General features: G+C 41.3%; 4 protein-coding genes across 9 annotated transcripts; 1 reads left to right on the forward strand and 3 right to left on the reverse strand.

The window, feature by feature from the left end:
- Positions 1–1,127: 1,127 nt before the first annotated feature.
- Positions 1,128–26,659, reverse strand: PSEN1 (presenilin 1). 2 transcript variants are annotated; one of them, XM_075712063.1, is made up of 12 exons: positions 26,629–26,659; positions 23,726–23,869; positions 21,845–21,883; positions 18,700–18,956; positions 17,266–17,407; positions 13,460–13,527; positions 11,483–11,703; positions 9,083–9,181; positions 7,688–7,774; positions 6,662–6,835; positions 4,349–4,467; positions 1,128–4,040 (listed from the first exon to the last, which is right to left on the reverse strand). In XM_075712063.1, exons 2-12 carry the CDS (start codon positions 23,807–23,809, stop codon positions 3,885–3,887), a joined length of 1,446 nt encoding a protein of 481 aa, XP_075568178.1. In that variant the 5' UTR covers positions 23,810–23,869; positions 26,629–26,659; the 3' UTR covers positions 1,128–3,884. The 2 variants fall into 2 exon arrangements, with proteins under 2 accessions (XP_075568178.1, XP_075568179.1); XM_075712064.1 differs by lacking the exon at positions 21,845–21,883.
- A 2,804-nt stretch (positions 26,660–29,463) lies between these two features.
- On the reverse strand, positions 29,464–64,549 carry RBM25 (RNA binding motif protein 25). Of its 4 annotated transcripts, none has more exons than XR_012831118.1 (19): positions 57,233–57,340; positions 53,393–53,442; positions 51,807–51,977; positions 51,435–51,492; positions 50,105–50,265; positions 47,361–47,543; positions 45,087–45,140; positions 44,752–44,835; positions 40,893–41,173; positions 39,751–39,967; positions 39,333–39,422; positions 37,601–37,674; positions 36,728–36,878; positions 36,060–36,384; positions 34,751–35,025; positions 34,205–34,303; positions 32,852–32,899; positions 30,940–31,754; positions 29,464–29,490 (listed from the first exon to the last, which is right to left on the reverse strand). XR_012831118.1 is itself a non-coding variant. In XM_075712098.1 (19 exons), exons 2-19 carry the CDS (start codon positions 57,336–57,338, stop codon positions 31,662–31,664), a joined length of 2,520 nt encoding a protein of 839 aa, XP_075568213.1. In that variant the 5' UTR covers positions 57,339–57,353; positions 64,518–64,549; the 3' UTR covers positions 30,098–31,661. The 4 variants fall into 4 exon arrangements, 3 of the variants coding, with proteins under 3 accessions (XP_075568213.1, XP_075568212.1, XP_075568211.1); XM_075712098.1 differs by lacking the exon at positions 29,464–29,490 and adding an exon at positions 64,518–64,549 and having other exon boundaries at positions 30,098–31,754; positions 57,233–57,353; XM_075712097.1 differs by lacking the exons at positions 29,464–29,490; positions 45,087–45,140 and having other exon boundaries at positions 30,098–31,754; positions 39,751–39,949.
- A 5,688-nt stretch (positions 64,550–70,237) lies between these two features.
- ZFYVE1 (zinc finger FYVE-type containing 1) lies at positions 70,238–96,829 on the forward strand. Of its 2 annotated transcripts, XM_075712654.1 has the most exons (13): positions 70,238–70,307; positions 70,988–71,188; positions 71,325–71,861; positions 84,591–85,095; positions 87,015–87,229; positions 89,411–89,517; positions 90,506–90,614; positions 91,207–91,304; positions 91,408–91,525; positions 91,903–92,073; positions 92,852–93,032; positions 93,544–93,657; positions 94,723–96,829. In XM_075712654.1, exons 3-13 carry the CDS (start codon positions 71,364–71,366, stop codon positions 94,953–94,955), a joined length of 2,349 nt encoding a protein of 782 aa, XP_075568769.1. In that variant the 5' UTR covers positions 70,238–70,307; positions 70,988–71,188; positions 71,325–71,363; the 3' UTR covers positions 94,956–96,829. The 2 variants fall into 2 exon arrangements, with proteins under 2 accessions (XP_075568769.1, XP_075568771.1); XM_075712656.1 differs by lacking the exon at positions 70,988–71,188.
- A 5,169-nt stretch (positions 96,830–101,998) lies between these two features.
- On the reverse strand, positions 101,999–116,683 carry DCAF4 (DDB1 and CUL4 associated factor 4). The gene is made up of 13 exons (XM_009485197.2): positions 116,542–116,683; positions 114,792–114,889; positions 112,883–113,040; positions 111,256–111,338; positions 110,498–110,600; positions 109,323–109,466; positions 108,607–108,656; positions 107,230–107,309; positions 105,535–105,630; positions 105,326–105,423; positions 104,436–104,612; positions 104,097–104,211; positions 101,999–103,146 (listed from the first exon to the last, which is right to left on the reverse strand). Exons 1-13 carry the CDS (start codon positions 116,670–116,672, stop codon positions 102,953–102,955), a joined length of 1,527 nt encoding a protein of 508 aa, XP_009483472.2. The 5' UTR covers positions 116,673–116,683; the 3' UTR covers positions 101,999–102,952.
- Between the last annotated feature and the right edge of the window lie 27,496 nt (positions 116,684–144,179).

The following is a 144,179-nucleotide window of genomic DNA, read 5'->3' on the forward strand; positions in this document are numbered from 1 at the left end:
AGTACATCCAGTTTGTTTACATGCTCCCTAACCTGGGCTCTTCCACCAAGGTTAGGTCTACCTTGTTCCAGACTTTCCCTCTGGTCTCAGGGGTATGGGATTCCTTAAGGCCAGTCTTACCAATAAAGACTGAGGCAAGAAAGGCAACAAGTACCTCAGCCTTCTCCATGTCATTTGTCACAAGTTCCCCTACATCAGCGGGGGGCAGGGGCAGCTTTTCCCCCTAGTCTTCCTTTTGCTGTTACATAGTTGTAGAATCCTTTCTTCTTGCCCTTCATATCCCTTGCCAGATTCAACTCCAGAGGGGCCTTGGCTTTCCTAACCCTAACCCTGGCAAGATCAGAAAGGAAGTCAATGCTCCTTTTGGGTCATCTGTCCCCTGCTTCCACCTCTTCTACACTTCCTGCTTGGGTTCAGTTAGGAGCTCCTTGCTCATCCATGCAGGCCTCCTGCCACCTACCTACCTACCTTGACTTCATACTTGTCAGGATGGACCTTTCTTCAGGTCTTCCATGCAGGCCTTCCATGCAGAGACAAGGCAATCCCCCAAAGAAACACCTTCAATAGCAGTCAGTCAACTCAGACAAGTTTGAACTTTGCAGTGACTACTTCTCCAAAACAACAAGAAAAAAATGCTGCTAGGGAAAAGCTCTTTTTCAATTGTATTGATATGCAATCAATACCCAAATAACAGTACATGCTACTGTTCACAAAGTGTTTTCTTTCTGAGCATCCTATGTATTTTTCCTGGGTAACACTGATCTTCACTGTGCCAGCTGGTGTTTCAGTATAACCTCATATCATTTTTTTCATGCCTTAATTATACCTTATGGATGCTTCTGCAACAGGCTTTGAGCGACTCTTTAAATAAACAGAAAAAGTAGCTTTTAGAAGAAAGTACCTCTACAGAAATCAGTTTGAAGCTCTTCCGCTGAGAATAAAGCAGGTACTTAAGTGTCTTAAGACAGGAATATTACTCATTAAATATTGAACAAAAATAGCTACAACGTTTAGGCCTCCAACAGCTTTAAATGATGGCTTTAAAATAATATAGTAAAGGCAAGATAAGCCAGGATCCATGCAACTTTTATTTAATAATTAGACAAATACAGGAAAATTTGCAATAATCTATCAAAAATGTATCTTACCAAGAACCGGAAAGGTGTTTAAAAAACATTCACATTCAATTCAGATTATGTACAAACCAGTGTTTGTAAAAAAGAAAACAGCAAATGCTTTGAGTGTAAAAGAATTCCATTCTAGTTCATGTTTCAGTGTTCCCAATGACCAAGTTACCACTGAGATGCAATCACAGTGCAGACATGTTCCACAGTCTATTAAACTCGTTTCAACAGCATCATTGCCAAAAGTAATTTTTTTTTCAATAAAGCATTTTGAGAAGTTTTGTCATACAGTACCATCCACCCAAATTTATTTCTGCATATTTAATTCTTGACTGCACTAATGGCAGAACAGTTGTCATCTACAGGCCCAGAGTACATATATCTACATCTCTATAGGTACAGATATATATCTATATATCCAAGAAGCACCAGTCTCCTATGCCTGAAATAGTCAGGGTCTGCTTTGTACATTGAGGAGATTAGCCATTTCAAGTGGAGCACAGCCCTTGATTATTTGGCTCAAAGAAGTCATTATCTGCCCAGTCAGAACTATTCTGAATGTGTTGCAGTATCACGTGTGTACCTTCAAGAATCACCTCACACAGGTGACATTTGAATTTGAGTGCCACCATAACAGCCATACACAGATATGACAGCATCATACACCTTTGCTTAAGACCAGTTTCCATGGATCTCTCTTTTTTGCTCTGGATTAAATCCCCCAACAGAAAAAAAAAAAAAAAACCCAGAAAAAAGAAGAAATGGAAGTGGCTTTTTTTTCAGGCAAATCTGTAACTCGGTATTATGTTTTCTCATTTATTTGAAGCTTAGCCAAAGAAGGAGGCTAATCACTGATGTAAGCTGAAAGGGGAGAGAAAGTTTCAAAGTATGAATACTGAAACAGTCACACAACAGTTACCAGTCAGTCTGCTTGGGCACAAAAGAGATGAATCTAGCTACTAGGGTTACACAATAGTTCTTTCAGAGCTAGTCTAATGTACTGTCATTAACATACTAATTTAATAATAATGAAAACTCTCTCAAAAATGCAGACTACATATCAGAAGTCTTTCAGTTATACCAAGCTAACCAAGCTGAAATGGTTCACGATCTCAAATTAGATTGGTGTTTTAAGATAAAGGAGAGAAAAGTGACACAACCTTCACGGTCATGTAGTTACAACCCAAATGCAAACACTGTTCTCAACTGAACCTTATAGACCCAAGTACTGAGATGATCTTTAGCTGCAAGATCTCATCTGGAACATAAGCTACCACGACTTGGCATAAGAGGGCAAATCTAGAAAATTTCATCTGCTTTTGAAGGTGTACAATGGTACTTTGACTTGGTAATAAGCAGCATACTTTAACATACATTGGCCTGGGCTTGAAAAGCAATTTCCCTTCTGAATTTATTTTGAGATTCAAATACATAAACTTCAACAGTTTCTGTGAATATAAATTTTATTTAGTCTCCACTACCGTTAACTCCACACTAGCTCAGAAATTAAAACTTCAGGACAGCAGAAGCAGCTCTGGGAGTGGAAGACCAGCAATTTAGTGTTTGAAGATTCTGAGCTCTTCCTTGGGTTGTACATTTAACACCCATTCAAGTATCTGGAAAGGCTTTTGTGCATTTCTATAGATTCTAAAGCAACTCTTAATGGAGCTAGTACTCCCGTGGTGCATATTTAAGCCAAAAACTAAACAATACAGATGACTGTTGCATTTAAGTAACAACTCTTAACTGAGAGTCAGCTCAGATATGCAAACAGATGCTAGCGATGCCAACTCTCAGCAAACCTGTTCTATACAATGAAACAATAGTTAGGATCCCCAATAAAACACACAAGGGAATTTCCTTAGATATAATGCTCAGGAAAGGGACAAGTTACAACAGTATAAAAACAACTGAAATTGCTTTTTAATGTAGTTTATTAACCTTTTAGAGTCTAAAATCCAAATTAGGACCTTATGATCCACTAATGCAGAATAATTAAATCCAAGTCTAAGTAGCTACATAAACTGGAGCAGGTGTACAGAAGGTGCACTCCATGCTTGAGGATACAAAGTATTAAAACTGAGAAGAGGCTCTAGTTCCAGTGTGTGTGTGGGGGGAAAAAAAAAAGTCTTTTAAATTTACTAACCAAGCATATTCAGGCACAGAGGCTATGAAGTGGTGTAGCACTCTTAGAGTGACAGTACTTTCTCGCTTTGTCGAATTGCTACAAAGTCCTTTCTCGTTACACAAAGCAGAGTCAGCACTCCGCTGTCAAAAAATCACTGCTGAAGAAGTCTGAATTGGGTTCTCTCTCTTCAAGCGGTTACAGGGACAAGTTCCATGTGATTTGTCAGCTTCCTCTGTTAACATCAAAGAAGTCCTGAGCACCCTCTTAATGCTGTGAAAATAATCAACCTGTGGCAAGAGATCACATTGCTGGTGGAAGCATTAGCAATTTTCACACAGGTGGTCCTTACCAGAGATATGTATATCAGATTACCTCTGATATAATAGCACCCGGTTTAGACCGGCCATCAGGAAGAAGCCACTTTCACACAGGAAAATTCATATGGTGCCCAGTGCAGCAGTTGTCTCAGGAAAAAAAAAAACCAAAACAAAACACCATTGAAGGAAGTTGTAATGATTCAGGCTTGGAATCTTGAGTATTAAACTTCGGTCTCACTTGAGAACTGAGAGAAAAACGTTTTTCCTCCTCCTAGATTTGCTACAAATATCCATAGAATACCAGCATCAGGTGTGCTAGATATAAAACTGATGGAACGCTAGTTGGTCCATAAAGGGTTGCACCAAGTTATCTGTAGCAAAGTAAAAAACTAGCCCAAAAGTTATGGAGATTGGAAGAGCTGGTAAGGCCTTCTTAAAGATGGCAAGAAGCAGAAGTGTAAGGCACAGACCCTGAGGGGAAGAAAATAAACAAACAAACAAAAACATAGGGAGAAGTTAGACAACTCAGACAAGCAAAAGATTATATATATATCTATAAAAACATTAATCCCACAGAAATACAAGATACAGTTCATGCCTTCCTAAACTAAAGGCTTAAGCGACAGATGTAAAGTCAATGAAGATCACAGCTAAAGCCCTCATCAGTTTTCAGTCTAGCCACCAAATAAACAAATTCCAAAGAAAAAAATGTAGCAGTTATGACTTTGTCCCTGATAACTACAGAAACTATCCCTATTATAGTATGACATTATACTCACAATTAATATGGCTACAAAACATGCTAAAGTCGTATTCCAGTCCCCACTTGCTGTTGCAGAGGCTTTGCCAACAAGGACACTGTAGAAAATGAAGTCTCCTAAACCTAGCTTTACTCCTCCTGCAAAAGTGAATATATGGCAGCATTAAGTATCAGACAGTCTACTAGTATTACATATCAGTAATTGTCAGAGAATAATATAGATTTACATTAAGTATCAACAAGACTTGCTAATAAGAACATTTCCTTTTCTAAACTATTACCACTACTAAATCAAGTGATAAAGAAAAACTCTTGTGAAATAAGATGGCTTAGGAACATTACACCACTCAATTAATTCATCCTATAACTAGAATTTTTCTGTATTCCTAGTCTCCTGTACATACAAATGCAATATATACAGACACAGATATTTGTAATTATATTTGCTGGGGGGGGGGGGGGGGGGGTGTCCACTTCTCTTTGTCATGTCATACTCAACAGAATATTGATACACAATTCCTTTAAGCTGGCTGAGGGAGGGGGAAAACAAGTAAGTACCTTACAGATAATGTTTTCTTTGTCAGTCAGAAACCTATACCCAGCAAAATATTACACTGCCCTCCCAATTTTTCTACAGAATTCTTATTAAGGTAGTTCTAAAAAGCACGTCTGTAATTACAGAGCATATCACAGAGGCAAAAACCCAACATATTTAGTCCAAGATGTAAGGTTTAGGAAAACTCATGAGTTAATGCCTTACTCTTTTAAATAGTAATTACCACCTTAGCAACAACTCTGGGAGCACAATACTCAATTATTTCTGCAAACAAAATAACGAAGATTTCCTGAACGCCAGTTCACTTTCTGAGGTTTTAGTCCAAGATACTAAGTCAGAGAGGCCAACATCAGGTCACCAGCTGTTTTCATTTGGCCTATTGTTTACTTGTCAACTGATTACAGTCCAGCCCAAAACTCACTTTAGAGTTCTAAGAGGAATGCAGGGCATCAAGACAGATGTGTATGCCTGGTTGATCACTGGGGGAAAAAAAGACAGGAAGAAAGAAAAAAAGAAAAAAAAAGGAAAAAGAAAAGGCAACCCTACTCTTTTTCAGCAGGCCTCCAATCTCAACTCTCAACCCTACTCTCAACTTCAGCAGGCCTCCTCAACTGTCTAGAACAGTGCATTCATAAAAAGCTCTTAAGCACTAAAACACCCTTTAACTGCTGAAACAAAACTTGGGATGCTTGCTTTCAGTGAGACAGAACAAGAAGCAAAGGCAACTGCTAGATAACTCTTTCCACACAAACAAACTCTCCCAATTTCTAATAAGCTGCTCCAAACTTCTAGTAAGCTACTGTTTACTGGCTGACAAGTCTGACTGGATCACTGCACATCTGTCATTACCAGTTGCTGTAGGAATACAGAAAGGAGAAAATTATTAGTCTGGACAGACAAGAGTTTTAGTTAACCAGTTAACTAACTAAAATAGCCCAATTCCTAAAACTTTTGCATCTTAATGTTACTTTTCTAAGCTCTAGAAGTGAAAATGGATTTGAAATACACTCTGAATTTGGAATTTTGGGGACAAAGTAAATTCTGAAATTGTTCTTAAAGTAGAAGTCTCTGTATTTTGAAACAGAAGAACACCCGAGAATCAGAGGAAGCAGCTGCACCCACTAAATATGGCAGCATCACATGGAGAGAGCAGTTTATTAGACAGACAGACCCTAATTTATTTAGAGCTTTGCAAATCTAATAGCAGCTTAAACTCCAACTGGAAATCACGAGTCTGTTAAAAGAGATCTCTGAGTATTGATGTCATATGCTCTCCAAAGCTACTACACCTCAGCAAGATGCTGGAGAACAATAAGCAAGCTCATGGCATTCTGCATTCATTCAGTCTCCAGTTAGGTTTTAAACATTGCTTTCTATAGAGTGGATTACAGTAGTTTAATCTTGAGGCAAAAAAACTTTAATGACTGCATTTACAGGGCCTAAAATCCAAAAGAGGTGACACACAGCAGAACGCTGTGTGAAGAAGACAGAAGCTAATGCAACTGACTGTATAATGGTCTGAAAGTAGCTTGTGCTATTAAAGTGTTGAGTCTGTGTATCAAACTGAAGATCAGTTTGGCCAATAATACTCCTGCAGCAAAACCAAAAGCTACCAAAAAGCAATTCCATCTATTTCTATGAGGCATGTCGCTATTGATCATGAGCAAGAGCAGCTCATGATCAGCTCACAGCATACTATATCTGCGCAGTCAGGATGACTAAGACTAACTAGCTTCAGATTTACTAAGTATTTCAGACACAGTACTCCATACTCACGTTCTTCAGGGTCTTCACTCATTTGAGAATTACTGGGTAGAGCCTGAACAGCAGCACGAGATTCAGGTGTTGATTCAATGGGTCCTATTCTATTGTCCCTTTGTTGCTGCCATTCCCGACTAAAGCCACCATCATCTGCTTCAGCATCTTCATTCTGAGTCTGGCTTGCCGGAGCTCAAAGGAAGAAAGGCATTTAAGATCTCCTTCAAAAATGTGCCTTCTAAAACATGATAATCTCTCCACATGTAAGATCATAGAATAATGAGGAAAAAAAGGAGGTATTCCATAATATTTAGCAATATCTAACATTGGCACACACCATTACAAGACATTCTCACTTAGGATTGTCATACTTATTTAAAGAATCAGGAGTCAATATGCACTCTGCAGTCACAGCATCTACATGTTGCACTCAAATCCTAGTATTCAGCAGTACTTCAACACAACAGAGTGGAAGTTCTGTGGTGACCCAATTTAAAGATCACAGTTTAAGGAATAAACTCTCATCTAATATTAGCTGCTTTAGTCAACACTGACACCTTAATTTTCCAGTAAAATAGAAAACTTTACTGACAGTTACATATACATACACCCCTCCAAGCATGTTAAATTCAGAAACTCGGCTCTGCTTTAATAACACATGTAAACAAAAGTACCCCATGTTTTTCAACACTAGCTGCATAGCCAAGAGGGCTAGACACATTTCTGTTTAATACAAATATAAATGAGTTAGCATGATACTATATCATCCCAATTTGATGAGCAATTGAGCTCAGTCAGCAGTTGTCTATTGAGAGTCATTTCACCACCACCATCCTGGATCCCAGAAAAATGAATGCAAGAACATTAATTCTACAATAAGTAAGAAATTTTTGAAGTCTTAACAGAGGCATCATTCCTAATAAGGCCTCCACACTTTCACTCTTCTACAGCAACTGGGACACTTAAAAAGCTAAAACCCAAGCACCCATAAACATGTGTTCCAATAAAATGACAACTATAAAGGCTTGTCAAAGAAAAACTCACCTTGTTTATCATAAGTGGAGTTTTTGGAAGCTTTCCGTTGGGCATCTGGATCTTCCTCAGCCATGTTCACTAGCCATATCATTGTCGCTATTAAAAAAACAAAAAACAACAACAACAAAAAACCTACAGTATAGCTAATCATACCTTCAGACGTATGCAATTCTGAGATAGTGTTGGCATCAATCTTTTTTTTTTTTTTTGATACAACTACCTTTTGCAACAGGCAATTTTACTCTCATTAAAGCACAGTAATATCTGGAACACAGCCAGTACCAGCTACAACATGTATTTACAGAATTTGGTGAATTAAAGTTTTATTCTTACTAGATGTTGAAAAAACCAGCAACAGCTGTTGCCAGAGAAATTGCTTCTGTATGTGAGGTCCACTCTGAAAATCTGAATCAACAATTTCTTTACTTTTTTCCATTAATCAGTTCTTTTAACTGCAAGTAACAAGGTCTATTAAGACTGGTACTGAGGTACCTCAATTCAGAGGCAGCATATGCAAAGTTAGTTGTTCTCTGCCCCCACCTTCACAAAGAATTCTCCAATCTGGAAGTAATAAAATGTTGTCACACTTAAATGGTATATTTTAATGCAAGTTTGTGGTTTCTCAACGTTAACCTCTCCTCCCATAAAACATAACAACAGGCAGCTATGAGTAGTATCAGTAAAACACAGCAAGAGTGACAGATAAAGAAACGCCTCCCCTTTCTCCACTGTAAACTTGTCCCTAAAGTAGCCAGTCAGTCTACAACACACTTCCTGCTTCCAAATACAGGCCTTTCATGAGCACCAGTAGCATAATGATTTATGATTAACTCATTTTCACGGTTTATCCATACGATTATGACTAGCAACATGGAATTTCAGAAAGAGTGGAATTATGTACTAACTGATACACAGGTCATAACAGCAATTTGCATTCAGTAGGTTATTTTTTGCAACTGCAGGGAGTAACAATGTTTCAAAAAAGACAAACCCTGGAGAAAATAGTTCTATAAACTAATCTCTTCCTGGCAATTTCTCCCTTTCCTTCCAGTAACACACAGGTTACTTAAGCACTGAAAGCTGATAAATATGTTCTGAAAACAAATATCCCTTTGAATAGGCTTAATTCACAACCTAATGACATACTACTTTGGCCAAAACAAGGTGAATTACCATTTTCCCTGTTCGTATTTTGTAAAAAAACATGCTGGTTTTTATCGTGAAAAATCTTAGCCAGAAGATGTTCCACATTTTTGAGTCAACAGTGAAAGGAAAACTGGGGCCCAAGTGAACAGACTAAGAATTCCAGCTGACAAGCATCATGTTAAAACACAGAAAAATGAGAAAATCACTTCAGCTGAGTGGATCATTGTGAGTTTAAAGTATTTAACAAAATGTACTTACAGGAGTAAATAAGTGCTGGGAAGAGAGTTTCATTTCTCTCTTGAGCTGTTTCAACTAGCATACGAAGAGGACCTTTAGGACATAGGACAGCAATCAAATCTGAAAGGAAAAGCAAACATCTTCCATCACTGCAGATGTACTTGTAGCAGTTTTTTCTAGAACACTTGCAGAGACTGGTGATAAGATAAAATGCTACCCTGAACACAGGCTTCTGAGAGAGCCATTGGCCACAAGTCAGTATCCTACAGGAACACTTTCTAATATTCTCAGTCATACAACCTATTTTACATATCACTGTAATATGTATACAAATTTTAAAAAAAAAAAGATGTTCCTCACTTAAGTTATTATGCAACTGCAAATGTATCTGTGTCTGTACGTTGACTTGCAAGTTGAAAGCAAGTAATTCACAAAGGCTACTATCCAACTAACATCTTGGAAATACCCAAGCTTGCTTTCTATTATCAAAGCTTTTCTTAAGCCAAGTTTAATGCTAAAACAAATTTTAAGACAACACGTAAGTGAGGCTTACATAACTTCTATGAAGTAGGCGTGACTGCCAATTTATTTCCCAGTTAGTAAAAAAACCCCCAGGTTTATTAAGCATTGCGGAAAAATGCTGTGTTTGCATAGATTTGAGAGGTGTTCAAAGCATATTTAGCATAAGAAAAGAACAGCAGCTTTTTGTTGCTTCCCTCGGTTCTTGTTCATGGGACAGTATATGAAACTAGGTGAACAAATAAAAATTAACTGAAAAGCAATCATTTACAAAATAGTATGACTGTGCAAGTTACTCATAGAGATCAAAGCGCAGGATTAAGAAAAACTGATCTATCAGATGCTCCATTTGCTTTCTCACCTGAATGTTGATGGTTTGTTAATGAAATTTGCAACTCCACAACCAACCTCAGCTACTTTTCCCTTGTCTTGCATATTTGGACAGAAAGCTGTAACATTTACATATTAACCTTGCTGCTACCTTTTGCAGTTGTCCACTCACTGTATGTCTAAATTCGTTTGAAACAAAATCTGACCCCAAAAGGAACAGCTTACTTGTCAGGAGCTGTATGTTGCACAGAGAAGGTCTTCTGCACCTGAGCTAACTGCCCTAGCACCATTGCTGGTCCCACTCAAGTAAAGAATTCTTAGCGTGGGGCCACGGGCTTTGAAACCTACCTCCCCTTTACTCAAAACAACCACATTATGGTCTTGGAATATGATCTGAAGAGTAATTTTGTTTTGCAATCACTGAATGAAGGCTGAATGCTTGGAATACTCAGATTTGTTCCAGTCATACAGAGGGTAGAAGTGGGGAGGGGGGATGGGAAGGTTTTCTTAATGCGCTTTATGATCCATGAGCACACACACAAGGGACATTTTTCCGCCCTCTGAAGGAAGAGAACACCCGAGGAGTACACTGATCTACCAGAGCTAATCAGATCTTATTAACCCCTGCAATTCTACAACTGGCCAGGTTCTCAGTCTTTATCATTATCAATGACTTTCAGAGTACACATTCATCACACTTACACACTTCCAAAAAAAAAAAAAAAAAAAATCAAGTTATGAGCATATTTTCATGGATACACTTAGCTGTAATGTTTTAATTATGTCTAAGTAACTGGATTTTAGCCTTGCCTAGGAACTAAATCAGTATTTGGGATATAGAGTGATCTTCTTACCAAAAGTGTCCAGTGCCCTCTAAAGCTTTATGAAAAACTACATCTAGATATCTCTCAGTCATCATTCTGAAAAAGTGTAATATGCAATAATTCAAATGAATTTTTATTTAAAAAAACCCCAAGGAAACAGATCTCACAACTACATCCTTCTAAATGTAAAATTACTTTGAGCAGTGAAAACTGCCTTTAATCCTTCCTTGCTTCCTTCTCATTATATCATTAGGCATGGATCAGGGTGTTTTTTCTACATATTTGAGCAATTCATAGGTTAGGCAGATCTATACCTGTATGGGACTGTACCCAAACAACAAGCTCCTAAATTCTGGACATAAAATAGTTTCCAAGGATTCTTGGGGAAAATGAAAAGCCAAAAGCTCTCCACCTTCATAGAAGAGATCAAAACGACAACATAAGTGTCTTATCTCCTTCTCTCTTGAATTACTTCAATTCTCCTCCCCAAAGAATCTAGAAAGTCCAGAAAACGTGAAGGAAGATGGCATCACACAGTCACACAAAGCCCTTAGCTGCAGGGGACCGATCTCGGTTTAGATCATGATCTTATTTCTGAAGTCTGTAATCACCTTATTCACTACTTTGGATGATACCCCCCAACACACAATTTTTCTTTTTAAGGTCTAAGTCAGACAAATGGAAAAGTCAGGGAACAGAAGAAATTCCCATCATAATACCTGTTACTATGCCTTGCCCCAGACCTTACCATACACTGAAATGACAGCCAGGATAAGCCACGCAGTCCATTCAGGAAGGTACTTAATGAACACCAAGGCCATGAGAGCACTTATCATAATGAGATATGCCTGCTGCAGCCGAAGTGGACCCTTCCAATGAATACAAATCATTCCCACAACACCGAAGTTCCAGATCATGAGTGCCACTGTAATGTAGTCCATGGCAACGTTATATGTCTTAAAAACCTCACTAAAAAAAAAAAGGAAAAAAATATGGAGTGTATTTGCGTAAAACAGTGGAAACAAGTTACAGATGCAAGCTTCAGAATATTCTTTTAAAAATTTTCATATTCAATGTAGTGGCACAAAAGTAAAATTCTATCTCCAAATAGTACTTAACTATTCTTCACAAAGGAGATAATTTTACCAGTGTTTGCTTCACACCAACTCTTTCACTTTTCTGAAAATCTGCATTAATATTCTATTTCCTTTTCAATCAAAGCAGAAATTGACAGGAAAGTACATTGCTGCAAACCCAGTCATTTTGATTATGCTCATGATTTTTAAAAATCAGAAGAATAAGAACTTGTGAGGTTATAATGGATCTTTACAGGCATGCAAACAGATCTCTCTCTACTTACCTGCTACCTGTGGAATGGAAACACTTTGATAACATGAAAGTAAGATATACATGGTTATTCTATTTTGTTCTTCACCACAAACACTAAAGTAAAAAGCTTTCTTTTTGGATGAACCATGTCACTCTGTCACATCAAATACTATAAAATAATTAAGATCCTCAATAAGTAAAGCCAAAATAGACAAATATGTTGTCACCAAGTCACAGGTGATTTCCACAGACCCAGGGAGGAAACGGTAGTGATGGCTTTTTGCAGATTCTGCTGATACCAACTCGTGAAGCCACTAAGAACCTTATAATTTGCGTGATACTTTTCTCCAGGGAATTTGTCTTCCCTAGTTGTTAGCTGGCCTTTGAGATGTACAGAGTTAACAGGATGCCCCTTACTGCCATCATGTATAATTGGTCTACAAACTCCCTGCTCGCTCACTGGACCTCTGCAAAAGGAAGCCAGCACTGCTGTGAGGCAGCAGGGACAGGTGAAGGAAAGCAGAGTGTCAGGAAAGCCTTCAGTCCCTCTACTCACACATGCTCATGGAAGAGTGCCAGCTCCAACCCAAACACAAAGGAAGAGAGCCTGGCAACTTGTCTCCACCAAGACTGCACTGCACTTGTGCAGCACACATTGCCCTGTATTTAACGACTTAAGCCGTTATTAAGGTTAGAGAAAATACTGACCAAAAAAGGCATCACAGATCACTTTTTGCAAAAATTAGTGACTGAAGGAACACCATTTTCTCTCCCTAGAGACCAAACTAAAGAAGCTTCTTCGAAGAGAATTGTATCTGTCATCAAGTGCTACAAAAATATACACAGTATAATAATTTCATGGCATAACTCTAGTTACAAACCCTAATCAGGTTGCTTGTTTTAGAGAATATGGAGTATTATGTACAACTTTTCTTGATGTCTGGAAGGCATGCTTCCAAATTTGAAAAGAAAAACACAATATATTTTGGTGAGAGAGTAGATTATTTTCAGCTGATTCTTTTCTGCCACTCCCATGCAAACAGCCTTTGCACATACAGCCCACCACCATAGCCATGATGTAAACAACTGCCCTAGAGTCATATGGCTATGAAAAATTAAGTTATCAGAAGATATGCTAGCAGAATAAGCTACCCTGTGGAAGGTAGCTTAATCTGGTGATGCATGTGATGGACAGCTTCTGTACAATGTCAGATGCACTGTAAACCCATAAATATCTCTTTTATGTGTACTCTATGAACCTATATAAAACTAAAAATTTTATTGCAATAGCTTACTCACTATCACGCTTATTAAGATTCAAGGGCTAGTTCTAAAATAAATACATACACAAAGTGATACATGAAAAATAGCATTATTAATCCTTTAGTTCACTTACCCCAGGTAGATGAATGAGAAAAAGAAAAGCAGCAAAAGAGAAGAAATGATAAGCCAGCCATGAATCACCTGGGAGAAAAGATATCAATACAGATTTTTTAAAAATTTGCTATTTATCTACTTAAAAATGCTTTTAAAGCTATTCTCCCTTTTGATTAAAGCAAGAAAATGATATTCAGATACCTCTCTCTTTGGTTGTTGCTAAGTTCATATTTAGTCTATGCACATTATTGTATTTCAATCTACACTTACTAATTTTAAGTGCTTTGTGGTCTTTCAATACACGTTCTATACAATGAAAACTACTGTTTGTATATTTTTAGGTCATTTTGATAACAGTGGCATTATAACATAGCAGAAGTATCCAGCATTAACACAGATGGAAAACATGATTCATTTTTCTGCAATTAAAAAGCCTGCTCTGATTCCAAATGATTTTCAGAATACAGCTACAGAATTAAATGCTGGAACACAGAAAAACCTTCAGTGCTTATCTGCTGGAATTCAGAATTAGCATGTCATCAGTGAATGACTATATAAGGATTTCTATATTCTCTACCAATCATCTATAGACATAATCCCTGATTTTGATATGAAAGCAGATACACATGCCCAACAATTTAACAAAAAACAGTTCAGGGTTGTACTCAGTGGGGACGCATAGATTTAAACTTGGAAATGACAGGTGCTCAGGCTTTGCACGGAAGTGCATACCACTCTTGTATATTACTGTGCAAAATTAAAAATTAAGATTGAAGAGCCCTGTAACTTTGGTAATCTCTGAACTGATAATGAAACATATGTTTGTCAAATTCCCAGCACAGAATCTTATATACAAAACTAGACCTAACATTGCAAGTAGATAACCAGTCAGAAGCAATAATCTAGAAATTCAAGCTGCATAAGAAATCCTGCTTTGAATAGACATGCTCAGTGGAAAATTAACTGGTTAAATTAGCTATGTATGTACACCAGATCAAAGCATTCAGAAACAGTTTAGAATTGTGTTATCTATCTCTCTTCTTCTGAAAGATGTGCAGTAGAATGCATCTTATGTAATGGTCTTTAACATATTTTGCAAAGGTTAATTTAAAATCAAAGCCCAAATGCACACAGACTAAAGGAATCATGTTTATGTGAGACAACCAGGACTTCCCAGCAAATTAAGATTCTAGCTATTACAGTTAGTAATTTAGTACATCTAGTCTAATACTAAATTTTTCATAAGCATTTTTAAAATGCTCAGCATTCTTTCTCCTCCTTCACACTGTCTGTCTTTCAAAACAGGTTCAAAATTAACCTTTGACCTAATAAAACCTGTCATTTAACTTGCTAATCTAACAGATTGGCTTTCCATATTTGCTAGCGTATTCTCAAAAAGACTTAAGAATTTCCCACATGTAATAAGCACTGTGCCTGTAAAGATGCTGCAGGAAAACTGCCAAAGTATCTGTCTCAGTCCATCAAACTGTCACTACTCATAGCAAGTGCCGGGGACGGGACATACTAAAATTGAAGACTGATAGGTACCTGAAACAGAGTCCAACTTTTGAACAACTTGTAAAGCTACCTAAGCAGTGACCTAACAAAAGTTATTTTACGTCTCTGTAAAACTAGCTGAAACCATTTTAAGAAAATGGCAAAGCTGTGTCATTTCTTTTAATAAGGACTCCTATCTGTAGTTCTTCTATTTGTAGTACAAGCTCTTAAACTTTCTTACTGTTTAAGAAAATAACATGAATACTAATGTTTCATTCCAGTAAAAGAGTAAAACGCTAACAATGTCAGACACCAAGGCCATAGTCCAGCAAACGCTTACACACATTCTGCATAAATACTGTCAACAGTACTAAAGAAGGTAGTTTCAAGAATTGGTGTAAGTCGGCATTTTACACACAGATGTTTGTTTTATTTTCAGTGTGTATGTCATTTGCTATAGCATTTTCCAGATCACCGGCCTCTTTTCATACAAATGACTTTTCCAAAGTATTTCTTGTAAGTTTTGGCCAGCTTTTTCCTAGCAGGATACCATGACAGGTTTGTTGCCTTCTAATTAAAGAATTTTCATTCCTCATTTGACAACAGCTTCAACGCTAATTGATTGCTGGTACAGAGTCAGCTTTGCCTCTCAAGTTGTTTGCTACAACTTGAATAAAAACTAAGGATTGCAGAATGCAGAGAATTAAAATGAGCTACAGCAGCCAGATTTTGGCTAGGCAGACTAAAACTTCAGGCATTCTCTGAAGAATGCAGAGAATAATAAAATATGTTAAAAAGAAAAGCTAGTCAAATAGAATCACCTTTGAAGATGCTGTTTCTGGTTAGATATAGGAGCTAGAATCAGGACCATGCTTAACTTAGAAACATAGGAAACTAGCAGTAGTAAAGCTGAAATAGTATTTCCTTTCTTCAAAGGAGTTTTCAGATAAAAAACTTGTGAAGATAAGCAAATTATCACTACCAGTTGGAGGCCTAACATTCTTTCATGGTAAGTTCCATTCCCCACAATCTAGACTACATTCTACATGTAGAACTACATGCAAAATAGCATTCAATGGACAGGTAACTACCTTTTACAGCATTCTGGTCTAGCAGCAGAGAAATACTCTGTTAGCAATTCTAAAAATAAGAAGTTAGTTATTTCTTGTAATTAGCATAAAATATAACTACAGGAAATTTCTGTTGTCTAATCATTCTAATTTTTTAGTACAACAATTATTTTTGTGAGGAGAACACACAGTGCTTTGTAAGGTCAAGAGGGAAGCCAGAAATGTGAGAAGCTTAGTAAAAACTAGTTGATGCCTTCAGCACCTGAGGAGAACTGACTGGCTGCCAAGGAACCTAGCTGAAGTACATCAGTTATCTGACTTCATTAGAATGAACAGAATTGACAGCTTAAAAAGAAAACTTTGTCAGTTCAGACTGAACACCACACTGTGATAAAAGAGAAGGTCCATACTTTAAAAAACACTATTCCAATCTGTATGCAGATTCAGGCAGAAATAATTTCCCCAGTTGCTCCACAGATAGTTTGTAAGGGGGTTTCACGCACAGCCACGAAGACCAAAAACACTTTCCCCTCTTGAAAACAAAAGAAAATGAAGCAAAGCTTTGTGCCACTGCATGGATCCCACAGCCTGTTTTACAACTGTGAAATGGATTCAAGGTTCTGGCTGCGCACTGGGAAGTTTTATTATGCCAAGTCAAATGGGTCCTCAAGACCAAAAGACAACAAGGAATTTTCACAAACAACCCCTCCTAGGCAGGTGACATTGCAATTATTTATGCCAAGCCTGGACATGCCTAGATTACATCATTATATGATTGAAGTCTTTCACAAAAGAGCCTTAGAGTCTCTGTGTTTGCTATAAGGATATTGCTTGGCGTGTACAGCCACACACACATCACACTGTTGGGAAACCTCTATACTGGGGGCAGGGTGAGGAGAAGGGAGCCCTTGAAATGCCCCTGAAGTCCTGAATAGCTTTCAAGTTGTAGGACCAGGTCTGTACTTCGTAGTTCTTGAACACAGGAAGATTTCAGTACATGGTACATTTCACAGGAATAGGAAGCAATGCCACCCTAATTCTAACTGACAAAACAGCCAGCAGTGTTAGCACTGGGCCTCTGCCCCACTGTTGTGTCAAAGGAACAGAAGCCGCAAAATTGAAACAGTGAATTAAATCACCAATTCTGCTACTTTTGCTCACTCATCCTTGACAACCCTTCATTTTGTTCCATCCTCGATAATCCGTACTAATAAATAAAACTAGCACAATTACTCAAGTCAACTGCGTTTATACTCACCTTGTAGCACCTGTATTTGTAAAGCACAACCAGGAGTATGGTCATGACAATGATAACGCTGATCATGATAGCGGCGTTGAGAATTGAATTCAGGGCTCTCTGTCCTACTGTCTCTGTCTCTTCTGTGAAAGGAGTGTAGATGCTACAACAACAAAGAGTCAACTGAAATGCCACTGAATGCACAGATATTTCTGATATGTGAGGCCAACATCAAATGAAATTGCAGTAATCGTTCAATTCAGAGCTGTAAAAGCAACAGCTATTTTCTACGTTTGCAAAATTTGAAAGGCAGCACAGTATCGTATTAGGCAAACTTTAATTAAAAAAAACCCATTTCCTTAGAAGACTTGCCTGCATTCTTAGATTACTACTATTTTCTACTTTGTAAAACAAACAAAAAACAGAACTCCACGTTGTTTGATACAATTACTCCCATGCTATGAATCATTAGACTATTACTGCAGCTAGACCTTTATAAGCACGCCATCTGGTGGATTTAGAATGAAAGGTTCCCCAGTGATTTCAGCAAAGCAATGTATGGGCTCAACTCCCTTTTTCTTAAAGAAATACAACCACCTGGGGAAAAAAACCACTTCATTGGCGGGGGGGAGAAAACACCATAAATAGAATTATTTTTCTTGAGATTTTTTGATCAACAGTTTTGACAGTGAAAAAGACTCTGTGTTTTATTGAAATATTTTGTGACATGCTTATATTATACAAACATTTCAAAGCCAAACACACTTTGAATCATTTTGTCTAAACATTTTCACAGTGGAACATTTAGACTGACTTGCTGCAGGTTCTGACAGGCTCAGTGTTCTTCCTTTGTCTCCTTTCTCTCAAATCAGCTTTCACTGAAATTGCTTTTTTTTTGGCAACATTAATATTTTGAAAAAAAAAAAAAAATTCTATACAGGAAACCTGTCAAGAAAGTTTCTGTAGCTGCAAGAGAAGCGAACCTCATAAAGCCTCATATCTTCCTTTTGCATCTGCATTTCTTTATCAAACAGCATAGGCAAACCAGAACTTGGCATATATGTTACTTCATTTAAATTAGTAGATTTTTTTCCTTTTCCAGAATCTTTGTATTCTAGCAGTGTACAACCGAAATGACTTTGGTTCAGGATTGAGTTTATTTTATAAGTAGCACAGGGCACAATGAAGTATTAAAATGAGGACCAGGATTTGAATCAAGCACTAACAACCAAGATATTATCCCAACTGGTCACCAGACAGACAACAAATGTTAATAGTACCACAAACATAGAGTCTGGTTTCTGGAAGGAATAAAACAAAACTATCTTCGGGCTGGTGGAGGGGAAAAGGGAGGCAAGAGGGAGTTCACTGTTTGAATGAGACTCCTAAAGAAACTGAGATTAAAGAAAATTATCTGAGTCCATTGAAAAAATAGGGGAAAAAATTCATACATACAGCTGTCCATCCTTGCGTGTATAAAAGCTGACAGACTTGATGGTTGCAACAACGACCACCATGCAAAGTGTGACAGGTACAAACAACATAATCACATGTTTTGCCCCATATTTTAGCGTCAGCTCCTCATCTTCTTCTTCATCTTGTTCCACCACTTGCTGAATGTTGTTTTGTGGCTGCCCATTGGTCTCAGACTCAGGATTGTCATTTCTTCTGCACTCACTATTATCATGGCGACGCCTTTCGCTGTTGTCATTCTGCAATACATTAAAAAAAGTTTCCTCAGCAACTATCCACAATCATATTCTTGTACACTAAGCTAAAGATGATATTGAGGGGGAAATGCGTAAGGTAATATTTACTGTCAAGAACACTTGCCACAGCAAGGACTTAAACAGTAGCAATTAATTGCATCACATAGTTATCAAAAGAATGGAAGCACAGGGTTATGTTAGAACCATTTATACTAAAAACAGCAGCAGTTCAAAGTAGGCCTGGTTGCATCTAACAGCCTATGTTACCTTTATTTCGAACAGAATTTAAAAAGCTGACCAAAGACAGTTTTTTTCCCCTCAGTCCAAACTACAGTTGATACAAGGGTGCATGACAGTAGATTTACTCACAGCCTGACAAGAATTAACTATATCTGTTCCTAGAAATAATGCCGAACAGACATTTATGAACCTAACTCCATGAAAGTCCCAAGAAAATTTCTACTTTCCTTACCATGTTACTCCCACTACAGTACACTAACTAGAACATATATTAAAATTGAGTTTCATAAGGTATTGCGTTCCCACATTTTTAGCAAGAAGAATGACACCAAAACAGTTATCAAACTCAGGTAATTCTCAGCCTTTATACTGAGATTTGATTCCAAAGTTTTAGTGTGATGAGCTAAGCGTGCAGATTCTTTCTCTCCTTTCCCAAGGATACTACTGCCACATCCTATCACTGACATTGAAGAAATTCCACCTTGTCAGCAAATATGAAAGAGCCTCCTAGCCTTCCTGATACTGCTACATGAACATCAAGGGTATAATTCAAACACAAGGACAGAGGTAAACTTTCAATGGAATTAAGATTAACCACAAGCAAAAACACAATCTGGGAACACCACCTGCAAGTAAATGATCAGGCCTGCACTCCTCCCATTGTCACAAACCTTTTGCCCCCTCTCCAAGAAGCCCGGTCAGCAAGCGGGCATTCAGTCTTTTATATGTTGTGTGCACATACAGAGAACACAACAGGAGACTGAGCTATGTTTCATTTGTTCTGGACTACAAAGAAACAAAACCATTTTATGTTTACCAGTCACTCTAAACAAGCCCTAAAATGCAACAGTTTACAGTCTACTCTTTTTTTTTTTTTTTTTTTACTGTATTACCATGTCCAAAGTCAATGCTGTACTGTTCCCGCTCCCTCCACTCAAGAGGCTTAACATAGATGTAACACAGATTTTTGATTCGTTACAAAATTAAATCTCATTTCTTCAGAATCACTTCATTTACAAACAGTTCAGTTGGAGTAAGTGCACTAAAGCAGCTATAGATTAAAATGTACAATAAACTGAAGGAAGATACTGTTTGCAATACCTTTAAAATATCACTCAGTTTTAGTAAAATTGCTCTAGACATAAGATAGGGCATTGAAAATAACCTAATGTATTTCTGCTTAAGTATTCTTATGCAGGTAATTTTTTCTTTAAACATGCAATGTTAAAGTCTCATTACCTGTTCTTAATAGTATTTCCAAACATAACTGCTGACTTGTATCTCATCAACTTACTGCAGTTTTTTTGATAAATCAATTCGTGAGATTCTTTATACAGAATTTTCCCAGCCCCACCCCTCAGAAAAGACAAGATGTTAAATACACACTCAGGGACTCATAGTGGGTTTTCAAAAGCACTTAAGTGATTAAGGAGTACAACTCCCTGGACTTTGAACTGCAAACACTGACACTGCTATAACCTTGGTTGAAGCTTTACAACTTCCCCAACTCATGAAAAATTTGCTTTTATAAAACATTACAAAGTAACAATACACATCAAATGCTTTTCCTATTTAATCCTTTTTTTTTGTGATATCCTCAGGATCAATTTCAATAGGGTTTCAAGAACTGTCCTGTAAGAAAATTTGCTTTATTTTTCAAAAAGGAAATGAATATAAAGGGAAGAAAAAAAAGAAAATCTAAAATTGTCTTAATTAAGCAATTAAAACTAGCAGGCAACCAGATTTTTAGAATTAAGGTTTTAACCTTAATTTGCATTTAGTACCATTAACCTAAAGTATGTCCTGAAAAAGATTTTGGGTTCAATATTATATCTTACTAAATGAAAGATTCATTATAAATCACATGGCATTTTGCATAAAGTCCTCACATACAATTATTGAAAGTCAGACAGAAACAGGAATATGGGCGAATGCAAATAAAGAGATTATGTTTAACTGTTCTCAAATGCAGGCTGCAACTCAATCTCTTTCTGTACAGATTATCAGTCAAATGTAACATTTTTCACTTTGATAGTGAAAATACTCCTTTTCTCTTAGTCTACAAGCAGACAATAATAAGCTTACCTGTCTAAATAAGCTGCCTAAGAGGATCATAAATAACACTACATTGGAGATGGTCAGAACCTTGGAACACCTAGAACGCTGCAGAAACCTGGGACTCAGGTTTCTGCACCCTTGCAGAATATGTTGGTCTTTCTCTGCTGTAATAGCAGTCCTGCATAAGGGAGCACTTACCCTTATCTTAAGCATAGATATATAAAAAGTAGAATAAAAATCTACAGCTTTGCAAAGCAAACACAAAAACAGCCAAAGGAAAAGCCTGTTTAACTAGCACACAACTACAAAACACTGCAAAATCAAACATAAAGAGAAAAATTGAAGAAATCAGACCAATATGTGCCATTTTATTCCCTCCACTAGTAAGGAACAAAGACACAATCACAAAACACCTTTACATATTAAAACACAGTGCACAAAAACTAGATCAGCATCAAAAGAGTTCTAAGAGTCATTCTCTCATTCGCTGTAAAAACTAGAAAAAAGCTGTCCTTTCAGGCTACTAAAGTGTAGCTAAATGTGACATGCGTGGGCCCCACTGCTTAAAAGAACAAAGTACACTCATATCCTACCTGATCAGTATTAAACAGAGCAGAGGCCATGGACTCTTGCTGAAGTGGAAGCAAAGGAACAGACTCTTCACTTTCCTCAGACATAGTTAAAAGTGAAAATTCTGAAGCTAAAAAGTCAGTAACACCTGTTGTAACACCGTAAGCAAATGTAAGTTATGAACTACGCTTTCAGGTGAATAAACAATATCAAAAGTAAACGATAGGGGTTTTTTTCCCTATCAGGAAAATAGTTAATAGCAAACCCAGAGCAATGCCCCTGAACCAAGAGATAAAAAGCTAGCATATTTGATAAAAAGTTTTTATTTAATAAATCCAGATTTGTACATGAGGAGCAGACCCCCTTGCCTGACAGTGGGCACAGACTTCATGAGTTCTCACCTACACCATTTATGTGTAAAGGTCATTATACAGTGACAGATACTGAAGACTGGGCTACACTCTTGGTGTGTGACTGGAAGAAGAGATGGTAAACTATAGTACTTAGTGATTTCACATGCTGACTGTTAGCCACAGAAGCCAGATATACTTAAGCAGGAAAGGATTTTTATACGTATGTACAAAACCAAAGCGGATGTGTGCAGGGGAGAAAAATCATTACGACTAAGTCTTGAAACTACCCCTCAAGCTACACTTAAACGTGGAAAGAAAAAGCACAAGTAGTAGTTATTTATCAGTACAGTCTGTCAGTGAAAAGTAAATAGAACCATCCGTCCCCCACTGCTAGGGAGGAGCATCACCAAGTTACCTGTAAGGATGGTGAGCCCACAGCTTATCGCTGAGCTCTGCCTTTTTAATCTGGCAGAAGTGTTCAATGCAAGTTAATCTCTCACCTGTCCAAGATGAAAAGAAACCTTTTTTATTCCCTCTGAAGTAAAGGCACAAAGGATGTAGTAGAAAGGTTTCCATTTTTCTATTTTTATTAAGTTTCTATAATCAGTAAGATCTTAAGTCAGACTGACTTCTTAATCTAAAAATAAATTTTCAAATGTTTTATATTTTTACTGATATAGCAGGATGCTGATCTGAGATAAAGACAAGGATTTTTCAAAATTCTACTTAAACTGCTGGATTGTACAGAAGAGTTAGATCAGGGATCAAAATATTCTCTTGAATCACTACCATAAACGTGGCTACAAGTGGCCCAGCCTCACAAGAGCATTTCTGTGTCACAAGGAAACCTGATATTCGAGAGCTATAGCAGGAACAAAGAACTGAGCATGACAAATCCAAGAGCCTGAGCACCACACCCAAGTAGATCATCTAAACTTGGTTTTACCAAAACACAGGCAGTACAATGAGTACAGTATTAGCAACAATTACACACTTAGATCTTTCAAAGCAGTCACATAAAACTTCATGGTTTGAGTTCCCCCTCCCACCCAAAACCTCAAGAACTCTGAGAGCACCTTGATAATTATTCACAAGTAAGACAGTGCTGCTCTTCCTGCATAGGAGTAGTCCTCCAGCAACAGCAACAAAAAAACTCAGGCTTCAAGCTCTACCTAGACTAAAATTAACTCTGTGACTGACAAACCTGTGAATCAAGTAGACCACAGCCAGGCCAGATCAAGAGAGCTCACTAAATGCTCTACAGGTCAATGTTTGACACAGGAGCGTACCACCCCATTTTCTTATTTTTCTTGAGGTTTTGGTCACTCCAACACCACTTTAAACTGGGAGAAGTCTTACCTGTACATAAAAATTGGTTTAGAACATCAGATATTTTACAGGATATTTCCTTTAGCACTGCTTATCACCACAACAGTCCAGATAGAGAAAACTACTCCCAACAAACAGATTTCTAGAGTTCTGAACTGTATTATCATTATGCATTCATCCCGATTTAACTGCTACCATATAATAAAATTGTTTTTTACATACGGTGTTGCTGAGGTGGTTATCAGGGAAGTTTTCTGTCAGCTGCCCATGCTGAAACTGGGGTAAATGCGCAGACAGTTCTGTCATTGGGGCTGTCCTCTGGAAATCACTTATTTCTACCCAAAACAGATCTTTCCTCTTGAGATGCTGAAAAAAAAAAAAAAAAAAAAAAGATGTGTAAAAAGTCTTTGTTCTTATAAGACCAAGTTCTCCATCCCTTCCCTACCTCAATTTTTAGAGTTCACACAGACCAAAGATAACCCTTTTCTATCTACACCGTGATACCAAACTGTACCACATCTTTACTAAGAGGTCATAATAGGGATTTTCCAGCATAAAAATAAGAGCATCTAGGCGTTATCAAATTAGTTCATCAGCCACGGAAGTAAGCCAGCAACAAACTAATCATTCAAAACAGTTTTCCATTCCTTCTTGTGCAATAAATGAGCACTGTACACTTGCTCAGAGCACAACTTGAACTTTTTTATCTCAGCAGAGTACAATTGCTCCAAGTTCTTTGGTTTTGGATTGCTGATAAGCTCAAGGGGAATCTTCATGTAAGGATGACTGAATTACACTTCATCATTTAAAATGTGGATGTATCTTTACTACTGTAATACCCTAAGAGCAACCCAGAGTTACACAAAACAGTATTTCAGCTGAGCCTTGAGAACTAATGTGCATTCATTTCCCCTAATAGCAGGTTTTATGTATCAGCTAAATGTACATAAACGTGCCATATGCTCGTAACAGCTTTATACATTCTTTCATAAAAAAGTCACATGCTAACATTTTCCTACGTAAACATGAACAAACCATGTGCTCCATAACAAAGGAGGATAAAGCCTTATAGGGGAAAGAAGAAGGGTGATGTAACTACCTAAGTTTCTGAAAGAACATAATTTTAAGAAACAGTGAGTAGGCCTACATAGATCACTGGCTTGGTTACGCAAAATGTAGGGAAGTGAATGAACCACTGTCTGAAGTGGAGTGGCGGGGAGTGCTAGTTCCCGCTTCCATACCAAGAGGCTCTCCTACCTTGTGCCAACAACAGCACTCACTGGTCCTCTTTACAGTACATTCTACTCACTAAAATGGAGGAAAACAAATCCAGGAAAAGAAAAGAAGAACAGTTTTCTGCTGTTTTAGTATACTCAACTAATGTATGGAGGGATCTTGAAAAACTCATACAAGGGAGGACATCACAAAGCAAGGCCTCTCACTTTTGGCAGCAGCAACCCAAAATTGCTGCAAGGCAGCATCTTACTTAAAGAGGGAGTTAAGCCTATTTTCATACGTACCAAGATGCAGAAGCTGTTTCTCTACTTACAAATAAATACGTATCTTACAAGACTAGTGCATAGGGCTTACTAACTTCAGCGGGGATGTAACTTACACTAAAGAGCCATTAGGAAGCAACAGCAATTTAACAAGTCTAGCGGGAGCATGCAAACTGGAAAAAGAAAGACAATGTAGTATTCACTAGAATGGCTCTCTTCCACATTTGTAATTAAAAATAAAGCACATCTAATTTAAAATATAATGAAATGTAAGATTAGATTAAAATAAATAGGCGTTACGTTGCTTTTACTTTTAAAGCTTTTCCTCTAATTATTTGGTTGGGCTACAGAATATAAACAATGTTGTTTTAAGGCTGCTATTGGTAAAAATTCTCAGTGCCAGGGCCACCACAGAGGAAAAAGTTGAGCATTTTTATCGAAATGTTGAGTATCAGAATGAAAGTTTTCACATAGCAGCATGCCAAGGGGAGGGGTGGGGGGGGTGGGGGAAGGAAAAGGAAACAAAACAAAACAAACCACCCCGCAAAATCCTGTTTAAAGACTGGTAAAGAAAACCACCACAAACTCACCAAACAAAATAACAGCTACTGAGGAGCAGAGAGAAACTGAAGACAGGGAGGAGTGACCGACAGAAGAGTTGCACCAAAGCTGGAATGACAGCGTCTAACAGGCCTCAAAACTTATGGTTTGTTAAAACAATCCCTTTTTAAAGCTCAGGAGCTCACAAAACGGATTCAGGACATCTTCCCAAACAACTTTATTTTCTATTTTTAAATAAATGAACTCTCCCATTTTGAAATTTAAGTATGAATGAATGAATCCAGACACGAACTGTGCATAAAAAAAAAAAAAAATTGTCTGTTCTGTTACCTGAAAAGGGACTCACCAAAATATTTTTTCTAATGAAGATGTTAATATTAAAATAGCCTGTCTAAAAAAGTTCTTCCTTGCTTCCTTTGGTCTTCCTTAGTAAGAACAACAGGCGTTACAACCGTAGTTTTCAGACATTTGCATTTAGCCCAGTAAGTAGAGGTAACAGGCAAGTAAGCTCTATGATGTTTTCTCCACTTAGAAAGAACAGCCAGCACGGACCATGCACCGCAAGGGCGGTGCGGCCCGGTTAACCCGTGCTTTCTGTGGAAGAAGCAACAAGCAGCAGCCACTGCCGTCCCGCGGGAACGCCGCACGCCCCGCGGGGCTCGCCCTCAGCCCTGCCCCGGGCCGGGGCAGCCTCGCCGCAGCCAGGGCCCCGCTCTCCCTCGGCCGCGGCCGAGCCGGCGGGGGATCCCAGCGAGGCGAGCGGCTCCCAGAAAGGCCGCGAGTGCGGGGAGGCCCCCGCGGCGGTGGGGGCGAGGGCCGGGCCCCCGCTCGGCCTCACCAGCTCCCCGGGCCCGCTGCAGCCTCACCGGCCGCGGCGCCACTCGCGTCTACCCCGCCCAGCCCAGCCCCGCCCGGCCCGGGGGAGCGGCCAGGGACCCCGCCCCGGCCCCGGCCGTGTGGCGCAGGGCTCGCCCAAACACCGGCCCCGGCCGCCCCCAAAGCCGGCGCCCCCCCCCCCCCCCCCCACGCGGCCCGGCCCGGCGGGGACCCGCACCCGGCGCTCACCCCGAGATCGGCGGCGGCGTGCCCGGGGCTGCCCCGGCCCCCCAGGCGCGGCCGCTGACAGACCGACCTGCACGGCGCCCCTCCCGCGGGCTCCGCCACCGGCTCCTCACCGCCCCGCAGCCCGGCCCCGCTCGCTTCCGGCCCGGGCCCCGCCCTCCGCCGCGACCTCACTTCCGACGCTGGCGGCCGGGAGCGGCACCGCCAGGCCGGGGGAGCCGCTGGGCGCCAGCCGGCCGCGGGCCCCGGGCCACAGCTCCGCAGCGGCGGCTCAGGGGCCCTCGGTTCAGGGAGAGCCGGCCCGCACAGGCGCCCAGCGACGCGCAGAGGCACGAAGCAGCGTTTGGGGAGGAACAAGCTGAAGGCTCGCCGTTAAGCAGGAGGGCGAAGTCGAGACGAGTGGATGGCAACTGGAAAAATAAAGAAAGAAGTTAGTTAGAAATTTTTTTACGATGAGGGTGGTGAAGCACTGGAACAGGTTGCCCAGAGAGGTAGTGGAGGCCCCATCCCTGGCAACATTCAAGGTCAGGTTGGACGGGGCTCTGAGCAACCTGATCTGGTTAAAGCTGTCCCTGCTCACTGCAGGGGGGTTGGGCTAGGTGACCTCTAAAGGTCCCTTCCAACCCAAATTATTCTTTGATTCTATGGAAAAAAAAAAAAAAAAAAAAAAAGAGTCCCAGATGGTGAGCAGGCTGGCCGGCTATCAGAGAGCGAGCGCCCTCTGAAAATTCCGCCAAGACTGGTCTCGCAAGGGAATTCGAGCTTGTCCCGTTTAACCTGCTAGGAGATGTTACCTCGGAAAGAGAGGGGTATTATGAGAAAACACGCTTCGTGGTGGTTTTGAATTCAAGTCATATAATAAGCTAGTAACCCGGTCTTAAGCATTATGAAAATAACTTGGAAGAATCTTTGCATTTCAAAATAAAAACGGTATTACAACTTAATCTAAAAGTCAATGCGGCATCTTTTTAAGAAGCCTCTAGTAGAGCTGCGACTCGCTTGTGGAAGAAAGGCAGGCAGGCAATTTCAAACTTGAAACTTACCTCGCTATCCATGATATTTGAAGAGTAATCCACAATTCCTCTTTAAAAATGCAGAACCTAATTGGGTTACTAACATATAGGAAATGCTATGATACATGTAATCGTTCTAAATACAAAAAAAGTAGAATCTCTGAGGGACCATGTTTAAAACAGATGTTGTATTTCAGTATTTGACTATACTACAGGAAGGTCTATGGGAAAATGAAGTGGCATGAAAGTATCACACATAAAAGTTAGGCTTCACATAAGTATTTTGACACAAATACCGAGTTTCAGTAGGTCGTATGCATACGAAGGGCATTTAAAAAGAAGCCATTTTTAGACTGAAAGTGATGCCTAGCCATTAACCAAATAAAACCATGTTATTTTAAGAGGAACAACAACAACAACAAAAAAAAAAACCCCACACCAAACAAAAAAAAACCCCCACCAAAACCAAAACACCCAAATGTGGACATACAGCTGTAGCAGACTATTCTCTATTTGTATTATTGATATCAGTTTGATGTATGAGGACGTCTATTAACAATACCTTACACTGCTCACACTGCATGACTGTGTACTAATTTGTAAGTCTGCATGTATGACATCCTATGTTCCTACTCAGGAAAATGTACAGAATATGAAGAAGTGTGACCCTGTTGTAATATAGAAGCCAACAGCTCCCAGTTTTAATTGTATCCACTTTCTAAAATACTGCTCCTGCAAGCAGCTATCTAGCAAGTCTGTTTAGTAAAAGCATGAAAGGTCTAATGCTTCCCACTCAGTAATAGGAAAGTATTAGTAGTAAGAAACAGGAATTCAGTAAGAAACTAAACTGTGTGGGGCCTTCCCCCTGCCCACATTTAGAGCCACAATCATCTAAGCTAGATGGTTATTTTTAGTGCAGGCTCTGGTTTAAAGATGAGGAAGGAAACGCCTAAAATCATAAAGACCAAATCAGTATGTGAACATGTTAAATATTCTAAGAAGAAAAAAAGTCTCTTACCAAATTAATAATAATATAAAAATATATAATTCTTAGTAATAGATCTTACTTGTTCATGGTTTCCCATTTCTTTTCAGTGCATGCTAATGAAAACAATGATACTTTGTATTTTGTACTCACATATTCCGAGTAACACTGAATGGCGGTTACGCAGTTGTAAAAATATCCCCCCCCCCCATGCACTATGTGTAACTTTTGAAGTACCTTTCCATCACAGCATGGATCGTATTATGGCATGCTGCACTGAACACCCAGTGGCAACACACACTTTGCTAATTGATCTCATTTTCAGTGTACTCTTATCTGTGCATTCACTAACATAACACACATAGTGTATTAAATTGCATATTCAGACAGTAAAGTGTGTAATGTTGGCAAAAAATGCTTTTTCTACCCCAAATTTTCCAAGTTTATCTTGAAATAATTCTGCTACTGTGTGTTGAAAGAAAAAGTTAACAAAGGAAAGTTACTTTCTATATTAAGAACCTCTCAGCAGTACGTAATTTGTGTTATACCCCCCAGCATCACAGACACAAAATATAGTTATCACTGAGAAGTAGTAACACTAATTTGAGTAAGAGGTAAACACTAGAAGTGACTTTATAAAGCAACATTTTGCCTTCTGAAAGAGGAAAATTGAAGTATATGCATAAGCCAAGCCAGAGAAGCTATAGTGAACATTCCTTCCTCCTTCCACTACTGAAGAAAACCTCAACTTCTACAAAATTAATCCTTTCAATATGTCACAACTGCTTCTAAATACTTATTTACCTGGATGTTTAACACTCCAGCTTATATTTTAGATGTCTTCCTTACCCAGATGCCTTCAGTCTCCTTAGGAAAGGAAGAGTACAAACTTAGTCCGATGCATAAATAATATAATAGATGAATATACAGCTTTAGTGTAGGGTAGAAGAAAATAAGCTCAAGTTTCACAACTTGAGCTTTCACCAAAGAATCTCAACAAGAACGTTAGGCAATCCATCACACAGTGGCATTACAATGCATTTGTCTTGTTTAACTACTGCTACTGACAGAGAGAGAATGCCATATTAGCAGGACAAAAAGCACTCATGAAATTCACTCTCCCTCTTCTCTGTATTTACTACAAACAGAGCAAGTTTTGAATTTATTTAGAGTTTGGGGAAATTTGGTAAATGTTGATGCAAAACTGAGAGGAACGGAGAAGTAATTTCTTAGGGTAACATCAAGTTGCAGCAAAAAAAAAAGAGGAAGGTTGCAGCATGTAAGTAACAAAACATTCTTATGCAAACTCAAGCACAACATAAAATTAACATCTGAGCATTACACTTCAAGTTAAAAAAGAACATTTTGTGGTGTGTAGTATTACAGGGATGAGAAAGAACGTATGGGATCACATCTGCATTTGCAGGCTTCTAGTCACCTGACATAAAGCAGGAGGTAGTTTTAAAAAACCCACCCCTAGTTTGTGAACACTTGTTGATTCAGAAAGCAGTGTTAAATATAATTGCATGCTGCACAAGACTCCAAAAGAATGTCAGCCCTTAAATCAAATATATACATTTTTAATATCTGAAATATTTACATGGTGGAACCTTTACACGATCCCGTTTGTTAAGAACAGTGTTTTCAAGTGTCCTCTCCAGATACAAAGAACTAGTAACTCGAGGTCATAGTTATGTTTTCTGAACAGGTCAACGGGTATCCTTCAGTTAAATACAATATAGAGATACTGGAACACTTTTACTTAATTTGTTTGCTATTAAGAATTGTGTTTAAAAATTAAAAATGTTTTTGAGACAGTTTGCTCCCTGGAACACAGTCCTCCTGCAATCAGAACAGCTCATAGCACATTATCGATTTCTCTTCTTACCCAGGTATGAGATAAAAAATGCAGTTTACAGTACATCTCATCATTTATACCATATCAGCCTATTTATAAAAAAACCATACAAACAAGGCGGGAAAATATCACCCTCTTTTTGTGGACAACAGACAGCTTACAGTAGAACACAAAAGTTGGGTCTAGTTTAACAGTATGGATAAAAACAAGACTTTGGCTTTGTTTGAAAACTTATGATTTAGTTTTTGTCAACTGCTATGGTCAGTTACATCCAAACAGGTGTTTATTTTTTCTAAATACTAAAAAAAGTTTTTAAAAATAACTTCATTTAAAAAAAATCCTTCTGGTTATTTTGGAGACAGCAGGGATAATAGGGAAGGGCTAAAATGAAATTCAGCAGAACATATCCTAGGTTTTTAAAAAAACCAAAACAAAACCAAACATTAAATAGCACTTACTGATTTGAGGTCCTGCTCTTGTTTTAACTGAGCAAAGAATAAAAAACTTCCTGCAGTTTGCACTTTGTAGGAAAGAAGCAGGGCATCTGCAGGAGATTAAGTTCCCAGCTTCATTAGTAATTCCTAAATGGGCAACAAAGTACCAAGACTACTGCCGGCTCACATCAGAATGACAAGTCTCCTTTTCTAGAGTCAGATGAGGGGACCAAATGAACACACAAAGCTGTTCTGTGAAAGCAGCTCCAGCCACTTACTTGTAAATTGTATTCTGATCATTCCTTAAATTAAAAGAGAGAATGCAAAAAAAAAAAAAAAAAAGCATTGATAAATTTGCAGTAAAATCATGTCTTCATCTGTAACTGATATAGTTCCACACTAAGTGCAAATGTTTTGCAAAACAGAGGCTTTTTTTTTTTTCTTAATATTTACAAGAATCAGAGTAACATAACAAAATTACCAGAGAGCATGTACAGTAGCTGCAGCTTGTAAAACATACCGGTAATTGTACCTTGTGAATTATAAAGAGAACCAATGCAGGATTCAGATAACTAACCGAGAAGGGTAAAGGGGGCCTCAGAGCAGAGGACAAAAAAATTCACATTTTCTACATAAAAAAATACAGGTCTCAAGTCTCTGAGAACAGAGAAAATTCAAAGTCTTTGAATGATGGGAAAATAAAAAGCCCAAAATAGAAATGGAACCCTAGAAGCAAGGAGAGTGCTTTATTTCACTAGACCAATCTTCTTTGCTTCTGTCTCGTATATCAACAACCTCCACATTTTGACTATGAAAACTTCAGCTTCTTCATCTAGTACCTGTAGGAAACAAACATAAGACATTTTATAGATTATTTTTTAGGTTAGGCATTCAGTTATGAAGACTAATTCTAGACACATCAGAACTACAAAGTGGAGGTAGTGTAATCCAAGCTAAGCCTTTGAGTGAGGCACTGGATAAAACTTCAGTGAATTTGCCTGTCCTGCACTTATCACCTGACTTGACTAGGCTCTAATGATATACTTGTATAATGCAGCTGTTCAGCACTAAGAGATTGAAGTACCAGTATCCTAGTCTCCAAAAGTGGCTTGGGAAGAATGTAAGAACAGGACATACACATGTGGTATTTTCCCTTAATTCTCTCCTAGTCTCTGCTCATTTTCAGCTTGGAACTTCCTTGGATATTTATTAAGTAATCCCTCAATTGATTTCTCTTCCTTGAACTCATTATCCAGGCTTTTCTTGAATCCATGCAAACTTTTAGCATGTACAACATCTCTCAGGAAGTTCCCCATGTCACCTACTAGCCACACCAAGAACAACCTACTAACTTCTGCTATGAATCTGGCTCCTACCAACTTTGCCTCCAAGTTTCCTTATTGGTAGAGAGTGAATGATGAGTTTTTATTCACCTTTCGGTGTATGAAAACATGGTGAAACAGTAGCATTATTTCATAAAGTTTCTCTCTTCCAACACCAGGCAAAAAAGAGCTTTTACCATTCTAGAGAAAAAACACCTTTTGCTCATTAATTAGGAACAGAACTACTAAACCACTAATTATAAAAATCTAATTACAAGAATGAGAATGAACAAAAGTTTGTATTTCTGATATAGTTCTGTTATTGTGGAGTCTTACCGCTACTGTTAGGGATAGAATCTTTGTTCCATGTTTCTGAACACTGAGAAATTCTGAACAGGGATCAGTAATTTCTACCTAGATGCTGTTAACTGCAAAATCATGCCTGTGCTAGCATGATCTGTTTAATCAAAACAGCTTTCATATCTAATGCAATTTTTCTATGCATGCTCTATGAACACCAAATATTTCTGTTATGGACTCCTACTATTTTGCACAATTGACTGTTAGCTTCAGTATAATGTAAAAGGTATATCAGTTACACGATTTCTGCTTACCATGGCAACATCATCCAGTATGCTCTGTGGTGAGCTGTGAGCCATAACCTGGAAGAAACAAATGTTTTCAGACTGAAAACTCAAGAGTAAACAATATAAACATCTTTAGACAAGACCCACTTCTCAAGGATTTTGAATGCTTTGTACATGCAAAAAGTATTTCCAGTTCATTAGTTCCCAGTATGAGCCAGGGCAAAACTTAGTACTAAACTACATCAGATTCCATCATAGTTGAGTGCTCATTTATGGCTAGTTACTAAGGAACAAGTTCCAGGAAGCTCCAGAGATTCAACAGGTCCTGTATTTGCTGGCTATTCTTGCATCTCCAATTAAGCTCTCCTAATTTAAGGAATAAGCTCCCCTTCCTTCAACAATGAATTCCTAACAGAAGACAAAGGCAAAATTCTCCTTGTATCACTCTTCATAACTGAATTTTCCATCTGCCTGTTTAATTTTTTTTTTTCCCCAGAACCAAGTTGTCTTTCAATACTAGAAAATGGCATTTACTTTTTTTACATACATAATTTAAGCTTAGCAAATATTCAACTTCTGCTTTTCACTTTCTACTAACCACCTGTGCCACAAGACTATCACTTGCTTTGCCTCTCAGGCAGTAGCCCTAAAAGATAAACTGAGACAAGCCATTATGAATGCGAGTACCATGAAAGCTGAAAAGCGTTTTTGAAATTCCTTACTAGAAGGCATAGAGTTGTTGTGACAGATTTAAAGGCAAGTTATTAGAATTTAGTTTGTAATTTGATGGAAGAAGCTACACAGAGTCTATTCTGAATAAACAAGTCATGCAATGGCTAAAATGTATAGCAGAATGATTTCTAATGCTAACTCTAAAACCTTTGTATTTGCTTACTACTAAAGCAACAACAGCATCTAAAAAGCTTTTTAAGAAGTTGATCTAATTAATAATAATAAAAAAAGGTATGGAAAATCAAGCTACTTTTTTTCTCCCCCCCTGAATTCACACAAATCCTATTTTTAAGTTAAAAATGTTAATGGTCAATGAGATATTAACCTGAAATTTAATGATAAAGCTATCAGTTAAAACAGCTGCTCTCGTCAACGGCTCATTTCTTCAATCCAGTTCCGTATGTTTATCTAACAGGTAACAGAGAGCATCTAGCATGTACATATTGTGCATAAGCATTAAAGGAGGTAACTTGTAAAACATTAAGGTATGTACTGATTCCAAGTACGCTAGCTGCCTCTGCTGACCAATATCACAGATTATAGAGAAGCTAAGAACAGACTGCCTTCAAATACAGATACTGCAGTCATTGCTGCAGCTTAAATAGGGAGCAAAACCCAGACTTCACAAAGGAAGTGGAAGATATTAACCTTAGAACAAACAAAGTCAACTAGCGTGGCTTCTTCTTCTCCAATATATTCTATTATTTTCTTGTTGATCCACGGTCTAATTCGACGTTCCATTAGTGTCTGGAAAAAGGAAAAAAAACAACATCACAAACCATAATTTCTATAAACTTTACTGTCTTGAAACAATACTGCCAGATAGGCAGCTAGAAGATCCAAACAACTATTTAGCAAAAGACACATTTTGCTATCAATGAGATAACCCTTAGTGATTTGGCATCTACAAGTATTTCTGACAGCCAAACATGTTTTTACAAGACCTTTTTTCTCCCTTCCATAAAACTGCTAGACAATTTGAAGGAACAATTCAGGAGACCAAACAAAAAAAAGCAGGCATACTTCAGAGTAAGTATTATATATGGACAAGAAATACAGTACTCAAGTTTGGTTCCATTTGATAATGATGCTCCAATCCACTGGGGTCCCAGGAACACTGATTTTCTACTCACTTCCAAGGTTTGTTTGGAAAACTTATGCTTTTTTGTGAATGGTTAAAAGAAATCAACTTACTGAATCCACAATTGACCAGTCAAGAGGATAAGCAAAGAGCTCTGGTTTTGCTGTGGGAATCTTCTCAATGAGACTCTTAATATGTTTGCGTTTTTCTTCTGTATTGACACTTCCTTTGATATTGCTTTTATCTTCTTCCCCATAATCCAGGGGGACAAGTTTCCTTTTCCGAGGCACATCATCACTGTCTTCATCATCAAATTTATTGAAAACACTATCCACAGCAAGCTTCTTCCTTTTTACAGCATTAGGCTGATTAGGACTATTGCAGGCACCTACCACCCAAAAGACAGAATAACATTCATCAACTGCAAGTGAAGCTAGTTTGCTCTTCACACATTTCTTGAGGAATGTAAGTTTATATGTTATATAAATGTCTGTGAATGTCTAACATCAGTGTTTTAATCTCTTAAACTCTGTTATAAAAATGGCAAGAGGTAAAAATTTCAAACTGAGTTTGTTCAAGATTTTTGAAAAATAGGGTCATCTTTCTCTGCCCTGAAACCAATTAGCACCTTCACTGAGGGAGGACTAGCATGAGTTCAAACCTTAGCAGAGGCAGAGCACAGAAATGAAAGGCTGCAATTGAATTCTAGCTGTGGGAAAAGTGTTTATCAGTTAGCCTAATACCATACAGCCTCTCCTCATTCAAGATCTAACAGTGTGAGTTCAAACTGCAGCCCCAGTATAATTTAATCAAAATAATAAATAATAAATATACAAACCTTCAGGAATACAAATTATCCTTAGTTCTGCTGCTCAGAATAAAATTTTTTTAAAAACACCAGGAAATTGCTGAAGTACTAAGGAACTCTACACTCATGTTCAACTAGCAACTGTCATCAATTCATTGTGCTACTTTAAGAGGAAGGAAAAATAATCTAATTTTCAGTTTTCTTCTTTTAAAAGGGTCTTTGTGAATAAACATAAGTAGTATCTAGGGCTTAAATCTAACATATACTTACATCAATGAAAAGTAGCAATGAGTTTTAAAAGAGGTATTTAGAGATCCATTAAGCTGAAAAAGCACATGGAAATAACTAATCCCAGCTTAGAGCATTCCTAAAAAAATTAAGCCTTGAGTATGCCAAAACTTCCCTCCCTTTTTCCCATCCAGATTTTGGAAGAAGAGAGATCTATAAAAGATATCTTCTGGATAGAAGAAATCAAGCACAGCATCTGGATAACAAGAACTTGATATAAATATGTTAAAACATACAATATATTTGGAAAACTGTGTGGCTGCTCAGCTTGGCATTTTTTTTCACTCTGATCCCATATGGAATATTAAAATAAAATGTAAACTTGCCCAATTTGAGGCTAAGTCCTATTTTGGGCCGATGCTCCTCCGGCTGCTGTTGATCAGGTGAATTTTCATGAGGGATAATAATGCCACAGGGAGATTCATCACCAGGTGTGTTAGGGGTTGCATTTCCACTAGCAGAAGAAACAGATGGGGCAGAACTGATGGGTCGTAAAGTTGGTTTAAGGCAGGGCTTTTGTTCAGGCTCCTCCTCCTCTTCCTCTGGTTCTTCTCTTTTTTCCTCTTTTTCTGCCTTTTCTTCCTCTTCCTCCTCAGACTCTGGCTCTTGTTTTATTTGTGGCTGCCTACGCCGCTCAGCCTCCTGCTCCATCTATAATGAAACAGACAATTAGCAAAAATAAGCTCTCTCAAAACCAGCACTGTTTGAAAAGAATCTTTTTTAAAGAAGTCTGTTAGTCATGAACAAATACATGCAACTACTGCCATTATAATCAGAAATACTGATTAATACAAATTTGTTTTCGAACTCCATCCAGACACAGATCTGGAAAGTTATTTTTTGTTTCCAGTGTTCTTACGGCTTATGTGGACTTCTCTTTATGAAAAAGTGAACAGAGAAAATACTAAGTATCAGATCTCTTACACCATTTTGCTCAATACCACAAGAGTACCAAGGGCTCTTTTTTTTTCCTGTCAGACCAACAGCTACTTACCCTCTGGAGTTCTGCATCTGGATCTGGGTGTCCTTCTGCCAGAAGGCGCTGCCTAATTTCTTCTAATTCTTCCTTTTCCCTTTTCCTATCCCGTTCATCAGCTTCCATCTCTTTCTCCCTGTCTCGTAGCCTCTTCTGAAGAGCACTACCCCTACAAAAGATATGGATTTTGTACTTCAAAGAACATTCCAATTACAACCTTGTATCGCAATACAAGAAATACGTGATACAGATGTATCTTCCACTAAATGAAAAGATGATTCATAAGAGCATCTGGTGTCCTCTATTTTTGTAACAGAGGAATCTAAGATACCAGTTCCCTACATTACTATACAGAATTTACCCCATCACATTAAGCAGATGTAGAGAATGTGACTGCCAATCTTCTTAGAAAAAGGATCAAATTATTTTATAGGTTTTTAGTTGACAAGAACCAGTTCTGCTGAATTACTTTGATGCAAATTTTTTTTAGTCTCATGCCAAAGGATCTTCCCCATCCTTTACAGAGTTAACGAGCTTGTTCTTCGTACAATTTACAGCTTCCTTGTAGTGAAATTTTTTAGAGGCTTGCTTGATCCCTTCTCTCTGACCCCACCACCTTATTGTGGCATTACACTGACCTCTGCTGTGCCTCCCCCACAAGTTAAGTGATAGGAAGGAGCAACTACTCCCAAGCATTAACAAGTAAGGAGTTTCCCTTTTCCCTCTGGTACTTATCAAATGACACTGAAATAATTTAGATAATTATATTACCCTTACATCGCCACATAATCACTCAAATATAAACTCCATAAGCCTCTGCCAACAAACCCTACAATTGTGTTAAAATGAACAGTGAAGATTTTATTGTTAGGAATCAATACAAAGACATACCTGTAGTATTTTGGATCATCTCTGTCATCATCATAATCTTCTAAGAATTCTTTTAACCGTTTGGCTTCTTTTGCCTGCAAGAAATTGAAACCAAAGTTATTGGTTAACTAATTGAAAGTAATGTTATAAAATTTCTCGTTTTCTTTCCAAGAGTTTAAAATTTAGTAATATTATTAGTAAGTTAATTTAATATCTACAATGCTTCAAACTAAAAATACAGAGTTTTCCAGACAGAAAATAGAAAGGTTTTGGAATTGGAGCCTCTTCCAGGGATCTGTCAACTTGCTATCACATGTCCAACAGCAGATAGCACATCCATTAGGTCCACTGGGATCTTGTCTCTGATTTGCAGGCTACTGTTCTGTTATTAGCATTTCAAAGTGCTTTTAAATATACCCCCCCTTTTTTTTTACCTCACGAAAGAAGAGGATCAAAGTTCCTGTTCCTCAAATCTGTAAGTCTGGTATTTGATATTTTAACGTGGCAGCTTAAGTGTATTTTGTCAGTACTGTTTAGTTTCAAGAGCTGTGCTTTTTAAAAAGTATTTAGTTATGCACAGAAACAAATCTAATAGATACTTCTACAATAAGCACTCTCCTGCTGTGTTACTAATCCAAACCATGTGGCACTGTATTAATGCACAGACCTAAAACTGAAAGGGGCGAAGGGGATATTTTCCCCCGCCTCTGATAAAACGAAAAAGAAAAAAAAAAAATCAGTTTTTTAAGGAGAATATAAATTAGGACATTCTAACCTGTATCTAAGCAATATCTTTAAACCAACAGTAAGGTATTCTATGCTAATGACTTCAAGAAACAAATTACGATTATGGTTGTCAATTCAGGACAAAATTTAACACTGCTCTTTACAACTGCCATCCATAGCCAGTATCCAGGAGGATCATGAACAGAAAATATCCTTGAGTCATTCTCAAACATTTTTTTTCCCCTCTCAAACATTTAGGGAGGGAAATTAGATTCCACATAAAACAATGTATTTTCCGATTTTCTTTTTTTTTCCCTGTGTCTCTGCATATTTTGCTTTGAAGCAATTCCCAATCCATCTTCTACCTGGAACTCTCTCATATCTTCTCTCCTTCTCTGGGAGATTTATGAAGTGAAGTAACACCACCACAATTTAAAATAACTTCTTTACACTTTAGCACAACACTATGAGATTACAGAAGTATCTATCTTCCAAAGGTGTCTTTTCAGACAAAACTTCCAAGCATTACATTGAAAACTGTGGTAATTTCACAACTAATGAACTAAAGACAGAAATTTACAAAGTGCTTAGATATATTACAGAATATTGTATCATATATTATAGAAAGTTCAGGCACATGAGCAGGTTGGAAGTAAAAAGACTGGTCTAGTTCCACCGGCATGATGTAGAATATATAGTAGGTTTTGCTACAAATCTGACACAAATACAGGTTACAGATGTAATAGTGTCTGATGATCAAACCACAGTATTTTGCAGCTGCCTACTTCTCATTCTTTTGCCTTCACAAGACCAAGCCTTTGTTTTCCAGACTCTCAGTAGTACTTTCATTTATTAGATATCCTCTGTTTCAAGCCTATTAACTTTTTTTTTTTAATAAAAACATACATGGTGCTTATACAAAATAAGAGTTCTATCACTATCCATAAAGGTAGCAGTAGAATGTTCCATTCTAAATGGGACACAAAGAATGAGGTGGAAAAGTTACAAGTAAAACTATAAGCCTTACCATTTCCCTTCTTCTTTCTTCTTCCCTTTCAGCCTCTTTTTCATATTCTCGACTTTTCTTCCGTTCTCTGATTTCCCAGTTTTTAAGACGCTGTAACAGAAGAAAAACCACACACACTCATCTCAAGAACGTTATGAACAGTGGTACTACTTTGAAGTTGGTTTGGATTATTGTTCAAAACCAACTGCATTAAAACTAAGCAAATTATTTATTTATAATTTAAAACGCTGGAATAAGAAGTCCAAAGTTGCTCTGACAGTGACTTACATACTCTGCCCCAATTCATGTAGTCAAAGGATTAAAAATGTATTTAGGAAAAGGAGAGGGAGAAGGAGTGACATATTTTATAGTAGAAGACTTATTATAACACCTGAGAAACAAGTTTTTCCTTAAAGGAACCTTAAAAATCCCAACCTACCTCCTGATATGCAGCTTCTTTTTCCCGCAGTTTCCTCTCTAGTTTTCGGCGTTCGTAGGCATCTTCTTCATCTTCTTCTCGGTCTCTCTTCTTATCCTTCTCCCGTTCTCGTTCCCGCTCGCGTTCCCTTTCCCGTTCCCGCTCTCGTTCTCTTTCCCTCTCTCGTTCCCGTTCTCTTTCTCGTTCCCGTTCTCTTTCCCTGTCTCTGCTTTTTTCTCTGAAGGAAAAAGTCCAAAGTTAAGTATAGAGCCTTCCTCTCCATTCTATCAAATGATTTAACTTCAAATGCGTAATGCACTGTAACATCTTGCAAGTTATTCTTCTTCTGCAATTGTACAAGATGATTAGCTGATATAACAATGGGCATAAATCAATACTTCTAATATATTCAAAAACCCATTTATGTAAAAGTAGTTCTTTGAGCACTAACCATTAAATAGTGGTATTTACTGAAACTAAGCATGAGCACATGGCAATTCTTACCAAACTGTGTTAGTAGTTCTCGATAAATAAGTGACAACTACAAACCCCACAAATAAAGGGTATGCTTAATAAATTCTTCACGTTTACATGGCTTACAGACAACTTGAACCCTACCGACAAGATGATTTAAAGTGAAACAACTATTCTTTCTATGGTGAAGAGGGAAAACGCAACATCTAGAGCCTGACATAGTCACAGTTTAAGACTGAAAGAGGAAACCCCTTGCTTTTATTGCAAAAAACCCTCAAAACCAAAACAAAAAAAAACCAACCAAAAAACCAAAATAAACCCCACATAACAAAGGAAAAGGTAAAACCTACTTAATCTAAGATACTGCAGACATAAAAGAACCTCAAGTAGGAATAAAGCTACCCATGAAAAAGTAAGAGAGATTTGAGATAAAACCAGTATGCTCAAGTCATGGCTGGGTGGCTGCTTACTGCATATCGCAGTCTTTATATTCCTGTGCTGTGGAGGGACTCAAATACTCTTCCAATTTCTGTAAATACAACATTTCCTAAAATTTTGATTTCCTGTTTTTATTCTGATCTTCCAAAAGGACCATTCTGTTTTGAATGGCAGCTGACCTGCTGAACTATACACACTTAGTAAACAGCACCAGGAAAAACTGAAATAAATAGCAACTCAAGAGCATTTACCTTGATCTGCTCCGATCCTTGTTGCGATCTGAACTCCTTTCACGATCTCTGTCACGATCTCGGTCTCGTTCGCGGTCTCTGTCTCGGTCCTTGGTTCGGTCACGATCCCTATCTCGCTCTCGTTCACGCTCCCGTTCCTTCTCCTTCTCTCGTTCACGCTCCCTCTCTCTTTCACGCTCCCTCCTTTCTCGTTCACGCTCCCGTTCCCTTTCTCTTTCTCTGCGTTCTTTTTCAATTTCCTGTCTTTCTTTCTCCTTTTTGCCTTTTTCCTCCTCCAGTTTCTAAAAACCAACAAGAGAACTTTCATAGTTAATTCTGTAGTTATAGGAACTGGATATTCCCGGCGCAACACACAAGGCTGGTAATGGAAATACCAAAACCGCCACTGACTTTAAAATAGGGTTTGGTGGGTATTTTTTGGAACTCATAAGTATGAAATCAAAATGCAGCAATCACAAGACTAAGCTTCGTGCAAAAGCATAGATCTACACAGACCAGCAATCTCCAACCTTAGCAGAGTAGGGCTGGCCTCGTATTATAAGCTGACTAAACTGCACATACACAGTGCACTGCCAGTCATGATTCAGGTGGGCCACAAATTCCATTGGCCCTACAAGCCACTTGGGTATAAGCAAAGTGAACTTCTAGCTGATAAAATTAATTCTGTTCAACTAGGAAAATATATTTCAGTGGAATGCTTACTGGGGCAGTGAGTTGTTTCCCAAAAAGTCTTGGCAGACCAAAACTGTCCTATATGAAAACTTGGGTAAAGAAATTTATCCACTTACACGTGGTACATGTGGTTAAACAGTGAAGAGAGCTGCAACCTTTCCCCTTTTCCCTCCCTAAAAAAGTTCTAACAGTTCATTGGTAAGAACTGGACTCTGCAGAATGGAATCCTTAACTTCCACCACTGCAAGATGGAGACAGTTAAAAAAAAGGTTGGAAATAGCTCTTTTCAAACACAGAAACTAAAGGGTTACCTGCTACAGTTTTACTAAAAATTGTACAAAATTGCCACTTTTTTTTTTTTCAATTAGAAACAGTTCCTATAACCAGAATTCCTATAAGACAATAGAAAATACATCAACAGAATGATAGATAAATCCATCCTTGGAAGCAATTGTTATGTGTTAACTTACAGATGCTGTGCTAGGACATGGACCGCCAACACTGGATTAACCTTGCCTATAAGCTATGTTTCTGGGAGGAAGAGCAAGTACACGGTTCACAAATATACCAAATAACAACCAAATATACCAAATTTCAACCTGATGGATGCCAGAATACCACTTTTTTGAAACAAATATTGAGCAGAATAAACAAGTTTATCCCCTTTGGCTCCACATTTACCATCACTGAAATGAAATTAAAAACTGGAACAATGAAACAGCATTTTCTCTGTGTTTTTTTTTTCTTTTCTTTTAAACAAAGCATTTAAGACAACTTTAAAAAGCAATCTTACCTGGTAAGTGTTCTTCTGCCATAGGCACAGGGACCAGAGAACCGACAAAGGATTACAGAAATAAAGCTAATTCACTAGTGATTAATGTATCCAGTAAAACTATGCTGCATTGATAGCACAATACAGGCAAACCAATGTTGGATACATTGAAATCACAAAAGGAAAAAGGGACTAAAAATGGTAGGAATTGGTAGAAAACTGATATGAGAAACCAAAAACTTAGATTCTACAATACACACTGGGCTGAAAACCAGTTTCTAAAGGATTGTATTTTACAGGAGCTTTAAAGTGTTAAACCTCAGTACGGTCAGATGTTAAACTAGGTTGTCAACCTTTAAAAATCCAACTTACCTCAAATTTCATATACTTTTAAAGAAAAGTTTACATACTGAAGTGGTTGATACTTACAAGTTATCTTAGATGTTCCAATAGAAATTTCTTTGCTTGAACTCCTGCTTTTTTGCCACTCTCAAAAACTTTGTTCATGATGAAATTTCTCAAGAGAGTGGGTTTTTTTGTTTGTTTGTTTTTTGTATTATAGTCACACAAGTGTAAATATACACACACACAAGTCTTGGTGTATTAAAATCCACTTTGTAGGTCCGCTTTCTTAAAATCCAATTGAAAAAATAAATTGGTCTATTGTGTAATGAAAATCTGACCTCAACAACTTCTATCAGCCTAAATAAGAGGATCTGAAAGGGTAATGGGATGGGAACGGTATCAGATAAATTGAAGTAATGAACAGAAATGAACAGGTAGAAGAATTTAAAATCTTACCTTGAGCTCTCTTCAGACTCGTCCGTGCTGTAAATGGACGCCCCCTGCAATGCTGATACCCTGACAGTCTGTGGTTATTGTTTTATAAAACTCATACCAAAAACATGCAAAGGTTCACTGTGCTCACTAGCCAGCTGCTAAAGATTCAACAGCCCCTTTTAAACGTATCCAATATACACAATGACTACTTTCAGTTGATTTTTAATGTTAAGAAACCCAAAATAGCCCCCCCAATAATACAGATTAAAGGCAGTAAAATGCCCAACAGCTTCTGAAACAATGAAGCATGGTTTTTGTTTTGTTGGTTTGGTTTTTTTTTAAACTTATTACTTGTTTGCATCTTAGTACCAGTGATGACTTGGGGCTTGGAATTGAACACAATTCTACTGAAGTCTCACCACTGACCAGTTTCACGTTCAATTGCTGAGCTTCTCCAGATGATTTCTTCTAGAATTTTTCCCCAGGGTTTTATCACCGACAACTTCAGTCACAGAAAAACTGAGTATGTGTACATACAACAATGTGTAGTCACTTGTGTTTACATTGATACAGTTGCGTGAAGACATGGTACCATCCCCAGTGACTGCATGTGGTAAAGCTGAATAATGCAGGCATACTTCACCTTGCTGTACCTTCAACATTTTCTTTAACGCTGATTTGGGGGTATTTTGAAATAAAAATGTGTGCTCAAAAGAGGAGCTTGCTGATACTTCCCTAGGCCAAGGACCATTCCAGTCTTATTGGGGAAAAAATAATACCAACTTTAAGCTAAACATTAAAATAAGAACATTACATGCATAGTTGTGCTTTACTATCCGCAAGTATCATTTTCCAAAGCAGAAACATTCACAGATGCACTAGCATTAGTGGAAACTTCTGTAAGTGGGAACCCTGAGGTGGGACTTGATGTGCACAAATGTTTCCAAGCCAGTTACCCCTTTGCATATTTTTCTGAGGGGGCATCCATAAGTATAATAAAAAACAGAAGCTCATACTTACATCCTATTCCATGTTACTTTCCAAGCTGTGAGTTTCATCTTGCATTAGTCACCATATGATCTCTATCATAATGGTGGGGGTCAATGAATAGATTAGCTTTATGGGAATTTACAGTTCTTCCATGCATCTAAAGTTTGGTAAGTCTGGTAACCACTGACCTAGTTTTAATCTTCCCCCACTCTTAACTTAGAACTATTAAAATAAAAGACTTAAATTTAATTCAAGTTTCAACTCTTCATAAAATCTTGGATTATGTTACAAATCTACCTACAGAAACACACTCAAGTGTATGTCTTATACTGCAGCCCCGTTTAGCCTTTAGTTATAAATATCTTGACTTAATGTATGTGTAGAAACTTAAGTTGCCTTTATTCATGTTAAAGTGAGAAGACTGCAAAATACTCAGTAGCAATCAAAGTCTTAGCATAAAGATGTCAAGGGCCACTTTAACGTGGTAGTTGTCTTTTTTTGACTTGTAAAGAACTATATGTATATTAAACCTAATATAAACATAATTTTAAGTGATATTGCAACATAATGCTAAATTTTATAATAGTGGTTTTTTGGATTTTGAAAAAGCCTAATTTGTATCAAGTGCAAAAACAAGAATACTACCTTGTGTGTGTCTCTGAATTTACTGATCTCTCTCGATATCAGGTCTCTTTTGTCTTCCTCCATTTCTATAGCATTTATATCCTCCTAAAAAACAAGGGGGACAGGAGGAAAAACATTAAGAGCCATCTGTACAGACATGGGAGAACAAGAGAAAAGCTGAAGGTTAGAAGTTTTCAACCAGTCTTGCAAGAGATAAATAAAGTCCTTCTGCAGTACCAAACCTGACAGTCTGATGTTAATGAGTGAAAAAAAAAAAAAATCAGATGGACAAGAGTCACAAATCTGGCAACTAGCAGTAAACATAGTCATTGTCAAAGCCTACAATGTAAACGAACCTTGGTGATGAGTGGATAAGGTATCAGTGGGGCCACTGGAAATCTGCGGAAAATCTGCGGAAAAATCCACGGAGATTTTTTTTTTTAAAAATAGATTGCACACTACTCTGAAAAACAATGTTTTGTATGTTTGTACTACAAAGCAATATTGTATTGCTGTGATCTCATTTCTTTGATTCAACAAAATTACAGAAGAACCTCGCTAATTCTCCCTTCTCTGAACTACTTAAAATATGTAGTGAGGTCTCGTATTAGTAAGACTTCACTGAATTACAGGTATACTACAGGATATTAGTACACTATGGTAGCATCATAAACAAGACTAAGCTACACTTGCCAATATAAATGATCAGTATATTTGCAGTGGGTATGTCTTGATTTTATTTACTCGCTAATTCGCAAAATTTGGTAGATTGCACCTACTAACTAATAGTTAGTGCGAATTAGCGAGGTTCCCCCGTGCTTGAAATTGAAAACCAGATTCCACTCACTCTCAGTTCCCCACACACATTTGCAACTCCCCCACATCAGTCATGCCTTCATCCAGAAGAACTAACAACAGACTCTGCTGCTAACACCAGCGGGAGTCATCTTCACACCAAGACCTTCAGGGGACAACAGCCCCAAAGCTGGCGAGTGTTCCCACCCCCCCCCTCCGCCCGCCATGTATCTCAATCCATCTTCCCTTTCCCCCCCACCCTCCACAGTCCTTCTCTCCCCTCTCCTTTAAGGACAAGAGAGCAACGAGCTAGGACCACCTCTTCACTCCCACCTCTATCCACACAGGCCAAAGATGGCAGCTTCCAAGTTTCTTTTCCTCCTTCTCAGTATGGGAGGGATGATGGGGTATAATTTCAACCCACACGCGCTATGTATTTAAAAAGAGCTTATTTGTCTACTTGACTAGCTCAGATTGCCCAAATTCTACATCATACAGAGCTAGCAGAATATCCCTCTGTCCCAGGGACATCCTCAGCACCCAGCTCTTCCAAGACTGCAACGGTCTCTTACAATGTTTAACTACCTGGCATTATTCATGGCCATATATATATATATGTACCCACAGGACAATACACATTGTAACAATGCTTGTAACAAAAAATACAGCTGATAGCATTAGACAGTGACTCATTTGTAAATTCTCATCCAAGAAAGCATCTTCTCCCAAAGGGAGGGAGAGAAAAGAAAAACAAATTCTCAGCTCAGCACTCTTATACCTCAGGTCAGCCATGGCTAACAATGTTGTGGGGAAGACATACTTGCTCCCTGAGGGAGATGTTGTTTCTTGCACCACAGTTAAGCTCCACAAGCATTTGAATCTGCATTATTGTCTTGGAATAGGTACTTTGCAGAAGACTTAAGTGGGTAAAAATCTTGGTCAAGCAATTTTCCAATATCTTTCATATTAGGTGCAGAATGGTAGGTGTGAAAGCCCGTTTTCCCAGGGTTAGAAACTTGGCTGAAAAAGCTAAGTCTGAGTTTGCTCATTCTTATTCCCCCTTCTCCAGTTTGTTTTAATCCATAAAAAGGTCATCCACAGAAGCAGGTCTAAACCAGAACATTCATTCCTGCTTAACAGGGTTTTTTTTTTTTTGCATTACACAATATATGAAAACCAGCTGATCAAATCCAGCCAAAATTGAGATGTGCGTGTAAAAGTGATTTTGTAAGGCAGGAAGATTACAATATGCCTTTCATCCCTGAAGGATCCCTCCAAGGTTTGTGAGGTACACATATTTACAACTAATGAAGTGCTTCCACATCGGGAGAGACAGCTGCAACCAGCTGGATCAAGGCACACTACAAGAATGCATACTATAAGCAGAGAGAAGAATTTTGTCAAAAACTACCAAAGCAATTTCCTGCCATTACAAAAGCGCCCTGACATCTTTCAATGGAAATAAGACAGTATGCAGGAACTCTTTACAGTTGTTTAAGTTCTCATCTTAAAAACCCTACATGCACATACAGACTAAACTGCACTAAATTCAGTATTTCCACCTTCAGAGGGATGAAAGGTCGGTTCAATCCTGCCCAGATTCAAACCTGTTGTTCCAAGAAGTCTAGGTGCTTAGATGCCTAAACCATCCTGAAGGGATGGTGTCTATAACTGACTAGCTTTCATCTTAAAAAAATGAAACTGCTGCTGACATCAATGCTTGTTGATTTGTTTTCTCATCAGAAGTTTAGGTTTAAAGTATTTGCACAAAGTTTGGCCATTATATAAAGGTGAGTTGAAGAAAAATCTGTTTTGTCCAAAATCAAAACACATACGTCCTCCTTCTTTTCCTTTTTCTTCTTCCTGGGGTGAGAGTCAGATTCCTGGGAGGGGGCATTGAGCTCGCTGGAATATTCTCGTATTAAGACTTCAATGGCCCCTTTAATTATCTGATCTCTTCTCTTCGTTTCCTCATCCAGTGCTTCATCGTCATCATTTGTCGTCTCTGGTCTGGAGTTCTAAGGAAAAATTGCAAAGTAACGGAATCAGCAAATTGAGAATAACATTAGTTTTATTTCAGAAGTTCACCTTTGATCATCACATTCATGCCCCTACAGCATTTACTTAAAAAAAAAAACAACCCAAAAAACACCCACAACCAAAACAAACCAACCAAAAAAACCAACCTACCAAAAACCAAACCACCCCAAAACCCCACAAAAACCAAACCACCTAGAAGTAGTTATCAACTGCAGTCAGATCTTTTCACACTGGCAATACCATAGGGACCACATAGTTTCACATGTGGAATGGCTGCAGAGAGCAAGTGTAGGATTGCATAATAAAATAGAACAGATAAACAGTGATTAAGGTGGTAGACAGGAAAAGAGAAAGCGCACGCACGCTCACAGAAAGGCAATCACTAGAGTCCAGCTCTTGGTCAAAAGTTTCTGCCTTGTATCCTCCAGGACTTCAAGTCATTTCAACAGCAGTTCCTCAAAGCCTTCTACTTAAGTGCCATGCAATACAAATGTCTACCTGTAACTTTCAAGCTGCAACTTACAATGGGAGAACTACAGTAAAGAAACATTGTTAGGGAAAACATTCCTTGCACAGCAAACATTTTCTTATTGTTGATCAATTACTTTGTAGTTCCTCATGTTTTTGCCCTTTCCATCTTGTAGGGAGGAAAGGAAACACACACACAGAAGTGCATTTCACTAAATGTTACATGAAAGGGTAGAACAGCGATCTGCATACTGAGCAAGGTAGCCCACCTGTTGATCCCCTGAATCTTTTAAAAAAATGGAATCTCACCTGAGAATCCAGCTGGGTATCCCGTCAAGCGATAGGTGGTGGGTGGAGTGAGGGGGAGGGAAGGGTCTGATGGAGCAGCAGCTAAGAATGAGGGGGAAGGGAGGATTCAGTTGGAGCTGAAGAGACTGCCAGGCCAAGGAGGAGCAGGCTGAAAAGAGCTAGAAGGCAGTGACAGGGAGTGGAATTGAAGAGGTCCAGGGACAAGTGATCAGGGAGAGGAGCTAATTAGAGAAAGGTTTGCTTGGTGTGTCTCTGCAAGAAATTGTGTTGTAGTGTACACATTTGATTTCTTATTAAAGAAAAAAAGTTGCAACTTTTGGATCTGAAGGGCACCAGCACACCAATGATGGTATGAAAAGAACCACAAGCAGTATGATTGCAATACGTTTCATCATTTTTCCTTGGCAATTCACAGCCTTTCTTTGCACCACCACAAACAAACAAAAAAAAAAACTATTTGGAGCTAATCTCACCCTACAGTTCAACAGAATCAACACATACTGTTGCCCTCACCAAAGCCACAAACAGTATCCTCTGCTTTATTACAATCAATCCTCCAGGATTGATTGTAACCCACAGGAGCTCACAGAAAACAAAATTCATGCAAGATGTACAAGAACTCCACTGATACTTTAAGCTTGTTTATAATATCAGCTGTGAAGCACAGTATTACAGGTGATGCCAACAGGAAACAAGGAAGTATGGAATGGAAGGGGCAGTCAAATCAAATCCTTACCTAGTTTAACAGTACATTACTCCATTCAAACCCCATGAAGTTAGTACTCTGCTTTACTGAGCCATTGCATTTAATCCCATACACTGGGTACACAGTCAAAAATGTGTCAAGTACTTCAAGTCATCATTATGCCTCTAGTTCTGGTTAAATAAAATTAAGTAAAAGTACTTGTGTTCCCACTGTATTTTACGTACCTTTAAGAACAATTCCAAATTGGAATTTTAAAAATTTACTGGCTACAGTGTTAGTATTTTTAGTTTTCTGAACACTTTACAGAAAATAATTGTTTTAAGTAATATCTTAAGGCATATGCAGAACTTTAAAATAGTTAGAGACTAAGCCCGACAACTTGACTGTGATGTGAAATATATTATTTTAGCAAAGAAATAGATAAAACTCATTTTCACGCAAATTTGTCAGTTAAGTATCTTTGTATCTCACAAGAATCCCACATATTAAATATCTGCAATTATTCCAGAACAGATCCTTAGGTCCAGAAAGGAATGGTATAAAACCCCATCTACTAATGTCTGTAAGCTGCCCACTGCCTGATAACTGCATGATCTACTGAATGCTCTACTTCTTTCCTTGTTAATTTGTTCTAAAAGATAATCAGTGGAGGGGAAAGAAACTCCAATTCTCCTCAGACAGCTGATTTACAGACTCTGTGACAGAGTAACAATTACTTCTAGAGTTCATATACTTTCAAGAGTTTCTAAACAAAAATGGAGCAACAGAATCAAGGTATAGCACATATTACTACACTTTAGAATGAATTACAGAATTAATTCTAGAGATTCATTTGTAGCTTACAGATAAGTTTGAATGCTAGTGAATTAAGAGCTTACAACTTCACTGCCTTTCAATATACCTTCAGACTCATTAATGTGATTCTGGTGACATCCTAAAATGAATTAAGGGCAGAGACAAGAATAGAAACTAAGAGATGCACTCACAATCTGATCTAACAAGTACGTTATATTGCCCTCCTGCCAAAATAACACGTGTCACACATTATATACATACCCCATTAGAAGCCTTTTTCTTTGCTTTCCATTCATCTAGCTGAGCCTTTGTCTTTGCATCAACTTTGACTAGCAGCTTCTTCTCTCCAATCTGGAGGTCATGGAGTAGTCTCAGTGCTCGTAGTGTGGATTCTGGTTCTTTGTACTCACAAAATCCAAAGGCTGAAATGGACGATTGAAATGAAAAGTAGAAGTGTTAAAGGTCTACAGATAATTTACTTCATGTAAAAAAAGTGTTTTGAATCAATAAACTTGGAACATAGGCACTTTTTCTAAAACCAGGAGTACACATCATAAAAAGTCAGAAAGATCACTCACTGTGTTAGTCTTTGATATAACTACCAGCCCAGTGAATAAGGTGAAAGCAGTACCTACATTGTAGGTGCTCCATCCCTCGAAACATTCAAGGTCAGGCTGGATGGGGCTCTGAGCAACCTGATCTAGTTGAAAATGTGCCTGCTCATTGCAGGGGGGTTGGACTTGATGACCTCTAAAGGTCCCTTCCAATCCAAACTATTCTATGATTCTATGATTGTATTTGTAAATCTTTTGGCATGTCTGTCAATTAAGGAATGCAGTCTATATGACGTGTCTCAGGTGGATTTGCAATTGTCTGAAGACCAAGGACATCAATCAACAGCTTGCTAACCTAGACAGAGGGGCATTTCAAACTAGGTTCTTCACAACAGTTACAGAAAGTTGTGAGAAACACACCTTATGAGAGCAAATAAACAAAGTACGATACATAAGAAAGCTGAAGAAACTGAATTACATCTTAGAGAAGGAAAAAACAACCTAGAGAAGATATGAAAACACTAACAGCAAAAAATAGTAACCAAAATTGTTTCCTGTATCCACTGGAGAAAGGTCACAAGAAAGAATTAATGGGTTCAATTTGACCATAGCGAAGGAAGACGAATTTTACATCAGCAAAACCTCCTTAACAGAGAAGTATAATACATAGTAATAGAAGAGACTATTACCAGCGTTGCAAATACACCCCTTTGGAGGCTAAGTCCAAACTGGTAAACCTTTCTCAGGGACGGTCTATGAACTCCTGATTCAGTCTCAGAAGAGAAGGGTGAGCAAAATTAGGCCCCCCAAGACATTTTCCCCAAATGGAAATCTTTCCCAATTTTATTTTTCTCCATCTTGATTCCAAGGACAGAAAATAGTAGCCCTTTACTGGGAAGTATTTAGCAGTTAAGTATCATATACAGTATCTTAAAATGTAAGAGTATGAAGAATAACAATGTGTCAGACATTTGAAAAGCTGACAGGGAATAAAAACAAGAGTGTGACTAGAGATTTTGAAAAGTATGAACAGTTACCTTGAAGTTTTCCAGATGCCCCTTGTACTCTCTTCCAACTCAAAACCAAGCCACATTTCTGCATTAAAGATAAATATTAATTAAATATTTATCGTTTATGTTCAAATCATTACAAAAACTTAACCACTTTTTGCAAAAGATGACATGTAAAAAGGGTAAACACTACTAAAAATAAAGTATGTCTATGTTCACTGACATCTACAGCTTAAAAAAGCTGTAGTCTTCACTTACTGACTTTAAACTCAAGTGTAATGGACTGCTATTCCAGTGAGTGGGACGAACTACTTTTAGTTCCAGTCCACTACTTGTGGGTCATTACTTCTTCATTCATCAGCCAGGGATGAAATTTAACAAGCAGTCCACTGTACTTACTGCTAGAAGCTGCCGTATGAGCATGTCTGAGGCCTTCTCAGAAATGTTGCCTACAAAAACGGTGGTAGTGGGACCGCTGTTTTCATCGTTTTCTTTGTTCTTTAAGCCAGGATGTTCTTTTCTGGCTCCCAGATGTTTTCCAACCATAGACACTGTGGTAGGAACTAATACCTACAAAGAAGAGAAGATGCAAAATAAAGTGTTGGGTTTGTTTGTTTCTTTTTTTTTTTTTAATTTAAATCCATAAGACGAAAGAGTTGAGGATGCACATGTATTTCAAAATTAAATTTTCATATGAACCTTAGTTAGGTTTATAGAGTGAGACACCAATAAGTGGTTCAGGCTTTAACACTTTATACAACACAAAAAAGATTGCCATTTTCTGGCAAAGACAGACAGGAAAAAATGGTGTACCTGAACACGGCTAATATAAGGTCTCTAGGTGAGCATATAGTAGCATTAGGCATTATTTCTGCTACAAATAACTAATTTGCAACATTAGAGTCATTGGAAGTTCAAGTACCTTACCTTACCTAACAGTGTAAAAAGCAAGCTGCAAACAGAAAAGTAACTCTCACTCAAAGGGCTTCAACGGACACGTGACAGGTTTCAAAGCTTTCACAGAATGAATAAACACTACTGCTTTATTTAATCAATGCACAACCCAAAGCCTCTTTGGGTTAAGGAGCAAACTTTTGTAAAATAAACCATGCAGATATAGGCACAATCATCTGTTCCATTTTGCTGCACCTCTGCCCTTCCACCTAAGATTTAACGGTACGTATGCACTGAGTCCCCCTTCTCAAAATGCCCTTCTAGAAGTGTCACTTAATAAAAATTATGTTAATCAGAAAACTCAATAATGCATTTGTTCCAGTATGTTTGTCTTAAATACATCAGTTACCATGAACATATCCTCCTGTAACAGATAATACAAGCTATCAAAAAATTCAGTATTTTGGGGAGATTTCACTTATGCAAAATCACAGAAATGTTAATTCACCTTGAAGCCAAGAAGTAATCTTTGTATTTTAAAGAGCGCTTTTTTCTGCCCCATAAATCATAAACCTACCTTCCAACTAGAAATCAGTAAGACAAACAAAGAGACCTTTCTCTCATATGCTCTTCCATAGATGCGTATGACATGCAACTATTCCTTCCCCTGCAATGTGGGGAAAGAGAGCTTCTTTGTAAGCTTGTCAATGCATGTCTTTCTGGCCAACTCAGTAGTGCTGCATGATGGCCTTACAAACCTGGACAAGGTGATGCCGCCAGAGCACTCTGTTAGGCCAATAAACTCAAAGGTGAGAGACCTGGAATCTAACTAATCTCACAGTACGCCATAGGAAGACAAAGCCTAAATCATTTCATTTGAGAGAATTACATCTTCTTTCTTCACCATTACTTCAAACTTTCTCTAGGCCAGCAATTAGCATAATATTTGCATAATAGTTGCATTTAAAGTGAAGCATTTCCTTTAGTATGAATTCTGATGGAGTAGAGCAGAACAAAAATACTGCTGACATTTACTAAGTTTTACCCTCCATTTTATTTTGCTATCATCTAATCCCCACTTTAATACTTACAGTCGGAGCAGGAGCCATAATGCCCATTGGTACAGGAATCATAGGGGTCCCTGAGAAAGACAAGACATTAATATTAATCTGCCCTGTTGAGATTACTGATGAATATGAATGAACTGATCACAGACATGATTTCCAAACTAAACAGAAATTTTGGTCAAATAAGAATTTCACAGTACTGATTACCAGTAATTCCTTAAGCATTCAAGCATAGCCCAAGTACACTAACATACCACATGCATCCTGGTCACTTATCATATTACCATTTCAACTTTGTTTGTCACAAACAAATTATTTTCAAAGCACATTCAAACCACAATATTGTTCTAGAAGATAGGCATGTGATGAATGAGGCAGGGAATTCCATAAAGAGCAAAAGCAGCTAAAGTCCTACAGATGATAATCTCATTCCCAACTTGCTCAATTTGCATAGCACAATCGATTCTGCATACAGCTTAGGGATGAGGTCCTACAGAGAATGCCACCAGGCTTCAGCTACTATTTATGGAATAGCTTAATAAAGGCAGCATAAAAAACCTCAATCCAGAGGCTCCCTTCCTGCTGAATACTTGACTTGGCAGTCTCCAAAACTTAATTTAAAACAATATTTAATCAGGTGAAACCAAGCAATACCCTCTTTCCCACTACCAAATTCACTGGCAGCTTTAAGTACTATCATGTGAGCCAATATCTGTTCATAATAAAGGCTGTTTTTCTTTCCATGCCAGCTGCTAGAGAAGGTTTAAGATATTAAGTGAACAGATTTCAAAACTACTTGCTGGCCAGTAAAGACACTGAGACTCAAGAACGATGAAGTCAATCTCATGTTCCTCAGAGAAATATCCTCTAGGGATCCTAGATCTCTTTTTTTCATTCTAGAAAAACCTTCCTTTGTCTTTCACTCTCAATCCTTCCATTTTGATCCTTCCCTTCTCCAGCTCTCTTACCGCTGTATTCAAAAATCCTAACTGAACTTCTGCAACCTACTGTTCCTGGACTTGTTCCCCCTCTTTCTCCAGTGCTTAATCCTGAAACAACATTTCTCCTCAGACACCCTCTCCAGCTTTCTCCTCATCCACTCTGGTTTTGCTTTGATTCCATCATTTATTTTCTCCATCACTCAATCCTCTTCCTCAGTCACTTTATATTTAAGTCATACTACCTCCTATCCCTCCAAACTGTTCAGAGAATCAAAAGGTGTATTGCTCTCCCATGCTCAGTTTTAATGCACCATGGCATCTCACAGACTGGAGGAACTATTCCTAGACAAGGCTCTGGTTGTGCAGCCTTATAACTACTATAACTTTAATTATCATGATGCTGAACTTGGATTTTAAAGTTACAACTCAGTAAAGATACTTGTGTTATTACTGACAGTTCTCAGAAACTATCAGCCCAATGCCCAGCAGAAACAAAAAAACTCCACTAAAATGTTGGATGTCATCAGCAAGCATATTGATGATCAAGACCACGGGTATTGTTTAGCTGCTATTCAAAAACCTAGTGGAGGTGCATACCTTGACTACTGCCTACAGACCTGGTCTCTGCAACCCAAGAACAAAATGCAGCCTTAGAGAAGAGCAACTGCATGACTCAAGTGTTGAAGCAGCTGCTTTATTAGGAAAGCCTCTACACTCTGAGACTCTTCGAACATGGAGGTTGCAAGGCATGGAACACAACAGAGGTGTACAAAACCACAAAACACAACGCACCCAACTCCCACATCAGAACTGGGGCAGGAGGGGGACACTAAATAAGCAACGAGTTTAAAGACAGACATAAGAAAGTAGCACTTTACACAGGGGTTAATGAACTTCTCAGATATGGTGCAACAGGCGACAGTGGAGATGGATAGTATCAGCAGGTTCAAAAAAATATCAAAATGTTCATGTATGACAGGTCCAGAAAAAGATAAAGGAAAAATGGAAGATCATACTCTTAACATTCCTAACACTACAGCTGTATGAGGGAACAGACTCAGAAAGCAGACAGGTGTACATGCCCACCCTAAATACCATCTTGTATTCCCACTGCCCAGACAATGCATCAGGCTATATGGACTGCTGGTCTGACCCACTACAGCATTTCTTACACATGAACTGTAACTTTTTACATCTTAATGGTATCTGATAATCTTCAGAGATGACAAGAGTTATCAGAATCACATCCTTATCAAATCCTCCACATTTAGAGATGGAAATGCTAGAACTTCTTATGTTTAACAGCCATATTTTTAAGCAAAGCAAAACACTTTTCCTAACTTTATTCTTACACAAGTAAACCGCTCTAGCTGAAACTTTTCAAAAAATTATGGGCTGCGTAAGGTAACTAGACCATGAAATTTTGCCCAAACAGCTAGCTAAAGACAATATTATAAGCCACTAAAACTGTGATCTTACATATGGAATAACTTCAGAGTAGACTTTCATACAGTCACTGTGGCATTTCTGGCATTTTCAACTCTACTGATACACTCGTGCTAAGAAGTGAGAGATCCATATCTACATGTCAAAATATGTTATCTGCACAGGTAAGCAAATCATGTTTCTAGTGGGCAAAGAAAAATTTAATTCTCACCTAATACTAGGCTTCTCCACTCTACGTACTGTTTGGATTACTAATACTGAAACAAGACTATTTATGTAAGTCAAACACAGCAAGAGAACAAAAAGATCTTTGTTGCACATGTTAAGGAGCAAATGTTCAGAGTAGAAACTTGTATCGGGCATTTAAAAATATTCTTCAGAAAGTTATGCATCTGGTGGTTCTCACACTAGTATATATAAACTGGAGCTAGTAAAGGTAAGAGGTATGGGTTTAAAATTTAACCTGAAATTTCTGATGGCAGAATGCTACCTAATCAAGAACTCTGCCTTTAGCAGAAAACAGCTAACACCTCGCGGATCTCAGGAAAGTAAGTTTAGAAAAATTAATGCAAGTAAGGATTAGCCTGATGAATGGATGTACACAAAGCATTCCTGAGTTCAGCCATCTGATTTTTGAATGCCTTTATTGTCTACAACACACTTGTGCACAACACCACTTAAGACCTACAGACAGGAGTTATTTTCTGCAGCCCTTGTGATGAATTTTAAAGGGGTAATTCTCTGATGTATTCCTCTCTCGCACTCACTCTGTGGTCTCCTGCCTCCAGCCACTGTTATCTATACTGGCAATGTACAGGAAGAAAGTGGTTCCAGACCAACGAATTAAAGCCTCAATGCAAAAACCAGGCTGATCTTACAGATGGACAAGGAAAAAAACGGTGGGATTAACTTTGGGAAGATTAGAAGGAATGAGGAATGTAACAGTAAGTTTGCAAGATGTACAAAGGAAAGTATGTAAAAAGCCGAATAAAAGAAAGTGGGACTTATAAAAAGAAGTGCAGAAATACAATGCAAGAAGTTGGACCTTCTCTGAAAGTTACTCCTGTATGTTCACACCACACGCACTCAGTGTACCCAAGTGTTTCCAAAGGCTATCACAATGGCTTACTTGAAAGGAACTGAAAATCATAGTCTACTGTCAGAACAGCAGCTCTTAGAATATCTAATCTTAACAAAAATCACCACCTAGCTCCAGTCTTGAAAAAAATGTCCAAGACACAGTCCAGTATTATCTCTAATGGTTTGATTTCTGGTCAGAAGTAAGCACCTTTTGGTAGACCAAAAAGAAGTTGCTCATGTGACATGATCTGTGGGTGAACTAGAAACTCAATTACTATGTACACAAATTGGAGTTATTGAAATACATTAAGGGCCAGTAACTTTTGTAAATAATACTATTCAGAATAGTAAAAGGAAACTTATTTCTACAACACTTCCATATACTAACATAACTTACCAGGAGGTACAGGTGGAGGAAAGCCAGGAAACTGTGGAGGTGGGATCCCGGGGGGAAGTGTTGGGATTCCCATAGGAGGGCGATTCAAATGAGGTGGAAAAGACATTCTTCCAGTCACAATCTGTCAAAAAGATAGAAAACTTGTACTAGTCAGTTCCCAAACATGAATTACAAAAGCAGTGCAAATGACAAACGTCCATAACAATTTAAAACCTTTATACGGACATTCAACTACAAACTAGAACTATTTTTAACTCTTTTTCCCCAACTATTCATTAAGTTACAAATGTAGAAGTCTTCTTTCACAATGAAAAACAGCACTTCTACGAAAGTTTCAGAATGAAGTGAAAACCAAAACTGTATCTGACCCCTCATACCAATGGTTTACAAGAAGTACAAATTAAACAGCATTTAACAGTTTGTACAGTTTCTTTAAAATAAAATTGTCTTTTGCAGCATCTGAAAACAGAAGCAATCTTCTAATACATTTTCCATAAGGCAAGTAGTTCTCTTGTACAATAAATGATCGCACACAATATAACTGTGAAACAAGATGAGAGAAAGAACCGGGACATCCCAATGCTCAGCATTAACAGGAATTGTATTTAAAATGACATTGGGAAGACCCCCAAATTCCAGCACAGAGAGAGTTAAAAGCTTGGAAGAGGATTCACTGATCTATTTTTAACTTTCCAGTTCACACATCTTCTAGAGCTCAACTTGGATGATAGCCCATGAGCTGAGAGTCAATATGCTACCATGCAGAGTAAAGATTGTTTTAACATCATTTGCTATTCAGATGGTTATTATTATGTGCTTATTACTGGCCCTGTAACAGACACCACCCCATAATAAAAAACTCAAGATCACTCTTAACACAACTAACGAGGCATGTATTCTTGCTTCCTATATTATCTCAGCAACCTTACATGGTCAAGTCTTCAAAAAAGGTTGGCCCTCAGTTCTAAAATAACCAAAATTGGTCCCCAATATTACCACTGAGCATATAGGTGCATTCACACTGCAGCGAGGAAGCGCTAGAGGAACTTCATACACACTGGATTGTGTAGATATGAATCTCAACCACACCATATCACAAGTGACAAGAGTCCAGTTAGCTGCCTGCACAAACATTTGCGTTTCTCAATGGACTGTAGAGACTCATTTACAACCTACAGTACCATTTCTTCACTGCAACTCTTTTCCAAACAGGCAACCATGAGCCAAAACCAAAGCAGGCGGCCTTGAGAAAAGTGTTATGATAAGCAAAATTCTGATACATACAAAAGACCTGTAGATTATAAGATGCTTTCCCCAGCTTCCTGGCACCGAATGCACAAGAAACAAGAAACCAGCTTTGCTGGAGACAGATGTGCCTTCCATACATGTACAAGAGCAAGTAGTTAATGACAGTTTTAAATAGTAGAATTAAGAGCTAATATCAGTATTCTACCGTAATAGTAGATACATTTGAAAGAGCTAAAAAATTATTATAAGAGAATCATGTAGCAAAACTTTACTCCCACAGTCTGGAAACAACTATGAGAGATAAATATATATATAGTGGACTGGAGAGGACGAAAGGGAAACCCAAATGTATTTGGTAATACATTTGAACACCAGAACTTATTTATTCTGGTATAAGAACACATATATGACCCTACAGCATAATTCACCCAAAGAACAACTACATCAATTACAAGAGCTTTGTGATGATGGCATTCATTAATTGGCCCCAAAGGGCACTCATCAACATCTCACCAGGAGAAAAGATAAACGCTCCTGTGACACAAGGTCTAAGATGGTAGGAGAAACAAAACAGCAAATGTGAGCATTCCACCAACAGTTCAATAAAGATTATTTCATACAATATAATAAACATAAAACCTTCCCCCTCCCCCCGGGAAGGGGAATCTGTATGCCTAAGAACACACTTCCTTTCTGTTATTCTTGACTTTTTAAACCTGAATGTGCAAAGAAAAGCAGCAAAGGTGTACTGCCAAAACATTTTATTTGGAAGAACACTGTTTATTGTCTCTTCAGACTACGTGCACATTAGCCAACATTCCTCTAGAATCTGAAACCTGGATGATATGGAAGGGAACAGAACTCCCTTAGCTACCTTGATATCACTATTTGAAACTTCTTCACCAAAAAACCACCAGCCAAGGGTCCCAGGAAAGGCAGAAAATTAAGATCTTTAAGGCTCTCAGTCCTTATCTATATTGCAAGCTGACAGACAACTGGACAAAATTCAAAGCTGTTTTGGGGCAGGATGGGAGAGCAGTAAGCTATTGGGTCTGAGGTGGTTCTAAACAGGCTGCAGTAGCGTTACACCATCTGAGGTCCCCAAGACAATAAGGAGCGGTCTGTTAAACAAAAAAGAACAACTGGAGAAGCAATTTTCCAGGCTGCCTGTAGGTGCAGCCCCTTCTCTCACTCTGATAAGCACTTTATCTGAGACACCATTTTGGAGAAGCTAAAAAAAAGCCTAGGGACTAAGAAGTGAAACAGTTCTTTGAGTTAAAAGATGATGAAACATACCATACTCAATAGATGTCACATGAGCACACAGGCAAAGTTGGGTTTTTTTTTAATTTAAATAAAAAAAGCGAAGATTTAGCAGTCAATGAAGTAATTGTTACTGCATAAAAGGAACAAGGCAGTTAGTAAGAACAGATCAAATTTAGTCTTTCAATCTTCTAGTCAGATGGATGTGAAACACATCGTTATCTGTAGGACTTCAACAATCAATTTTACTTGAAGCACTCTGTTCTTATTTCTTCCATATTTGTACTGTTATTTTCACAGCAGCTAGAAAGCTGCCCTGTTACTGACTTAATTCTTGCAGAGACCAATCCTAGCACCTCTGCTGTCGGTGACACTGAAGATAAACACTAGAATTAAAGAAAGCCTTGGTCTCTTTCTTGCTGCTATATGTAACTACCAATGTGAAATGAGCAGAGAGAACAGTTTAAGTCTGTTTCCGTTACTAAAACTGTGAGGATCAACAGATACCAAGATTGAAACTGCTCGCTGGAGAAGTGAGAGATCTGGACGAGAGAGGAAGATGCATCGAGTTCCTTGCAGCAGCCAAGATGCTACAATGAAGGGAACTGCGTAGCATTATTTCTGTCAGCAGCTAGAGAACACACAAGAAACTTAGAAACTCTACCAGTCAGAGGGGCCTCTGACATCAAATTTGTAAGCAACTACAAACCAAAGGTTAGGTACGGAAATTTAAGAGATGTTAAGCTGGGTCTAGGTAGAATACACTTGTAGAAATCTCAAGAACAGTATCTTGAAATTCTCTGCAAACTGTCCTATTGCCCTGCCAGTACAGTTCAGCAACCAGTGTCTGATATGTTTACTGTGGTCTCAGTATTGTACTTGTTGATCTTCAAATTCCCCAATATACTCAAATATGTAAGTAAGGAACTAAACAGTCCTGAGATATTTTTAAAACCTCAGTTATGAAAGTATTACCTCAAGTAAAACTGGATGTATGCAGCATTCTTGATAGCTGCATTTTAACCAGCAGCTCTTTAAGTAAATACTGAAATAAGGACATCTTCAGCCCCCAAAATGATGGATTTGTGTCAGGGCTCTGACTCAAAGTGCAGTCAATTTAGGCTACGTCTGTGCCAGCAAGCAGGGCAGTACAACAGGAGCGGGTCTGTTAAACAGAACAGATGAAGCTGAGACCCTAATGTCCACGCTACACTTTTTTTGGGGCAGTCCATCCCACTGGAACAAATGCCCATCTGCAGGTAAGAGTCCATTTTTCAATATATTTTCATCCAAAAGGAATCCAGTTCATCCACTGGAACAGTGCAAACCAATGTGAAAAAAGGTTTCCCAAGTGAGGGTGACTGCAAGACTTCCTTCAAAAGCACACTCCTGATCCAAATTAACAGTGACGTAGGTGCAATTTTTGTAAGCTGCAGATTAATGATGTCATGCATGGCAAAACATCTAAGCTTACTCTAAGCAGACCCAGCTCAAACCCAGCCTGAGCTATTAACTAAAGCAAGTGCTACACAAACACAGCTATAATATTCCAGGTTCAACTTTGGCCTAGAAGGAGTTCAGTTGCTTTCATACACTGCTCTTCTGAGTTAATAAGTCCTGGTGGAACCAAACACCACGCAGAGCCAGCTGCACCAATCTTCTGAAACTTGGAGAGAGTACAGGAATATCCATACAGCTCTAAGGTTTGGTAAAATCCACCGAGACTTGTTAATTCTGACTCAGTGCTATCCCTGCTGGGCTGGAGCTCTGTCTATTAGAAGCACGCTAGCTCTGACACACAGCTAAGCAAGTGCACAGGGCTGGCCTGAGGGCATGCTAGACTCAAGTGTCCGAGACCACACAGAACTCAGAATTACTGTGAAACAAGGGTCACCATCATCCAGGCATTGCTGCCCCATGCTTCTTTATTATCTCCAACTCCCAAAAGTCCCAGAGGGGAATGACTGTATGAGAAGATTGTACTGGTCTGGCAGCACTGTTAATGTAATTTTTTAAAAAATCATAGTATTCTTGAAACCTTTTTATTTACTATTTACTCCACTTTTTAATGGAGTGAAGAGATATGTCATTAAACAGAAAGTAAGTTTATTAAAAATCACGGGTAACTAATGTATTTTAAACTGACAATTATATCACCTACTCAGGGCAGCATCATGATTCTATCAGTGTCACAGAATTAACCTCCTTAGTATCTCTGTGTTTTACACATCATAACTTTTATTTAAAAACCTGCAAAACATTTTAACCATTTCCAAAACAGTTAAGTTCCCCATGAAACAGTTACAATACTTATTGCTGAGCTGCTGTTATACTAAACAAAGTTAAAATTAACTGTAAAAATCCTGAAGTCTTAATGCATAAACAATGCACTTAAATAATACATACATGTAGTATCATAACAGCAGTGACAGTATGGCCAATCTAGCTCAATTTCATTTTGTCTGATTTTAACTTCTCTTCAACTTTTTCCCAATATAATTCTTCTGCACCGCAAAAAAATCTGTACAGTTAGTCTAGAATAAGTTGCACAGAATAGCTGTGCAAGCTAGTCCCTCAAATAAGGGAACAGTAAGCACAAAACTTGTTTTTTTTTTTTAAATTAACTACAATTCAGCTTTGATTATAATCTTAGTATTTAGATTATTACAAAAGCGCCTGACAAAATCCACACCTGTGGTTAAGTGTGTAACACTATGCTATTTAGTAACACCTGGTTAAAGAGATGTTATACCAAGACATTTGATTTGTATATCCATGTTATGTTTCACTGAAATGTCCCTACAAAAAAAGCTTTCACGCAATGTTTCTAATGCTTTCTAAGCATTGGAGTAATTCCTATTAAGAATTGTACAATGTTTTGGCATTTGATTTTAATGTCAATACCTAGGCGGCCACAGAGAGCGAATAATAATTTCCTCTAATTTATGACAAAGAATTTTATACATCTTGTGTCATATGATGGGTGCAGCTAAGCAACAAAAGCTTTTTCAGAAACAACTGGGGAAAACATGCAGTAAACCAACCTATTAAAGTCAGTACTATCACACAGGCTTTTACATCAGTCTCTATATGAGGTATGGATTTTCAAGCTGTTCCATTATAAAAATAACTAACGCCATAGTTTGTCACCCATTGGCGATGCTTTCTGTATTATTGCTTCTCACAAAAAAGCGCTCCCTAAAAGAACAAATCTTTTATTTCTGGCCAACTGATTAACTTTCTCTCAGTGAAAATGTCCACTTTCTCATAGACCCCTTCAGTTTTCTCTGAAATTACCTGCAAGCTAAGCAAGGCATCAATGTCAAACACAACAGACACAGGAGAGATAAAACAGATTATAGATTTTCTAAGCATATTTATTTTTGAACAAACAAAACTAGTATTTGCTCAAGCCTGTTTTTCAGAGGTGATCTAGAAAGTCCTCATGAACTGCCATGAAATAAGTTGCATCCCAAATTATTATTATGAAGCAACCCAAAAACCAAAGCCTCAGTCCGAAAGCTCTTTAACTAGGGCTCCATTAAACATGTCACCAGATCCTTGATTTAGTTCCTAATTCTGTGCCTCTGCACCCATATAAAGCCCTAGTCAGTCAAACAAGTTAGTCTCCACTCTAACTTCACTATTAACTCTTCCCAAAACACAAACATGGCTGTGGCATTACAACATTTATGTGAATGGGCACTTGAGAGACAGAAGCAGAGAAATGTGAAGCACTATATACAATGCCACCCCTTTACAGTGAAAGTAAGAAACTGTCCAGTTCTTCCTTCTTTGAGTTTGTTCTGGACCATCTTCCATAAATGGTGATGCAATACCTGAAGCAATGCTTTCCTGCCCCACAAAAAAATTACTAAAAATCTGTGTGCATGCATTTTAATCCGAATCGACTGAGAACTATACAACTTTAAGATTTCACTTCCTACAAGACCTACTACTACTACTAAAAAAAAAAAAAAAAAGAAGTTAATTGTGTTCGGGAAGTTTGTTGTATTTAAACAAAACCCCCTCTTTTCCTTCAGGCAAAGGTCTTTTTCTATAATGGAAAAAGACATCATGAGAAAAACATGCCAATACACACATCACAACTGTTACTGACACGGATGAATCACTCTAATTCTTTTACGCACAAGCTGCTAACACGTGTTTTAAGATGACTACCCCAGTCCACACTAAGGACATTAACTTCCCTGCCGCGATACCATCGAAAAACGTTTCCTCGCACGACCCGTTTCCACGGCACCGCGAGGTAAAATCCCACCCACAGCCAGCGGCGGGGCGGCCCGGCCCAGGCTGGGGAGCCGCTTCGGGCGCCGGCAAACGCTCCGCCACGGGCTCGTCCGCTCCCACCCGACAGGCGCAGGGCCTCGACCCGAGCGCCAGACGGGCTCCGCTCGCCGCCCCGCCCGCCGGGGCCGGCCGCCCGCCGCGCCTCCGGGAGGCGGAAGGGGCTCCCACGCCTCCTGGGCGGGAGAGGAAGCGAAAGGCCCCCGCCGGCCGCCGCCACCCTCCCGCGAGCGCCGCCCCGAGGCCGCTCTCCCGTCCCACCCCGCCACCGGGCCCACGCCGCCTCCCCGCCGAGGCGCGGGCCGCGGCCGGCGAGAGGCCGCCGGCGCCTGCCACGGCCCAGGGCGGCGGGGCGCGGCAGAGCGGCCTCGGCCCGGCCCCGGCCGCGCCTCCTCTCAGCGGGCGGCCGAAGCGCCGCCGCCTTCCCTCCCCCTCTCATCCCCCCCGCAGCCCCCTCGCTTCTCACCCCTTCGCTGCGGGGCAGGAGCCGCGTCCGGAGCGCCGCCGCGGCCCCTCCAAGCCGCGCGGGTCGGGGATGGTGCAGGGGGAGGCCGCTCGGCCGCCTGAGGCCCGGCTGGGAGGCCCCGGGGCGCCACTAGGCCGCGAACACACCGCGCCGAGCCGCCGCCGCCGCCGCGCTGCGCGGGGTCATGTGACCCGCCCCTTCCGTCAGCGGCCCGACCTGCACCGCGCCACCATAGAGGCGGACGTGCCAGAGCGCCCTCCCGCGCCGCACGCAGACAATGCCGCGCCCAACCACAGAGCGGCGGCGGCTAGAAGGGCAGGGAGCCAGCCAAAAAGGGCGTCCGGGCTGCCGCCATCTTTGCTGGGGGCAGGCGGTGCGGCGCCTTGACCCGGCCCGAAGCTTCGCCATCTTGAGGTCAAATACCGTCGCTCGTACCGGGGCTCCCGGCGGCTGCGGCGCGGGTGGGTGAAGGCCCTGGAAGGCCTCCCGCCTTGGGCCGGCACCGGCGCCCCTCACCTGCCCGCGCCCCCTCGGTCGGCCCGGGGCGCCGTTCCCCGCGGCCGCGCTCTCGGGCCAGGCCGAGCTGCGACGGGGGTAGGGGCGGGCTGGACCCGCGGGCACAGCCGCGCGCGGGATATGCCTCTTGCTTTTAACAGGCTGTTAATAAGGAGGGAACGCGTGTTTTAGCTGCGTTTGGCAAATTCTGAGGGCCTGGAAAGCGAAACCAAAAAGCTGTCTTGCGGTCAAGGCGATGGAAAGATACAGAATCAATCAGAGAATGGTTTGGGTTGGAAGAGGCCTTTAAAGGTCATCTAGCCCAGCACCCCCGCAGTGAGCAGGGACATTTTCAACTAGATCAGGTTGCTCAGAGCCCCGTCCAACCTGACCTTGAATATTTCCAGGGATGGGGCATCTGCCACCTCTCTGGGCAAACTGTTCCAGTGCTTCACCACCCTTATTGTAAAAAATTGCTTCCTTATTCTAAATCTACCCTCTTGGAGTTTGAAACCCTTGTGCTATCACAAGAGGCCCTACTAAAAAGTTTGTCCCCACCTTTCTTATAAGCCCCCTTGAAGTACTACTGAAAGGCAGCACTAAGGTCTCCCTGGAGCCTCCTCCAGGCTGAACAACCCCAACTCTCTCAGCCTGGCCTCGTAGGAGAGGTGTTCCAGCCCTCGGATCATTTTTGCGGCCCTCCGCTGGACCCGCTCCAACAGGTTCATGTCCTTCTTGTGCTGAGGGCTCCAGAGCTGGATGCAGTATGCCAGGTGGGGTCTCACCAGAGCAGAGCTGCAGAATCGCTTCCCTCCACCTGCTGCCCACGCTTCTTTTGATGCAGCCCAGCATACAGTTGGCTTTTGTGGAAGGCTGTATCTCTGCTGAAAAAACTAAGGATTTACAGAGCAAAAAGAGCAAACACCAGTATTTTGGGTAGCCATATGCTCAGCAATAAGATCTTGCTGTGCTATAAAGCCTTGTGCCTAGCCATGGTCTACAACTGGTAGTTTCCCTGACCTACTTCCAGCATTTAGACTACATTAAAAGACAATTTTAAATGTACAGTTCTCCCCCAACGTTACATGTGAGACATTAATTGCTGTAGTTATCACAATGATGGCAAGCAATTGCAAATGGAAAGAGGAAGGGACTGTGAATGGAAGGAAGGTGATCTTACAGATGATTATGAGGTAGACCACAACATAAGCGTAAGTACACAAAGCTGTTTAAAACATTTTGGATCAGCTAGGGAAAAAAAGTCTTACTATCTTGATATTACATTTTCCACTGTTTATAGACACTGTTTAAGGAAAGTGCTCAAAAGAGCAGAGTCTAATGACAAACAATCTCCTCCACCTGTAACAGCAAGAAAAACATTCGATGCAGACACTGTTGACTTCTTCAGTACAAAGCAGATTAAATCTACCTGACTGATGTCATACGTGCTACTGAACTGTCAACAACTGAGCTGGAACTAAGGTCCTGTTCATCACCTTGCTTTACAAGATGATGTGCAAGGGTAAATACTTTAGCAGTAGCAGATTTAGCAGATAGTTCAAGATTGAATGCAATTCCTTCCTCTTTCAGAAACAGCATTTTTGCTTTCTATTAATTACAACTCATTCCATGCAGCCTATGTATCTGCCTTCAACTAATACAAATTTAGTAACTGCAATACTGACTACTGTTAATATTTCAAATAATTTATAAACGTACCTAGGCAGGTAAAAACGGTACTCATTTTGCAGCTTGCAGGAAAACAAGGAAAAGAGAAAGGGCATAAAAAGAATCTTCTGAGCTTCCTGTTTCTATGTGGCTGTCTCAGATTGAAAGTGTTACCTGCTTGAAAGAGAAACGTGGAATCCAAACTCACTCGTACTGCTGTAACAAGCCCTTTTATTTACAGGAAACATTGCAAAGGCTTTCCTGATTTAGACATTCACCTATTTTGTTTAGCCAAAGAAATAGACCATTTTGCATTTACTCTCCTTGTACAAATCATGAACTTTAGCCTCCAGTATCCTTTCTAATCAATGAAGAATACCATCAGAAGCATCCAGTAAAAATAGGTACCTCCACATCTCTACTCTTTCTGCGACTGAATTTTAGAATTACCTACCCCTAAACCTATCTCTGTTATCTTTTTACCCTTCAGGTGTGAAACTGAGATCCCACTTCCCAGATACTGATCACAGTTCACTTTATTCAGTTCCTCGCTGCAAACCCCAGAGTTTCATGCTCAAGCCAATCAAGAAGAGTGCAGCAGATGGCTTTTAAAATTAAGGCCAAAATTAAAAGAGGTGCTTTCTTTTTATGTCTGCAGGTTGTTTTGCATTTCAAGCCTGAGAAATCATTCCAAACATGCTAGGCAGCATCTCGGGGTACAGGGGCCAGGTTGTTTCTAGGCTATGCACAATTTTAAATATTTTATGGCTGGAACAGAGTTCTAGTCCACAGCTCCAGAATCGCTGGGTAAAAAGGATCTACCACAGCAGTGAAGGATTACAGTCTTTATAAAACTGTGACTTATCACTGGGATCCTGGATCCTTACTGCCTATCTGCTCTATCCAACGCAGGTTTCTGTCTTGTCAGTATATGCTATGTTACTCCTTTGGAAATTACTAAAACTTGTTTTCAAAGAGCAGCTGGAATTGAGTTTTTACATATGACAAAACCAAATTTATAGTTATAAGCAGGGCATTTGAAAGAGGAATTAAATCTATACTTCCTATTCCAGGAGGAGCAGAGCTACGCTTTTTCTAAGAGAGAGAGTAGGAAACAGTAGGAGATGAAAGTTTAGGCTTTATGCAGAAATAACTAACTACTGCAGCTTTGTACATTTTGTAATACTTTAAATAAAAGTAGCCTTCAAATGTAGGTTTTTTTAGCACCACAAAACGAGTAATTACATTTTGTCTTCTCTTCCTCATAACCTTTAATTGCTCCCTCTATCACATTACCAGTCTAAATACAGCCACTCAGAGGAATATCCCTTAGATGCCAAACTCCCATTGATTTGATTCCTTGGCTCCCCATGAACAGCACTGTGAGATTTAAAAGTTTCTACCTCGTATGTATTAAATATATATACACTATCCAGGATTTTTTCACTCTGAAGACATTTGGTTCACCAAAAGTTTATTCCTATAGATGCCAGTCTATTTAGTTAATCTTTTTGATTAATCTTTGCTGCAAAACACTCAGTGAAAATACATTATCATAATAGTATGAAAGAGAACAGGGAAGACAGTAACTGCCAATCTTCAGTCATTCATCAACACTAAACCGCATCAAAGATAAATAGATAAACCATGTATATGCCTAGTTACACAAATATATATAGTAGAATCTAGTAGAACAAAAGTACTTCTGCAATAGATTTGAATTTTGACAAGGCCTTGGTCACTCCTACTGTTAGGAACATCACCAATGCCTCATTTTCGTGGTAACTGGACCTGCTGACTCAGTTTTGTGAAATGATACTTCACCTTAGAAAAGGTAGACTTGCAATCACTGCTGTCTATATGAATATCCAGTTATATAATTTGGCTCCCTCTTGTAATTATTTGTATACAAATAAACCAGGGGACCAAACAACAGGGCACTTCATAGCTACCCTCCTACAGTTATCGACACGTAAAGTCCACTGAAGTGAAAACTGTGCACCTCTCCTTCCTCCAACGAGGTAACCATTACCATTTGATCCAAGCATCCAGCCAAAAACTCCGGTTACTTTAGAAGAAAAATTGCTTGTGCGCTGGCTACGCTACAACGGAAGTATTTTTGCATGTTACCTAAATCCTGTATTTTCACATACGTGTACAGCCAATGAAAAATAAGTTCTCCTTTTCTTGTAGCACCCTGCCCTTCCCAGCCAGTACCAAAAGCTCACTGGAGCCATCGCCTGCTGAGGTTTCTTCCTCACCGTGGGGCTTCTTTGACCATCTCTGTCTGCACCCACCGCCTGTTTCCGCAGCACCGGTTTCTGACCATGAATCCACCTTTTTTTGGCAGTCATGTGCCTCTATTTCAGATCTGTAGCCTCTTTCAGCGAAGCAAATGGTGGCAGTTCACCCACTGGCTGTAGCTACTGTCATGGAAAAGAAAAAAGGGCGATAATTAGAGTGACCCGTGGCACCTCTTGCCGAAGCTTCGCTTAAATGCACGCGTGGCACAAGCGAGCTGGGCGCCCAGCTCTCTCTCAGGCGAACACACCGCGACCCACTTATTTGCCAGACCTGGGGGCCTGGGAGCCGGCTGGAAGGAAAGAGCTTTGCTACGAATTTTATCCCTCGAACACCTGCTGGGGGCCATTTCCACTCCTCCGGCGCAGGGTGGCCCACGGCTCCGCCCGCCCTCAGGGGAGCCTCGGCAGGGCCTGGCGGCGCCAGCGAGAGCCCGCCAGCCGCGGGGCAGGCGGCAAAAATAAAGCAAAGGGAAAAGAAACCCCCGGGGGCGGCGGAAGGACCAGGAGCAGCGCGGCTCCGCACGGACGCCCTCACGGCGGGCGGCGGGAAGGCCGCCTCAGGGCACGGCCGCCGGGGCAGCGGCCCCCCCCCGCAAGGCCCCTCTGCCCCGCTAAGCGCCCCGCTCCGCCCCGGGAACGGCACGCCGGGCCCCACCGCCCCTTCCCTTCCCGTCCCGTCCCGTCCCGTCCCGCCCGGCGGCCCGGGAACTACAGCTCCCAGCAGGCGCCGCGGCGGGCCCCGCCGCCACGGGCAGTCCGCCGGCGGCTCGCCGTGAGGCAGCGCCGGGCCCCCGGACTACAGCTCCCGGCGTGCCAGCGCCGCCCCGCCTCCCGCCTTCCCGTCTCGGCGCTGAGAAAATAACCCTGAAGTTCCCTGCGATCAGCTGATCCCGGCTGGCAACGAGGGGAGCGGGCGGAGGGCGGCGGGGGCGCGGGTCCTGCCCTCCCCGGCCCGGCCCTGCCCTGCCCTCCCCTCCCGGGCGCCTCGCCTGCATGGTCGGGTGGCCGCCCCGGCCCCTGGGGGAGGAGAAGCGGGACATCCCCCCCCCACCCCCCCGGGCGGGGAGGAGGAGGAGGAGGAGGAAGCCGCGGCCGGGACCCGACTCCTTAGTCAGCGGGTGCCGGCGGGAGGAGGGGGAAGAAGGGTGGCCGCCGGCTTGTAAACAATAGCCCGGCTCGCGGCGCCCGGTGCCGCGCCGCCTTTGTTCCCCGCCCCAGCCCCGCCGCAGCTCCCCGCCCGCTGCCGCCGCTCGGCGGGAGGAAGCCGGCGGCTTCCCCCTTCCTCCCTCGGAACAAGGCGGCGCGGCGCTGGGCGCAGCCCCAGGTAGGTGCGGGGCGCGGGAGCCGGGCGCCGGCCTTGCGTAACTGCGGCCGGGGGCCGCCCGCCGGGCCCGGGAGCGGCCGAGCCCCAGGTGCCGTCCGCCGCGGGGCAGCGCTCCCGGCCGGCTGCCCGTCGCTCCGTCCCTCCCTCCCTGCCAGCCAGGTCTGCGAAAGCAGCCGGGGAGAGGCGGGGCGCCGAGGGTCAGCCCGGGGCGGGAGCGGCTGCGTGCGGGCCGGGCGGGGGGCAGGGAGGCGGCCGGGGGCCGGTGCCGGGGGGCAGGGCCGGGGCCCCGCGCAGCCGGCAGGCAGCGGGTCGAGACAAAGGCGGCTTGGTGCGCAGCCTGCCCTTAGCGGGCGCGCCCTTTTCGGGGCAGCTCGGGTCGGAGGGGGAGAAAATCCGTCGTCTGTCAGCCTGGCCGCGGCAGCGATCGGTATCCAGCGTTACTAGAAGGAGCGCACAAAGAGAGCGGGTTTGTGTTTATCTGGCGAAGCGCATCAGGAAATTCCCAGCAAATAAATACTGTGAACTCTGAAGGAGGAGCTTAGCTGGGGAGTGAAAGCAGAGAATTTTCTAGTATTGACACAGTCCTCTCTGTCTGTGTGCACATGTGTATGCACTTGTGCATCTCTAATGCCTTTTTTGCCTCTGTGTCGCCAACTGTCTCCCTCCGTTCTCTGCTTCAGGGAAATACTTGCCCTATCTGCTCAAGTACGCCAGACTGGGGTTTTCTTCTCATCACTGAAGATATGTGGTACAGCTAAGCAGAGAAAGAATGTATGCCAGCATTTGGGTATAACAATACGGGAAACCGGCCACGTTTTTTAAGTTTATTTTGGAGAAAGCGACCTTCATCTGTGCTTAACAAGACTCCTCCTGGGAGGTAGGTCAGTGTATGAATCTTACAGAAACGTCTCTTAGTTATTTAAAATTAAGTGCGGACAGAATTCCTGTTGTGTTTCTTTCCCCTGAGAAAATACTGAATTTGCAACTGACTCTTAAACGTATCATTGTTCAAAACAGAAACAAGAGCGGAAAACACTGCTTTAAAGAAATCTGAAGATGAGTGCCCACACGCAAACTGCAGAGAAAGGACAGAACACGACACTCCTGTGCCAGGAAAGCTATGTTTGCAGTGGGACAGATGAAGCAATCTTTGAGTGTGACGAGTGCAGGAGCCTACAGTGCCAGCGTTGTGAAGAAGAGCTGCATCAGCCAGAAAGATTGCGGAACCACGAACGGACCCGTATAAAACCCGGCCATGTCCCATACTGTGACTCCTGCAAAGGTGCCAATGGGAACATAATGCATGCCAGTATGACGGGCTCGAGGCAGATAGCAGCAGTGAGGTGCCAGGTGTGCAAAATCAACCTCTGCGTGGAGTGTCAGAAGAGAACACATGCTGGAGGGAACAGAAGGAAGCACCCTGTCACCGTGTACCATGCTGGCAAAGCCCAAGAGCAGGAAGAGGAGGAGGGGATGGATGAGGAGACCAGGAGAAGGAAGATGACAGAGAAAGTTGTGAGTTTCCTCTTGGTGGACGAAACTGAGGAGATTCAGGTAAGAACTGCTGTGGTTTGTTTGAATGGGCGAGATCCTTTAGTTTCTGTCGTAGTCTAACAACCTGCTGTGATGCATGGTTAATGCTTGAAGTGTAACTGGCAGCAGCGATAACAAAATGAGGATAGCCAGTTAAGCGGCACTAAGTGAGTATCTTGGGCTGAAAAGGCGCAGCACCTTGGAGTGGCCTTGCTCGCGAGTTCCTCAAAATGTCAAGTTCATTAAAACCTTACATGTGGCAAGAGCCTCCTCTAAGAGGCTTGGTAAGCAAAGCTGGTGAAAGAGTTGACTCTGTTCTGAGACACACAACTAAGATAAGAGCTCTCTGTGCAGGATGCTGATCATTCCTGAACAAGATTGAACTGAGAGGATTGCAGTAGATATCCTGCAAATGGGAGTGCTGGCAGCCAATCGCCTACCGTATGACTAGGAGCAGGCACTGTACCAAACAGTGCTAATGCAAGACTACAGCCCACTGCTACCCTCCTTTAGCATCAGTAAATCCACTGATTTTTAGGGATAGGATAAAGTAGAAATAAGGGTCCAAAGTGTGTCATCCAAGTCCTACGGACACCACAGTTAAGCTATATTGCTTATCACAGATATTATTCCATGTTAGCCTTTTGCTGAAGGAGGGTGAAATTGGCCATCAATTTGGAGCAGGCCTGCTGCTCTGAATAATGATAGAAATACTAGCTGAGTAGGAACGGCCTCTCAGGAGGCATTATTTTAGAGGGTCTAGCATTCAATATATGCAGTTAATTAACTCTTCTGTTGGCCCTTACATTTGGTGAGTGTAAGCACTTTATAATGTAAAAATACTTTACAAATGTAAAAACGGCAACATGTGAAAGTCACAGAGCAGGGTAGTTACACAACTGAAAATTCAGTTCTTCATCTTCTGGCTTCCAGTTTGCATCCTTCATGTTAAACCTCATTCAGGAGACACTGAAAGAAAATGTGTAGTCACCTGAAGACTCAGTATCAGATTTCTCTAATTTAACATATTCATGCTACCAGTGGTAAGAAGAATTGTGATGATATTCTGATTGTTGGTGGGTTAGTTATTTGTATCCATCGTAGTAACAGTCAATGTGTCTGCCATGCAAGGAAATGTGACTTAAGTATCTTGAATCTATTCTATATTACGGAATAGCACGTGTGTATATATATGTAATGTACACTGTAATTATACTATAGTACAGAATACATGTGAAGTACTTGGGTCACGTTTTGGTCGGTTCAGGTGTACTGATGGACAAATTCTCATGGCTTTTGGAGGGGAAAGGGAGGAAAGGATGACAGTCTTTACGATGCACTGACATGGAAAACACACTATGCAGGATGCCAGTGACCATAAACTGAGTGACTGAGTTTCAGGCATAAAGGCAGTCCTATGCCTGTCCTAAGCGTGCACACATTTCCTTGTAATGCATGGCAAATGCAACTGTTACTTTAAGATGCAGACTTTTCAATAGTCTTCATCTAGCTGCTAGAGCAAGCTCTGAAATGCCTTAGAACAGGCATTCAAGCTGTCCTGGAAAGCTGCTTACAAGCTGTGGCTGCGTGTGGTTGTACTGGTCTAAGTTATCTTTATACTCATGAATCTGTAAGCCTTATTGAGGCAGACTTTTTGGCTGCCTCTTGCAAGCAAGTGCATTGCTATTTAAATGTCATGGGCAATAAAGCCAACTTCCTTATTGGGACAGCAATGGTCCTTTATCAGATCATAGCAATTTGATCAGAACAGGGTTGAAAAAGCTCTCCAAAAATGATCTTGCTTCACTATCAAGATGTTGAATCAGAGCTCTTCCATCTGGAGTGATCTTCTCTTCCTCATAGCTGAATACTTATGTGACATGTCGCAGCCAGTCTCAAAGCAGTTTGAGAGTTTCCAATTAAAATATTTTCTGGCAGCTGGAACTTAAAGAGTGTTTGCTATTATAGTGATGTTTCTGCTAGTGAGCATGAGGACCTTTATTTAGAGAGGACTGTCAGATGACTAGCCAGCTCTGAAGACATCTTCTGTAGCATCTTTTGCTCTTGATGATACTGAACAGCCAGTTGAGCTATAGGAAAATGATCCTCAGTCTTTTCTTTTGTGCTTGTCATTAGCAAGATTATTGCTGATTCTAAGGATTTCTCCCCAAGTAATGTTCTTTATTTAAACCAACTTTCTGTCCCAAAATGCCAAAACAGTAATAACTTGAAATTTGGAGATTCAGGGTTTGAGGCTGTATGGCTTTTTAAGCTTGAGCAGACAGGAGAACCAGAATTATGGAGTCCAGCTCTCTTTAACGGCCTGTTTTCTGACCTTTGGAACTTGAAGATTGTTGCATTAGTTAGGAAATAAGAGAGGAAACTGCTGATTTGCTATCGGTGGTAGATTCTTTCATAGCAATGTTAAATACTAGTCCTAGAAAATTAGGCAGAACTAGTTATGCTGCTGAACAAACACAATGGATGGAGATACTTGCTGATGTATAAATGTTTACAAACTTCTAACTTGAAAGTAGTTCAATGAGATGGGAACACAAGGCAAAGAGATTTCTTTCTTCGTTTCTTTTGGAACTTGGAGTTGTTAAGCTCAAGTGGTTATGTTTCACCTTGTTGTTCCTGTTGGCTTCTTGGAGGTTGTAGCTCTCAAACTGAAGGACATTTATAGAGTGTAAGCAATGACTGAGCTAGTTCCAGATCCAGAAGCAATGTAGATTAATCCATAAGGAGCTGTGCCTGAGCAAATTAGTTTAGCTGAGAGGTGGAGATTCTTAGCTTGGGCTCAGCACTGCACTGATACAGCTATGATAATTCTGAGATCTGCATTAATTGTCTCTGTGCCATGTTGCACAGATGTGCTGGCCTGTTCAGAGCCAGTTTTGGAGCTTTTTGCGCTTTGCAGACGTAACCATAAGCTCAGAAAGCTGAGGACTTGTGCGTGTTTCAAATCCACTTGGTCAGGAAAGGTCCCATTTTAAACCATTGCTTGTGAAGCAGTGGCTTGTAGAGAACTGATGGTAGCTTAAGTTCGTATTTGTGAAATACAGGCTTCTCTGTAATGTTCATCATAACAGCACTATATCTGAGCACCTCAAAAAGAGATTGGTTATCTCATGTTAAGAAAATGCCATTAAAGGTTAAATCCAAGTTTGCACTGCACGTCTGTGGAAGAACCAGAGAGAAAGGTTGTTCCTTATGGAGTCCAACCCCAGCTGTCTCACGCACCACACAGCGTGATGCTTTGTGACTCTTGTGAGTTAGTCCCCAGCCACCTGGACCTAGACCACAATTTTTCCTTTCCTTCTTTCAGGACTTATTGCCCCTCATAAGACCATGTTGACTTCTATCAGAAAACAAATCTTGTCCATGTTTTAGAAATTGGCATCACCTGCAGTTTAGACCCCATTCTAGGTCCTTTTTCTCAGGCTGTATTATGCAGTTTCTCTTTACACTGTATTAAATTTTTGGCCTTATCTATCGCATATCTGAAGCTGAGACTTCAATCAAATTGTTCTTGATAACTGCAGCATCTGTTTGTTAATTGGCTCTGACATAGTCTATATTCCTTGCTCACCTCTACTCAGAGTGATATTGTGGTGATTACTTCCTCAGTCAATTGCTTCGGTCTTGTCACTGCTCTCATTACCCACATCTCCTCTTTGCCATGTTAGAATCAAACTGCATGCTGCCTTTTTTTTTTTTTTTTTTTGTTAAAATGTGTGTAAATCCCCTAACTGAATCTCCTGATCTGCTCTGTCAAGCTGTCAGCTTTCCTTTCTTAGCTCTAACTTACTGAATTTTCAAGCATCATTGTGCTGTTACTAGTGCTGCCCCTCCCATATAGGAGACACTTTCTTTAAGGACTTAGAGAATCAATTAATTGATCTTGTTTAAAACTCCCCTATACTTGTGGATCTGTTAAGAAAAACACAGCAAAATACAACAATAAAGACATGACTCAGGATAGTTGTTTGGAGTCCTGATACTGTCTCACTGTCTCTTGAACTTTTCCACTGGTCTGTATCTGTGTTTGTCTCTTGTACTTAGGTTTATGCAGTTTGTGGAACAGTATCCATTTTTGCTTTGTCTTTACACAACACCTTTGCAATAGAGCTCTTTAGCATAAAGCAGAGAGTTATGTATCAGTTGTACAGTGAACTCTATTTACTACTAATTCTGAGGTAGGGGAGAAGAAATGCTTAACAATGCATAACAACAACTTGATATTTTTATCTTGGGGAACAGATGTTGACAGTTCTTACCACAGGATCAGAACTTGGTTGCAGTGTCACTAGTGGCCTCTATGGTAACACTTTGTCTAAAGCCCTAATTAAGGACTCAGCACATGTACTTTATAGAAGTACAGAAAATCTTTCATTGACTGCAGAAGGTAGGAGACATGCTTGATTGTTACTGGTCTTCCTTAAAGAGTTCACTGATCTTTGACCATAAACTAGCTCTGTCACAATAAATTACCCAATCTCTGGGTTACAGAGAAAAATAAAAGGTACTGACTTTGTAGCCTGCCTTACCAAGAAGACTGGAAGAAAAGGAAGTTTTTCCTCTAGCTAGACACAAAAATAATATCCCCAGCAGTATGATTTTATGTGGGAGAAAGAAGCATGCATTTATTACTGGGTCTTCCCTGAGGTACCCACTACGAGCTCCCTTTCTTCAGTTAGCAGGTCTTTTTGTTTTGCCAATAGACATCTCAATTTCCTAAACCCAGCCCAATTCCCTGAGTTCTTTTTATTCCTGCGAGCAGGGTTAGACACCTAAAGGATTAAGCTCTTTCCCCCAGCAAATACTGAGCAGGATCTATATAATGCTTTGCAGTCAGTTTAGATGACACAGAATGACCCGTAGCCCTTATTTAAATGCAGAGCATTTTATACAGTCGTTAAATAACCAGCCTCTAACAGCGTAATGGTCCATGTGGCCTCCTCTGTCCCCTGTTGTTAAAAAGTTACAGATAGAGAGTGACAACTCCTTAGGTTTGCTAGCTGCTTTGATTTTCTCACTCCTACTGTAAAGCTGATGAAAGTACTGTGATTTTTCCTTATTACCTACGGATTTGGGCCTGGCCAAAGTCTAGGGATGAGAGAATGAAGAGTCACTAGGAATGCTTTTTCTAGTCAAGTGTTTTTTGTCAGTCAAGGCAAGCTAAAGATGTCTTCTCTCCTAAGAGAAGATGACAATCTCTTAAGTCTTACTGCTTGCCAGTGTAGTAGAAAAGCATTTGTATAGCAAATAGTACTAGTTCCTATGACCCTCTTGCTTGATTTGCTGCTGGGGGAATGTTTTTGTTGTGCTTTAGGGTGGCACAGTCAGCTGTAAGTTTCTGGGAATTTTAGTCCCTGTCCTGTAAACTGAGGAGTCACAGCTGGTATATTAGCCATGGATGTAAAGGAGGAAGAAGTGTAGCAGGATCCAAGTTTTTTAGGTCGGTGTGATCTGTCGGATCAGGATATGTAATTTCTGTCCCTCATCGCTGTTTCTGTACTATGGATGAGTTTTCCTCCTCTGTGCTTCAGAGAGGTTTTCTTGCCAAAGTATTTCTGGGAGTTTGCTGTCCTACACTCCAGGAATTTTTCTCTTATTACTTTGCTGTTTTTCAGTATTACTCCCATCCCAGTCTGTTATCAGTTTTGCAGTTCCCTCTCCTACACTAAAGTGCACTGTGTTTCTGTCCTTGGAATAAAGTCGTAGAAAAACTACTTAGCAATTGCTGGTTAGGAGTGTTCTTTCTTCCACTGGACATATACCAGTATTTTGAAGAGTATTTTTAGAAGATGGGAGAGGAGCCATCCATTCAGCAAATGGACAGAGCTTCTTTAACTGAGGAGGAGTTAGGCTGGCTGACTAGGTAGTCAGGCTGACTCCTAGCTAATTTGAACATAGCCACTTACAAATACTGCTTTTCTTTGGAACAGCTCTTGCACCTTCTTTATGATGCCGCTCTCCTGGGCCATAATTAAACTCAAATGTCTTGCTTCCTGTCTCTTTTGTCCATATGCTGAAATGAGTGCAGGTGTGGAATCAAAGGAGAGCATGTCACGGGTGACCGAGTATCTTTTTCAGGCCAAAGTTTTCCTGTTCCTTCCCATGAGGAATTCAGGTACAGTATTTTCATGGATGTGTACAGAGCCTAATAGAACAAATCTCAACCAAACCCATAGGTGGTACTGCAGAGAAGGCAAATAAGCAGGTACAAAAAACTTCAGCTTAGAAAATACCCTAATACAAATGCTATCCTTTGGTTGAGCCAGACCTGCACCCAGCATGGGGAATAAGACCAAAACTAGCTGAGGCTGAGGAGCAGTGTTGGAATCTAACCTTAAATCCTCAGGGTTTGTCTGCCCCCTCCTTTATTTTGCCCTCCCTACATCTGTTGTCAGGTCACTCAACTGGGACTTGAGGCTCTGTAGGACTCTGATCCTGAAAATGCTGATGTCCACTGTCAGCTTGGCTGAAGTCTAGGAGATTACTGAGGACAATAATGATAATCATATTTAAGTTTGCTGGGTCAGTGATTAATAACTTATTCCTGAATACCAGATTGTAACTACTGGTATGACATACGCAATTTTATAAACTAATCCATTGACACAGCCCTTTTGGGAAAACTCTTCCAAGCTACCATAAAAAGTTCAGATAGTATCAAGTAACTCTTTGAGCAGTAGAATTAATGAAGTCTAATTTCTGAGATGTCTGCCCCCCGTTATCCAGCGCTTATCCATATCTTCTGTCTTTTGGGTAAGAAGAAATATGTGTGCTATCATGCACCAGCCAGCATGCGTACTGGCTAGCAAGTATGGGCATGACTGCTCAGCTTATTGCTGTATCTTGGTGGCTGTGTGGAGTTGACAAGAGACAAGCTTTTTCCTCAGAAAGGTTATTAGAGTCTTTCTTTTCTACTCTGCTGTTTATTTTCATCAAAATTTTAGGAAATTTATGTTTTAGAGGCACTTATTTCTCTGTCAAATAAGTCTATGTAATTGGATTATGGATTTTAAGTTATATGTGGAAGACTCACGTAATGGCATAAATGACATTTTCCATGGAAAGTCATGCAGAAGAAAAGGTATGGGAGACAAACTAAGGTAGGAAACTAGAGCTGCTTGGACTTAAGTCAGCCTTGATTCTACTTGATCACCTGCTTATGATCAAAATCTTCTCTCTAGTTTGGAGGCCTCTAAAAGCTGGGAGGGACTAGAGGCTGGAAGCTCCCTTCCAGCCTGAATTAGTCTATGATGTTAGCAGGAACAGGGTTTGAATTACAATAGCCTAGACCCCTCTCATGGCTCTACTGATGTCATGGGTTTCATAGCAAACAGTTTCTCTCCCTCACAGGGAGCTACCCAATGCTTTTTCTCACTTGGTAGCAAGAAACATTTGAGAATATCAACAAAAGATTCTCCTGGGGCAAAAGCAGGGAGTTTCCAGCTGCTTTTTTAATAGCCTGTTGCACTTGACTTGCTGGGGTAAGCCAGCTGCACTTCCTTGCTTTCATGCACTACCTTTCTGGGAGTGATTGTCAGGAGCTCTGCAGAGATCATAGAATCATTTAGGTTGGAAAAGACCTTTAAGATCATCCAGTCCAACCATTAACCTAACATTACCAAGTCCACGCTAAACCAATTAAGGGTAGACTAGACTAAACCATGTCCTGAAGTGCCACGTCTACCTGTTTTTTGAACACTTCCAGGGATGGTGACTCCACCACCTCTCTGGGCAGCCTGTTCCAATGCTTGACTACCCTTTCCGTGATATGAATTTTGGTTGCAGCACTGTACTGTGGTGCAGGTTATTCTTCTCAGATTTGTCTTGCAGGCTTTATATGTTTCTCTCTTGTTTGTTTTCAATGTACACTGAAATTCTGATGTAATGACCTAATGGTAGGACCTGGGGCTCTAGGCATGCACACATAGACTTTTCTGTGAATCTACCTCTGGATAGGAACTCATTTTTTTAAGAGTTAAAACACAACTGCCAAAACTTAGAAGCTGTGTCATAAAAAACTGGTCTGTGTTGAGGTGGGCTGATCTGACAGATCTGTTCTGTTTCCAGGTTTAATGCTTGATATGATACTCTGTCTTTAAGATCAATTACCTAAAATTCTCAGTCTTCTGTTTTAGAAGTTCAGGGCTGCTTAAAAGGTTGCAGATCTTGTTTTAGGTTGCTTTGACATTTCTCCCTCTGATTTCAGGTGTTAGTATGAACTCTTGTAAGCATTATCTTTTTAAAATGTTTTCTGAGCTGTGAGCAGAATTGCTTGTATTGCCAGTTAAGTAATGCTTTAAGGGAAATAGTATTTTTTTTTTTCCACTTGATTGTTTTGACTGCTTGTACTTGAAGACTGATTTGTACCAGATGTTTGCAATTTTATGCTGGTATATATCTAGATGTGCTGTTACAAATCTTGTAGCTTATTTTTCCATTCATTGAAAAGTGTGTTAGATTTATATCCTCTTTATTGATTTAGTGGTTGTGTATCAGAAGATATTGTGTGCTGGTTGTCAGACAAATCTAGTAACCCATAAATTTAATTATTTATATGATGGTATCTTCCTTGATTGCAGAAAATGTATTTTAGTTATTAAAAATACTCTGTTAAAATCAGGTCAAGCAAAGAGTAAGATTTCAAACCGCAACAACAAAAGTACCAATGTAAGTCAAAATGACAGTGTAAGACTAGCAAATGAAGGCGCTCTGATGACTATGCCAAGTACTCTCGATTTTTGTTTTGAGCTATTGTGTCATCGGGGCACAGCTCTGGCTTTGTGCACCACTTCCATGAATGCTAGCAAGCCTTAAAGGGTTCATAAAGAGTTTTAAAGGGAGAAAACTGTGGTAAAAATGTCTGATACACTTAATGTGTTTGTTTTGCCTGGAGGCAGAGTTAAGGTTGTATGAGTACAGGTCATTGGAAACTCCATTCTATTTTATGGATTTTGTTCTTAAGCTTTTAACATGTTATTGTTTTAATAACATTGTTTCCAAGAAATTCATAGGCAGGAATGTCATTTTAGTGGTTCTTGTCTCTTCCCTCTTCCTAAACAATTCTACTTTTATTATGGCTCGGTTCTAGGAAACTTTTTATGTTAGGTATAATAGATTTCCAAGTATGGGTGACAAGGAGGCTGCAGATCTAAACGTGTTCCATGGCAGCATGGTATGAGTTTTTGTGTCCTCCTTAGAGAGGACTTTAGCTATAAAGTTCTCTGTGTTTCCTGCTGAAGATCTTCACCTTCAGTTCAATTTCAGCTTGGATGGACTGACTGCATGGGGGGCTGGTTGATGGTTGCCAACAGAAATGTAGTTAAAACTATAAAAGAATGCTAACCATTATTTTAACCTATAATGGAGTAAAAACTATTCTTTCTAGAAGAAAATCTTCTTCTAAGGTCTATAACAAAAATGTAAACGAGTCTTTGATACTAGAAATGGCAAAATAGAGAAGGGGCTGGAGAGAGGTGCCTCTTGTTTTAGGTTAGCTATACAAAGTTTTCATTTTTAATTGACATTGCTGTGCAATTTAAGGAAGGTTTCATATTTACCCTCTGCTGTTCATGTCAGATGTGGAGCTCTTGGGCGACATGGGAGCGGACACAGCTATGGAAACATGAGTCCTTTGCACATGCAGCAGAAGGTGGTACCATGCAGACTTCTTTAGGGATGAGAAGCAAAATGGAGAAGTGGGACTTGAGCCCAATGGGGATTAGTACTTTGACACACTTACTATACCCACTCTGACTTTAAATGTCTTAAAGGAACTTGCTCAAGGGGAGTAAATTTGACTACTGGTACGGGGATTGTTGGGTATTGTTGTGGATGGTTCTTTGAGAGTATCGTCCCCGTGCTCAGCAGTGGTTAAAGATAGGTGCACAAGAACAGAGAACACACATGACATACAAGCATATTCAACAAAAGGAAGGTTTTTTTTTGTTGTTGTTGTATTGGTTTGGCTTTTGGTTTTGTTTCTCCCCCCTCACCCCCTGCCCATGCATGGAATTTATTGTAACAGGATGTTGCAGGATCCCAAACTATTACTAGGTTCACAAAGGCGTTAGACAATCTCCTAGAGGATATATCTACTGGTTCTTTACCAAACATGAGTGTCTAGATGCAACCACTGCTCGGAAAGTTCTTTGACATCTGACTACAGAAAACTGGTAAAGCATGCTAGGAAACATTTACTCCTTTCATGTCTAAGTTCTTTCTCACCCATTATGGAGTCCTGTGAGACACAACATTGGACTAGCTGGACTTCAGTACATTCTTGTGCTCCTGGGTGACTTGCTTGTCCGAATCACTCCTGAGTTCTGTTCTGCAAGGAAGTCTGAAAGAGCCTAGAGCCTTAGAAGGGGGTAACAGCTCAGTGCTTTGGGTGTCTGATTCGATTTTCAGAGTAACTTTTCTGCTGGAGTGGTCTGGATTATTGATCTGGGACCAACTTCTCTTCTACGTGGCTGAGCAGTCTGGCTCTTCTTTTCACAATAAGTTGCCCTGGCATCAGCAGTTTGTTAAAGTACATTGAATGTGAAAGAAGGCTGGTAGTGTGGACTTTTGCATTAGCTCAACTTGGGACAATTTCAGCTGCGGTGGAGTCTGCGAGTTGACTCTTACTGGTGGGAATGCATTGCAGAGCTACCCTTATCCCTGTGGTCCCTATTGTCTGTTGTGTCTTCTGACATTACTGATTCAGCTCCTTCCACATACTGTCCCAAATTTGTACCAGGATAATAACCAGTGCTGCCTGAAAGACCTTAGTTATTAGTTGTCCTGCCAATACTTAAGCAGCTGTTTGAAGACTGATATTTCTTTGGGCTGTCCAGGGAGTCTGTAACCAGAATGATTGGGTCTGGTCAGGCACTGACTTTGGCAAAAAGAGGGTCTGCCACCCTTGTGGTAAGAAGTTTGGGAGGTGGGAGTTGAAACCAAAACAATCTGGAGAAGAAATTACCATATTCCTTTTTTCTAACATACACATAACATTATCATGTTATCAAATCTGTAAATATTTTTTTTTCCATGAACCAAGAACTTCCTTTAATCCACAGAGGTATCTCCAGAGACACTAAGAGAAACTGCATCTGTCATCTGAACTACCTTCCTGATGTCAAGCTAATAATTGCAGCTACCAAAAAAGCAGACCTTCTCTTGTGCACATGTAACTTGAGTGTATCTTGATGGTCTCCCACAGACACCAGAAAAGATTCTGTTGAGAGCATTTTGACTTCTCTATTTCCTGTTTTCTTCCACACTGTGAGGCTGCCTTGAATGCTTTGAGTCCGTGAGAACCTACTGCAGCCCCACAGTCCACAGTTCTTTCTGAATGCTGTTCCCAACCACAATCTGGCACACAGGTTATTTTTTTTTATTTTTTGGCAAATGGCTGTTTTTTATTTTCCTTCAAACTCCGGATGCTGCTGATAGGTTTGACCAGAGCAAACGGGGCTGGCTGAGCCTTAAACTAATTTGCTGATCTAAGAATAAACTTGTTCAAAGAAACCATTTATTACCTCATGGCCTCTGTGGATCATGTATCGTGAGACTTTCCAACTGTACTTATGGGGAGGGAAATAGCCAAGGCACTTCAAGAAGTTGAGAGACAGGCAAGAGGGGATGGAAGCCCTGATCCTTTCAGCTGATAGGGATTCCTTGAGGAGGGAATTGGGATGGAGGAGGCGAATTTAATACTTCTCAAAAAGTGCCTCTGTCATAGTCTCCTGTCACATAACATGTTGGAAGAAGAAAAAGCAAGTGATAACCATAGCCAGAAGCATGAAACTGTTGAAAGCCAAGGCCGTATTCTGCAACGAAAACAAGGCAGGCTCTCGTACAGAGCCCAGACATGTTTCATTGCTTGTTTATCTGTTCCCTGTTGCACTAGTATCTGAATAGAAAATGTCCTATTCTCTAATCTAAATACATAGCATGACACTTGTCATTTAATCTGTGTGAAGCCAAAGAGGAGTTACCTGCTGAAGGCTGTCTGCTTTCTTTTGGTTTTGTGTGTGTCTTTTGTTGGTTTTTGAGGTGTTTGAGGTTACAGTCAGTTATGAAATGGATCATTGAGGTAGCTGTTGGCACTTCTGTAAAAGCCAGTTTGACCCGCTTCGACCATCCGACTCTGGCACACAGCTTTGTTTTCTTCTTCCCTCTCCCTCCTTCCAGCTGAAGGATCTATCAGCTGGAGAGCAGCAGGAATGGGACAGGCTGTGTCTGAGATCTCCCAGCTGTGGATAGATGCAGCACAGCTGCACAGAGGAGCTTTTTCTCCCCAAACAGGCACTCAGCCTCTGTGGATGAGGCAAGTTAAGGTGACAAAAGCACACCCCTGTTTTGCACCTGAATTTGGATGCTTGCCAGGAGACCAGGACTACTGAGAGTGTCTGCCATGCTCCAAGTAGCTGTTCTGGCAGACTTGGAAGTAGGGTTATGCTCCTGTCTCTGAAAGGACTGCCTCAGGGAATGGAGTGAGGTACAAGAGACTTCACTAGACAGGTAACCACAGTGAGGCATCACTTCCAAAACAGCTACATGATGGAACAGCCTAAATCCCATTGATGTGTACGTGTTCCAAAACAGCTAATATGTTGCTTTGGACTTCTTGGTGCTTCAGAAACGTATGGTGAAATCTGAACAGGAAGTAATAACTCTTGTTAATCTTAAGTGTTGTCTACTCCAGTTCCATAGATATAATATTTTTCTCTCTTTTTTTGGAAGGTAAGGAATGAAGAAGACTTTATTAAGAAACTGGACTGCAGTCCTGACCAGCATCTAAAGGTAGTGTCCATCTTTGGGAACACGGGGGATGGCAAGTCTCACACCCTTAACCACACTTTCTTCTATGGCCGGGAAGTCTTCAAGACGTCTCCAGCCCAAGAGTCTTGCACAGTTGGAGTCTGGGCAGCCTATGACCCTGTCCGCAAAGTGGTGGTAATTGATACAGAGGGCCTCCTGGGGGCCACTGTGAACCTGAGCCAGAGAACACGGCTGCTGCTGAAGGTCCTGGCCATCTCTGACCTTGTCATCTACCGTACTCGTGCTGACAGGCTCCACAATGATCTCTTCAAATTCCTTGGTGATGCCTCGGAGGCTTATTTAAAACATTTCACCAAGGAGCTAAAAGCTACCACAGCCCGCTGTGGCCTAGATGTTCCTCTGTCAACTTTGGGTCCAGGTGTCATCATCTTTCACGAGACTGTGTACACCAAGCTACTGGGCTCTGGTGAGTAGGCAGAAAGAAACTGAATTACAATGTGCTAAACATTATCTATAAATTATCAGGTTGCATTGAATATTCAGCATTCTTTACTACCATGTAGAAGATGTGGTTTGGGTTTTGCTCTCACTTGTTCCAGTCTGGGAGCCAGGCTTTGGAAATAGCAGAGCATTCCCTGTTGGCGATCTGACTACCCCAGATCAGCTAGAATAATCGTCTTAGCCAGCTGGACGTTGGTACTGACTAGTCATGATGAGAGTTCTGCCAGCCGTAGGAGGGGTCATCGTGCAAGATCATGAGCATGGGTGATATGGCAGGCGAAGGTGAAAACTGAGACACCCTGGCATTTTGGCAAGGATTTGCAGGATTCTGTTGGAAAAAAAAAACCCCAAACAAAAAACCTAACCCCAAAAACCCCCAAACAAACAAACAAAAAAACCAAACCAAAACCCACCTGTATGTAGAAACTAGGATGAGCAAGAATAATGAAATTGATGAACTTCAATACTCACGGTACCCTCATTTTACTGTTTTAAATTCTGTGGACCAATGTTGTTCTGAGCCTGGTGTGAGGTTGGGACTGAGGTTGTGGTGGCACAGAGTTGATGGTTTAACACTACTGTTCTCTGTGCCAGTATCTGATATGGCCAAAGTAGCAGGCCTGGCACACTATTATTCCTACTGCTTTCAATGTTCTTCACTTTCAAGTCTTTCAACTTGGCTCATGTCATATTGGATTATGCATATTTAAATTGTGTACTTTATTTGTATGCCTGAGTGAAATGCACTGTCCTACGGAAGCTGAGGCACATTTTGGTTTTGACTGTACAGGGATGTAAATTTCTTCTCCTGGCCCCATTTTTTCCATGTTTCAAAAAGCGTGATGAAACCTTTCTTCATTCTGTCCATTTCTGATGCTTTGATGAGCAAGAGCACTTGAATTAGGCAAGAGCCTAATGAATTGGCCTGCAGCAGCTGAAGCTTAGTCCTGCTGTCTGTAAACATCTGGGAGTCTTCTGCTGTGTAATATTACACAGCAGCTCCCTGCTGGCCCGCATTCTCATTTTGGCTTTTCTAAGCAGTGAGGTCTTCAGCTAGTAGAAGAACTTGGCATTCTTTCTGGTTATTACTAGAGTGCCTTCTTAATTACTTTTAACTTACCTGCCAAGGCAGTTCCTTTTCTTACATACCAGTGTCCTGATCAGCAATTTAGAGTTTCGTATAGTTGTTGAAATTTGCTGCTTCAGCAGGTTGGATTTAGTGACCCATAATGATAGTTGCACCTGTGTGCAAAGTCAGGGTAGTAAAAACTTATATTTTTATGATCACTTCTGATCATGGTAGGAATAGGAAAAAAAACCTCTTAGCCAGCAAGCTGTAACCCTCTGTCTTGATGGATAATTGAGATAAGTGTGTTTAGGGCAGGGAAGAAGGGGCCTGCCTTATCCTGAAACGTACAGCAGGTACTTGGAAGCAGGCAGAAGAATGTGGTCAGCTCCGTGGAGTCTGTCCTGATGTGGCCAGTTCTGAAGGTTCATGTCCTACACTTATCAAGTGCTACAACTAGCTATACCAAGTTGTGGTCTGATGAGAAGAGCTATCAAGTGTGCTGATGTGGAGTTTCCTTACATTATGTCATAAATTGCTTCTTATTCTGGATTTCTGTGTTTCTAAACCTAGATGTTTCTGGTTTTACCCGTGGAACTTGGTCTTAGAATCTAAAGCTATGTATCAGAAAACAGAGACTGCTTTTGGAAACAGTTTGTTTCTTTTCCTACTTGTAAAATATAATAAGTGCATTCCATATGTATTAGAAGGTTTACTTAGAAAAACTAGCACTGTGTTGCATATGAAAACACTGTGCAATTTAAATATTATTTTAAACAATCAGTTGTTTATATACTTGCTGATACTCTTATATATAGATCATCCTTCTGAGGTTCCCGAGAAGCTCATTCAGGATCGGTTTCGGAAGCTAAGCTGTTTTCCTGAGGCTTTCAGCTCAATCCACTACAAGGGAACAAGGACATATAATCCTCCAACGGATTTCTCTGGACTGAGGCGAGCTGTGGAGCAGCAGCTGGAGAACAATACCACTCGGTCACCTAGACAGCCTGGGGTTATCTACAAAGCACTAAAAGTAAGTGGAGATGAGTTTGTCACAATCTTTATTTATATTGCTATTGCTAGTAACTGTCAGTTGCAGCTAATAAAGGTAGAGCATGTGGACCAGTGATGCAGACTTGCAGATACCTGGAGATAAAGCAAGTCTTCCATGAAGATGATGATTTTTGTGTAACAGCCAGGTAGGCTGGGTAGTTTTTTTACTTTAAAACAAAAAACCACTTTAGCGAAGACCCTTAAAGGTCAAGAAAAGTTGAAGAGCAAAACAGAGCAAAATAAAAAAACTGAGCTGTGAAGAAACTGAGTGGGGAAGAAAAAAAATAACTGACGTTGTGAGTGACAAGCATTTAATGACAGTGATTTACAAAGAGGAGGCCCAGAAGGAGTTATTGGTGAAATTCCTAAGGATGGCCTCAGCACAAGGGAAGGGAATGCAAGAGACTTGGAGGGAGTTCATGGTTTGCAAGACCTAGCACTGGGTGTGGTGTAACCCAAGGGCTAGGAGGCAAAAAGGAGGAAGGAGATATGTTCGTAGCTAGCAAACAAGATGGGGTCAGGCCAAACGATGTATCATTTTAGAGGTGCGGCATCAAATCAGAAGGCTGATGAAAAGGAATTGGAGAGAGCCACTGGTGATTTTATTGGAAGGTTCACCTTGCTAGGATGTCAGAGGGATTTTCAGGTCTTCAAATTTGCAGTCTATCCTACAAGCTTCCACACATTGCTACCACTACATGATTAGCATCATATTTTCATTGGCTCAAAGAGCACAGCTGTCATCAGGGAGGGGTGGGCAGAGCTGGGGCATATCTGCAGAAGAAGGTAGTGTTAGCAGTCTTTTCTGATGTTAGTCACAGCTGTTGGAACAGATAATTCCAGCTGCTCTGTGTTTGGGGTAGCTGAAGCACAGAAGGAAGGATGGCATGTACACATTTCCTTGCATTAGGGAGCAGACAGGCAGCAAGGGAAAAACAGCTGGAGTAGTTAATTCCCATTTAATTTCTAGGACTTTACTAAGTATAATCAATAATCATATAATTGTATGTATAAGTAGAATAATCCTCTATAATAATCAAGTAGTCAAGTAATGCAGTTTCAGATATAGCTGCTGGTATGCTGAAATTCATGTCTAGTAAAGTGGTTGCTGTGTTCAGATCACTACTGACTACAAATTAACTTTTTTTGCTTCACTTCCTGAGGACCCAAGGCTTGCTAAAGATCTATGTCCATCTCCTCTAACTTTTGAATCCATTGGCCAGTATCAGTCAAGCTTGAAAGAGATCTTAATTTCTTTGAATTTCTGTGAAATCAGATGTCGACATAGAGATCTTAGCTGAGAGAACCTGTGGGTGAGAGATACACGTATGTCTGTATGCATATGCAGTCAACCCTTGTTAGGCAGCAGAGATGCCCTTCCCTGGGAGGGGACAGAGAGGAAGAGAAAGAAAGGCAGCCACTATAGTTACCTCAGCTGTATGAAGAGTTTCAGTTAGACCTTATGCCTTCAAAGATCTCCCATCAAGAAAAACCCTAACAATCTGCTTTGTTCCAGTGCTTACTTTTTTGTTGTTGTTTTTAACATAACACCCAAAAGAACTGAAGAAGTTAAGACTGCCAAGGCTAAGGACTGACTTGATAGGAGAACAGATGCTCCCAGGAAAGGGAACAAACCCCTTTGTCTCAGTCTTGCAGTTTCACCAGAGAAGAGCAATTCTTCAAGGGGCCAGAGGAAAGCTCAGGGCAGCACTTCCTGAGCTGAGGGGCAAAGAATGTGTCCTCATGTACTGTGAGAAATGACTCTCTGAGTTTCCTTCTGGAGGTTTCCAGAACGCAAAGCCCTTTTAGCAAGCACCCTGCTATTTTGGGCATGGGTTGTATGCACAGAGGTGGGTGCAATCTTCTACCACCCATTGGTGCTATAAAATTCAAAGTAGAGGCAGGAGGAGAGGAGAAGAGTAAGTATCTTACAAGCATTCAGGTCACTTTCATACAAGTGCAAGATAGTCGTCTTGCTTGGTTTCTAATTCTTGTCTTAGTTTCCAGGTTAGTATGACATTATTTCTTAGCTGTGTCCTCTCTCTCTCTCTCTGCCACTCCCTCCAGTAGAGGAACCCATGCTTTTGCTTGTGAAAGCTTTCATAAAATGTCTGCATTGCTCTCCGGTCCCTTACCAGTTCATTTTTTTCCTGTTTGACAGGCTCTAAGTGACCGGTTCAGCGGGGAGATCCCTGATGACCAGATGGCTCACAGCTCTTTCTTTCCAGATGAATATTTCACATGCTCCTCTGTGTGCCTCAGCTGTGGGTAAGTAGATTAGAAACGTACCCTCATCCTTCTGAAAGATAGCGCTGCCTTGGTCTGCAGCCATAGAACATAAAGCTTCTGTGACATCTTGACACCTGACATCATGTATCATCAGGTAGTACTTCCAGGCATAATTTGCTTGAAATTCAACTCTTATGTGAATTGGATGGCTGTTATTGCCACATCCCAGCTGGATGCATGGTCTTTGTAGCCATACACAAAAACAGAGCAGACAAACCTGTTCTGCCTATATCTTTTCACCAATGCTGTATGCCCTGTATGGGCAGGAAGAAAGGAGAAAGATTTCTTTAAATCCCCTGGAATTTCCTATGATGATTTTTCCTGCCATTTTTATTACCTAAAAAATATAAACAATCCTAAAGCACACATCATCATGGGCCTAGGCTGTGTTCAGTGACTAGATCTAAGTGGAGCCCCAGGTTTGATTAGAGCTTTTGCCCGTAAGTCTCTGGGAAGAACCCAAAGATTGAGCCTGGAAGGGCGGTAGGTGGCAGTCAGTGCTCTGAGTCTGTGAGGTACAATAGCAACATGATGTTATGGCTGATTAGGCTTCTGGAAACATTTTCTCTCAAATGTGATATAGTGCTACATTCCTGCTCTTTTACACTCATTGGAGAATTTCTAGCAGCAACTTGCACAGGCTGCGGTGTTAACTCTGTCCTGGTCAGTTTCCAAATTTGGTTAGTCCTTCCTAAAATTCTCTGTGAAACTTAAATTGGCTACAGTGATCACTTCCTGCACTGAACTGTTGTGTGGTGCTGCTTTGTATGATGAAACAGTTGCTACACCTCCTTCCAAAGAGCCTGCCTTTCAATGATAAATGATGTTATTGCTGTATGTACAGTTGTGAAAATGGTTTGGGGTTACAATGCCTATACAAATGCAAGAGAGTAACATAAATGAACTCTTGGTGACATTTGTCTGTTATCTAACAGCATCAGCTCATGGTTTGCTTTTGCATACTCAGGTGTGGTTGTAAGAAGAGCATGAACCATGCAAAGGAAGGAGTCCCTCATGAATCTAAAAGTCGATGCAGATACTCTCACCAGTATGATAACAGAGTCTACACTTGCAAGGTGAGTAGTGACACAAGGACAAGGTCTGAAGAATGGAGAAGGAAAGGATGGCCCACTAAATATATCACAGGCATGTGCCTGTTCTCTTGCATTTTTTCAAATGGGAGAGGTGCTCGTGGCCTTGACAAGAAAAATTGATCCCCATTGAACTTGTGTTTTTGCTTGGAGAGGTCATTCGCTCTGTGTGCTATGTGTCATTTGCTAGCTAAATTGTGAACCCAGCTGCTCTCAACCTGGGTGATGTTGACCTTCTACACACTTGATGTGGTTATTCTTCTTATTTGCTTATACCCATTGCTTGGTATTAGCTGATTTTTTTTAATTTTTTTTTTTTTTTTTCCTGAAGGATGTGTGCAGGAGACAGGAAAATCTTCAGCTACCATCATGGTTTTTATTGTTGTAGGAGTATTTTCCTGATGTCATTATTGATAGTGGGTTTGGTTTTGTTTTTTAAATCGGTTCTGATGAGTGCTCTCCTTTGCTGTGCAGACCACTGTATGCCAATTATATGCTTTATGTGGGCCAAACACCTGCAAGAGTTGGAGTCTGGGATTCCCAAGAATGCAATTTTAATTGAGCCTTTGTGTTATAGGCCTGTTACGAACGAGGGATGGAGGTCAGCGTGGTGCCAAAAACCTCTGCTTCCACGGACTCCCCTTGGCTGGGCCTTGCCAAGTATGCCTGGTCAGGGTGAGTACTGCAGCTAAGATCTCTGCTCTCTGTTGCCTCTACACTGCCTGGTGCACTGGACTTCCAGTATCCCACTGAGGTAACCCATCTTCCTCTTCTGCAGATACGTGATTGAGTGTCCCAACTGTGGGGTGGTGTACCGCAGCCGACAGTACTGGTTTGGCAACCAAGATCCTGTGAACACTGTAGTGAGGACAGAAATTGAGCATGTCTGGCCAGGGGTAAGTCTGGTTGCTGGAGAGTCTTCATGTATGTGTGCAGCCATGCACATGTTTATGTTGGTTCTTCTGGACATTGATGGAGAAAATGGATGGCTTTCATTAGAGCCAGTCCTTATCTCTGCTGTTTCAAAGAACCTCCACAAGGGCTTCTGGTCATCTTTTGGCTATCTTGAAATGGCTAAGTTGCAACTCTATGAACACTTTGTGCGAATGATAACACCATTAAAACGTACATGTGTTTCAAAGCAGGGCTGGTGAATTTTTTCTCATGCTTGCCCTCCAGTTTAACAGAAGCAGTGGGTCACAGAGCCATCTGCTTCTAAAAAAAATGCAGTTTCCCTGGTTTTATTCTCAAATGAATATCCATTTCATTCCAGACTGATGGATTTCTGAAAGACAACAACAATGCAGCCCAGCGTTTGTTGGATGGGATGAATTTCATGGCACAATCAGTATCTGAACTTAGCCTGGGACCCACAAAAGCTGTGACCTCCTGGTTGACAGACCAGATTGCCCCAGCTTACTGGAGACCCAACTCTCAGATCCTGGTAAATAGCAGCTGCTGTAGAGAAAAGCTTTGCATAGCTAAAAACCCTTTTCCTCACCCTTTAAGTAATACAGTATTTTGCAGATTCCAAAAGCTTCTTGTTTTATTTCAGCAAGCTGTTCTTCTACAATTTTGAGAAACTGAAATGCTTTCAGCTCTTCCCATTCTTGACTCAGCCAGAGAAAGTATGAACAGAGACTCTGCCCAGCCCTGCTAAAGAGACTGTTTCCTCCCTACTTTTTGTGACCTCCTCTCCCAGCAGTATCACAGAAAATCCTGGCTTGCATGAACTTGCTCTTCAAAGCAAAGAATCAACATCTTTAATCTGGCTACTGCAGTTCATAGTACTATTTTTATAGGTGTAGAGATTAAACTGGTTTCATACCAGATGTAAAAAGCTGGCCCCAACAATTCAACTAGAAAAAGGATTCTCTGTGTCTTGCAGGAAACAGGTAGTTCTTCAGTGAAAACTGCCGTCTGAGTTCTTACCCCCCACAAAGATCAAATACCCACCATTCAGCCCTGCATGATGTGGCTCTAATTATTTGTGATTGTGAATGAAGGGGTCATAGCAATCTATTGGCTTCACCACTGTACATCGACCTGTCTGAATCACTTCCATAGGGTAAAGTTATGGGACTGGTAGCACCCAACTCTTGGGTGTAACTATGTTTTTCACAATTTCAGTCTGAGTCTTGCCATCCTGGGATTCTGCTCTTTATTTTTCTATTCAGGAAGATCAAACTAACAGTTTTTTCTTTCTATGTTGTTCTCATTAGAATTGTAATAAGTGCAACACGCCTTTTAAAGATAATGACACTAAACATCACTGCCGGGCCTGTGGAGAGGGCTTCTGTGATGGCTGTTCTTCCAAGACCCGTCCAGTGCCTGAGCGAGGCTGGGGACCAGCACCAGTGCGTGTGTGTGACACCTGCTATGAAAACAGAGGCATCCAGTTAGGTAATTTTGACTTGATTGTGACAGAATTATCCCTGGGCAATTGTTAGTCCGAAGTCTTTGTCCCTGGCTTCTGGATCACGACAGTTCCCGTTGGGTGTAGACAGTGTTGTTCAAACTGGGCTTTGGCACAGAGTTTTTAGTAGGGAGGATCAAGAGCTCAATGTCTTTTGGCAGGAAGATGACCCTTGCAACGAGCTACCAGATATCTGACCCCCTGACAAAATTATTTTCTAATTGGATCTTTGTTTTTCCGGCACCTGCTGATGCTGTGGAGCTGGTGTCAGAGCAGGGGTGCTGCTGTTTCAGCAGACTATGTATTTTGTCCATTATTGCTGGAATAAAAGTGAAAACTCTGCAATCCAAGACTGGGGATGTGGGAGATAAAGGCTGTGGAGAGGCTTCAAGCTGCTTTTTGGGTTTGCTGCTGGTTTTTGCTAATGTCAATTAACTGAAACTTGGCAGAAATTGTGCTGGACTTAGGTGTTGAGCCCTTTACTTTTGTGTCATGCAGATGTGGCTGAGCTGCCTTCAGATGAGGAAGGGGGGACACTTATTGCCAGAAAGGTGGGGGAAGCTGTGCAGAACACTCTTGGAGCTGTGGTGACAGCCATGGACATTCCCTTAGGTGAGCTCTGTTCTCTTCTGATGGTTCTTTTTTGTCTAGAGGCATTTTTGTTTTCACAGAGCAAAACTTCTGATTAAACTTCAAGAGTTTGTGTGACAGGCTGGCACCTGCACTATGACACCACTGCTGGTTAAGAGTTCTACAGCCCCCTGCACCTCTCTCACTTGATGTTTCCTCTTGGTTTTCAGCACATTGTTTCTGCCGTTCATACCTTCTCTTTTTTTCCCCTGTCGTACAAATTTGTGTGCACCAAGCTGTGAGTAATTCATGCTCCCCTGATGCATCACTGCAGCGACCTGCCAGCTGGAGTTCCCTAAAGACTGGTGAATTAGGAAGTGTTTTATCAGGTTTGGTGTTCTTCCAGAGATGCTGAGGGCCTTTTAAGTAAGTGTGTTCATGGATACTGCTGGCACTTGGTACTTCTGCAAGGGAGGGTTGAGACTCTGAAGCTGGAAAGTAATCGGTAATGTGATCTTTAACGGTGAGTTTAGTACAGTGAAACTTCGCTGCTCTTTCATGTGCTGGGTAGCAGTTCAGGTATGTCAGCAAACACTTTGCATTTGAATCTTCTGTTGTTGGACCTGACTTCCTACTCATTGCGCAGATCGTTGTTCCACTGCTTTGCCTACATGTCCTGCTATCACCCTTGTGGGTATTTGTTATCCAACTCAATGAAAGGAAGAATAAATCCCTTTCTCAGTTCAGACAGCACATGTGTTTCTGAATGTTTGGGTTGGTGACTGGTTTTTTGGCCACAGCTGAAACTGAAGGTAGGGAAAAGCAAGGATCTCAACCTCTGGAAGAGTCTGAGTAAGGGAAGATGCCACATCTAAGGAGAAACAATCTATCCCTTTGAAGAGAGGCAGAATGTGGGAGAATGGCAGAATGGCCTAAATGGCTACCTGTTGCACTGAAGTATTTTGTCAGTAGGTCTTCTTCCCCTAATGGCAGTCGTATGACTCGCAGTATGTGAGTACTTCCACTGGAGTACATTCTTGACATGCTCATGTTCACAGATTATTTTCTTCTCCCTCTTTCTCATGCCCCACCTCACTTCCTCCATAGGTCTAGTAAAAGATGCTGCCCGACCTGCATACTGGGTACCAGACCATGAAATCCTGCACTGCCACAACTGCCGGAAGGAATTCAGTATCAAACTCTCCAAACACCACTGTCGGGCCTGCGGCCAGGGTTTCTGTGACGAATGCTCACATGACCGCAGAGCGGTTCCCTCTCGTGGATGGGATCACCCAGTCCGAGTTTGCTTTAACTGCAATAAAAAGCCTGGTGACCTTTAACCCCAGGTGCTTCTCCAGATCTCTGCAATTCCTTATGTTCTCAGGGTTACAAATGAAAATATCTGGTCTCCCTTTCACCTCTTAACCTGTTGCAGCCAGAGTGCATGTTTCCAGTTTCTGGCCTCCTCTCGTGTTATATCCATCTCAGAACACTGGGAATGAGCTTACGTTCAGCCTCTAGGTTTTAATTTCAAATTAACTGGGGAAGGGAGGGAGCTCCCTTGTAAATGAGCAAACCAAAATCCAGTGTATTTTATTCCAATTTAAAAAAAAAATTATATATATATCTATATATATCTATCTATGTATAATTTAGTATATGAAGAATGCAGTTGGCTAATGAAGCTTTGAGTATTCCTAGTTCAAATGATGGATGGTGCTGTTCCTTATTATATTGGATCAGACTTACAGCCTTCTGATTCTTCTTTTGGAACGTCTTGCTGATCATGATGTCCTGTGAGGAAGGTTTGGACTCTCTGCTGCCAGGAAATCTCCAACGTTGATGTATGAATTACGCCTGGTAATTCAACCAACCCTACATCTGGAGGTGCTGTACTTCTGGCCATGGAAGATTAAACCCAGATATATTAGCAGGTTTGTCTGAACTGTGATATGAGCAGTGGTCTTGCAGTGCAAGAGGCATCAAGTTGAAACAGACCCCCTGGTAGAGACCAGTAGAGCTCTGAAAAGTAAAGCAAATCATATGGCACAAGGCAAAGCATTCTGATTTTGCCGTTTCAATACCAGATCAAAAGGTAGCAGGGTTTTGCTCTCCCTGACAAATGTTCTCACGTACTCAGGTTTTCTTCAAGTTTCTCTGCCAACTTGTTGCAGTTAAAAGTTTTGTCCAGAGCAGAACAAGAGAACAAGTTACGTAGGCAATTCTGAAATATGAAGTTTGCATTGTTTGGGTTGTGATGACTTTTCCCCCACTTTTTAAGTGATCCCGGAGTCTCTGGAGCCTCTGTGTTCTCAGACATGGTTGCATAGAAACTGCACAGATTTGACTTATCTTTTTTTCTAATAATATGAACTTACAAATCCACCTGGAAAATGGGAACCTTTCTTCTTTGCTCCTAGCAACTGGCACTCACTGGACTTCATCCTTTTAATAAAGGACTGCAATGAATTAACTGATTTTATTATCAAAAGCACCACTTAACCTAACTAATACTGTCTTGTACTGTGGATTTGTGGTTCCAGTTATAAGAAGTAAGAGATCATTGTGGATTGAACTGCCTAAAATTCTCCCTTCTTGGCTTACATAAACAAGAATTCTTTCACCACATGAGGGTTGTCTCCTCTTGGAGTGGCTGGAGTTTGAGGCAATGTCCTGGAACTGTGGTATTTTTCCCTCAGCTTATTAAATGTGCTCTTGTGTAGATGAGTGCCCAACACCCTGTTTCTGGACTGTATTACTAAATTAACTGCTATAAAAGACTATCTTCTGAACAAGTGTACTGACTTTTTCCTTGTAACAAGCGGTTCTCACTTTGTCTCTGAAAGAACATACTCACAAAGTGATTGCCCCTTTGCAACTACATCCAGCCTACACATGGAAGTAGACTTGGAAGACGTTCCAGGACACCTTCAGTACTGGCTGAGTTTACTGGGGACTGTCTAATGTTTTTGTAAGCAAAGTCTGCCAGAAACTGACAGTTGCCCAAGGGAGGGCACAAGAAGGTAGAAATCCTCTCTTAAAAGACATTTTGCATATCCAGCATAATCCTGTGCTTCAAAGTATTTTTATTTTTTTAATGGGTGAGCAATGTGTTCTTGGTTTGTAGGCTGTGCCCTGTGTGCTGTTTATGCATGTAGCTTTACTACCATGTTAATGCACAACAAGAAAGCAGCCATGACATTCCTTGTATAAAATCTTTGGCATCTGTTTCAACAACTTGTCTGATTTTTTTTTTTTTTTTCCTTCTCACAGCCATAATTACTACTCAGTCAAAGAGAAAATATTGTCTAAACATTTTTAGTATATATGCGATCTTAGTAACTTAGCAACCTGTTAATATGCAGAGTCCATTCTTGATTGATTATCCTGGAGCTGAATCTTTTAAGCTGTTGCTCAACAAAGCAAAAGTGGTGCATAAATCGCAGCACACTTGGTGTTACTCTTTCTGGACAATGTTGAGAGGATTATTTGGGTTCTGTGTTTTCTAAAATGAAAAAAAAATCTGTAAGGTTTAAGTTCACTGCTGTTTTCTGTACGCAAGAACATATTTTTCCTGATAGTATCGGGTACTGTGAGTATGTAGAGTATAGAATAGGGTTATTAAATGGATTAGCTATTTAAAGGGGATAGAAGCATATTTTAGCAGAGCTCAGTGCCATTTGGTATTAACACATTAGGATTCAATAAACAAAAGGGCTCTAAATGATGTCTGTGGACAGAGAGAGCTCTTCAGGAAACTTAAATGAAGGAAGTAGAAATCCTGAAAAAAATCGCTAAAGCAAGTAACATGGGAGCATCTTGTGCTTGGGGTGGGACTGTCAGCCTGAAGACAAAGGTTAATCTTAGCAGTAGAAACCTGCCAAAGTTTTATTTCTAAAATCTTAGGAGAGATGCTTTGTGTGCAGAGGTATTGGCAGCATCTAACCAGAGTGAGTCTTTGCAAAACCTGTCAGCAGTTAACAGCAACCTTGCTGGAGCTCTGCAAAAGCCCAACTGTGAGTGCTTTGTAATGGCAGTATAAGACAAGTCTGACGCTCTAATGCAACTCCTGTGCAAAAAAGTCTTGTTTATTTACAAGGGCAGGGATAGGAGGGGACTCTTTTCCAGGAAATTTCCAGAGGATCGCTATCTGTGTTTTACCAAAACCAAATTAATTAATTACTGTGAAATTGCAGTTGGTCAAAATGGTAGCATGTCCTTTGGATCAACTGAAGTTCACTGTAATGTTGATATTTCAGGAGTTAGAATCAGCACACTGTCTTGGTAAGATAATGAATTCAATTGGTCTGAGATGTGGCATGATAAAAGCGTGTTTTGAGTTATCGAACGAAGTTGACTGTTTGATGTAAATCTCTTGCCAGAAAATGTCAGACTGATTGTTGGCAGATCAAGCAGCCGCTGCACCTCTTCTGATTAGGAAATGCTATAAAAAACATCGAGTAAAATAAGAATCCTATGATTTAACTGATGTGCAAAGATGTGCCCTAGTGAAAAACTAATTCCTCACCCAAAGCACCACAAAATGAGCCTAGATATGTAGAGGAAAAAATGTCTGCTATGATTGCTCTCTCCTGGATTTATTTCCATTGTGGGTACCTATGCCAATTCAGCACAAAGATTCATCCTCAAATAGGTGATGTGGGTTTTCCTCTCCTGTGAAGCAGACATACGTGACCTTCATATAGATGTGCACACTTTTAGTTAGACTGCCTACCTAAAACCTTTAGGCCAAACTTGGCTTAAATGTGTACTAAGTGTACATTGCACCTGAGACTTGCAGCTAGGGAAGCAGATGGCCGAGCAGCATGGCTGTAACACGTAGCTATTGTCAGGGTAGCAGCAGGCTGTTATGTGTAGCAGCTACTTGCACAAGAAAAACCACTTTGTCTTTCACTTCCCCACCCCCCCACTGGTTTTTGTGCTCATTCATCCTCCTGCCCAGCTCCTCACAGGTGAAGCTGCACTCGCTGAAGTTGGCCAAGGAATCCCATATGTTCCTGTCTGTGTCACTTATGAATTGGACCTGTGGTTGTGTTCTGGAAAACAGGACAACCCTCGCTAGCTTTTGATGTTAACAAGAGTTTATTTGTTGAAATAAACACCGTCATCCTGTTAGACCTGCCTTGCATTTATGCTAGGTGTCTTTCTGCTGTGGCTGTGCTGAGACATTCGCAATTGCCCCTGTTGCTTTGGGTAGCCTGGGCTTTAATGTTGCAGGACTCTGGCTTCCCACCTGGCCACACAGACTTTGCTCCTCTTCATCTTTTTGGTTGTAGCATAACCAGCCCGATAAGGTTTAAGTACCACTATCTCACTTTATTTTGCAGCCTCTCGTTTTCATGTTTCATTGTCAACTGATGTTGTCAGTCACTATAGCGCCACATATTGTGGCATTGTCCTTGCATTTGATTTATTGCTGATGGCTGTAATATAATTTGGCACCAACAGATAGGTCTTTGTCTGCCAGTAATTTGAGAACAGAGTGTGATTTGGACAAGCGATAGAACTGTCTGGTTTTTGTTGTCCATGTCCCATCCCCATCCCCTGCTTTAGCTGAGCACTCTTTCTTGGTAAAGCAATGTTGACATGTATGTTCTGTCAGTCACAGCACATAGTACGTCATAAAATGTTTTTGTTCCTGGTGCAGGTACATCAACAATGAAATCATGGTAATGCCAAAATAAATAGAAGCTTACTATGAGGGCTTTAAAATCAACAGTATAATGTGATAAAGACAAAGCTAAACTAGAACAGCAGCTAGTCAGTTATCTCAGGCCAAAATTAAAGTGCATTCAGCTTTCTAACTTTATTGGATATAACTCAAGTGAAAAATAAAGCAATACTGATACAAGTTTTATGTATATAAAGAAGTCCTCATGTAGGAGATGTCTCAATTGTGGCATTACAGAAATTCTGTTGAGAATGCCTGGAGATTTTGAAACACTCTGATTTCTGACATTTTGAAAAGCTGGCTAAATCTTCCTGGTTCTGCTTAAAAGGCAGTTTTACAGCAGCACTGGAGAGAAGCAGTAGTTATGTATGATAATGTACAGATGATGACTTGTCAGGAAGGCATCAGGAATGCTTCACAGCTCCTATGATATTAATAGAACTGCAGATAGGAAAGAAGTTGTTTGAACAAGAAAAGGCAGGTGATCTTGATTATATTTTCAGACATTACTTAAAATGGTTTATCAACTTTGTGCCTTGGCTTCCATTTTTGAAACATGAAATGAATTTGTGAAGTGCTTTAAACACTTGGGTCAGGCATCTTTCAACCCCCAGCCCTTCTTTCCAGAATCCCTGTCTAGAAAGTACTTTGAGTGGGTATTGACTGCTTGATTCAGCTCACAGTATATGTAGTATATGAAAGCATCCACCAGCAACTGAAGGTTTGGGGACCAAAGAGGCTGAGAGGCTGAGGCAAAGAAAGAAATACAGTATTTTGATACTGCAGCAGAGGGCAAGAGTGCTGCAGTTCCTTACTTTTTAGCTGCCTTAGGGTCCCAGCTATTGCTGCATAATGAAATGGTTGATTGAATATACTTTAGCCACTGCCTGCAGGCAGTTTGCTGTTTGTCAGTGAAGCCAAATTGCCTCTCTTCTTGCCCTGCTTCCCCTCTCCTTTCATACTGCTCTTGCAGGCTTAATTAGAAGTGTTGGCTGCCAAAGCCCTAGTTGGGTGAATGGGTTTGCAGAGATGTGTGTGCATTTGGCTCCTGGAAACAACAGAAAGCAAATGAGCATCTTTTGTTTTATGAGCTTTGCCTAAAAGGGAACAAAGAAAAGAAACTATCTTCAGTTATGTAAGATGTGTTTCTGCCACAATTCGTAGTTTGTGTTTCCCATGATAACGGCACAATTGTTGCACAGCCTTGTTCTTGCAGAACAGGCATTACTGGAGTTAAGAGCACTGAAAAGAGTTTAAATGCTAATTTAAATTTTGGAATTAATTCTGATTTAAGGGAGTTCATGATCCTTGTGGTTTGCTACCTGCAAGCGTTTGAACCACACGTGTACTAGCAAGAACATCAATATAAAGTATGTTCCAACTCACAGTTGAGTTAGTTATCAGATGTAACATTAGGAGTTTGCAGTGGGATGGAGTTAGCTACATTTCTATTTCCTGAACAGATGCTTAGTTGCAGTATGCATTATTAACCAAGTCAAAGCAAATGCTTTTGAAAGTTGTGCTGCATGTATTAATCACAGTGCATGCAACAGAAAATGTCCCAAATTAACATAACTAATCAAGACAAATTGCAGAGTATTTTCTCAAATTAAAGAAAAGCAAGCCAGGAATCGGTGACCACACTAGCCAAACTGGTCTCTTGGATAACCAAGGGTAGTACTGAGGGAATGGGAAGACCCTACAAGACTTACCATCTGAGTACTACAGTTACCCCTACCTGCTGCCTCTGCCTGTACACAGATAGCAGATGCTCTGCTGGAGTACTGCTGCTGCTGGAAAATGTGTTTCTGCTACTTGATGCCTTCCGGGCCCCTTTGAGCAGGCCAGTTGGCCCTAAATCCCAGAAGATTTCAGACACAGGGCTACAGGCACAGGGCAGCGCAAAGTCAGGAAGGGCCTTGGGAAACTAATTATTCCAGCTCAAAAGATATGGTGCAGTGAATGGGGTGAACAGTCGAGACAGGTATTAGCCCCATTTCTTTTTATTCCTGGAATGCAATTTAGTGAAGTAGAAAAGCTTTGATGGGGACTTACGAGCCCCTTCCTTCCCAGGATGCTCAGCACTGTGGCACCCCTCTGCAATGAAGACACAGGTGGTATCCCAAGTGTGAGCGCTGTGCTGGGTAGTCCCAGCTACAGGCCACACCTATAGTCACCAGCAACGCTTATCTTTGTGCGCACGCACAGCCTGTACCTGATTTCAGAAGGCACTTGGAATGCAGACGCCCAGCCTAGCTCTCTGACACGGCCATCTTACTGAGCCAGCTGGACACAGCCTCCATCTTAACATGCTGTACAGCAAGGATGTGATTATCACCTGTTTGTATGCTCACCTGCTGACCTGGCAGGACCCCATGGGAAGTAGCATCTCTGATGACACAGTTGTACATCTGAATGCTCTAAGTGGATCCCAGGATGGAAAGGTGGTTCCTGCATTTGTTTTCTAAGAATTTGGGAAAACTTGAGCACAACATGTCTTTCCTGTGAAGTCCATCAGTAGCCCCACCTAGTTCATGAAGGCTTTCACCCCCTGTAGGCTCCTGATCTTGTCAGTGCTTCCTACATATGCTAGCTGCAGGATGGTCTTGCCCAACCCAGACTTCTTACCAGCAAGGAGCTGGAGGTAACGAGGCTCCATGGGATGATAATTGTTCTCCAATACAGGTACAGGCTCCTGAAGTGTCCATCCAATTACCACAAGCTGGTGCTACAACTTTGCACCTGAGGGCCCAGTTGTACCTCTGTATGCAAAAGCCCTGACTCCGCACAGGTCATCTCATACCCCAAAGAGGATGTGGTCTGTTCAGGCTGGGCTTGTCTCCTGCTACAGCTGCATAAGCAAGCCTGCCATTCCAGACTGCTGACCAAACTCCAGGTTAGGGGTGTGGACTTGGTTAGGAAATGCTGTGATAAATTAACAGGGACATTCAGCCTGGCTACTGGACCAGGAAAAGGGCTTCATTCTACGCATGCTGCCTTTTAAAGGGAATGGTGGCAGAGCAGTGGCATGCTACCATCATCTTAAAAGGACAAAGTTTAGCATGGCCCAGCTCAAAGGACTGACTGTGAGTGGGGAACCAGCTGTTCCTTGGATGGCTTCCAGCCATAGACGGTAGTAGAGACACTTGATGCAGGGACCCAGACCAAAGCTACTCCAAACAAAGCCCCAGAACACCTATAGCGTCAGCTTCTCAACACCAGCTACTTCACTCTGCTTATCCACTCTGTTGCACCAGCCTACTTGCTAATGTAGATGTAACCACAGCTAAGGCATTATATGACCAAACTATGATTAAGGTAGAGCAGCCTTACATTGACAGCAAATTCAGCTAGCATGAGTCACACCCTTACTGCACGTTACCAGCTTTTCAAAGCTTATAGCTAGATTTCAAAAGAGGCTGAATATTACCCAAAAAGTTAATCAGCATCCAGCTTTTATTTACAAGCTGTCTGAGATGTATACAGCAAGATTTGTTGAAGCTGCTGAAGGAAGTTCAGAATTTCCTGGGTAAAGTAGATGCAACAGCAGCATGTAGTGACTCAACAGAATGGTGACTGGTGCAAAATTTTGAAGTCATGTACAGGCTGGCAGCTTTGTAGACCAGGTCTGAGGAGACTATTGTGTCAGTTATAGGAGAAGTGGTAGAGATCCTGTTTGACAGCCATGAGTAAGCCAGGAACTCCTCGGCTACCCCCAAGTCTTGAAGAAAACACCACACTGGGAATGGCATCTTTGGAGGATGGGTGGGGAGAAGGGATCGTTCTAAGCAGATGGGCATCTTGGAGACTCCAAATTCTGGTGTAGCAATCCTGACCAACTGGAAAGGAAAGGATACCAGAATTCAAGATCACATAAAAAGTAATTTACACAGCTCTGCAAGACTATCATCACAGAAGCAGAAGGTCTATGGGGAGAAAACCCTGACCATTTCTACACACACTAGAGGCAAAGTGCTTATCAATACTTTACGAAACAGAAATTCTACATTGAATATTGTAAAAGTAGGAAAAATGCGCATTGCCTATTAGGCAATAAAAAGTATGATAAATCAGTATTTAGAGTGCTTTCCTCATTATCAAGCTCCTAAGCCAAAAGAGGGGAGAAAAACTCACTGTCAAATTAACAACTCTTCTCATTATTCTGTCACTTATTCACAAATCCAAGAAGAGGAGGTAACTGTGTTTACAGTGACATTGTGAAACATGGCTATACTTTGCTTCCTTTATTTTTACCTTTCCTCCCCCAACCCCAAATAAAATAAATACTCTCAGACTGTAGCCAAGTATATTCAAAATGAACCTGAATGGTACAGACAGTTTACAAGGAGTTAGGCTTACATGCCAGTGCTTCAGTCCATCACCACACTACCCACTGAAGCACCAAATAAGCATATATGAGGTCTTTAGTCTTTATTTAAAGTTACTGCCAAGTCTCCTGTTTACACATTGTTTCCCTGAATTTCAAAAACAAGTGTTTTCTGCTCTACTCTTGGGACACACTATGGAAAGGATAATGGGACTTTTGCGGACACAGCAGATAAAGCCGTTAAACGCTACACAAGACTCATTACAGTAGGTGTGCATCCATAACATTATTTCTTAATTCTTTTCATAGTATCTCACAGTATGTCTAAGGCTAAATTTCTTCTGAATTTTAAAGAATTAACACCTTTACAGCTTCCAACAGCTGTAGCTAAGAAACGCTCCTCAGGTATAAGAAAATCACTGCCATGCACTCTACAAGTAGAGGGGAAAAATGTCAACCCACCTGCTGTAAGGAGTCCTTCCTCCTCATTTACATGCAAAGGGAGAATAGCATATTCATTGTGATGACCTTTGTACTGTTTCACACACTTTGCTGTTCTCAGGTCCCACAGTTTGATCTGCAAGTTGAAGTAGTTGTTTGAAAGAGGATATATTAATGAAGCGGAGAGCACTTGATGGTTGACAAATAAGTGGATCTGGAAGAGGACCCATACATGGACTACCACCCCGTTCCATACTACCCCCCTAAAGAACAGGCATCTGCCCTTGGGACTGGGATAAGCACCTGTCAATGCCCAGATACTAAAAGGAAAAGAAAACCCTGAACACAACAAAACCATACCTTTCCAGCCATATCTGCTGCCATAACATAATGTTCAGCCTCAAGAAGGCGAATAGATGTTACTGCTGAGTCATGGAAGAGACGAATTGCTTTCCAGCTCTGGCCCTTTCGGTTGCGTTGACGCACATCAATGCTGAAAATCTCACCTGAACGGCAGCCATTGTACAGCACTGGGGTCTGGAAGAACCCAAGAGAAAGAAGTGTACTATGTAACATCTGAAAGGATGTTACAAGTTATACAGACAGAAGCTGTATCAAGCTTTTGAGCTCTCTGGTGCAGTTGTCAAATTATTAATACGGACATTAAGAACCAGAATTTTAATGACACATACTGCAACATTTTTTATCAGCCAACTCATTAGTTCCATTCAAACCTCAACTATTTACTTTAGCTGTAAAAGTTCAGCTAAGCAAGTAGGAACTTAAGACTATCGTAACAGCAAAACAGGAACTGGAATTCTCCTATTCCGATTTCACTCTTCTCACTAAATCTTTGTGAACAAGTCCATTAGTATTTTATAGAGGTTTTCTTCTTATTGACGGAGACAATACACTGAGTGTTAACAAAATGAGGTCATTTGCCAAAAACAAAACAATTTTAAAACGCATTATTACTGTGCTCTTTGTACTTCCTTCATTTCCTTTTTACCTCTGTACAATTAACAAAAATTAACCCTGTTGCCACAGAGTTTGAAATCAGTTAATTTTTTTGTTGCTATTCAGTTGTGTGCAAGCATCAGACCACATGAGCTCTCTTGTGGAACAGCTATCCAACAGTAACTGTAATCACCACCTTATGTACAGCATGATGAGTCCCATCACAAACAGAACAAAAAGCCCACCAATGACACAGCACCCTGAAAAAATGAAGGCTGTATGGTTCTTTTTACCTGTGTGGCAAACTGTTGTGCCAATACATCGCTACTTGTTCCAAATGTCTGTCGATGCCCTGTCACTACATTGGTCACAAGAACTCGTCGTGTCAGGCCTAAGGAAGACAGATTATGTTCTTTTAGCTGTAATTTGGGTAGCAGCTGGGAGATTAATGCAAGAAGTCTTTCTCACTGAGACAGAAGGGGTTGCTAGCCTTGCAGATCACCTGTGCTGAAGCAGTTGTCTGCTTGGGGATTCAGGCACCAAGCACAGGACCAGGCAGTGGATATCTTGAAGCTGCACAGCATTCCGGGTCGATCTCCTAGGAGAGAGGAGCAACATTATGAAGCATCCATAAAATGTTAGGACAGGATAACTCGGAAAGCTGCTCTGGATTTCCATACTTCTTTCAACATTTCAATATGAAGCAGAGAAAGTGTTACCCAATTAGTGTCCCTGTGCTACTCAAGGGACAGGAAATAAAAGTGGGACTTCATGACTGTAAGCTGAAGACTTACAGTCTACACAGATAGATGATTGTGCGAGACTGAAATTTATTCAGTAGTCAGAAGGCGGACCATGGCAGGAAAGAGAAAAAAACCAACTTGTCTTACAGTGCTAAGTAAGCCATTTTTTAAAGGTAAGTGGGCTAGAAACACAAAACATTTACTTTATAAGCTATAGATTAGCCAAAGCCTAACCTGCAAGTCCTTGGCCTGCCTATTTAAAAAAGATGGTTTCAGTAAGTAACAATACCCTAGATTTGACCCTTACTCATGTAGCTCCTGCACAAAGTCTACTAATTGACATAAAATTTAAGTCCTCAGTTTTCACCTCCTTCATGGCACATCTACCATGATCATACATATGTCAGGCAGCACAAGTGACATGTCTAAAACATGGTTTTAGACAAGTTAAGTTCTACTTTGCTCCCAGCATCTACTTAGCAAGGTTCCCTCAAACCAACAATTTACGAGAGTGAAGTTAAGTCAAGAAGTTTGGAAATACCTAAAATAGTCAATAGGAAATACTAGACAGGAGGACTTTGGTGGAACTCAGGGCATCTGATTACCGTGAAGGGCCTAAAATGTTCTACAGAGCAACTGGGCATGCTGGCCTAGTAGCCATCCATCTTCAGTGACTCTTCAAGTTCATGCTAACGCTATGCATTTTTTTTAATGGCTGCATAAATAGCATGACAATAAAAATTTAAAATAGATCCATAACTCTTATCTATCACAGATTTCCTATGTATGAACTTAACTGATCGTGTCTGAATGGAAACCGGGTTAGAGGACTGTACTGTGTGACCTGAATAAGCATGGTTCTGACATCAAAGAAAGTCCAATTAATAAAGTCCTGCCCCCAAGAACATTGAACAAACAAATATATAAAGATACAGCCCCAGCCATCAGACTTAAGACATAGGATTCTCTAAATCAATCATGCTTACACACAACTGAGCATGAGTTTGTACAAGGAGCCATGGGCCGAGATATTTACCAGCTTTCCACCTTTCATTAATCCACTGAAGACACTTGAGTAGTCACTATGAGAAGGGATTCTGCAATTATTCTAGATAGTCTGTAAGGAAATCTGAGTAATTCCTGTGTGCAGCTTCTGAGTATGAGTTACAGGCCAAAACATTTACAAGTGAGATGTTCTCCTGCCAAAGTCAAGTGCTAAATTATCAGCAGCTAAAAATAAACTACTGCTTTGAATACTGTTTGTTAATTAATTCTTAACGTAAGTTCTTTCATCTGTTCACTTCTTAAACTGTTTCAAGACTAAGTTTTACAAGAATGCAACAACCTCACCAGCTACTGAAGAAAAGTGCTGAAATAATTGTTCCTTTGTGCTCTTTTCATACCATAACTGCTATCGAAAATTGGAGGAAAAAAAACCAATAAAAACACCCTACCTGGGTTAGTGCTGCTGAACAATGATGCTGGAAGCAGACTGGCACAGCCTGGTGTTTCTGCAATTCCCATGAGACACAGCTTGCTGAAGTGAGTTAAGGAAGACAAAGATTTCTCCCTAGAATAGAAGAGGCTGCCTAACATTTATAGTTGGGAAAAGCAAGATGCTCTGAAACAGCTACAGCTCACATGACTTTCCCTTTGATACCTCTGATGTGCCTTGCAGTTTACAATTAAGTGTTGACTCTTCATTTCTTTCATAAGAAAGAGCTAGAAAGAACTTTCATTCTTGCTTGTATATTTTCACTACCAGAAAGACAAGATAAGAGGAATACTAAGGCATCTTTCTAGCGACAGAAAAATCGCATGGCCTACACAGATCATTCTTCTCATCTTTACGTACTGAGGACATTGTATTAATATAGATCTGTTTTTCACAGAGATAAGTTGGAAAAAGGGGAGCACACATTAGGGAGGCAAGGAAGACTCACTTTGGATTACATTAAAATACTTTCTGAAGATTTTACCAGGCATAAATAGGATCTGAAAGCTGCATTTCTAGTCATGTCAGATTTGCCCCACTGAACTTGAGGAAAGCATGAAATAACCAAACCAAACAATCCCCAATTCCTAACCAGCTGTGAGCAAGCCCGATGAACTCCTGCCACCTTCTGGATCAGTCCTGAATTGCTTGGCTTTTCCCATGAGCCATTACATGCATTTCTGTATGATTTCCTCTTTACTAGCACATCTCTTGCCTGCCATCTCCCACATTAAAATCCCATTTTCTTCCTCTCTTCTGGATTCTGCATTGTCCCTTACTGCTTCCTCCACAATACCTTCAGCTTTCCTCTTCTTCTGAGAATAGATCTGCAGAACATGCTCTGAAAGTTGCAGAACATGATGCCAATGAATTGCTCCCATTCTCTTCTCGCCCCAACCAATATGGGGATGGTTTACAACAGAAATCAACCCACCCACTTTCAAAGAGGTCACTTCAAAGAGAAAGTTAGTTGCCTTAACCCTCTCTCTTGTTCTTTTGCCCCAGCCAGTTTCTAAACACCAGATAATTCTGGATACAGCATGTACTATCTACCTACTACTATCATTATTAATGAAGTGGGAAGTCTCCAGGGCAGGAAACACGGTCTTTCACCTACTATTACACTGGAACAATTCTACATATATCTGTAACAGAACCACACATCTGTTTCACTAGCTCAAACATCTTTCAGTTTTTATAACTTTCTCTGTTTTCCAGAAAACTTAATTTCTGGAGCAATTACATGAGATGTCTTCCTGGAAGTTAGTTGTTCTGTGCAGCATGATGCAGATTTGTGAAAGCTGAACTGAAATTTTGCTTTCTTTAAAAAGGATATAAAACATGAGAATCTGGATGAGTCAATGATGCCCAGCACACAGAATTCACCTTCAGACACAAGAAGACATACTATTTTTGTGATCTCTTATTCAATTCATGAAAGGGTATTTCCATGCAAAGATGACATAAAACTATGCGCTGGGCACACTTACTTAGCCCACTAAATAGCCCAGTAATGGCTCACGAGCATTTTAGCCTCATACTCCTCTTAAATGTAGGAGACAGAGCAGCATTGAGAAGTCTGTCCAAACATGGACTGAGGCACCAAGCACATCCTATTATTTAAATCTGAGCATGAAGAGATTATGAAAGCCTGTTTTAAATATTCCTTGTGTTCAAGGATAAACACATTTTCCAAAAAAAATTATTTTTAAGAAGCATGCAAATCTTAGTAATTTCTGGCCCTCAACATCAGTTTTGTCAGCTATGGCCAAGTGCAATTCTGAAGTAAGCACTATCCTGGGAAGCTGGTACTTCTACATAGTCTTCCATTCCAACTGTAGCCTAACATTCCTGAGAACCCACACTGGTACTGAGGACTTTCAGAGACAAGTTTACTGTGATTCTGCATTTATCCAAGCTTCACATTGCTAGATTCTTCCATTCTTTCCTCCTAACCCCTTTCCCAACCCTCATGCAGTTCCACCTGCACCTCCCAAGGAACAGCGTTCTGAGAATGCAGCAACTGAAGGAAGCAGGAACAGAACACAGTACTTTGCGGTTTGTGAAGTAGAGGTTGTCATACATCTCCACAGTGAGAGACTGCTTCCCCAAACCACTGAGGTTGATGATACCGTATTTACATCCTCCATGCTCTACGTCGTTCACAGTGAATATCCGTTCACAAGCAACATCTGCCTGTAAAGTGAAAACTGGTCACACTTACTGGAAACATACAGGAAAAAACAGCTTGAGGGAGCTGCATTAGGTCTAAAAATGAAACAACACATTTATTCTGATCCCTTTAACACCACTCACTTTCCATTCATCTCTAAAAACAGTAGCCAAATCCGTTTTATATGCATGCACAGAAAAAACACGAGTAAGAGAAGGATTTAGTCCTTGAGTAACAATAAATACTCTTTCCAATTATATCAGTTCTAGACACTTACTCTGGCTGATTAGCGAGCACAGACTGGTATTGGTAGAGGACTCAAACGTAAAATTTAAATCTTATCAAAAGTGAATGTGGAATTCTCCTGCTGTTGCATCACAGCAAAAAAGCTAGTACTACATTTCAATTTTTTTTTTTTTTTTTTTTTTTAAATATGATACTAAGTTTCTGACTCCCTTCTGGCTTCAGCTACCTATGCAGTGCTCTGCTTACAAGCCCAGGAGCTGGTCCTGGAGAGGTTCTTACATAGACTATGGAAGATAATTGCTCCAGAGACCTCTCCTGCACATGCAATACCATCAAAACCAGTAGAAACTGCCTTCAGATCATGAGATGTAAGATGATTACTGATGTTTACATAGACTCTCTGGACCACAGACTTTGCCACTCCCCAAATTCTCCTCTTCCATTTCTTCTTCTTTCTCCTAATCCTCTCCACTCCTGCCCCAGCCCTGCAACAATGATCCACTCAACTCCTGCTTATTTCCAAGAGAACATGTTGATCAGCTTTAAACAAAACAAAAAAAACTCAAAAAAACCCAAACACCCCCCCCCCTTTCATATCCAAGCTTTTCATCATTTTCCCTTCTAGGAAAGGAACGGCCTCCTCCTACCTGTTTAAAATTACTGAGCACAAATTTTGAGAACTGACACAACAGGAATAATGCATCACTGAAAGCACGATTTGACCTATGGGATTTGATTACAAGATCCTGAATTTTCACCGAAGATAGACTCTCTCTATCCTAGAGACTTAACAATTCTTATAACATACCACTATTATTTTAAAATTGTTGGTTCCAGCAACTGAGGAATCGGGACTGTGAATTTCTATCTTCCTCCTTTGCATACAGTTCACTTTTAGTTCATGGACCAGCCTGTAAAAGAAGGGGTGGGGGGGAGAAGAGAGAAGAATTCTCATAAGCCTAGGTTTAATGCCAATGAAAAGAATTCTGGATAGGATATCCAGAACTGCTTCTCTATCACAGAAGGTAAAATGCCTGAACGACTAGAATGCTGCAATTTCACTTATATAACCCATGAACACGTGCATCTTCCACATTCATGGAATTTCATCCTATTATTTTCAACCCCAGCACATCTTCACCAGCAGAAACAACAACATAGCAAATCACTAACTTGCCATGTGCGCTGTTACTGAATCTGAGCCTGGCGACTCTAATGGGGGGCAGAGGGAACAGTCACATCAGTTGAAGAGCACTCATCCAAAGAAAAGCTGCGCTGTATTCATAAAACACAATGTGGCAAAACAGCATATATAGGGGAAAAAAAAAAAAGTAAAGTTTCAAACTCCAGTTATCTGCATTGGGAAACCTCTTCATTTGAATTCTCATGACTTTAGTACTCTGATTATAGAAGACTATAACTTTTTTTTTTTTTTTAAAATTATAACTAATATGTTCCTCTTCATCCTAAGTGGAACAGTAAGAAATGCAAAAAAACCTGACAGGAACAGTTGCACTAATAGCAGAACTTGGTATTGCAAACAGAAAACAAATCAAATCATTGTACCTGCAATAACTTGTGGAGCTGAGCAAACCCAGCTGCCTTTTCTGTAACAGCACAGATGAGTTCAGTCCAGCCCTTGTTGTTTTCTGGAAGAGAATAACATGAGAGTGTACTCAGTTGTTTGCTCATTTACAATTCAAACATAGCTGTGCATCTTAGATGTTTGGGATATTTAGTTAACTTTTTCCTCTAGCCTACATACATTAAAATTTTCAGAACGCCTATAAAACACATTCCAGCACCATCTCCCTGGTCCACTACAGTAAGTGGACAAGAAAGAGACAAGAATACGTTCCTGTGAGGTGTGGGGCACTTCTATAAATACAAAAACTGGAGAAAAAAAACGCCAAAAAATAACAGCCATTGTTTTTGCTTGACATAATCAGCAGTACCACCTGGAGGTGTGAAGTCATTTTCTGGTTTCACTATAACACCTTAAATTCTTACTATTCAGCAAAACTTATATCACAACAACACTGCTATTAACTATGCAGTCTTACTGCTGCACTAAACTACTTTTCCATTCATAATTTTTTAAAATTTCATGCAAACACTTTCTGGGGAGACCAAAGGATAGAGTACTTTGTAGAGTTATGGAGTAAGAAATCTTTTTGATAATGCTCTGACAAAGCAAGTATTTAAGAGTCAAAATGTTATTATCTGGGAGCCTAATTCAGATGTCTGATTCAATAGCCAGATCTTGAGAAGAGATGTGTATCCACAGCTCCCATTAACAAGAATGTGGCCAGCAGCTGTTTGGTATCTATGAAACCTAAACTGCTCATGGAAACAGATGAAACAACCGGGGGAAAAAAAAAAAAACCAACCAACCAAATAAAACCAAACCAAACCAAACAAAAAAAAAACCCAGCCAAAACCAAACCAAGAGCAGCACTGTCACAGTGAAGACTGAAGAGCTGAATAGCTGGTTGAAGTGAGAACTTCATTACCTAAGGAGAAAAGTACTGCTCGGTTCTTCCAAATGCCAGCACATTTAAGCTGAGCTGTGATTTGTAAAGTTACAAGACATAGCTTTCAGGTAATTAAAAAAAACATCCTTGTTAGGTATTTTACCCAGATTACCAATATGCAGCATCAGCATTAACTCCGCTGTAACGCTTCATGATGAAAAGCATACAGGCTTACCAAGCATAAGCATAAGACCCACCTTATTATTTGGATTTTACCTGTCCCAAAAAATTCTCATGAAAAAGCTGTTTCCACAAAATATTGTTGGTATTGTTTCTTCAGGGTCCAGGAATATGATCAATACATTTATAAAACGTGGAAAACTTAAAATCAAGACCCCACTTTGCCAATTCAAGGCAGGGATTTGAAACTTGGCACCCAATGTCCTGACTCAAGTGTAACTGTTGGACAATCTGCAATTCTGAGCACAGTTCCTGTCTCTTTACAAGTTTTTTGTCTGCAATGACTTGCTTTCATTCCTGTGTGGAACAGCCAAACAAAAGGCTTCAAGGGCTATAAATTCTCAGCAAAAAACAAATTTTTGTTTCTTCAGACAGCTTAGGGAACTGTACCACAGTCAAAATTGAAAGGCTTTAGCTTATAATCTGTCCGGGGCCAGAGTACAATAAAGCCTAATTGCAATTTTTTTTTCAGAATGTACCTTCTTTTGTTTTTCTTCCTCTTCTAAGAGTCTCAGTCTTTTGCATTCCATTGCCTTGTACTGAATGCTCTCCTTGGTGAGTGGGTTGTAGTTATTATGTCCAGGCAGTAGGCGAAAATAGCGGTTCTTTTCTGAGTCATAGTAAAATCCTGGCAGTTCTTTAAAAAAAAAAAAAAAAAAAGTGGCAAAACCCAGGCAAAGTCAGATGGATAATTAAGTTTCTTTATTGCTCTTTGACATCCCACATCTTCATGGGAATGTCAGAGTCACAAGGCTCAAAGCTCTTGCTCCCAGCAGACCCCAAGCACGATACACAGACTAGGAACAGAGGACAGCCACTTAAAGGAAAGAGAGGTTATTTATTGTTTTCAAATGCAGTGCTGCTACACAGGTACAGAAGGGATGTCACCACTGACCAAGATGAAATTCAGACAGATCAGAAAAGCAGAGAGGAAACGTTTTGCTGCAGAACAAAAGTTACCTTTCTTTATAAATCAATCATAAGGGTACGCTCTTGGTTAAAAGACTAGGTAGGGCAGTCCCAAACAAACAAATTGACAATGAGGTATCACCCAAACTAAAATAAAGCGATTCATTTCTCAGAATAAGCCACTTTTTCTTCAATACACGGGAGAGATTCAGATACAATCAAAAGTACATTTGGATAATACACAGAGGCTGCTTCCAAAGATGAACTGGGATGAGAGAAAACATTCAGTTTTAGTGCTTCACTGCCTGGGTAAATTCACAGAGGCAGTCAGGCAAAATACTTTGACAGATTCATAATGGTAAATTGTCTCAAGACAAGGGATTTTATTTCAGAAGAGGTGAGTGTTAGCATCTTCATTTCAAGAGTTTTTATTTAAACCTTTATCTATTACCAGAAATTGCATTTGAAGTAACCTCTTTTTGCCGCTGCTTACAATTCAGCTCCTTGTCAACATCTTTTAGGTTTCAACTTACCAACAAGTGACCAAGATTTATTCAGGGCAACAAAAATATAAAGTTAGTGAATGAATCAGTAAAGTTCATAAAAGGACACTGCATTTAGTATACAGAATCTAATTACACAGCAATAAACATTTTGCAGGATACGTCTCCTAACATGCTCACAACCTCTTAAGCACAGAAGGGTGATATAGAAAAAAGGTGTCTTTAAACTCTGGCTTTGTCTGTTGTTAAGAGGTTAGAGAGTCAGTGGAGTTTCAGGACTCTCCTGTTGTGGAAAAATATATGTTCCCACAGGCTTAGCTTTTGCTAGGTTGTTTAATGAATCAGGAAACCAGAATGCAAACAGGACATCTTTTTCAATAGCATTGCTACTGCATCAAGTCTGGTTTCACCAGTCAACTCCCTGATAACGAAGAAACATTTAGCCAGAATATAGTTCTTACTGACTACAAAATACACTGAAGGCATAAAGAGAAATGATCCTCCCCCTGCCCCAAAATGGTGGATTGTTGTATCTTTTAAAAGACTGAATAACTGGATGGAAGTTGTAATTTTTTACATGCTTTCTTATTTTCTTTGCTTATTTAATGTTTCTATAGAAAGATGTATTTTACAACACCTTTAGGACATATGAGATAAGAAACAAAGTTCATTTTCTTCCCAAAGCAACATTTCTGGAGGGACAAACAGAATTCTATTTTTTCAGTTTATATGAGCTTGGCTAAGCACACAAGTTTTCAAACATTAGAAGCATGTGGGGGCCTGAAAGTGTATTTGGTCCTGCTCTCTAGATCCTCTCTTACTACATCTTTTTATATCACCCGATATTACTTTTCTCTACAAACTTTACTGCTTATATCCTTCCTTTAACACCATACTATTAATGCAGCTCCTACTACTTTTTTCATACAGTCAGCACATAGACACTGATTTTTAACGCGTAAACATGGTCTCTTACCTGGTACTACAGAATTCTGTGTTAAACTGGACGAAGAAGGATCTCCACTGCTGCTGGGGCCTGCATTCACTGGGGTCTGTAGTTCCTCCTGTTCCAGCCTAAAAAAAAATAGCATTGCCTTCAAGATAGGCTCACAATTGTCCTACATATCTTTCCCACAAAGAACCTAGAAAGTAGCTTGTTATTGACATTAATGGAGTACAGTTTTGCAGGGCTGTGATAAGTACACTGTGTACATCACCATACACTAAACTATGAAAATAAAACAGTAAAAATATTCAGCTTAAAACCTTCTCAATAACATTAGAGATACCAATATGTTAAAAGCCTTAATTACTTGCTAAAACATCAGAGGTGACTGCTGATTCTGCAAGTGCCTTTAACTCTTTTCAGCTGAAGATTAATGCTGGGCATTTTACCATATTCCCCGATTAAGAGAATTGCCCACCCCTGAAAGCATGTAAGTCTTCACAGCATAAAGCGAGAGACAGTGCAGGTAAAAAACACTGATGTCAGGGCAAAAATATTTTGCTATTCTCTTCATGACAAGAATTTCATTGATGAGGTTCAGAAACATGCAAAATAAACAAAAGTTTAATGAAAACGCAGAGAAAGAAAAGTCTCTGCTTTTGTAATAAACATCACAGTCAATAGGGTACCTGCAGCTTTCTTCTTTTTCAAGTAATTTAAATGGGCACATTCAGTACTGATGAGCAAAATTCCACTGGGATGTTTTCTGAATCACCGGTACAATTCTCACTTTTTAAGACAGGTCTTATTACATGTCGTCTTAAAAGCATTAGGCCAAGATATTTTGCAAGAGTTGTAATTTATTGAAAACAAAATGACAAAGAAATTCTAGTTCTAACACCTGCTCTACTGCTGTTTGATTATACAGCTTTGAAAATAAAGAACATAACCGATCTACAAGAGGAAAAACACCCCACACCAAGCCCAAGCACTTCAATTTAAAGCTTTTTAATAAAATCCTTTTAATTCTGTATTCACTGAATTAGGGCCCGTGTGCGTTTCTAACTTTTCTTACACAAATACAACTAGCAGGGCAACCCATATATGTCTATGTATCTATTTCTTTAAAAATACATTTAAAAAATGCTTTGAGTATTAAAACACAGGACTGGTCTCTTTTATTCCTGCAAGAGGCACTAAGAAAAGAACACGGGAAAGAGCCATAAAAATAGCTCAAATACAGGCAAGTATAAGTTCTAAAGTTTAAAATGTACTTTCCTGAAAGAATCAGTTTTCAAGGCGGTGGATTATTCCCGAGACCTTGTTTCAGTTTCCTGATCTGCTAGATGTGGCATTATTACCATATTATTTGACATGCTTTTAAACTTTCAGGAAGATCCTTTAACGACAGTTTTTACACTAGTAGACACTGAGACATAAAGTAAATGGGCAGGTGGAATGAAGTACTTAGAGTTTTCTTCCCTGAACTATCTTTGCATATCAATGAAGAGTTTATGGACAATCAGGCACATCTGAAAGAACTAGTTCATGGAACCACACCTCAGTTTAAAATCAATATATAGTTATGAACATATGGTAAGTTTCCAGAAATCAACACAATTCCATTCCCACTACTTACAGCAGATTATACCAGAAGTACTGTCCACTAGATTTTTAGATGGCAACCGTACCAGTTCTAGATAGCCACCATTCTGCAAACTGAATTAGGCATAACATCTAAGGGCTTAACCAATGCTAAGCACAAGCTGCTTATACTTGCCTTTCAGTACAGTTATTGTGATTGGTTCTTCTGTACCGATGGGGACGGTAGCTGTGCTTGCGATTGCTCCATCCGTGCTTTCCTTTGCCTCTCCAGTAATTTCTCTTCATTTCTACCTGTAAAGCAAACATACACACATACTTCAATGCTACTTGCCTGGAACGGTCCAACACACAAGGCAGTCTCCTAACACAGCCTCTTTTCAACCAGTTTCAAATAGCTTCACGGTGGCCTAGAGATCAAAACCAAGGAGGCACACTGAAGAAAATAAAGAGAAACACTCTCAAGTCCAGACAGCATCAAATCTTAGAGGAAAGAAAAGCCGAACAGCACCACCAGCCCTTTGACGGGAGGCACGGCACGGTGCTGGCCACCTCCTGCGCGGAGCACCAACAAATACCCTTTTGCTAAGCCCTCACGGGCGCAGAGCGGAGCCCTACCGCCCTGCTGAAGCTGGGTTTTAGCAACCGCCAGCTCCCCAGCGCAACGCGCTTCCTTCCAAGCCGAGGGGGCCTCCCAGCGCAGGGACAAACCGAAGCGACCAACGGCGGCCCGCCCGCCTCCGCCGCGGGCCCAGGCACCGCGCTGCTCCCGGGGCACACGGCGGTACAAGCAGGCGGCCGGCGACAGCCTGCCGGAGGCGGCCTCCCCTCCTCACGACAGCCGGGCCGGGCCGGGCCGGGCCAGCGGGCCGACACCCCCGGCCACGGTTTTGTAAGCGACCAGGCCCGCTCACCGCCCGCACTTCCGGGCGCTTCCTCACCGCCGACTTCCCTGCTGGGCCGGGACCGGCCGCGCAGCTCGCCCCGCCACGCTGAAGTTACGAGCCCCTGAGGCGGAGGCGCGACAGCGGCCGGACGCCCCCTCCCTCTGGGCCTCTCACCGCCACCGCCCGCCGCGCCGCGCCGCGCCGCTTCCACCCTGCCGCCAAGGCTCCGCCCACGCCCCCATGGGCGCGTCTGATTGGCCCTCACCTGCGCCTGCCGCTCGACGGACAGCGCACTCACCCTACAGCAGAAGGCCGAGCCGGCGCGTGCGCCCCGCGGGAGGGCGGGGCCACAGCGGCGGCTGGGCGGGGGCGGGTGCCGGGCGGTGCGGGAGCTGCGGTTGCCCGGGGCGCTGCGGGCCGGGCCGGGCGGGCCGCGGCGTAGGGCAGGCGGTCCCTGCGAATAGAACCTGAGTAGGGGAGCGCGGGGGTGTGGGGATGGAGTTTTTGGCAAAAAGGGAGTCGTTTTGCACGGTAGGGAAGCCATGCCGAGCAGAGAAGTGGCAGCCTGCAGGCGGCCGAGGGGCGGGGGTGCCTGAGGGGAGCTGCGGAGGGGCGCTTCTGTGTGAGGGGCAGCCTCGGGCCCCGCTTGTGGGGTGGGGAAGCGCTGGCGTGAGGGGGCGAACCGGCGAGGCCCCGCTGCTGCTGGTCGGTGTGCGGGGCGTCGAGGTGTGAGAGAGCCGGGAGGGGCTGCCGGGGTGGGATTCCCGAGCAGCGCGGGTAGGGAGGCTCGGCGGGGGGCGGGGAGAGAGTGGGGAGGGTCAGTAGTTGAGCTCTGCGAGGGGAAGCGCTTGTTTCCTCCACGAACCGGGACTGAAGGCAGGGACTTTGCAGGGCGTGTTGGGGGAAGGAGGCAGAGATGCGTGCTTCTGAGGGACAGGGTCCCTGAAAGGGTACCACTGCTTCCTTCTCTGGGTCCTGAGTTGGTTAAAGGCCATCCTTTGGCTTTGGGGAGCTAGAAGCTGTCACAGCCTCTCTAAATTTCTCAAGAACTTAGAAAAGAGAGTGGTGGCTCTGAAGTGATCCTCCCAGCTGAGGCCTCTTGATGCTTAGATATTTTTTGAGCCTTCTGTTGCTGGGCAATAAACAGTTAGATGGGTGATACTGAGGCATTAGTACTAGGACACTTTGGGAAGTGTGCAGCAAATGGACATGGTGGGGAAAAAACCTCAGGGCTGCAGCAATCAGTAGCAGGAAGAGCTCAGCACTCCTCAGGCGGGTCAGCAAAAGCTGAAAGAGCTACAAAAGGATGTAGTGGTTAACTACCATCTCTTTGCAGTCATTGTAAGAAACGCCTTCTCTTTTTAATCTTTTACTAAAGATGTCCTTAAGCTGGTTTTGTATAGTGGCCTTCCTCCCCTTCCTGCTTATACAGCATCTAGGAGTTAAAAAATTAAAGCCAGTATGGTACAAATGTTTATTGCTGTAATGGATGATTAAGATTACAGCAAAACATGAGCTATAGTTCACAAAAACTTGTGGAAAAACAGGAGTTTAGCCTTTTTCCTTCCAAAAAGTTAGGAGTTTTTTTTTTTGGTCACTTTAAATAGGAGAATGCCAGTGCTGGGAAAATAGGCAATGGATTTTTACTTGTTCCTTTGAATGTTTAGATGTTGCACAAGTTTGCTATGGGTACCTAGAAGGAGAGTAATTTTGGGGAGTTATTCTTTCATTCTATCTGTCACTTGGTCTGTGTTTTAAGTTTGAAATGCATTGAGTTAAAAATAGCCCAGGAAAGTATGCCTTTAAGGATATGAACAACTGGAGAATTCACCTGCAGCTTGTATAGTTTCTTAGCTCTATTTCTTTGCATTTACAAGGTAGACCACCAGCATGGTCTAATTCTAAGGCATTTTTCATTGATTAGGCCTGTTTCACTCAGAGTGGTTTAGTGGTACTGATCTTTAGCTTCACAAGACAGTTTTGAACTTTAATACAGTAACAGGACAAGAGTTAAAGTGCCTACAGAAAGCTGCATCTGCAGCCCTTTCTGTGAACTGTTGTTAATACTGTCATTGGTGTAGACTGGATTCAAAATGATGGTTTATCTGGTATTAGTACTGGATGATCTGTATGTAAATTTGATGCCGATACAGCACCTATAGACAGGATTCTAGGCAGTGGTTTTTTCCTGTTGTTTGCTGGCTTGTAGGTAGTAATTCAGAAGGTCTAATGTTTTACAAGTAATGTTAACTCTGCTTCTTTTGTTGGCTTTGTTTCATCTCTTTCATTTCTGATGCCAGTGAACAATGTTTCAGTTTCTGTAACCAATATGCTGCTTGTAAGCTGTGGGTTTGACTCCACTGAAATAGAATTAGCATTGGGGCAGAAGTATGTTAAATGATTTGTTTTCTCACTTGTATTGCATATACTTACTGTGGAAATTCACAGACGAGAATAGACTGGAAGATATTTCAGAGATCACTGATTTTCTGTGTATATATGTATTTAAATGAAATATACAAATAAAATACACACACCTACATTGTTCCTTAGCAATTGTTTGTCTAACCTCTTAAAGCCTTTTGGTTTGGTTTATTTTGATTATTTTATTGTATCTCTCACTGGAAGATTTTCTGATGTGTTACCTGAACGCTTATTGCTGCAATTTAAAACCATTACTGCTATTCGTCCTCCCTTCTGTGGATATAGAAAAAAAAAATTATTACCTTGCTTTCTGCAACCACATTACATATTTGAAAACTGGTAATGCTGTCCCACTTGAGTCTTTTTCTCTAGCTTCGAGAGTGGTTTTAAGAAAGAATGCCAGTTCACGGGGATATTACAGGTGACAGCTTTTAGCTTTGATCATTCTTGCTTCCTTTTTGGACCTTTTCCATGGGGAACACTTCTTTCCTTGAAATGTGTTCCCAAAAACTGGATATGCCACTACTTAGCTGAGGCCTTCCTAGTGCTGAGTGTGTTTTGCAGGCTGTACTCAACGTTTGAGAGTTGTATGATGTTTTACATCTGCACAACAGTGTTAACTTCTGTGAAGCTTATGGTCAAAAGGTATGGGGAAGTTTCAGTTTGAGAACTGCTACGTGATCAGTTGTTTTCAGGCTGGGCTTGTGGAATTGGCTGTGCTTGGGCTGATAGCAATTGAATGCGCTCTTCTCAGGGTGGTTCTTGGACTGGTCAAGGCCATCCTGACCTGCAGCGTGCACTTTGCCATCAAGTTGCGTCCTCCATTTGCTCTCGCTGTTTTTCTACTTATTTGACTTGAGGAACTGGGTTTGTACCTGTGTAGTCCATTAAATACATATGTTCAGAGTATATTTACTTAGTTTGTTAGTTAATTTTAAAATATAATTGTAAGTTGCATTAAAACATTCTGTAAAGACTGAACTTTGTTAATAACGTTAGAATTTATGGTTTGGACGTAGGCTTAGGATTATTGCAGTCTAGTGAATTGCCTTTCAGCTAAACTGCAGTACCTGAACCTGTGTTCATTCTTAGCAGTCACATTTGAAAACTGAAATTAGTTTGCTTAAACTCTCTTTGTGCTGAGGCTTAGGCTATGTATTTTATCTCCTGCTTGCTGGGGGCTAAAACTGCATTCTGCCAGTTAAAGCTTACCTTACATAAGGCAACTCATTAAGCTTTGGTAAATGGAAAGTGTACCTAGGCCCATGAATTACTCTGGGCTTGTGCAGGGTAATCAAAAGTAGGATTTTGTCTGACAATAAAACTTATCCTTCTTCTAATGCCATTGAAATCAAAGCAATTGCATTAAGAGCCTACGTGAGTTTGTATGCTTACTCTTTGCATTATGAGCTGCAGTAGTCCTGCAGTAATAAAGTCAAAGCTTTTATTTATTTTCAAATGTGAAAGTTGCTGTTTGGCTTCTTATCTTGGTTCTCGGAATAATCTGCTGTCCCACAGGCTAGCTCTGCTGTTGATGCTGAAAAGGACTTTTGGGTTCTCATGCATCAGGTCATGGAGGAAGGAACAAACTGCTGTAGCATTTAAAGGTGATGAATTACCACAGTTTATATAATGATCAATAACTTGCTGCAGTTATTCTGTATGTGTGTGGTTTACTTTTTAATTTTTTTTTGTCTGTCTGCTTTAAATATCGAGCTCCCAAAGCAGTCCCGATGGTCTTGGAGGTGCAGCTCCCTTCAGGGTCTGCTCGGTGGTGTAAATACGGGAGCAGATCTGACCCAGCCCAGGAGAGGGCAGTCGTGTACTTGCACAAAACCGCTGTCTCCTGGCTCCGTAGGGTATTTCTTTTGGATCTCTTTTGCAGCAAGTATCGAATTCCTATAAAAATCAATTTAAAAAGCAGAAGTACACAGGCGAATCCCTCTGAAACACTACTCAAAGTGTATTTATTTGTATTTATAGCTCAAAGGTCCAGGGGCACTGATATTACATATTTTAACCAGACTTCTCTCCAAGTAAGAAAGTGAAGCTTCTTTCTCCTGATAGATCAGGTTTGTGTCCCCTGCAGATCTGAGGTCATAAAAAAACCCTGAAAAGTTGGCAAATGAAACTGAGCCTTCACAGTTTATATAATTAGATTAGCTAAGAGGTGTGGTGTGTGTGGTGTGTTTAGGGTTTTTGTTTTTGTGGGTTTTTTTTTTTTTTTAATCCAGTACTTCTGGCTGTTAATATGGCAAGGAGTACTTGTATGCTAATAAGTGACTCCTGGAAATGTTGTGGTAGATTCTGTATCTACCAGCTCTTAGTATTTTATATATATGCATATGTTGTGGTGGGTTGGTTTTTTTTTTAAGGTATCAGTTGATATAAATTCAAATTGTGCTCTGGGACTATGTCTGCAGTCTTTTCCTTTCAGGTATCCTTAGCAGTGAGAAAAAATCTGGTCAGACCTTGCCTTGTCTTCAGTGCTGTTGTTCTTAATGGAAGTGTTCAGATATGATTTACTGAATATTCCGCTGATTAAAGAATTAATCTTACCTTTTTTTTTTTTTCCTGTGGGATCAAAAGGAATAAAAAGTCTCAACAATTTGAGTGTGAAACTTAATCAGAGTTAAGTCCCATTTTAAAATTATTTAGGTGCTTAGGAAGTTTTCACTAAAAGACAGTAATGAAGATGTTTAGGCTATACTTTTGCTGGTGAAGGGACTTCTGGCTTGTGATTATAATCAGAAGATTGACTGCAGAATATGCAGACATAAGCGGGTGCCAAGAATTTATGTGGTTTGTATATTGGTAGAAATGGAGCTGTGGTGTTATGGGTCTCATTAGATGGGCTGGCACATTCCAGGAGATAGTCTCGGGTAAAACCCCATCTCTGAGACCTTCTACTTGTCATCTTCTACTCTCTCCCATGGGAGGCACAGATGACTGGGCTGTGTTTGCTACCTCAGTGACTGCATGTCACTTCCTGTGGCTGCAGTAGCCCAGCACATCGCTGCTGCTGCCACTTGGAGCTGACTGGAAGAAACAAACAAATAAAATCCCCAAAACACAATAACAACAAAACATAAAACCCAACCCTGAATCCTGTTAGACATTAAGGGAACAGTTGCATGGAGACTCCTGATCCATGTAGCAGCAACCTAGTGAGTGCAGAATGGCAAGTGTGGTGGCTGCTGTTGCCAATTAGTTACAGAAATGCAAGTGTTTATCACATGTGAGTGTTTGCTGCTACAGCTTCTATGGGTATTGGAACCCAAGAATCCAAGGTATATTGTTACTAGGCTGCTATACTCGTGTATAGAATCTGTTATTGCAGAACAGGCATGGTCTTGGATGTATGGAAAAGATGTACCTGTACTTGCTAATATCAACAGATTGGTTCTGTTTTGTATAGTCAAAGTCAAATGACTGAAGTGATATGTCTATTGAGTTACCTTCTAGAGTGAAAAAAAAGTCTAAGATTGGGAATTCAGAAGATAAGGCTCTCTACTGTGACAGTAACTCACTTCCATTGTGCATACCTGGATTTATATTTGAAATCTCTCTCCCTAGAAAGACAAGCTGAAATCCAAACTCTGGTGCTAAACTTCATGCAGGTTACTGTATATATCTTAAAGTAGCTCCTCTTGACTAATTCTGAAAGCATGTCAAAAATCCTTTAGTTTTTGCTGTAAAAAGAAGGGTTTACTTTGCTGTTCTGGTTCAGACTTGCTACTCCTGTGATGTAGCGCAGGCTTCTGTGCACCATCTAGTTTTTCTAAGGTTCCAGAAATGGCTGCACTTTAATACCACGTTTGTCTTTCAAAATCACATGCTTTCAGATGGCAAAGTGCTACGTATCTGTGAAGTCCTTTTGAACATTTTTTGATGTTTTAGCTAAGTATCTTAAATGTTATTTATGTGCAGTATGAACAGTTACCTAACACTTTAAAATGTCTTTTGTTGGGTTTTGACTTCTGTCATTATTAATTGTGGGCCCCGTCTAAGAATTATTAAATAATGTAACAATATTCACCTCTCCTGCTGGTGATGTAAGTATATGTAAATAGTATGTGTGTATACACAGAGATGAACATATCTCAGTCTACAAAACAAGGACTTCATTACCACATATTTCTCTGTATGGGTGGAGAGAACGCTAATTTGAAGGCATGAGATTTGCAAATTATTTTAACCACAGAGGTGTCTGTGCTCTGCCATGTTTCCTGTGGTGCTGTAGGTTTGACATCTGTCAGTTCAAAACAAAAACTGGCCCCTTTGTTAATAACTTTGGTGCTTTTGTGAAATCTTTTTTTGGTAGATCATCTGCAGATGGTGAAATGATCTGTCAAGCAGGTAGGGATGGTAATGAGGCTTTACACTGCCAGAACACAGAACTGAAACTGGACCTTATATTCCTTGCAGAGCCATTGTAGAGTAGAATATCCTGATGGTGTGGTCTTTGAAGGGCTCTGCATTGGAAGGTTAAGTTCATGATATAAATAATGTTGTCTTTATAGTAGCGGCAGCTGGCAGCTTTTTCATTTTTCCTCCAGACTCATTTGTTCAGCGTATTGGTCTCTAATACACAAAGTGCTTGCAGTTACAAGATTGATTTCTAGCCTCATATTTAAAAATTGCCAGTGAAAAGAACTGGTTGGTGTCTCCAAGGAAGTATTTTCTTTTGGGGTCAGAATTTTGTGTGCTGCTTCATATTCTCCCTTGTCTGCTTTGGAGGTAAGGTTGTACTTTTATACAGAGAGAGGTGAACTGTTTCGCTTTTATACATCAATAGCAGATGTCAGGACTCTGACAGTTGATTTCCCACTGGAAGAAAGATTGGTGACATGGACCATAGGAATCATGTTTTTAGTAGGTTTTTTTTTTTATGTTAAATACACAAGGCTTTGAACAGATGTAGAGACCAATGATAATGCAGGAAGAACCCCTTCTCCAGAAACGTCAATCTGGAAATCAGTGTTTTGCTTTCAGAAAGCACCATTTTATCTTTGAAGTTTGTAGCAACTTAACTAAAGACACAGCATCACAGGGCTACTAACACCTCATTTCTCAAAGTCTATATCCTGCTCACATCCAAAGGAAAGTAATTGGTGAGACTGGTGTGCAGGAAGCATTATAATCATGTGAGTGTGGTTCTCAGAAATGCACAGTAAATGAACACAGTGCTGTCTTGGAGCATGAGCGTCCTCAATTATCTTGTGTGCTGTAGATGTACCCTTTGTAAAAGTACTGTTTGAATGATGCAAGTGACTTGCTTAGCCTCCCTCCCCCCGCCCCCGCTCTCATAGTCTTTGAAGATGTGTGGTGGAATTTCTTGTTTCAAGTGTTCTGTGTTTGTTTTTGTTTTGTTTTATTTTGGTTTTTTTTCTTGAAAGGGAATGAAAGTTTTATGAGATAAGAATTCTTCCTTCTGAATCCTCTCTCAGGGAGAACATGGCAGGAGGAGGAGGAGGAAGCTCAGCCCAGTGTATGCAGACTAGCGTGGGAGGCTTCCTGTAATTGAGGTGTAAAGTATCGAGAGTAAGTTTCTTTTGAGGTCTTTCAGGAGCACATCCTGAAGGAAGAAGGGTGGGAGGAGGGAAGGTTACCATAGGAAAGCAGTCTCGATATATAAGTACATTCTGTAGAGGGTATGTGTGGGTTTTTTGATTTGTTTGTTTGGCAGCAGGGGGAAGGATTTGAAGGAAAGTTAGAGATACCAATCTACAGATACCGAGTCTCATAATGATACTGCATATTGTCTACTCATGTCTTGATTACTATTTATATGCTGTTTCATATTCTGGATACCTCCAGATGTATCATTGTGGCCTCAGTCTGAAATTTGATTCTTAAACTGCTGTGCCTTTGGTCATTCTAATTGCATGTCTATACTGATATTTATGATTGACCTTGGCATTGCCTTCAATCTGCTGGAATGCCCACTTCACATGTCATAGATGGCTCTATAGATGCTCTGCTTCATGGAGCCCTTCTAGGACCTGGTTTTCAGACTGCTTCTCTTCTGGGCGCTGAATAGAAGCCAGAAACAGTGAACTGTGGTCAGTCGTAATTACCAGTATAGACATCAGCCTGTAGATTTCAGTACATGTGCCTAGTACAGAAGTCTGCCCATGGGAATAGCACTGCAGGATCTGTCCTGTATCTACAAACTAATAAAATAAACTTTCTGCACAGTTTATGATCTGTCATTTCTGTGCATCTGTGGAGAAAACTGAAATAAAAAGGTATTTTAGACCAAGATATACACCACTTACATGGAAACAATGAACTCTTTCTGGAAAGAAATACTAGATAAATCACTAAATTAAAACAAAACGGCAGATAGGGTGGTCTTATTCTTAGCAGTATTTTGTAAGAAGGTCTTCAAAAGATTAAAGACAACTGAAACTGCTTGTGTGCTTTGTGGAACTGAAGCACTAATTGTTTCACATACAAGATGTAATATATCCGTTTGCAGTTCCAGAAGAAAAAAAACCCAACCAACAAAACTTACCTCTCAGCTTAATTGGATGGAAATCGAAAGAGGAGGTAGGATATAGAAGATCATTTATGGGCTTGGTTGAGCTATCATTTCCCTGAGCAAAGCGCTTTCTAATTGGGAGCTGGAAAGCTCTGCAGGTCCCAAGGAAAGAAGAATAGCTAAAATAACTGGCTGTAGGATAATACAAATTCTGTACTATAACCTTGTGGGAAATCAGGAAGGATGACAGAACTCTGTATGAAATGGTTAAGAGCTTCCAGAAGCTTTAAGAGGCTACCAGACCATGGGGTTTAAGCTGTGTTAGCCAGCAAGATGTAATTGTGTGTGTGTGTAGTTTTTGGTTTGTGGTTGGCTTCCCCCTCCCCCCCACCCCTTACCTGGGTAACAATTAAGTGTAAGTTGACTAATAACATTTACTTTATTTACTAATAGCATTTTTGTTATAAAACATGCCTCCTTTCCTAAAGCTAACAGACAGTGCAATTACGTCAGCTGGTAGAGCATCCTCATCTTGAATACCGAACATATTTTCTCACCTCTGTTCAGAATGCCAAGTGTGACAGAAAAGGAAAATACAGATGATCACCAAGTGTGTGTAAGGTCAAGGTCTAGGAGAACTTTTATGTTACTTCTCTCGTGGAGGGTGAGCGTTGTACAGTGATAAGAGTGAAGTAAAATTGTTCCCACAGGTTCTGGATAAAATTAAAATAGCAGATGAATGTCTTTATACAGTGTAGCTCTGCATGTATACTGTGTCTAACAGAGAAGTACTTCTGACTTGATGAGATTGTCCCCTGAAACTTCTAGGAGGCAAACAAGTAAACTTTCTGACAGGCAGTTGCATCCATTCATGCAGCCATCAGTCTCAGCCCTGTGAAATGAAGGAGGATCCTTTTTGGTAGAAATTTTAAGAACTGTTTTGACAAGTTTCTTTCTCAAAAAAAAAAAAAAAGCTAAATGGAGATGAAAGAAATAGGGAAAAATATTTTGAGGGTCATCTATATTTTGTTTTGGAATTCTTTTTGATCTTTGTGTCTATGGATCTTTCAAATTGAAATAGCAGGGATTGATTAAATCAGTAGGTGGTGGGTTGCAGAGTAGACATTTGTCTCTGAAAAACAGTCTTAGGTTCTGGACATGAAATTAAAATTTTAAATTTATTAAAATTATGTGCCTTGCCTTTACAGTGTAGAATATAACTGTAATTAAGCATACAGTTGCATCTAGGCCAGCAGGCTGTTGCTACCTGTTACCAGTACAGGGAAGACAGTGATGTTCTGAATGTAAACTGGTATCTTCTGTCTTATGCATCTAGTGGCCCAGGGTCTCATCCGGAAATATTTAAAATATTTTTCATCCAGAAAGACTTAAAAGGTCATTGATATATTTTTACTGTGTGAAATCATTTTATTTTTTTTAGTGTGTGCACATTTTTTGCAGGCACAGCACCTTCTGACAAGGAATTCCATAACTTAATTGTTAACTGTGTGAAGAGGTACTGCCTGTGTTAATTTTGAACCTGCCTTTTGGAAATTTTGACACACAAAATCCTTGTTTTAGCACAGATTGCAAATGCTGTGCGTCTTCTGGCAGTCATGACATTATAGACTTGTAATATGAGCCACCTCAGCCATCTCTTCCAGCATGAGGAGTCAACATTTTTTTTTTAACTTTTGTTTGTACAAATTGGCTGTACAGAAATTGTTCTATACCTTTGACCATCTTTGTCATCCTTCTTTGTGCCTTTCCTAGCTCTAACAAACTGTACAGAGTATTAAGGAATTAGGCACACCATAGATTCTTACGTTGTGGCACAGTGTCCAGAGTGTGCTGTCTTTGACTTGTGGCTCAGTAGTGAGCTGTTCTCAAATAATTCCTGGTTATACCCCCAAGATCTTGTTCTTGACTGGTAGTAAGTAGTTCAGAGGCTGAAGTTGTATATCTAAAGTTAGGATTCTTTTAACGTATGTCATGTTGTCACACATTTTACCTGCCATTTAATGTCTTATGAGTCAGTTTCTCTCTCTCTCTCTCCCCCCCCACCTCTCTTCCTCATCTTCTGAAAACCTCCAAAACAAAAAAATGGGAAAGATGACTCCAACTAAGTTCAGTTATGTGGGAAGAATAAAGTTCAGTTCCTAAGCTTCTCTGCAAGTCGGTTGGAAATTGTCACTGAGACCCTCTACCACCTTACAATGTCCTTTCAGTAGGTGGACTGGGGGGAGTTTGCTTAAGGGGAGAGCTTGGGGGTGTGTGGGGGGAAATCCATTACTTTGAGGTTCCCAGTTCTAGTGCTGATGAAATAGCTTGGAATGTACTAGAAATGTAGCATGACTGATATGAAATAGTTACTGGCTTTCTGAGTTAGTGCAAAATGGTTTGATGGAAAGAAAAAGTTTCACTGGAAAGAGGTTACTAAGGGGCCCTGACTTCTCTCTGACTGTTGCTGGTAGTGGCAAGCAGTGCTACGGGAACTGGAAAAGATGTTACTAAAAGTTCTGTATGCAGCATATCCACAAGGAATGTGGCTGTCCCTGAAAAGGGTAAGAGCTTGGTACTTGCAGTTAAAAATAATTTATTCAGGCTTAGCTAATGCTGCAGAATCCGGGGGTCTGTTTGTGCTGCTGGCCTGTGGTGAGCTGCAGTACGCAAGGTGTGGTGTAGAAGAAATGCATAGCTTTCCGATTGCTTGCTGAATGTGTGCCATGAATACATTCTCTTAGTTGTGTTATAGTAGATACAATCTAAAGATATAAGCAATGCCATAAAGGTATTGTTTTATCTAAGCTGTACTAGTCTTAACATGTTAGATGTATCCTACCCATGAGGAGGAGTGAACTCATAAATGTTCCAATTTAAAGTGACCTCTGTAGTATTTCTTAAAACATTATTAACAGGCTATGCTGGCTTGTGAAACCAACTGCTTCTTCTTCCATTTTCTAAGTTCAGAGATGTGACCGGCATTTATGTTGTGTTTGCATGAAAGCTTTGGTATGATGGCACCAGTGGAAGGGTAGCTAAGTCAGTATCAACCTCTGGCTCCTTAACTAACACTGCTATACCTGCATGGAACAGCGCTTGAGACAATAAACCCTGTTTGATGGCCCAGCAGCTCCTTCCTTGTGCCAAGTTATGTGTAGCTTTGTTCACCTGTAAAGCTTACAGTAAGCATGACACTTGGCTACTATAGTTTGTTGTGGTAACTTGGCCCGGCTTGCTCAGCTGGCCAACCAAACAAGCTGTAGACAGCTCCAGATTTGCTGTGCGTCATGGTGTAGCTAGCGAGTAGGCAAGACTGACCGTGGAGTAGGAAGACACACCCTGACAGATCTGATGCAAAGCCTATTTAATTCTCTACAATTGTTTTTATGGAATGTGGATTAGGTGCTAAGTCCTGGAATGGCATTTAAAGGTTTCTTATCTAAGAACATTCAAATCTCCTGAGACACACAAAGTGCACCTCTTCAGTTATTTTTGCTGAGCCAAAAGAAACCCATTGATGTAAAGTATCAAAATAACATGTATGTTACAATTTTTGGTAATTTACAAGGATTCTGGGTCAGACTTGTGATGTGACTACCTAAGTTGATCTGAGGATGAATCAGGCACTGTCTTGTTACTTTTGGGTGTAGTAACTTGACTATGTCCTTTAATATTCCTGATGTTAATGGACAAATTACAAGACTTCATTTATTTGGCTTTTCCATTGCATTTTGTTTCAACCTGCCACACCACCTGCTTTCCTGTGGGAGACTCTTTGCATGCACATCCCTTTTCATGGACAGTAGTCTGGGTTGGTTACTGCCAGTGGTTTTTTGTCAGGCTGGATGACAGGTAGGATGTCATCCTACCCTGCCACCCATCTGTGGCTGGCTGTGGTGTGAGGGGTTGGGAGGGTTGAGTGGAAAAGCAGGAATTTGCTCTGTGTTAGTGTGACAGCAGAAGTGTCCTGCTCAGCTTCCAAAATGCGTGAGAGTAGTGCCAGGTGTGTTAATGCCCAAGGCCAGTGACAAACTGTTTCACCACAGTATCCTTTTCACAGGGCCATCCTTCAAGCTATGTCCACTTCAGTAGAAGTTGGGCCAAGTGGAAGGGCTTGAGATGTTTAGACTGCTGAAGAATTGACCCCCGCCCCCCTGGAGACAATTAGTTGGGCTGAATGTTTTGTTTACCCTTTATTCTTGGAGGAAGAGTTTTTTGTAGTCTGGAGAGGAGAAAAAAAAAAACCCAAACATTAACTGTTGATGTTCTCCCCTGTTTTAACTAAAGGTCTGTCCATAATAAGCTTGAAACTACTTTGACGGCTGGAAACAGTGCCGTAATGTATGGAGTCTTATGATTTCAAGATCAGATATTTCTTAAGTTTGCATTTCTCAAGGGTTTTCACTAGCTGATATTGTTGTTTTTTGCTTTTTGGGGAGTGTTATAAACTGAGTGATGCTTTCTCATAGTTATGAAAGAAATAGTTTTAAATACTGTAACTGGCTTCATTGTGATACAAGACTTCAACTAAATAAATGTCTTGTGTGCTGCTTTGGTTCTATAGGGTGTGACTAACAAGTCCCATGTTATTTGAGAGACATACATAGTAAATCCTGAGTGATCTCGACTACAGGTTGTTAATCTTTCTTTAAAGATCATTGTATGGTGAAAAAATATTAAACTTTATAGAGACAACGTGTCTTGTATGTTTTTCATCCTTCTCTTACCTGATTTTTCCTGACTAAAGATTTTGGCATGAAAACGCTACTTTCTGTGTAGGTGTTCCTCTGATCCTTCTGTTTTGTTCTTCACCTGAAGCAGCATCATCATCGCTATAAAATCAGAGTTGGCTGCTGTATGAATAATTAAAGTGTTACAAACAGAACTATGATTTCAAGTGAACAGAGCAAAAGCAGATGAAACACTTCAAAAACTGGCTTTCAAGGAATATCTCTATACTAGTAAAGCAAAGTGAAAAGAAAAACTAATAATGCTGTGTATACAGCACTGATTTTTTTTTTTTTTAAGTTGTTTTCAGATGTAGTTTTGAGATTGTCCCAAGGCTTCCAGCCTGACTTCAAAGGTTAAATGAGACTCTGTAGATCTGTGTTCATGCTTGCATGTGCATGCCCAAATGCCAGAGAGGGACTGTGTGTGTGTGTGTGTGTACGTACAAGGAATGGTCAGAATAGAAGTCTTGAGGTGTAACATAGTGCTGGTACATGCATTCAGCATTCTGGGGAAAAGCAGAATGGTACGCAGTAGTCCATCACAGCTATATATAGCTATAATACCATAAATATAATGTATTAAAAAATAAAAGTAGCATTAAGGTTGCAAAGGCAAGCCCTCAAAAAATTTAGGAGATGCCAGAAGAAAATTCAACTCCTTTATGTGGATTGCATTATGATACAGTTTTTGGTTGCAGGGCTGAGTCCTTTCTCCCACTCCCCTCTCCTCTGCCCTGCCGCCCTCGTACACTAACAGAGAAAATACAGAGAGCAGAACAGTGCTGGTCTTCCCTCCCTGATGCAACAGTAACTTCTGGAGGAGGAATAAATAGTGCAAAAATACAGATGGAATCCTTGGGAATTTAGCTGCCACATCCCAACAGGTTTCTGATGGTATTTTTCATGGCTTGGGCAGTTGCGGGTGTGTTTTCCACAGAGAATTTGTAAAACCGCGTACCTGACACCGCATTCACCGAGTTGTCTGAATTGCAAAGCCACGAAGGCATACGGTCGCTCAACCATGTTATCGTTCAATTTAAGATACCTTGTTTGCCCTCGCTGTCGGAAATGCTTGAATTGTTCGAGTGCCAAAACTTAAAAAAAAAAAAAAATTAAAAACTCCTTTATCCCGTTTCCCCTCTCGCTGTTTAAAACCAAGCGAAAGCCCTGCCCCGCGCCCCTCTCTGGGGCAGCCCGGGAGCCGGAAGCGCCTGGGCCCGCGGGCTCTGGCGGGGCCGGTTGGGCTGCCTGCGCGCGCGCCCGCCGCGCGCCGCAGGGAGCGCGCGCGCCCGCGCCTGCCAGCGCGTCGCCGCGGCCGCCAATCGGCTGCTCCGCCGCCTGTTCTACCCGCTGCCGCCGAAAGGGAGCCGGGCCCGGCCCTGCGGGGCGCGGCCTGTCGCTGCCGTGTTCGTTCGGCTGGAAGGACCAGCGGGAACTTCCCCGCGCGCTGCCGCGGCGCCGCCCAGCCCAGCGCGGGCACCGCGGCGGGCCGCCAGGGGGCGGCCCAGCGCCGGGCCGCGAGCCGGGGCGCTGGGGGGGTTGGGGGGGGGGGGGAGAGGGAGGGGCGTCCCCTTGGGCAGGGGCCTCCGGCCATTCCCGCCCAGCGGCAGTCGCCGGACGGCGCTGCACACGCACCGAGTTTTGATTGTGACGCACCCGCGTGTGTCGTATGTTCGGGGAGTTAGCAGGTGAACGAGGGGATCGCTGCGGCGTAGGACGGAGGAGTTACACGTGTGTTGCTGTTGGCAGCTTGCTTTCTGAGTATCTTTTTTTTTTTTATGAGGGCCGCTCTTGCAGAAGGAAACGCCGTGTATAGGCCAAATTCTGCACTGACGGGTTATAAAATAAATGCTAATTCTTTTCAGGTCAGGACTTTCAACTCCTAACTCTGACTTTAGACAGCACCAATTTCTCCGCTGGGTTGCCTTTATGAAAACAGTATACGAAAATTTGCACAGAAGATTTCAACGGCAGCATGCCTATGTTTTAAAACTTCTGTATGAACATAGATGATATTCTGCTTTAGTTCACACCACTATAAATGCAGAATAAATCTTACTGGCAGTATAAACTGGGTTTGATCATGACAATGTTGGACAACCCTTCTTCCTGTTGAAACCAACTTTGGCAGAACCAAGCCTTTAGGTTAGAATTGCATATTACAAATGGGAACAGAATCTGACTGGCAGGGATTTTTCTGTTTGTTTGGTTTTAACGTCTGTAGTCCAAACATTCAGCCTTAAGGAGACTAAAGCTAGACCCTTGAATCCAGTAACTCCCAGAGTTACCTAACAGGAAACACTAGGCACCGGGCCCCATATGGAATTTAGGCTGTGTGAATCTAGGCTTACACAGCTATATTGCAGCACTCAAAAATACTTGTCTGCTTTTTCAAGGTGTCCTATAGTTGTGGGCTCTCAGCCCTTAGTGACTCTGCGTTAGCTATATAATCCCTCTCTGCTTCTAGATCCTTTCTTTACAATATCCAAATCTCAGCAGCCATGGCTTCTGAAATTATTTTCCAGTCCTGATACCTGTGTTGTTTCTCTTCCCAGTCTTGTTTCCACAAGGTATTTAATAGTATAGCTTGCTTTTAGCAAACGAATGGTGTCAGTGATTATGCATAGACAATTGTTTTAATGTCTTGCTGAACTAGGGCCTAATTTTCTTGATATGATTTTTTAAATCAGCATAGGGCTTCTTATAAGCCTTTAAGCAGAGGTATTAGGATATTTGTGTAAGAATATGGCCTGGAAACAAAGCTTTGCTGGTGGGTTAGAGTGTATATTTTGGGGGGAAAAAGATTAAATATGCAGTAACTGCAGAACGAATGCCTCTTGTCCCAGCATTCTTGATGCTATGCTAACAAGTAGGCCAGACTTGGATGTCCCCAGCACTCCAGTTTGGAATAGCGCCCAGCTTTGGAATATAACATGCTTACGTTTGTATCTGGAATACAAGTGGGATTCTCATGTTCAATAATCAGGAGAGAGTGTGAGTGAGGGAAACAGCTGCATGTCTCTGGCACTAGGCTTTGCATACTGACCCTTGTTGTGTAACCTCCGTGCTCCAGAAGTTTGAATCCATTTCAGGAGGTGGGCATTTATTTAGCTGGGAAAAGTGTTAGCTAGTGAATTATTCCAAGTATATAAATAGAGTAAGGGAATCCATCGCTTGTATGATAGGAGAGTGATCTTAAGCAATAAGCACCTCTCGCCCACAGCAAATGCAAGAACATTTCAGACCGTTCTGTGCTATCCTCCCCCTTCCTCCTTAAGTGGATTTGGCCAATGCTTATGTCTAGAAGAATGAGGAGAGTGGATAGTTGTGATTGCTGGGAGAAATTATTTTAATAAAAAGAACTTGGAGAAGAACTAGCCAATGGCTAGGAAAGAGTAAGAAGCTGTTGCAGGGCCAAAGAGGAGAGTTATGCTTGCTGATACCATTTCTGAAGAGTTGTAAACTGGGTAAGGATCCATCGTAAGGCTTTATTTTGTGGCTGTTGGTTGCACAGGGTTCCTGATAGCTGGATTCCCACTGTTTGTGTTTTGTAGTGAGATGCTGATGCTTGCAGGAGCCAGGCAGGGGGAATCTCCCCTAAGAAAATAGTTTGGTAAGCTATTCTACTTGATGCAAGCTGGAGCATTGCAGCAGCAGCCGCAATATTGCTCTTTGTAGACACTTTTATTCTATTGAAGTTGTTCTAATGCCTTTAAGTCATATTTCATAAGGGCTTTAGCCATAGACACCAGATGGGAGGGAGCATTCTGCTGTGTGTGAGATAGGCAAACCTTTTGGGGTCTGCACGTGAGTGCACAATTCAACGCATACAAGACACTGTCGTTAGTAGGTGACTGATCTTACACCTAGTTTTACAAAGTTTTGCTCAGTTTAAAAAATGTAGTGCTTGATCACTCCTGAGTGTGACAGGTGCCAAAACATTCCAAATGCCGCGAGGTTTCCTCGGGTATGTTTGGTGGGAATTTTTCTGATGTTGAAGATGCCTGTGCCTTCTTTTTTCAAACGTACAGGCTGGCATGCTCCTAGCTGGCTGCTGACCTTTAAAACAATCAAACCAACCAACCTTGCAAGCAAGCACTGGAAGGAATAGCGAGGTAGGGAACTTGGGTTTTCTGCATGTGGCACAGTTGGCATGATGGAGAGCGTAAGCTTTATGTGACGATGTTGTATTTAGACGTGTATTCTGCTCTCAGCTCTTGGGTAGCAATCCCTTCTGTCCTGTCAGCCTGAGATCTGGTTAAGATGGGTTAAGTATGTAGTATACATGAGTGCTACTTGTAGCAATGTGGGGGAAAGAAGTGTGGTTCATGGGCAGACGGGTTAGAAAGCTTGAGCCTCTATAGCCTACTTGAGCTCACTGGTAACAGCTGTTAACTGTGGGCTTTGGAATGATGCCTGTATAAACCTACTCTTGTGGATATTGGGGTAAATAGTAGCAGTAGTACTGCTGAAGTCAGTAGGTCCATATTAGTAATACACACGAAAGATGAGAACCTGGCCCTGTCTGTATGCCTGGTAAATCCTGCACTAGGCAGTCTTTCTTGGAATGGCACAAGGACTCTACAGGACAGTCCTAGAAATAGCCTAATAAGCAGCATCAGTGGTGGCAAAAATATGGGCCTTGCATCAAGCAGTATCCCATCAGCCTTTTTCTTTGCTTGGAATTTCATAATAAACTTTGACAAGTTCTTCTTAGCTGCTTTCTGTTGAGGCAGCACAGAGTAACAGTGTCAGCAAAGGCCTGTCAACTCAAGCAAAAGCCTGAGCTTTTGTAGAAGACTTGACACAAGGGCTTAGATGTGCAAGAATGGCTGGGGCAAGAGTTGTATGGCAGAGCTTCCTGCTGGGAGAGGTGGCTTCTGCATTAGAAAGAGATGTCCTGACAACAAAACCGCTCCACCCTTGTTTAAAAAAAACAAAAACCAAAAAACAAGAAAACAACAAAAAAAACCAAACAAGAAAACAAACAAAAAACCTCAACAAGTAATGCACCACCCTTGGCAATGCTGTTTCTATATGAGGGATTTTACCAATGTGGCTGTCTCTGTTAAAAAGAATCAGCAAAATTATTCTGAAGGGGAGAATTCTGACCTGAGAGCCTGTTTAGCCTGTTTGGATTGGGGAAATTTGTATCAGATTAGCTCCACAGTGCACGTTGTTGGGGATATTTGGGGGCAAATAGATCAGGGCTGGCTCCACTGTGACATTGACTGCAATAACTTGCTCCAGTAGATTCCTAGGATCAATTTTGTGTTATACCAGTACTGCATGTGTCCCCTAAAATTTGCAGTCATCAACTTTTAAAGTTAGGCTTGACCTAAACTGGTATTTTAGGCAGGTCAGTCCATACCTTTCTGTTGTTTCCCTCCTCTACCAAAGTAAAGTTGGATGGGAAATGGAAAACAATTTTGTAACACTTTTGAAGCTGTTTCTCTTTAGCAGGATTTAAAGCATAGCTAAACAAAAGGAGTCTTATTTCCCCCTTACTTGCATTTTCCTCTGGTGTTTGGCCAATCAATGCAATAAAATGAGCTAGTACCTTCTTATTCCCTCACTAATTCCAAACTGCTGCTTATGTGGATGTTTTCCTTTCTACCTCAACCGCCCTGTCAGGTTTTATTTTTCTTACTCTGAACTTCTACAAAGTGGAAGATATTTTAAGTTACAGATTGTTTTGAAAATAATGGAACAAAACAGAAGGAAAGAAAAAAATTAAAAGCCACAACACAGAAATTGTTTTGTATGTATATGGCAGAGGGGGTGAAACCATTGAAGATGTTATTAAAATAATAAAAAAAATACTGAAAATAAAAATATTTCACAAATAATATTTAAAAAAATTTTTTAAAAGTTAGCAGGTGAGACATTTTCTGGCTAAATCTAATTTTCAGTGTAGTTAAAAAAAATAGACTGGTTTTGTTGTAAGCTGTATAATTCCTCCATGTGCTACAAAAGTAGCCCACTTATGATAGCGTTTGTTGCCTTGGCCTTATAAAGACCAAAATACACTTTATAAACAAGGAAGCTTGAATACTGAAAGGAAAACAAGTTGTTATTCTCAAGGTATGTCTGGACAGCTCACTTTGCTACTCTATTAAAAAAAAATTCTCCATAGTGGAGTCAGCTGATAGTCACAGTGAAATATTAATTCCTTTCTTTGAGGTGGTCTCATCAGTAATGAAGGAAAGGTGAAGCTGTTCAAATCAACAGCAAAATTCAAAGTTTACACTCTCTTTGGATGAATGTGGCGGTTTATGTTTTTCTCAGAGTTCTTAATTTTCTCAGGTAGAGTGCTATTCATTATGCTCAATGCAAATGTTAAACCTGTCTTAGAATCATAATTACAGCTCTGTGCTTATTCAAGATAAGATTGATTAGCAAGGTATTACATTCTGTTTTCTGCTCATGGGCAAGAGGAAGTCATGTTGCAGCACTCTTAGGCCACATTTGAAGTCTGTGTTTAAAGGTGGTTAAAACGGTAGGTAGTTAGAATCCCCAGACTCCATCCGCAGTGGTGATGAGGAACTTTTCTGGAGGGTCATATCTGTCCTTGTAATTATGCCCTAATCTATACAATCTGCTCCCTCCAAGATTCAAGGCACCTTAGAAACTCCCTTTCAGCCCTGCACTAGGAATAGATGGAGACAGGAGACATAGCATTATCTCAGATGAATCAGGGTACCACCTCTGGATCCCACTGATGGATATAGATGTAGAAATACTTTTCCCTACCTTTAATGCAGGGAGGAGTGAAAAGGAGTCCTAAAGTGTTCACTTTTTCCTTTTTTTCTTCTTTTTTTTCTCTTTTTTCCCCAGCCAGTTGCTCACTTAAGAAATAAGGCATGCAGACCTGTGACTCTAGACATATAAAACTTGTGCTTCGTGATGGGAACTCAGTTTTGTCCCATCTAAATTGTAACAATGACTCCCCTTATGGAGAAGACAACCATAGTTAACTGTATGTGTGTTCTTCGGAGCATGTGTCCATCTGTATTACTAGATTCCTTTTCCTGCTATTACTGTGGTACTGCAGTGGCTAACATACAGATCCGTATTCTCCTTTTGAGGCAGTTTGTTCGTAACATTATTTTCTATTGTTGGGGAAATTTAAGAACAATGTATGATAACATGAAGAATTTTCTAGCAACCACACTGAATAGATTTTCAGGAGTTTGTTAAACTGGGGACAGTCTTGAACCAGAATCTGGGACCTTAACTTCTGTCTCCCCAGACTTTTGAAAACTTTAGATCGAGGCCTCAGTGTACTTCTTAACAGTAGAGACTCCTTTCTAGTGTTAAAATACATTTATCGGAATGTCCCATTAAAAAATAAAGGCGCTTGAGTCCAGACCTCAGCATAGATGTAATTCAGGTGTAACGTGATAGAAAACTGAATAGTGAATACAAAATTAAAAATCCGGGAAGTCAGAATCAGGCCTGAAATCAAGATAGCCTAAAGACATCCAAAAATTGTTGCTATAGCTATAGACCAGAATTTTCCTTAAAAAAAAAAAAATATCATTGAGGTCACCTTTTAAGAATGCGATTCCCAAACTTGCAAAGAATGAATCATTGGCGCCAATTTTTACGCTGTGTAGCTCCGTAGTTATCTTTGTTATGCTGACTGCATAAAATTGTTGGTGATGTGTGTGTAGAGGGCTGCTGTTGAGTCTGTAACATTCACACTCTGGTATCTTTCCCTCCTCTTTCAGCTAACCAACTATTGGTAAAGATCAAAGAAAGCGAGGAGGAGGGCTGACAAGCAACAGTGTATGAGAGATGCCTGCACAGCTTTAAATAAATAAAAAGGGGTTAAGACTTCAAATCTGTTGCAGGATATCTGTGCATGTGGGGCCCTGTTTTGCTGTAACAAGCTATGTTAACAGCACACAGCACGCTGTTATATTTAGACCTATATGAATCTGGTCTTTTGAATATTAATATATTTGAAAAAAAGAAAGTTTTATATCACTGGAAATATCTGGGAATATTAAAGCTGAAAAAAACCCACGTGGCTTCTGGTAGACTCACAGTTCTTTGTCTTTCATGTTTCACTCCATAGCAAAATTAGATTTGTGGCTTTCAATGTCAGTGTCTAGTTTGTTTCACTTTCCAATTCACAAGAGTTGAGGAATGTATTAGTAAGAACCTAACTTTCCCTCCCTCCAGAAAAGAACAACTCTATGTTAAAACTTAACATGATAAAAAGGAAAGCGGGAGACAATAAAGACACGGTAAAAACTCTTCCACAGTAAAAGATCATCAGCCAAAATAAGGCTTTGCAGGGTGAGCAGGAATATTTTTTTGAGACCTCATGGAAAGTATCAATGCACTTGCGTTATGTAAATAGTAAAAATGTTTGAAATAGAGGTGGATCAGGAGGGCAACAGTATGATCTATGAGACATGACACTTTGCCATATAGTGAAAAGAAATGATGCTGTTTTTCTCTTACTTGGGCAGGGACCAGCTGCAGTTCCATACAGGGGACCGGGGGTGAGGTGGTGGATTCTGCCTTCTAAAGCCCTGCTCACTCTACCCCCATAGAGGCAGCATGCTTAGGCCTGGTGTTAATGCTACAGAGTTTACCCCAATAGTTTCATGTCAAAACTTACCTTCCTTTTTTAAATTTAGATGTTGACTGTCCAAACAGTTGGCAACCTCTCATTAAAAATATGCCCACCTAGGGTTTTTATGCCAAATAAATTTTTACAGTATTATATCTTCTTGCAACCTCCTTGTTGTGTTTCAGGTGGGTTTGAATAAAACAATCAGAAGCTAAGTAGGAATGTAAAAATCCTGAAGTTAGAATTTAGTGTATGTGTAACTGAGTGTGTTTCAGATGTGTTGGTCTTGTGTTGGAGTGTAAAATAACAGTAACACTATTGATGAGTGACTTAACAGTAGCCTAAAACCAGAAGAAAAACGAATCTAAAAATTTAGTTCATAAATGATCGGTCGATGATGGACTGGTGCGTATGTGAAAAGCGAGGTAACTATGGTGTGGCATGAAAGTTTTATTAACATAGGTTGTGATGGTCCCCTTACTTGCAAATACTGAATATATGAGTAAGTTATGTAGTTCGTTACAAGTGAAATGCCACTCAGAGCTCCGTGCCTTTTTTCCAGCTGAAATGGTAATCTAACCGTTGTGGAATTCTCCATGAAACACGCTATAGGAAAAATGTATGGATACATGAGCAAAGCCTGATGTCTTTGTTACCACGGGTGAGATTTCCCACTGTTCCGATATGGCAGCTCTGTCCTTGGGCGTCCTGGAGATTCCTGTGAGCGAGGCAGTGCTGTTGACTGGTTCTCCTGGCCAGTAGCGTGGGGTCTGACTGGGAAAAGGGCTATCAACAATCCAAGGTCGTCTGTGGCTGTTCTCACTGTTTGTTGCTGTTGCTGGTAGCTGATAAAGGCCCGACCTCTGAATAACGGGAGCAGCAAGGGAAGCACACGTGTGGCTTAATCCCGTTTTTGCAATGCGCTCCCTGCCAAGCTGCACCAAGAGCTTTTTGCCTGCAGAGCAGGAATGGGCCTATATATCCAACCAAACAGGACCAGAGAGACTCACTGAACTCCTAAAAATGACCTCAGACAGTTGTGGTTTTTGGTTTTTTTTTTTTGTCTGAAAATGTCACCAGTTTGCATTAGAATACCTCAGGGCTTTCTAGAGCTTGGCTGAATTTTGGAGCCTTCTCTCGGTGGCACAAATCTGCTTTGAGTTCTGCAGTGTGATAGGGTTCCAGGCTGTTTTTTCTTTTGTGTGAAGCAAAGTCGTCGTTACTCCACAAGTCAATATTGCCTGTCCCAGGGTAAATGCTAAAATTTGGTTGATGTTTGCCATTAGGTGAATAGCATGGCAATAAGAAAAGTCGAACTAGAAATCCTCATAATTGTGAGATGTGATACAGGTCACTTGTTCAGAGTCACCCGTTCAGGTGCATGCTGAGCCGTTCGTTTCTTTGCAGCGTGTACATCGACTGTGTGCTTATGAAAACTCGGCAGTTTGTGGTTAGCTTTTCCTGTGAACAGTGAGAGAGTACTGAACGGGAGGGTCTGAAGTCACATTCAATGTCACCTGGGCTACTACTGTATTAAATAATATAATGTAATACGGTAATGGAAACATTCTTAAAGATTGCTTCCCAGAACTGTTTTGGGATAGATCTCAGCGTCTTGGCAACTCTCCAGCTGACAGAAAGCTTATTTCTCCTAAGCAGTGCCTGTAACCAAATGGCTTAGATTGCTTTGATGGAAGAGACGATTCCCTCCAGGGATGTGTGCTTGGCACAGTACCTGGGTTGACCTAGTAGCTGGAGTAGGCAATGTTTTGGAACCAGGGATGCTAGACAGATCTTAGAAATCTATTTAACTTTTTGCAAACTTCTGATGAATCCTTACTGAATGGGAAACTGATGCGTTGCTCTCTTCTCCCCTCTTCTCTGTAGGTAGTAATTTCTGTCTTTCTGTTATCCATCCCCCTTCCTTTTCTGCCTCAGAAAGTTTTATTTTGTCAAACAGAGAGAGAGAGATATTTTGGTTGTCTTTGCCTTTTAAAGTTCGACCCACTAGCTCAGAAAGGTTGTTATTTCTACTTCTGTTAACACCTGAATATCTCACAAACATCATTACTTTCATTCTCTTATTAAGTTGTGAATCAAGTTGGTTCTGTAGTCTCCTTTCTCTCGCTGGTTTTAGAGCAGTGTATTTTAACTGTCTCGTGTTTCTTCTGGTTATGTAAATGCAACGAATGGAGACGCGGGGTTGGTTTTGGTGGTCGCTGTGTTTTTTGAAGGGCTAGAGGATGCCTGAAGGGAGGCAAGACCTTTGAGAGAGAGAGAGAAGTATTAGATGGCGAAGCTTACGTTAATGCCGGACAAGAAGAAAACTTCTCGCTCCCGTTCTGCTCTTGTTGGCGCCTAATTCACACTGGTGTAAATTCGTGAAACTTCAGCGGATTTCCTTCTGGGTTCGAGTGGGATCAGGACCGGCCCCTCTTAAGTCACTTAGGTCACGCTCCATAATTCATTTGCGAGCTGCTTTAATTACTCGCAGGTAAGCCCGGACTTCCTGGAGTTTGCTGCCTCCCCGGGAAGGGGCTCTGCCGGCGCAGTTGGCTCTGTGGGAGAGCCGAGCCGGGTGGGTCGGTCGGTCGGTCGGTCGGTCGGTCGGTCTGTCTGTCCGGCCGCCGCGCGTTATGTAAGGGCGCAGGGGCTGCGGGCCGGGATGACTGACAGGGAGAGGGAAATTCCTGGGGGGGGGGAGCGGCGCTGCCCTGGAGCCGCTGCCAGCGCCGGCAGCTCCCGGAGACCTGGCAGGGAGAGCGGCTTTGGAGAAAGGGAAGCAGCCCGGGAAGGGCGCTACCGGGGGGCGGGAGGAGCGAGCGGGGCGGCGCGGGCTCGTTTCCCCGGTGGGGCACGCCGCCTGGGAGACGAGGGGCAGCGACGGCGGTGCGAAGGGACGGGAGGAGCGAGCGCGGCTTTCCCCCTCCCGGCGCCGTGCGGTAGAGCTGGCGCCGGGGAGCTGCGGGGAAGCGGCCCCCCGCCCGCCCTCGCCCCCTCGATCCCCCCCGGCGCGGCGGCGGCGGCCCCGCCGACGGGCGCTGCCCCTTTAAGACCTGCTCGCCGCCAGTTCCACGGAGAGGGAGTGACCTCTGGGCTTTGACAGCTCCCCTAATAACTAGCAGCGCCCCGGCTCCGCCCGCGGCGCCGGATTGGCCGGCGGGCCGGTATGCCGCGCCCTGATTGGCTGGCCGCTTCCCCTCAGCGAACCTTTAGAACTCCGAGACACAATATTCTGTTACATTGTAGCAAAATGGCGACTGTCATTCACAACCCCCTGAAAGCGTAAGTAGGAATCAAAAATGTACATATTCCGCGTGGTTTAAATATGAAAAAAGGCGCCTTTCCGGCGCCGGCTGCCAGCCTGAGCCGGGTGCCGGCAGCCTCCCGGCGGGTCCCTCCTCCCGCCCTCCTTTCTGCCCCAGCCGCTCGCTCGGGTTTTTTTTGTGCAACACATCCCCGCGGCTCGCGCCGAAATTAACGAGGGGAAATTGTTGGGCTCGCGCGCCGGTTAATTGGCGCCCGGGCGCGGAGCGGGGCCGGGGGGGTGGGGGGGGTGGCGGGGGGGGGAGGCGGCGGCGGCGGCGGCGGGGGCTGCCCGCGGCTCCCGGAGCGCAGCGCGGGGACGGCAGCGGCGGCGTCCGGCGGGGCCCCGCGGGGCTGCGCGCACCTGACGGCCGCCGGCCCCCGCCCGCCCGGCGGGATCGCCCCGCTGCCGCCCCGGGGCTGCGGCGGCGGAAGGACCGGCCCGGGGCAGCGGCGGCCCCGGGGGGCGGTGTGTGTGGAAGCGCGGGGTGGGGGGGGGGGGGTGGGGGTGTCGGTGCGCCGCGCCTCCGCGCTCCGGCCGCAGCTCGGAGTTGGCTCCGCAAATCTTGGCGGAGTTGGGATGACTTGAGGAAGGGGGAGCGGCGCGGCCCCCTCGCTTCCCGGCTGAGCGGCGGCGGGGCGGCACGGGCGGTCGGGAAGCGGGGCGGGCAGGGGCACTGCCGGCGCACCTCGGCGATCGTGCGGGAGGGAGGGAGGGAGGGAGGGAGGGAAGCAGGCTTGCGCGAAATGAATGACTCGGGACTGCCGGTCGCTGATTTGGGGCAGGAAGTCCGGAGATCTGCTTTGCATATGCCAGGCTTTCGCTTTTCGAAGTGGCGAAGAGAGTTGATGGCGTTTTCCATCCTGAGAGCGGGCGCGAGCAGCCCCGGGCTGCCCTCGGGCGGGAGCTGCCCCGCTGCTGGCGGGGCCGCGGCGGCGGGGGCCCGGCGGAGCGGGAGGGGGCAGGTGCTTCCGCCGCGGAGGCACTCCGGGGTTCCCGGGCTGGAAACAAGGCCGATCTAAAAGAGCGGGGACGGCGGGAGCCGGTTGTCGCCTTCGGGATCGCGTCCTTTATTTTCCTTGTGGTCCGCAGCGCACGCCGTTAATCCCTGAAGGCATTAGGGAGAGTGGGATTTGGCACCGTGTGTGGGGAGAGGAGCTGTCTTAACCTTTTTAAAACGACTTCTCTGCTAACGGGGGCAGCGCTCTCGCTGTTCGAGCAGGGAAGCAGAGTACCTGGCGGTGACGCTTCGTTTGCACTTTCTGGCTGCGCTGAGTGGGTGTTTTTAGACGTTTGAGTTTTCAGAGATGAAATTAGGGCTGCGAGGTTTTTCTTCTTTCTTTTTTTTTTTTTTTTTTTTTCCCCGACTCAAGTCTCTCCGGCTGGAGTTG

The sequence above is a fragment of the Pelecanus crispus genome, chromosome 6 (genome assembly GCF_030463565.1).
Source record: "Pelecanus crispus isolate bPelCri1 chromosome 6, bPelCri1.pri, whole genome shotgun sequence".
Taxonomy (NCBI): domain Eukaryota; kingdom Metazoa; phylum Chordata; class Aves; order Pelecaniformes; family Pelecanidae; genus Pelecanus; species Pelecanus crispus.

Coding starts and splice junctions, on each gene's coding strand:
- PSEN1 (XM_075712063.1), bottom strand. CDS start 23,809: ATGACAGAACTGTCTGCGCATTTACCCCAGTTTCAGCATGGGCAGCTG. Junction 13,528..17,265: donor ACAAATACAGGTGCTACAAG/GTGAGTATAAAC, acceptor CTTTTCTCCCAG/GTGATTCATGGCTGGCTTAT. Junction 11,704..13,459: donor TTCTCATTCATCTACCTGGG/GTAAGTGAACTA, acceptor TTTTTTTTTTAG/TGAGGTTTTTAAGACATATA.
- RBM25 (XM_075712098.1), bottom strand. CDS start 57,338: ATGTCTTTTCCACCTCATTTGAATCGCCCTCCTATGGGAATCCCAACA. Junction 45,141..47,360: donor AAAAGGAAAAGAAGGAGGAC/GTATGTGTTTTG, acceptor ATTTTTCCGCAG/ATTTTCCGCAGATTTCCAGT. Junction 31,755..32,851: donor TACTGGATGATGTTGCCATG/GTAAGCAGAAAT, acceptor TGTTTCCTACAG/GTACTAGATGAAGAAGCTGA.
- ZFYVE1 (XM_075712654.1), top strand. CDS start 71,364: ATGAGTGCCCACACGCAAACTGCAGAGAAAGGACAGAACACGACACTC. Junction 87,230..89,410: donor TTATCTACAAAGCACTAAAA/GTAAGTGGAGAT, acceptor CCTGTTTGACAG/GCTCTAAGTGACCGGTTCAG. Junction 89,518..90,505: donor TCTGTGTGCCTCAGCTGTGG/GTAAGTAGATTA, acceptor TTGCATACTCAG/GTGTGGTTGTAAGAAGAGCA.
- DCAF4 (XM_009485197.2), bottom strand. CDS start 116,672: ATGTTTGCTTTACAGGTAGAAATGAAGAGAAATTACTGGAGAGGCAAA. Junction 110,601..111,255: donor AGCTCCACAAGTTATTGCAG/GTACAATGATTT, acceptor CTTCTTTTACAG/GCTGGTCCATGAACTAAAAG. Junction 104,212..104,435: donor CAGCAGATATGGCTGGAAAG/GTATGGTTTTGT, acceptor TTCAACTTGCAG/ATCAAACTGTGGGACCTGAG.